At 44.1% G+C, this 144,179-nt stretch overlaps 1 protein-coding gene across 6 annotated transcripts; it reads right to left on the bottom strand.

Annotated features, from left to right (window-relative positions):
* Positions 1-68,530: 68,530 nt before the first annotated feature.
* Positions 68,531-143,598, bottom strand: DICER1 (dicer 1, ribonuclease III). 6 transcript variants are annotated; one of them, XM_088829873.1, is made up of 30 exons: positions 143,462-143,598; positions 121,147-121,210; positions 120,003-120,102; positions 119,428-119,455; positions 116,036-116,224; positions 115,075-115,237; positions 113,962-114,092; positions 110,666-110,800; positions 110,056-110,216; positions 107,941-108,109; positions 105,934-106,406; positions 98,748-98,880; positions 97,241-97,483; positions 96,560-96,711; positions 95,424-95,556; positions 94,680-94,755; positions 93,863-94,002; positions 91,734-91,913; positions 91,289-91,502; positions 90,931-91,084; positions 89,014-89,196; positions 88,640-88,745; positions 87,982-88,157; positions 86,219-87,002; positions 83,621-83,776; positions 79,724-80,612; positions 77,754-78,022; positions 73,624-73,786; positions 73,445-73,520; positions 68,531-73,102 (listed from the first exon to the last, which is right to left on the bottom strand). In XM_088829873.1, the coding sequence occupies exons 5-30, from the start codon at positions 116,177-116,179 to the stop codon at positions 72,937-72,939; spliced, it is 5,769 nt and encodes a 1,922-aa protein (XP_088685999.1). In that variant the 5' UTR covers positions 116,180-116,224; positions 119,428-119,455; positions 120,003-120,102; positions 121,147-121,210; positions 143,462-143,598; the 3' UTR covers positions 68,531-72,936. The 6 variants fall into 6 exon arrangements, with proteins under 6 accessions (XP_088685999.1, XP_088686001.1, XP_088686000.1 ...); XM_088829875.1 differs by having other exon boundaries at positions 120,003-120,097; XM_088829874.1 differs by lacking the exon at positions 119,428-119,455.
* Positions 143,599-144,179: the final 581 nt, after the last annotated feature.

Raw genomic sequence — 144,179 nt, 5'->3', positions numbered from 1 at the left:
CTGGCATCAACAAATTCGCAGGGCGCCTCTGCGTTTTCTCAGGCCCGGGCTGCATTTAACCGCGAAGTGTGAATGGCTCACATTCCTCTGAAGGCCGCATTCTGCTTCTTTTTAAGATTATTGCTTTAATTGTTTTTACAACTTGTAAGATTTTAAAGCTATTAAGCTTCAAAGTTGCGGGGGTGGGACAACTTGAAATGGGGACCCTTGTACCCTGATCAGCTTGTAGGGTGCGGGGGGACAAGTCACCCCTCCTAGCTCCCAGACGATTAAAATGGGACAATTAAAATGCAAGGGACAAGAGAGGATGGACAATTTTTGCATAAGCCCTTGAGGGATAGAAAATAAACATCACATTTCAAGGCTTTTAGACAGAAGAGAGAGCAGCATGGTTCGGTGGAAAGAGCAGAAAACTTAGAGCCAGACAACTGGATGTGAACTTAGCCACTGGCTTTTCTGAGCTCATGCTCCTTAAGTACAAAATGAAAACAAGCTTGATGGGGATCTCCTTACTGGTGGTAGTGATGTAGTGATATTCTATAAACGTCACCACAAATACTGAGTTAGCCATTATTGAACCATTGCTCTTGGCAGAAACATAGGGTCAGGTTCCCAAGAGCCTCTGATCACAATATTCTCATCAACTGATTACAAGCAACCTTGTTTTATGTGTTTCTGTTCAGAGACATCCTATTGAATATATACTGCTGACTCATTACCACTGAACTCACAGCCAACCTAACTCACATCTGAACCAACGCACACGTTTTCTCAGTAAGACACCTTACAGCCTACTTGATCTTGACAGCATGACCCATGGGGACCACCATAACAGGGAAATCATCAATAAAAGACACAAATGTGCAAAAAATGTGGCGCTAGATAGACTGCAGCCAGGACCCTTCTTTCCAGCCCAAGAGCAAAAACTGGAAGGTAGGGCACTGCCATGTCCAACCTCTGGTGTGAACATCCACATATCAAATGACCCAAGTGTTTCACTGCTCTACCCATGCCCTTGGAAGTGTTCCCTGCCCCGGGTTTGTCTTGGAGGTTACAGATAAATTTTAGCACAGTAGCAAATTCACAAATAGGGAATCAATGAATACTGAAGGTTGGCGGTGCTGGATAAGCATGAGTTCTTATGGGGGTGTTCTTAAAAAAGAGAGAGAGAAGGTAGATACTTTGCCTTCCCAGGAAGGGCTTCAGGGAATGGAGTGAAGATGACAGTGTCCCTTGTATCAGGAAGAATAAATCTCAGTACAGAGACCAGAAGAACAGAAGTCGTGACGAAGAGTTTGCTCACGTCACAGAAAAGACAGATTTTAAGATGCAGGATCCCTAGCAGCTTGTTTTAAAAATATGTTGATGGGCCACAGGCTTTATCCAGAGCATAGGGGGAGAGGTTCCAGAAAGAGGACAAAAGTGAAGCAGAGGGGACTGCCCTGGGAGTCCTGTGGCTGAGAATCCATCACGCAGTGCAGGGGATGTGGGTTCGATCCTTGCAGGGGTAAAGAAGAGCCCACAAGCCAGGGAGCAATGAAGCCCGTGAGCGGCGCTACTGAGTCGGGGCACCTCATCTAGAGAAGCCGTGCACCGCAACTGAGATCCGGGGCAGCTAGATAAATAAACGGAGCAGAGGTTTGAGGTTTCTGGGGTATTCGGAGATCATTGTAAGGAGGTGGGAGGAGAGCTTCAGAGAGGCACAGCCCTGGCGAGTTCTCCTAAAGAAGATGCATTTCCTCCCCGAACTCCCTGACTCCCATTCCCCCCCAACCCTCATCCCATATTCCATTTTAAGCTGTGTGCGTTACTATGCCGCCAGGTCTGCAGGCTCTGGGTGCTCAAGTTACAGGACCTGCCTTTCTGGGAAGATGTAGGGGAATTTCAGGTTGCAGGAGGAACCATGGAGAATGGACCAGAACACAGGAGGTGGGATGGAGGTAACATGGAGGGGTGGCCGGAAGCACAGTTGGTGAAGATGAGGAGAAACACTCCCAAGAGCTTCCAGAGAAATCAGATAGAGGGGCTGATGGAGGTCCCCTCATTCGTGTGGGGAGACTTGAAGCCATTCCCCCTTAGCTGTTCTAAGGAAAGGAAACACCCAGGAAGCTAATACTTGGGTGGCTATGAAGATTTAAAATAATTTCTCCAAAGTGCTCAGAACATAATGGAGCTCGAAAATAGCAGTGTTGTATGCGTGTTGTCCTTAGTCGCACAGTCGTGTCCAACTCTTTGCAACCCCGTGGACTGTGGCTCGCCAGGCTCCTCTGTCCATGGGGATTCTCCAGGCAAGGATACTGGACAGGGTTGCCATGCCCACCTTCAGGGGATCTTCCCAACCCAGGGATCAAACCCAGGTCTCCCACATTGCAGGCAGATTCTTTACCACTTGAGACACCAGGGTTGTAGGTGTAATAAAATGCATTGTCTTCTACCTCTGCTTCTGTCCACTACCTCTCGTGGTATGATAACTTCGCAGAACAGAGCCTGAGTCTCAGTGCCTTCTGGATACCTCCATGTTTAGAAGGCGATCCAGTACACAGCAGGGACTCAGGGAACATTCCAAAAGCAGAAAAGGATGGTGGCTTTCGTGAAGGCCATCACCTGCCTTCTGAAAGGAGGCCTTGCTTTGATAGAAAGAAATCCACAGGGCCCACAGACTGGAATAGATGCCCAGTGTTTCCAAGGCTGGTACCAGAAAATAGCCTGAATTCCTAGAGGGTCCCAGACTTTCCAACCAGGGTCATGAGGAACCCACTCGGGTGTCAGGTGAGCTCTGGGAACCAAGAGGGACAGGTGAGACAGAGGGAAGATCAAGGAGACCTGGTTCAGGAAGCTCCATTCAATGTCTTCCACCAGCCACAGCAAAGCTCTAAGTGTCAGATTATTCAAGGCAGTATTCAACAAAACAGAGATCTCTGCTTTACAAATAAAATAACAAAACAGCACTGTCACACTGCTGATGACAAGTCACTTAATAATGGGGAGAAGAAAATTAAGAGAATGAAAGGGACTTGGTCAAGCTCACAAAGAAAGAAAGGGGACAGATGTCAGCCCCAAAGCCAGGCTCCGCTGCAGCACAAGACGGGCCTCCTGGAGTAGATCCATTTAAGTCGGCATCCCCTATGTTAGTCAGGATGGGCTAGACCAGGCTGCAGTGACAAACAAGCCCCCAACTCTCGGGATCTTGAACCAAAACTTGGCTGTTCACTGACACAAGCTCCAATGCAGCTGTGGGTGATTCTCCAGCACAGCCATTCTCCATGGTGATTCAGGAGTCAGGATGCATCTGTCATGTGTCACCACCTCACTGGATAGGGCGTTGGAAGTGTTGAGCACAAAATGAGATGGACATGTGTGTACTTGCTGGTCTGGATGTGGATCAGAGCAATTTGGTTGAATAGCATAATATCAATATTGCATGTGTGATCAGTTGTTCAGTTGTATCTGACTCTTTGTGACCCCACAGACTGTAACTGCCAGGCCCCTCTGTCCATGGAATTTTCCAAGTAAGAATACTGGAATGGGCTGCCATTTCCTTCTCCAGGGGATCTTCCCAATTCAGGGATCGAACCTGTGTCTACTGAATCTCACCTGTGTCTCCTGCATCTCCTGCATTGGCAGGTAGATTCTTTACCACTGAGCCACCTGGGAAACAATATCAATATGAATGCTTCAGAAACTCTGACCCAAGAATTCCACATTAAGGAATCTATTTAAAATACACACAAAAAGTTGTGCACACAGGTATTAAACATAACATTTTATATAATAGTGAAAAATTTTAAACTCTGTTCAACAATAGGGAGCCAGTATGATTTTTCCAGTGGTCATGTATGGATGTGGGAGTTGGACTGTGAAGAAAGCTGAACGCCAAAGAATTGATGCTTTTGAACTGTGGTGTTGGAGAAGACTCTTGAGAGTCCCTTGGACTGCAAGGAGATCCAACCAGTCCATTCTAAAGGAGATCAGTCCTGGTTGTTCATTGGAAGGACTGATGCTAAAGCTGAAACTCCAATTCTTTGGCCACCTCATGCGAAGAGTTGACTCACTGGAAAAGACTCTGATGCTGGGAGTGGTTAGGGGCAGGCAGAGAAAGGGACGACAGAGAATGAGATGGCTGGAGATGGCTGGATGGCATCACTGATTCGATGGACATGAGTTTGAGTGAACTCCAGGAATTGGTGATAGACAGGGAGGCCTGGCATGCTATGATTCATGGGGTCGCAAAGAGTCAGACACGACTGAGCGACTGAACTGAACTGAACTGAGAGTTGAAGTGGTTGAATATTATGCTGCCATTAAAAGTGATAGCAATAAAGAGTTTGTCATGAAATGAGAACATGTTTTTGATAAAAGTATTATAGAAAAATAACATTTAATTACTTTCTTCAATTTCAATGCGTGTGTGCTAAGTCACTTCAGTCATGATAGACTCTGTGTCACCCTGTGGACTGCAGCCCACCAGGCTCCTCTGTCCATGGGATTCTCCAGGCAAGAACACTGGAGTGGGTTGCCATGCCCTCCACCAGCGTATCTTCCCAACCCAGGAATCAAACTCGTCTCTCTTACATCTACCTGCACTGGGAGGTGGATTCTTTCTACTAGGACCACTTGGGAAGCCCCTTTATCCTTATGCATTCATTCAAAAAGTATCTACTGATGGCATGGTATGTGCTGGGCACTCTGCTGAGATCTGGATGCAGTGTCGTCCATTTACTTATCCATTCATTGAAAATAGGTTTTTTGAAAGTCTCCTGTCAGGTAGTCTGGTAGGAGCTAGGAAGCAAAATTGCCTGTAAGTGTGTAAGTAATACCAATGTGGAAAAAAAGGCTGGAAGGAAAATACACGAAGATGTTTATAGTGATTAACCCTTGGAGTGGGATTCCAAGTAATCCTTATTTTATTGTTTCCATTGTCCCAGTTTTCTGCAATGGACATTTGTTGCTCTTGAAATTTAAAAAAAAAAAAAAAAGTGATGAATAGATGAAAGTTTAAAATCAGAAGCCAGGCATAGTTGTGAACATGAGTTTGCAGGGAACCTAGCATAGGAAAAATTGAGTTCAGAGGCCAACATTGACCTCTGGCTCCAAAACAAGTCCCTGCCCATCTCAGCTTCCTTCTGATGTCAACGGTGTTTGCTTTTTCAGTGAAAGGGGTTTACCTGTCTTTCTGTGCCATAACCAGTTTTCTCTTTGAAACAGAAAGATCATGTAACTTTTAAACAGATCTGAATTAGGGCCCTAGCTCTGTCACCTAATAGTCAGGGGACCTGGAAAAAAATTGTTTAAACTCTCCAGGCCCCTACTTCTTGATCTATAAAACGGGATGATAATAGTTCTTCCTTAGCGGCCCCTGCTGGGGGGCTGGGTAAGTATGTAAGGCTCCTGGTTCATAACTAAAAGAGATGTGTAGCATGTGTTATTTACCTCCCTTAAGTATCCCCCATCCTCCATCCACTCTGGGAAACGCTAGGAATTCTGACAAGGTATTCTAAAATGTCTTCAAGAATGATCGACGTGAAAAATATCACAGGAGTTCAGAGACAGGGCCCAGAGAGGATACACCACATTCTCTTCAGAGCCAGTGTCCTCCCTGCCTGCCCAGCCAGCTTACTGGTGGCTTCCATCCTCCTGGTCTCAAAATCAATCCTTTTAAAACCAGAAAGCAATAGTTTTCCCAGTAATCTGAAGTTATAAGCTGCTGTTTTCTCCTCATTGAATCAAAGGGCAATGCCAGCAACAAGGGAGTCTGGGAAAGTCATTTTAAACTGAAAACATTGTTACCCTGAACAGAAACCCAGGTTCTGTTTACAAGGAAGAAGCGAAGAGGGTTTTGAGTTGGCAACTGTGTCTGCTGTGATTTAATATCCTTTAGCAGGAAAATGGCTGCAGGACTCTGTTCTCAAGAAATAATCCAGAAAGACTTGATGTATAAAAATGTTTATCACTGAATTATTTTTAATAGTAAAAAGTTAAAAACCAACTTAGTATCCGAACAGAAGAGATTGGTTAATCAAGTTGTAAGGTACATTCATTCAATAAAATATTATGCAGCCACTAAAATTATTCTTAAGAAGACTAGGAGGCAACATGGAAAAATGCTTATGCTCCATGTTAAGTGAAAAAGCAGAATATCAAGTCACCAAGTACTTGTGGCTAAAACTATGTAAAATATGTACACACAAGGGAAAACACTGAAGGGAACTACAAAAAAACGTTAGCCGCCCGAACCAGGTGATGGTGTTGTGTATGGACAATTATTTTCCCTTATTTCAAAATTTTCTGCAATGTTACTCAATTATTTTTTCCAATAAAAAAACTATCCATCAAAAATCAAATTATCCAAAAAGCCTAGCAGAAAATAGAATGAAATATTTGTCAGACTCTTGGAAGTGTGGTTATTGTCTAAGCTTTGAAACCAAAGAGAAAATTTGCAAAGGAAAAGACACACAAGTCTGATGAAACAAAAAACATAAACATTTAGCCAAATGCAAGCTTTAACCAATATACTTTATTTAGCAAAAGAAAGCATTTTAACAGGACACACACTATTGGCAATGTTTAGTTGTAACCCAGTGCTAGCTGGCAGGGGAAATTGGCATGACCTTTTGGGAAAACAACTTGGTAACATATCTCAAGAGCTGTAAATACAAATCACAGATTTTGGCCTGGCATGACTACCCTGGAGACAGCACGCTGAAGACACAGTTCTGGAGAAGATAAAGCTACATGCAGCTAGATGTTCCTTGCAGCGTTGTTTATAAATGCAACTGTTTATAAATGCAGCTCCTTGTGATGTGTCAGTGGCTTAGAAGAACATGAGTGATACTTCCATGAATGTTCTTTGGCCTTGTGATATGAAGACAATACTGTAAACTGGAAATTTGTTTTGCCGTAATGATAGACGTTAAGAAGAAGAGTAGACAGGGCCGTGTGTGTGCGCATCCTCAGTCACGCAGTCGTGTCCGACTCTTTTGTGACTGCATGGACTATGGTCCGCCAGGCTCCCCTGTCCATGGAATTTCCCAGGCAAGAATACTGGAGTGGGTTGCCATTTCCTCCTCCAGGGGATCTTCTCAACCCAGGGATTGAACTTGAGTCTCCAGTGTCTCCTGCATTGGCAGAGAGATTCTTAACCACGGGAAAGACAGGGCTGCAGAGGCCATTTATTCAAGAAGCATTTATTGAGCACCTACTGTGCACTAGATGCTGGGGCTGAGTGCCTGGCTTTGGGAGGGTGAGTGGAGGGGAACGTGCAGGACGTGAGCTAGGCTGGTGTCCAGTCATGGGACTGCGTGCAGGTGTGCACACACACGTGTATGAGGTGTGAGGCCCTGGGATGTGGCGGGTGTGCACAGGGCTGCCTGAGAATGGGAAAGGAAGGATTACGAACGACTTGTTCTCTCTGGTCAGGTCTTTCTTAAAGTTGTTACACTGATTTTGAAATAGACATTTTAACTTCCAAAATAAAATAATATTGCTCTTGTGCTCCAAGCCCAGAAGACTGAGAAAGGAAGTGTGTCAGAGTCATTCAAAAATGTAATTTTTGTCCCCAAAGTTGGACATCTAGACAACTAACAGCAAATGTTCCGCCACTAACATGTAATCGACCAAAAAAAGACCTGTTATATGGCATAGGGAACTATACTCAATATTTTGTAATAACTTTTAAGGGAAATATGTGAAATATATACGTATAACTGAAGCACTTTGCTGTATAGCTACAATTAACAAAAGCTTGTAAATATACTTCTATTTTAAAAAATTTTTACAAAAGAAATGTAATTAGTGCTGGTTAGGACCTAGACTTCAAATTTTATTTATTTAATTAAATTTAAAACTTGAAACAATATAAAATATTTCTGGTAAAAGCTTTGCTATAGTCACTACATATCATTAACATTAATTAAAACTAATTTTACCTGTTTCCCTTTCCTTTTTTATTATGGCTTCCAAAAATTATAAAACTCATACATACTTTTCACTATCTTTCTACTGGGCTGGGCTGTTCTAGATGTTAATCTTTTGCTAATTGTGTTTTATTGGAGAAGGAAATGGCAACCCACTCCAGTATTCTTGCTTTGAGAATCCCATGGACGGAGGAGCCTAAGGGCTACAGTTATGGGGTCACAAAGAGTCGGACACAACTGAGCGACTTCAACAACAATTATGTTTTGTGAGAATCAGTTCTAGCTTGAAGCTTGTCTTTTCTTGTTTCATGATATCTTTGGATAATCAGAACTCGTCTCTCTATGGTTTTTAGGTAGGGAGAGATTTCTTTAAAATGATCCCCAGAATCATAGCCTTAAAAGAAAAGATTGATAACTGATTTTATCAAAATTTTACCTGAAATTTTACTCCAAAACTTCAGTATATTTGCCTGTCACGTTGAAGTTCTTAATCTATCTGGGATCCCTTTTATCATGATGTGAGGTAGGCATCCATTTCTTTATTCCAATATAAATTACCATTTGTTTTCGTCCCATCGATTGACCAGTCCAACTTTTCTTTCACTCAACCTGTCAACCTATTCAATACCAGGTCTGCACAATGTGCTCATCTGTTTTTGGTTATCTCTTCTGTTCCTTTGTTCTATTTGTCTATTCTTATTCATTCACGCCATTGTTTCATTACAATCATTTAATACTTCTAACATCTCCCAAGGTAAGTTACCCTAACTTCTAATTCTTCTCCAGGAGGGTTTTGCTATTCTTGGCCTTTATAGCTTTTGTATAAATTTTGAAAATCAACTGTCAAATTTGTTTTTACATAAATAGCAGGTAAAATCTCTGGGATTTTGATAGAAATGACACTAGATCAATCAGTTTGGAAAGAACTGATGTCTATCAAATACTGTCTTCAATGGACATTAATTTGAGCAAACTCCAAGAGATAGTGAAGGACAGGGAAGGCCTGACCTGCTGCAGTCCATGGGGTCGCAAAGCATTGGACACGACTGAACAACTGAACAATAACTGTCTCTAAACATACTGTTATGATTTCTGACTCTGTCTTGATCTATTTGGCTTGCCCTGATAGCTAAATTTTTATTGCTGCTGCAAATGATAACCTTTTACTACATTTTCTGTTGGCTCATTGTTAATATGTAAGTAGAAATGCAATCAAAATATGCATATATTGCTCTTAGATCTAGTTTATTATTCTGCTCAGGTACACAGAATGTCACAGACTATGTAGCTTAAACAAGAGAAATGTATTTTTTCATAGTTCTGGAATCTGAAATCAAAGCTCAAAGTACTGCCAGAGATAGTTTCTGGTGAAGCCTCTCTCCTTGGATTGTAGACAACTGCCTTCTCACCATGTCCTCAAATTGCCTTTCTCCTGAGCACACATGGAGAAAAATCTCTGGTGCTTTTTCTCTTCTTAGAAAGACACCAGATTAGTTCTCCACCCTCACGACTTCATTTAACCGGGGAGTTGGTGATGGACAGGGAGGCCTGGCATGCTGTGGTTCATGGGGTCGCAAAGAGTCGGATACGACTGAGCGACTGAACTGAACTGACCTCCTTAAATGATCTATTCCCAAACACTGGGGGGTTAGGGCTTCAACTTACAAATGTGGAAGGTGCGATTCAGACTATAACATCTAGAAAACTTGTTAAATCCCCTTATTTGGCCAGATAAATTTGTCCATAGTTTCTTCTAGATTTAGGACAAGAATGTCATCTCTGAATAAGGATACTTCTGCTTCTTCCTTTCCACTGTTTACATCCTTTATTTCTTTTCTTTCTGTTTTGACCAGACCTCCAGCAAAGTGTTAAACAGAAACAATGATGGGAAATTTTGTCTTTCTATTGATTTTAAAGGGAATGATTTTTACATTTTACTACTGAGTTTGGTATAGGTTTTGGTAGATACTTTTTTCCAACTTAAGGACATTCCTTTCATAACTGCTAAGAGTTTCTACCATAAATTGAATTCAGTCAAGTGCTTTTTCTGGAAATATTGCGGTTTGTCTCCTTCAAGATGTTAACATAGTGAATTTTCCTAAGATACTTTCTAATGTTGATTCAGCTTTGCCTATCTGGAAGACATCTGATTTCATCAGGATTTGTTTTCTTTCCTTCAACATTTCTGGATCCAATTCATTAATATTTTGTTTAGGATATTTGCATTTCTGTTCATGGATGATATTGACCTGTCCCTTTCCAAAACTTAGCAGCTTAAAACAATAGACATTCATTATCTCACAACTTTTGGAGGTCAGGAACCTGAGCATGGCCATGGCTTCAGTCTTATCTGAAGGCTCAAGTGAGGAAAATATGCTTCCAAAGAGATCCTAGTGAATTGGATCCGGAAATGAAACTGACCACAAGGAGTAAAAGACCAGGATCAATGGCCCCTCCCTTCCACAGAGTGAGTTCACCACCAGCAGGGTTCCTCATTCCTTTCCCTCCTCTGCTGTCAGCCACGAAGAAGGGAACCTGGGTTTTAGTGTCCCAGCAGCAACCACTAACTGTGTGATTTGGGGGAAATCATTCAAGTCCCCTCTCTTTTCTGGGTAGGAAGTACCTTTGCCTTTTGAAGAAGCACTTGCACATGACAGATCAGCCTCAGATCAGGGCTGAAAAGACAAGGCAGAAGAAAAGGATGACAAAATGACTCTGTCCAAAGAAACGGGCTGGGGGTTTTGTCCCTGAGAAGCAGAGGCGAGAAAGAAGAGGGCTCTTATAAACAAGAATAATGGTATTCAAGAGACTTCCCTGGTGGTCCAGGGAAGACTTTGCACTCCCAGTGCAGGAGCCTAGGTTTGATCCCAGGGAACTAGATTGTACATACTGCAACCAAGAGGTTACATGCTGCAGCTAAAGATCCTACATGCCACAACTAAGGCCTAATGCAGCCAAATAAATAAATAGCTTTTAAAGAATAATAGGATTTAATTTTAAGCTCCTTAGTATATAAGCAAATCTGACAATAAAATCTGGCACATACTCGAAAGACCTAGGACTTTGGGTGCATGTGTCTGTGTGTCTGTCTGTGTGTCTGTCTGTCTGTCTGTGTTTGTGTGAGTATAAACCAAGGAAAGGCACAGAGGCTCACAGGGAACCAGGCACACATACAGAAGAGGAGCAATCTCCAAACTGGGTCAAATCAGTCAAGGTAGCAGCTCTGGGCTTGAAGGCAACATGTGAGCATAACCCCCTGAGACCCCCAGAAACCTTGACTCCACACAGAACATGGAAGGAAGCCTCGAGCCCATCCTTGTGGTTCTTCAGAGGCACAGAGCTGGTGTAGCCATCTGGGGGACCTGGCAAGGCTTCCCAGAAGAAGGTGGCTTCCTGATAGCGCCTGAAGCTGGTTCCCTGTTCAGCAGCCTTTCTGCAGTGAAAAGGGAAAGATGCTTGTCTCTCCACATGTGTGAAGAAGTCCTCTTCTCCCCAGGAAGCAGGACTCAGGACTATAAACATCCTTGGGAAGAAAACACAGAGTCTAGAGGGTGAAAGAGCCCTCTAGAAAGTGAAAGTCACCAGGGAGGAACCAGGTTCCCAACAGCTTTGCACAGACTTCTCCTGGAGTCTTCTCTCTTGTGGCTTTGGCAGTCAAGCCATTCTGGAGCCCGATCTCTCCCATGCTCTGGACAGAGGGGGCCTGGACTGGCAGCCATTGAGTGGGACCAGGATCTCAACTTAAGGCCCATAAGAGCCCTGGAAATCCTAGGCTGCTGTCTACAGCAAGGGCAGCCGCTCCATGGTCAAAAGTCTGGGTCTGGCCTCTCCAAGAAGGGCTGATGCAATTGTGGTGGCTGTGAACATTCTTGGAACATTCTCTGTCAGAGTCCTCAATTATGGCTGCTGGGGCTTCGTGTGAAGCCGTTCCAGGAGATGGCCTGCCTCAGTAATTGTCCCCGTTTTATCTCAAGATGCAGATCTGGAGGCTGAGCTCCCAAACTTATGAAGTTACAACCAACTCAATGCTTTTTCCATTTTCATAAAGCGAATCTGAAACATATACGTACATACATTTTGTCTTGAACCTGTGAACGTGTACAGATCCCAGCAGCTCCAGGAGGACTAAACTCCTGACCATTTTATTAATCCAGTTTGTGCATCCCAGATCATCTGGGGTGGAGGCAGACCTGTTTCAGTGCTCTGGCAATTTCATGGGAATGTCTTCCACGGATCGTGGTGTGTTTCCCCTGCTCCAGCTTCACACGTTGGTGGATGGTGGCCATCATGGGGGAACTGCCAAACTGTGCCCAAATTGTGCCATTACTGTGCCTCAGAGTCCTGTGAGCTGGCTTGTCGTGTTCACAGCGCTCCCACCCCTGAGGCCTCAGTACTTCATCTTCCTGCTGCACAAACTTGAAAGAGTCACAAACATGAACACATGGTGCCTGGAAGCAGTGTCATGTAGCCCAGCACTTCCCAATCCTATGCCAAAACTGTGGTTCAGGGGAGGCTGATTAGTGGGCTTCCAAGCAAAATAAAAGGAAAGTATTTATTAAATACTGGGTTAAAATTTTTTAAGTGTTTGAATCCTTGTTCTGCAAGACTTCTCAGAGCCTTTACCATGTCAAGATGCCTTGTGCATTTCTAAGATGGAGATGCAGAGCACAGCATTTGTCAAACTAAGGACCACAAAGCCCTTTTGTTTCAGGTGTGATGGGCATCAGTTGTTTTTGCTTGCCCAGCATACTTTCCCTCTTTCAACAACTGACTTTTTTTTCCATAGTGGTTTGAAGGGGCTGAATCTGAACCTCTGCCATTTCCCTCATCAAAAAAGCAAACCAATCATTCAGGGCTGGCCCAAAAGAGTCCTTCTTGGAAAGTCTTGCTGGCCCTACTTGTGAAGAAGTCCTCTCCTGTCAGGGTTACAGACTTGATAGAATCAGCTAACAATGGGCCTTAAAGCCGAGAGGTACAACATGGTCACGGTCTTTGGATGAAGCCATGCCTGAAGCCACATCTTCCGCAGACTCAGGATTGGGCTTTGCCCCAAGGAGCAGGAAAAGCCCTGGCTGGTACAGAGAATAACTTAAGGGACAGTAGTGATACACACTTCACTTCAGAGAACGTTTATGATGCTTCCTGCTACAAGGAACGTTGGCCCCCCACTCAAAATGGTTTCACCAATAAAAAACATAGATTTTCTTATCCAAACAGAAGCCCCTGTGGGTGGCTCCTGGGTTGGTGAATTCAGATGCTTAATGTCATCAGGGAATTGATTCATTTGGTTTCCACCCAAGATGGGAGTCCTTTTAGAAGTACCCCTTACGCTGGTGTCTAATCTTCCCAAGCCTCAGTTTCCTTGTTTTTTCAGTCCCAAACCTCGAAGTTACCCTTGATTTCCACCCCCTTTCCTTTCCCATCTGCATCCAACCCATCGTTAAACCATTGGAAGTATCTGTCTAAACTGTCTACTCACAACTGTTGTCCAGACCACCCTCATCTCTGCCCTGGAATTTTTTTTCAACAGTTTAACTGAGATGTAATTTACATGTGGGCTTCCCTGGCGGCTCTGACAGTAAAGAATATGCTTACAATGCTGGAGATCCAGGCTCAATCCCTGGGTCAGGAAGATCCCCTGGGGAAGGGAAGGGCTACTCACTCCAATATTCTTGCCTGGAGAATTCCATGGACAGGATTTCTTCCCTTTAAAGTGTATCTTTCAGCAACTTTTAGTGCACAGGCATCACCACAATCTAATTTTAGAGCATTTTTATCAAAAAAGAAACAGCCACTCCCCATTCTCCACCACCAGCTTCATGCAACCATTCATTGTTTTCTGTCCCTATAAAGTCACCTATTCAGGACATTTCACATAAATGGAATCACACAATACAAGGTCTTTTGTGACTGGCTTCTTTCATGGGTTTATCTGTGTTGTAGCACCTGTCAGCACTTCATTTCTTTTTATTGCCAAATAGTATTCCACTACATGGATAGGCCACCATTAGTTTATTTATTCATCAGTTGATGGACATTTGGGTTGCTTCTGCTTTTTGACTTATGGAATAAAGCTGCTATGAACATTCATGTACAGGTCTTTGTTTGGATTTATGTTTTTGTTCTCTTGAGTGTATACCTAGGAGTGGAACTGCTGGGTTTCGTAGTAACTCTTGTTTCACCACTAGAGGAATACCAGATTGTTTTTCAAGGCAGCTGCCCCATTACACAACCTTCTTAGCAATGCGTGAGTGTTTCATTCTAGTGGACGTGAAGAAGTATCTCTGTGATGGTTTTGATTCGTATTTCCCAGAGGACTAATGATGTTGAGCATGTTCTCATGTGCTTACTGGCTATTTGCATATCTTCTTTGGAGACATGTCTATGTAAATTCTTGGCCCACTTTTTAATTGAGCTCTTTTTTTATTATTGAGTTATGGGAATTCATTATATATTCTTATATAATAATATATATTATATATAATTCTTATATATTAAGATACAAGACTTTTGCCAAATCTGATTTTCAAATATTGTCTCCCATTCTGTGGGTTTCCTTTTTATTTTCTTATCCTTTGAAGCACAAGTTACTTTAATTTTGATGTGGTTCAATTTATCTGCTTTTTTCCTTAGGTTGCTTCGACTTTGCTATCATATCCAAAAAACCTTTGCCTAATCCTAGGTCACAAAGATTTATTCTTGTATTTTCTTCTCAAGTTTTATAGTTTTAGCTCTTGCATTTAAGTCTTTGACCTAGTTTCAGTAACTTTTGTGTATGGTGTGAGGTGGGGGGGCTGACTTTCTGCTTTTGCACGTGGATTTCATGTTGTCCCAGTACTGTTCATTGAAGACACTGTTCTTTCCCTCATTGAATTGTTTTGACAACTTTGTGGACAATCAATTGACTATATATTTGAGAGTTCATTTCTGGACTCTCAATTCTATTCCATTGTTCAATATACCTGCTCTCATGTCAATGCCATACTATCTTAACTACTGTAGCTTTGTAATAAGTTTTGAAATTGGGAGGTGTGAGTTTCCCAACTTTGTACTTCTTTTTCAAGATTGTTTTGACTATTCTGGGTCCTTTAAATTTCAATATGGATTTTAGGATCAACTTGCCAATTTGTGAAAAAACATTGGCTGGAATTTTGATAGGATTTGTCTGGAAGAGATCAATTTATATAGTGTTGTTATCTTAAGTCTTCTGATCCATGAGCACAGGATGTTTCCCCATTTGTTTGAGTCTTCTTTAATTTTTAAACAATGTTTTGTGACTTTCAATATGTATATTTTACACTTTATATTTGCTTCTCCTTAAGTATTTTCTTCTTTTTGATGCTATTATAAATGGAATAGTTTTATTAATTTCATTTTTCATGTTATTCACTGCTACCTTGTAGAATTACAGTTGAATTTGTTTATTGATCTTTTATCCTGAAATGTGATTAAATTTGTCAAAGGGTCTTAATGAATTTTCAGAGATCTTCATATACAAGATCATGTCATTTGCAAATACAGATGATTTAATTCTTTCTTTCTAATCTGGGTTACTTTTATTTAACTTTCTTGCTTAAATGCCCTGGCTGAATGGTTGATAGGCTTCCCAAGTGGCTCAGTGATAAAGAACCCACCTGCCAATGCAGGAGACATGTGTTCATTCCCTGGTCTGGGAAGATCCCCTGGCGAAGGAAATGGCAACCCACTCCAGTAATCTTATCTGGGAAATCCCACAGACAGAGAAACCTGGCAGACTACAGTCCATAGGGTCTCAAAAGAGTTGGACACAACTTAGCGACAGAACAACAACAAAAATGGCAAACAGAATTGGCAAGAGCAGATATTCTTGTCATATTCCTGATCTTAGGGATGAAATATTTAGTCTTTCACTTATTAAGTATGATATTAGTGATGGGATTTTCATAGATGTTCTTTGTCAGGTTAAGGAAGTCCCTTGCTACTCCTAGTTTGTCGAGAGTTTTTATCATGAGAGAGTATTGGGTTTTGTCCATGTTTTCTCTGTACTTATTGAGATATTCATGTAGATTTTGTCCTTCATTCTATTGATAAGACAGATTTTGAATGTTGAACCAACCTTGCATTCCTAGGATAAATCCCACAAGGTCATAGTATATAAAACTTTGTATATATTGCTAGATTTGGTTAGCTACTATTTTGTCGAGCATTTTGCATCCATATTTATAAGGGATATTGATCGATTGTTTTCTTGTAATACCTGTGTTTAGTTTTGTATTAAGCTAATATTGCCCTCCTAGTATTACTTGGGAAGTGTTCACTCCTTTTTTAGAAGACTTTGTGAAGAATTGATATCAATTCTTCTTCAAGTGTTTGGTAGAATTCACCAGGTAAACTGAAGCTTTTGTTTGTGAGAAGTTTTAAAATTACTAATTCAATCTCATTACCTATTCTAGGTCTATTCAGATTTTCTATTTCTTCTTGTCTCAGTTTTGAGAGAGTATTTCTTGCAACCTGTCCATTTCACCGAAGCTCTCTAGCTTGTTGGGATGGTTATTTATAGAATTCTTTTGTAATTCTTTTTAGTTCTGTAAGGTGGCTGCTGTGTCACTCTTACATTCCTGATTTTAGTAACTAGAGTCTTTTTTCTTTTTTCTTGATCAGTCTAGCTAAACATTTGCCAGTTTTGTTGATCATTTCAAAGACCTAAGTTTTGACTGCATTGATGTTTTTCTATTATTGCTCTGTTCTCTATTTCATTTATTTCCTTTCTACTATTTATTACTTCCTTCCATCTTCCTGTTTTAGGTTTAGTTTGCTTTTTTCCAAGTATCTTAAGATAGAAGTTTAATTTATTGATTTTAGATCTTTTTTAATATACACACTTACACCTATACATCTCCATCTGAGCACTCTTTTAGTTGCATTCCTATGTTTTAGTATTTTGTATCATTTTCATTAGTCTCAAGGTATTTTTTAATTTTCCTTGTTATATAGTCTTTGACCCACTGGTTATTTAGGAATATGTTGTTTATTTTCCACATATTTATTAATTCCCCTAATTTCCTTCTGTTATTGATTCTAATGTCATTCCACTGTGGTTGGAGAAGATACTTTGTATTATCCTAACCATTTAAAAAGTTATTGAAGCATGTTTTATGACCTAGCATATGGTCTAGTATAGAGAATATCCCCTGTGCACTGAAAAGAATATATATTCTTCTGTTGTTGGGCTTTATGGAAATTTGTTAGATCCAGTTGGTTTATTTTGCATTGATCGCTGAGGAAGGCTTTCTTATCTCTCCTTGCTATTCTTTGGAACTCTGCATTCAGATGCTTATATCTTTCCTTTTCTCCTTTGCTTTTTGCTTCTCTTCTTTTCACAGCTATTTGTAAGCCCTCCTCAGACAGCCATTTTGCTTTTTTGCATTTCTTTTCCATGGGTTGGTCTTGGTCCCTGTCTCCTGTACAATGTCATGAACCTCCATCCATAGTTCATCAGGCACTCTATCAGATCTAGTCCCTTAAATCTATTTCTCACTTCCACTGTATAATCATAAGGGATTTGATTTAGGTCATATCTGAACAGTCTAGTGGTTTTCCCTACTTTCTTCAATTTAAGTCTGAATTTCGCAATAAGGAGTTCATGATCTGAGCCACAGTCAGCTCCTGGTCTTGTTTTTGCTAACTGTATAGAGCTTCTCCATCTTTGGCTGCAAAGAATATAATCAATCTGATTTCGGTGTTGACCATCTGGTGATGTCCATGTAGAGTCTTCTCTTGTGTTGTTGGAAGAGGGTGTTTGCTATGACCAGTGTGTCCTCTTGACAAAACTCTATTAGCCTTTGCCCTGCTTCATTCCGTGCTCCAAGGCCAACTTTGCCTGTTACTCCAGGTGTTTCTTGACTTCCTACTTTTGCATTCCAGTCCCCGATAATGAAAAGGACATCTTTTTTGGGTGTTAGTTCTAAAAGGTCTTGTAGGTCTTCATTGAACCGTTCAACTTTGGCTTCTTCAGCATTACTGGTTGGGGCATAGGCTTGGATTACTGTCATACTGAATGGTTTGCCTTGGAAATGAACAGAGATCATTCTGTCGTTTTTGAGATTGCATCCAAGTACTGCATTTCTGACTCTTTTGTTGACCATGATGGCTACTCCATTTCTTCTAAGGGATTCCTGCCCACAGTAGTAGATATAATGGTCATCTGAGTTAAATTCACTCATTCCAGTCCATTTTAGTTCATTGATTCCTAGAATGTCTACATTCACTCTTGCCATGTCCTGTTTGACCACTTCCAATTTGCCCTGATTCATGGACCTAACATTCCAGGTTCCTATGCAATATTGCTCTTTACAGCATCAGACCTTGCTTCTATCACCAGTCCCATTCACAACTGGATGTTGTTTTTGCTTTGGCTCCATCCCTTCATTCTTTCTGGAGTTATTTCTCCACTGATCTCCAGTAGCATACTGGGCACCTAACGACCTGGGGAATTCCTCATTCAGTATCATATCATTTTGTCTTAGCAAGGAGAGATAAAAAAGACTTCCTCAGCGATCAATGCAAAGAAATAGAGGAAAACAGCAGAATAGGAAAAACAAGAGAGCTATTAAAGAAAATTAGAGATACCAAGGGAACATTTCATGCAAAGATGGGCTCGATAAAGGACAGAAAAGATATGGACCTAACAGAAGCAGAAGATATTAAGAAGAGGTGGCAAGAATACACAGAAGAACTGTACAAAAAACATCTTCACGACCAAGATAATCACAATGGCATGATCACTCACCTAGAACCAGACATCTTGGAATGTGAAGTCAAGTGGGCCTTAGAGAGCATCACTACGAACAAAGCTAGTGGAGGTGATGGAATTCCAGTGGAGCTATTTCAAATCCTGAAAGATGATGCTGTGAAACTGCTGCACTCAATATGCCAGCAAATTTGGAAAACTCAACAGTGGCCACAGGACTGGAAAAGGTCAGTCTTCATTCCAATCCCAAAGAAAGGCAATGCCAAAGAATGTTCAAACTACCGCACAATTGCACTCACCTCACCCACTAGTAAAGTCATGCTCAAAATTCTCCAAGCCAGGCTTCAGCAATATGTGAACCATGAACTTTCAGATGTTCAACCAGGTTTTAGAAAAGGCAGAGGCACCAGAGATCAAATTGCCAACATCTGCTGGATCATGGAGAAAGCAAGAGAGTTCCAGAAAAACATCTATTTCTGTTTCATTGACTATGCCAAAGCCTTTGACTATGTGGATCACAATAAATTATGGAACATTCTGAAAGAGATGGGAATACCAGACCACCTGACCTGCCTCTTGAGAAACCTGTATGCAGGTCAGGAAGCAACAGTTAGAACTGGACATGGAACAACAGACTGGTTCCAAATAGGAAAAGGAGTACATCAAGGTTGTATATTGTCACCCTGCTTATTTAACTTATATGCAGAGTACATCATGAGGAACGCTGGGCTGAAAGAAGCACAAGCTGGAATCAAGATTGCCTGGAGAAATATCAATAACCTCAGATATGCAGATTACACCACCCTTATGGCAGAAAATGAAGAGGAACTCAAAAGCCTCTTGATGAAAGTGAAAGAGGAGAGTGAAAAGGTTGGCTTGAAGCTCAACATTCAGAAAACTAAGATCATGGCATCTGGTCCCATCATTTCATGGGAAATAGATGGGGAAACAGTGGAAATAGTCTCAGACTTTATTTTTTTGGGCTCCAAATTCACTGTGGTGCTGATTGCAGCCATGAAATGAAAAGATGCTTACTCCTTGGAAGAAAAGTTATGACCAACCTTGATAGTATATTAAAAAGCAGAGACATTACTTTGCCAACCAAGGTCCGTCTAGTCAAGGCTATGGTTTTTCCAGTGGTAATGTATGGATGTGAGAGTTGGACTGTGAAGAAAGCTGATCGCTGAAGAATTGATGCTTTTGAACTGTGGTGCTGGAGAAGACTCTTGAGAGTCCCTTTGACTGCAAGGAGATCCAACCAGTCCATTCTGAAGGAGATCAATTCTGGGTGTTCACTGGAAGGACTGATGCTAAAGCTGAAACTCCAGTACTTTACTACCTCGTGCGATGAGTTGACTCACTGGAAAAGACTCTGATGCTGGGAGGGATTGGGGGCAGGAGGAGAAGGGGATGACAGACAATGATATGGCTGGATGGCATCACTGACTCGATGGACATAAGTTTGAGTGAACTCTGGGAGTTGGTGATGGACAGGGAGGCCTGGCGTGCTGTGATTCATGGGATCGCAAAGAGTCGGACACAACTGAGCGACTGAACTGAACTGAGTTGGTTTATAATGTTGTTCAAGCCTTTTAATTTCTTGTTGGTCTTCTGCTAATATAACTTCCACCTTATGAGCAAACTAGTGACTGGGGCCCCAGTAATTTTGTCTTACCTCACCTGGGATAGAGCTTCTATCCTACAAATGCAGCTAAGTAGAGGAAGAAACCCCCAGAACTCTTAGCCACTCCTGCCTGGACTAGAACCTTTGCAGCACAGAGCTGGGGAGATGAGAAATGCTAGTGGTCTGTCCCTCCTAAGGATATACTGTAGACTCAGCTGAGAGCTAGGGAAAGAAGGATTGATCCGGTGTTCTTGGCTGCACTCACCCAGTTCTGTCATTCTAAGCTGGGAGTAGGGAACTTAGAAATTAATTATTAATTAGTTGATTAAACTGAGTCAAGAAAAATTAAATGTGCATTTTTTTAAACACCATCCTTGTAAGAGAAGAGGGACAAAAAGAAGCAAATGTAGAAAAATATGGAAAGCCTATTGAAAATGTGTTCATTTCCCCAGTACCCCTAGGGAGGAGAGAGTGGATTGTACATCCTTTGTGGCAATCTAATAGATTTTCTGAAATAAATGTTTATTTATTTTTTGTATGCCTTAGAACAATTTGCAGAGATTTTCATGGTTGTGTTTTGTTTTTAATTTTCAGCAGTTACTGTTATTGCACTAGGGAGAGGATTTGCAGAGCTCTTCACACTACCATTCAAGAAACCATGATCTCTCCCTTGAATTTTCGCAACCGTCTCAAAACTGAGTTCCCTATTTGCACCCCTATTCCCCTACATTTATTTCTACCAACAGCCAGAGAGACTCTCAGAAAGGATAAATTCCTTGCTTATCACTTTCCAAAGCCTTCCCATCAATTTTAAAACATCAATGACTTCCCAGTTCCAGAATGTTTCAACTACTGTCCATCCTTCCAACCTCACAACACATCATTTCTCTCCTCATTCTTGCCATATGAGCTTTCTTTCAGATCTCAGACTATGAAAGACTGTTTCCCACCTTGGGGCTTTGCACTTGCTATTGCTTCTGCCAGGAACACTCTTCCTTCCAATTGTCATAACCTTGGCTGCTTCTTGGTATTCAGTCTCAGCTGAGATGTCATCTCCCCAAAGAAGTGACCACCCATTCTATCAAAATTGCTCTCCATCCCCCCAAAGCTGCATGTCACTTCTCTCCATCATGTTGCCTTGGTCCATCTTCTCCATGGCTCCTCCCACTCCCCAAACTTGTCTCATTCACACATCTGTTCGCTTTCTCATCCCCAGGTCTCCACAAATAGAGAATCTGATGCCCTGTCAGCCTGTTTCCCACATTTTCTTCAGTTCTTGGAACAATGCTGGGTACATTGGAGGGGTCTGGCAACCTGGAAAACTTAACACTGGATTTTATACTCATTTTAGGTCATTTGACAAATGTGATAGTTGATAATATGCATCAACTTGACCAAGATATGGTGCCCAATTGCTTAGTCAAACATCAGTTTTGATGTTGCTGTGAAGGTATTTTTAAGATGTGGTTAATCCTTAAATAAGAAGATTTTGAGTAAAGGTTAACTTCTAAATCAGCAGACCTTGAGTATAGCCGATTACCTTCCATAATGTGTGTGGGCTGCATCCAATCAGTTGAAGACATTAATTACAAAGACAGGTTTCCTGAGGAGGAAGAATTCTGCTTCTAGACTGCCTTTGGACTTAAGAATGGCAATATTAACACATGCTGGAATTTCCAGCTTGCTGGCCTGACTTGCAAATTTTGGACTATCAATCACAAGACAATTTCTTAAAATAAATCTCTCAAAAGATATATATATATATATATATATAAAATACACACACATATAATATATACATACGATCACATATATTCTATTTCTCTGGAGAATTTGGACTAATATGATAAGAGTCAGTTCTACTTTAGGAGAGGAACTAAAATTCCTTGAAGGAAGGAACCATGACATACCACGTTCTCCATTTCTGTGTGTCTCCCCAGCACCCAGCATGACACCAAGTGTACAAGTGCTCTTCCATGGCCTTGATGACTTGACTAATAAATCAACAAATATCTCTGGGTCTCCTTACATTGTAGACCTTTCACAGCTGCACAAGAAAGGGAAAAAGAAAATCTATCTGTGCCCCAGGTTTCCAATCTGTTTCCTTTAAAACCAATGAAGTTTATATTATACGGGAGCCCCTTAAAAAGAGCAGGCTTTATCCCATTGAAATTGAGTCTGTAAATGCAAAACATTAAAAAAAATAATGAATTGGTATTTGATATTCCTATATTTCAATATTCCTTTGATATTCCAATATGAAATTTAAACTGTTGGGGTTTTATGCATTCTTTGTCTTTCCTTTGATTTGGCGCAACTTGTTGCTTTGAATATGTTTGCTTTAATCACTGGACCATGGAGCAGGAGGGATGTGTGTCTTGTTTGGGGAGGGGCTGGAGTGGGGGTTGGTGCAGCCATCTGGGCGCAGAAAATGACTGCCTTCTGCAAATCACTGCATCTCCCTGCTGGAACGCGGCTGGTGGGGACTGCCAGGCCCACAGGGAGGGGTGGACTTCCCTGGCCTTGATCCAAGGGGGACACTTGAACCTCTACCCTACAGTTCAAAGGCAGAAAAGCAGAAAGAGCAGCTGCGGCAGGGTCCCTGGCAGGTGTCAGGACCGGGGACAAGATCCCGGGATGTCTGATTGACGGTTGATCTAGAACACGAGTGTGTCAACCTGCCCACTGTCAGGTTATCTGCGGGGGAGTGGGGGATGGGGTGGGAAGATGGGGGAATTAATCAGACAGGCTTCGACTGAAGAGAAGATATGGTTTTGATGATTGCAGGATGGTGATGGTGACAGTGTTGATGATGTAATGGATAATGATGTAGCTACAATGGCCCACAGTTATGAAGCCTTAACTACATGCCAGAGATGGTGCTAAGCTCTTGAGAAGGACTGTTTTGTTTTACCTTCAAAATGACTGTCTCTCTTTGCATTCCCCAAAGCAGACCCTGAGACCAGGACTTGGGTGCAGTTGTTTCATTTGCAGGTTGTCCCAGGAAGAGTAACAAGGAGACAGAAGAGCCGAGCAGGGCAGGAAGAGCATGCTAAGGCATTAGTCACCTTACAAGAACTGGGGCTCCACCTGCATGGGTACGCACCTCTGGGAAATTATGGGACCACCTCAGAATTGTCCCATTGGAGGAGGTGGAGACTGGAACATTCATCCTCGGATTCCCACCCCCATTGGCAAAGGGTTTCTCCCAGGGTAAGGACTCCCCTGCAATTCTGAGTTGCAGGGGCCAGTTGGGGACAACCCTCAAGGTGATATGGAGCCAGAGGAGGCCCTCAAGCAGAGCAGCAGAGTGACTCCAACTCTTGAGAAGGAGAACCAACCTCCAGCCGGACGCAGGCCACCAGCGCAGGTGAATTTGGAGATGGGCTGAGAAAATTCAGGATTCAGCCTCAAAGGATCTGTCACAGCACTTCTTGGAGAAGTATTTTATTAACCCCATTTGCCACAGATAAAACTGAGCTTTAAAAAGCGACCAGCTCAGGTCCAAGTTTGTCTGGCTAGAAAAAGTACAGAAAGTGAAAGTGCGTTAGTCACTCAGTCATGTCCAACTCGTTGTAACCCCATGGGCTGTAGCCCTCCAGGCTCCTCTGTCCTTGCGATTCTCCAGGCAAGAATACTGGAGTGGGTTGCCATTCCCTTCTCCAGGGGTTCTTCCCCACCCAGGGATCAAACGTTTATTCACCACCTACTGTGTGTCCGATGTGGTCTGAAGCTGGCAAACAGATAGAATGAAGACAGTCCATATCCCCAAGGGCCTCATGCTGGATAGAGGCAAGCCACCCCCAGTCCTGAGTGACATGGGTCACCTGAAGGTAAGTACAGAAGGAGCATGGGGAGTCCTAACTTGGCAGGTGGGAGCAGGAAGTCCCTGGAAGAGGTGACATAAGTGTTAGGAGTGGATTTTGCTGTAATATAGTCTATTTATATGTCAAGCAGTCTTGTTTATTAAAGAACAATTGAACAAATTTAGAAAATATGGAGCTACCCTTCCCACCCTCAGCAACCCTACCCCCATCTTAGAAGGGGTGAAGATGGCTGGGGGCCCGCCACCCTGACAGCCTGGCTGCCCCTTTTCTAAGCACCGGTTACTCTCAGAGGGACCCCAAGCAGCTTGACAGACTGGCATGAGGGTAGCTGGCCTAGAGTTGCCCCGAAGAGGGACAAAGAAAGAGTAAGGATTCAGAGCTGGAAGTCCTGATCTCCAAGCCTGGCTCCATCGTGTAACCAACCACGTGACCTACCTTTCTTCCCATCAAACCTGACTGCCCAGCAGATCCAGGGCTTTGCAGAAAAGAGCCCTGTGGCCAGGCACCATTCCGAGTCCCCACTGTCCCACTCAGGATGCTTCTGGGTGCAGAGGACAGACCTCAACCCAGACTCATCTGGGCAAAAGGAGAGTTGATGGGTGCCTCTAAGGGAGTTCAAGGATGGTTCCAGTTCTGGGCATAGGCTGCCTGGGAGCCTCATGGTGTCAGAGGAACACAGTCCTCAGTCTAGACTCTGCCCCCCTCCCCATGTGGGTTCACTCCACACAGCTCTGGATCCTCAGTCCACCAGTGCAGCCAAGAGACGGCCACCTTCTGGAAGGTTCCAGTCCAGAGTTCCCACTGGCCAAGCTGGGTCCTGTGCCAGAGGGAGGCTGGCCTCTGCTCCGCCTGGCCTGCTCACTGGTGGGCTCAGCCTCAGCTGAACCCTGTACACTGAGAGCAGAGAGAGGCAGGTCCCCAGAGAACTTGGGCAGCTGATGCAAACAGGACAGACGTGTACAGGGCCGAGAGGGGAAGTGGACTCACAGGCAAAACACCAGGTGCTGCCCCCCTCACCCCTCCTTGGAGAGGAAAAGAGGAAGGGGTGTCCTCATGGTGCGTGTGTGTGTGTCTGTGTGTTTGAAAGGACATGTGTGGGCTTAGTGTGGGCTGGGAGTGAGCACCTAGGTAGGGGGCTGCAGACCAGTGATGACGGGTGTTTCAGGGCACGGGGGTGGGGGATAAGAGGGGGGAACAGATCTGAGTGTGGCTGCAAGTGCCCATGGTGGGAGGGCTCTGGCCAGCCAGGAAGACACAGGCAGGGAGTCCTGTCACTCCGCCGCCTTTCCCTGAGGCTTCCAGACGGCCCCAGGAATGTGGAGCAGCAAGTGGACACCCCGGGCCACCCACATGCCACCCCCATTAGACAATCGAGATGGGCCATGCCACCCAAGGCTGCATCTGGGAAAGACCTGCACCATGGCCGGCCAAGGGGCTCAGGGACCCCGTGCCACCCTGGGTCCTGTGTCCTTGTCTGCAGGACAGCGCAGCAGGGAGGGGGCTAAGCCATCACACATCCCATCCCAGAAGGGGGGCCCTGAGAGCAGGTGGCACAGAGCGGGATCTCAGCGTCGCCCACCCAAGACCCCTGGTCTGTCAGTACCGCCACTTTCCTAAGACCAGACCCCTCGCTTTTTCCACTGAGGGTTTCAGCCTCTGCGGGAAAGATCAGCACTAGTCTAAATCCACCCCTAGACTGGAGACTCATCCTTTGCTTTTCTTTAAAGAGAACCTACCATGCCCTCAAAGTGAAAGTCGCTCAGTCATGTCTGACTCGTTGAGATCCCGTGGACCCTCTGTCCATGAACTCTCCAGGCAAGAATACTGGAGTGAATCACCCTCCCTTTCTCCTGGGGATCTTCCTGACCCAGGGAGCAAACCCGGGTCTCCTGCACTGCAGGCAGATTCTTAACCACTGAGCCAGCAGGGAAGCCATGTGTGTGTGCGTGTGGTCAGTCATGTCCAACTCTTTGTGACCCCATGGACACAAAGAGTCATGTCCAACTCTTTGTGACCCACAAGGCTCCTCTGTCCATGGGATTTTCCTGGCAACAATACTGGAGTGGGTTGCATTTCCTTTTCCATGTTGGCTCAGCAGTAAAGAATCTACCTGCAATGCAGGGGACACAGGTTCAATCCCTGGGTCAGGAAGATCCCCTGGAGGAGGAAATGGCTATCCACTCCAGTAGTCTTGCCAGGAAAATTCCACGGACAGAGGACCCTGGTAGACTACATTCCATGGGATCACAAAGAGTTGGACATGACTGAGCATGCCCCCACACACACCATGCCCTCAGGATCCCCAAGTGTTTACAGGGCAGAGGAAAAGTCAAACAAACATTCTATAAAAGGAATGTGGCCTGGGCTGGGGCAGGGGTCCCCAAGATGGCTTGGGAAGTAGTGGGCACTGGTGGGGGGAACATTATGCTCCCATGAAGGGAGGTGTCTTCATGTGTGTGTGTGTCAGGACGTGCAACAGCAGACGGGGAGTAGGGGATGCCGGGGCTACAGTCTTAGGATCATTCCACACCCTGCCCCCCTGACCAAGCCTTGGCTTTGACCTTGGCCTTGATCACAGCCTCGGCCTTGATCCTAAAGACGAGAGGAACACAGAGGGCAGAGGGGCAAACCTTGAGAGTCAGTCAATTTGTCCTGCCTGGCTCGGCACCAAGTAGGATCTAGAGCACATGAAAAGATGCATAAAATGTAATAGACATGTAATAGAAAGATGACGTGAAGATTTATCAGCCAAAGGGAAACAGAGCAGGAGGAAGAAGATGAAGCCCAGAGTCAGATCAGAAAAGAATGACGAGGCTGAGGTCCCTGAGCGCTTGGGCCGTGGTGGCTGGCAAGTTGGACCGGCATCTTCCAAAGAGTCAAGCTCTGTCAGAAGTCCTGTCACCAGGAACCGCAATATTCAAAACAGATGGAAAGGGGGCTGCTCCGGGTGGGGGAGGGGAGCATTCCGGGGCCGGAGCTCCACCGTCTCCATTCCCACCATCCTCACAGCTGCCCTGAGCCACTTCCTCAGGCCCTCAGGTTCCGGGTCCTACCATCTAGAAACCTCTACACTGATTGGTTCTGTCTCCTTCGCACTCACAGCAAACCCCCAGGTCTGGAGAAACCCAAGGTCTGCCTGAGTCTGAAGGAAGAGAGAAATGTCTACGGTGGGTGCTCACAGGACATGCTGCCGCACGCTGATCACAGCGTCCTGACAACACAGAACTGGCTTCTAGGGCTACGTCCCTGTCCTGCGAGGTCTCTGCAGAGCCAGGCACCTCCCCATCCTGTGAGAGGGACCTTGTCCTCCACCCATCAAACAGGAACACATAGAGAGGGACAGCCTGGGACCCAGACCCACGCCTGGCACCGCCACCTCTCTGAGGGCTGTCCTTTGGAAAAGACAGAACTGAGAGTGGGACGGCCAGCCCACAGCAGCCACATTCACAATCAGGACCGCTCATACCAGGGTGTCCAACACCGCTGACCAAGAGTAGCCCTGGGGTCCAGAGGCCGCCAGGTCAGGGGCTTCCACCCACCCTAGAACCCAGTGCACGTGGACTAAGAGGGCTTCTCCCTCCAGCATCGCTCGGCCTCCCCCTCTACTCTTCACGCGCCGTCACCCACGCAAGAGCTCGTGCGCTTGCTGACCTGGGTACTGACCTCTCTCTGAGGTCATCTGGACCCCCCACCCTGTTCACTGAAGCTCAGACATGACTGTCCACTCCCAGGGGCAGGGTGCAAGGGAGTTGGTTCCCTCGGACGGCTCGCCCAACACCGGGCATCTCACTGTTAACGCCCTCCCTGCGGTGTGCACACACCGTTGATGGGAATTCCTCTCCTTGAATGGTTTGTGTTGTCAGAGGGTAAAATCTGATGCGTAGCAAATGACTCTGAGTTCACCAGTAATAACCCCCAGGAGACCACGCTGAGGAAGTTATCTGCTACCAAATAATAAAATATCTCCATCTACTCTCAGAAGCTTTGGACGGCAAAGAGAGACCGCCACCGCCGGGGGACTCTGAAAACCTTCAGACAGGATCTGTCTGGCTCGCCCGCCTAATTCACAGTGACTTAATACATCACGGGGAAGGGGGATGGGGCGGGGCCAGGAAGCCAAGCACAGCCAGATTTCCTCCATATAAAATACCATCAACTGAAAGATTTAACAACAGTTCAGCTGGGGGGGTGGCAGGGCGGGAGGGAGGGTGTGAGCATGCACACAGATGCAGGATGTACCTTGACTTCAAAAACTGCTGGAAAGTACGAGGGAGGAGAAAGATCACCCACTTCAAATGAAGGAAATATGGTAGATTGCTGCCCCTTAGGTCTGCAAAGTCTTTATTTCCAACCCCTTTCCCTGGGGCATGCTTTTTAGAGCCCTGAAGGCCAGTGTGCAGTGTGAATCACACACTCTAAAAGGGAAAGAGAGAATGTTCCAGTATCAGGGCATCCGAGTGTCCCAGGGAGTCCAGTCTGTCCCCCGAGTCCTCTGCACTGCCACTTCAACGCCTCACAACCACCTAGCGCTGACCACGTGTCCCCAGACAGGAGGACACTCAAGGAAATTCAAGGAAAGGGAAGAAATTAACAAGACTTGATGGAGCATCTGCTTCACATCAGGCCCTTGCTGGATGCTGGCGAGACCAGGCCAAACAAGATCCAACCTGTGTCCTCAATGAGGGGAGATGATTGTCACTCACTGAGAGGCTTCTGCATTAGCCACTGGGCTGGGCAACATGCACAGAGCATCCCACTTGGTCGAAACCACTTGGTCGAAACCACTTGGTCCTACAGATAATGATTATACCCATTTTACTGCTGAGAAAATAAAGGCTGGGTGAAGCTATGTCACTTCAAGCCCAGGAAGCCAAGAGAAGATGGAGACAGATGCTGAACTGAGCCACTCTCCCCAGAGCTTGTATGTGCTTTCTACCACCTCAAGCAACCCTTTCCCATAATCCCAAACCCAGAGCTACGTTGCTGAGCCCCAGATCATGTCAGGCCCCAAGGTACCACCACACGTGAATCACATCTCTTTCACTTCCTGACTATCACCCTTTCCAATCTGTCCACTCTTATTTTCCACTGCCAAAGGCAATGACCAGACCCCCATGGTCATGGTCACAGAAGGCCACCATAACCTCCCAATGAGTCTCTTGGCTTCTGTTCTCACTGGTCTGGTATCCATACCCCAGCCTCTGGGATCTCTGTGAAACAGCCCATACAAAGTGTGTCTTCTGTTTAAATGCTCTGCAGGCTTCCCATTGCCCTGGAGATAGAATGTCCCACCTTCAAGGACCCACATGATCCAGCCCAACCTGACCTCCACCTCCTGAATCATGCTTCAGCACTTTTGCCTTCCATCCATTCTTCCAAAATGTGCACTTCCTTCCAGCCTCTGAGTCCCAGCACATGCTGTTCCTGGGCCTGGAATGCCATTCCCCTCCATGAACCAACACTTCTTCATCTTGCTGGGAAAGGACTGAAGCATCCACACTGAAGTTCTCTGCTCTCCTAGAACCTGGCTCTTTTCCTTAAAGCCTTCATCAGAAGATGTAAGTGTCTATTTTCCTGTTTATGTATTAAATATGGTCCCCTCCACTGAGCCTCTGAATCGGTTCCCTCTTTCACCATGGAGTTCTTCACATTGCACAGAGTCCGCGCCAAATAAGTGTGCTGAGTAAATGTGCAAATTAGTCAAAAGAAATAATAATGCCCATCTCCAAGGCATGTCCTCCATGGACTGCGGCAAAGGAGTAGTGTCATTCCTTGTCACTGTGTCTGAAGCAGCCACCACCCACTGGGCAGACTCGACAATCCTGATGGGATTCTGATGAAACAAACCAAGCTACATCCACCCCATGGACTACTTCTCCACCATAAAAAAGAACCAGCGCTGTGCTGAGTGAAAAAAAGCCCATCTCAAAAGGTTGCATACCACATGGCTCCTCAAGCTGACCAAATAATAGAGATGCAGAAATGATAAGGGCATGTGTGGGGGGAGCATCAGGCATGAGGAAGGTGGGTGTCATTCTCGCAGAGAAGCAGGAGAGAGTTCCTTGAGGTGCATCATCTCGATCCTGACCATGGTGGTGGTTACACGAATCTCCACAAGGGATAAAATGTCATGGAAGATACATAAAGATACATGAAAATAAAGCCACATGAACATGGGAAATTTAAAAAAAAAAAAAAAGGGAAATCCAAGCAAAGCCTGGAGTCCACCTCCCTGCATTGCACCAAATCATGTGCTGACTTTGATAACACATGTGAGTTGCCACCGTTGACAGAAGTTGGGGGCCTATTTTTGAAACTTCTTGTGAGTCTATAATTATTTCAAAATAAAGAGTGAGAAAATTTTAAATTAAAATGGCAGAATTTATGGGCCACCCAAGGCTCAGACACTCCATACCCACCTTTTCCCCTCCTTCCTTGGGACACTGGGTGACATCTGCCTTGGGCGCTACCTCCCAGCCAGGAACATGCAGACAGCCCGGAGCCATGGACCAGGCTCCCACAGGAGGAAAGGACTGGAAGCCTGAAGCCCAGCCCTCGTATAACACACACGTAAGTCGGGCACCCCAGCCGGTGTCGCAGTTTAGAATCATATTCTGAGGGAAGATCTCAAACTTTTCCAATGATCTGAGGTCCAGAAAGAGAAAATGCTTCTCTGAGTTTTTTAGGAGATGGCCACATGCAAACCTCACAGTGGAAACCTCCCTCGTAGACCCATCCTGACAATCGAGGAATGAGAAATCTAACTGAACCGTATTGTCCCAAAGCGTCTATCTATCAACTGTGTCATAGACGACAGGCAGAAAAGCTGCTGGGTTTTGCTCAGGGTGAACCTTTGCCCACACTGGCTGCGTTAGACCGTAAGATAGATGCATGTGGAGGCCTACTTGGGTTTGTGACTCAGGGATGAGATGGCGAGTCTGGTTTGAGTTTGGTCCAGATTCTGGTGGGCGAAAAGTGAAAACGTACGTTCCCGGCTTGTGGCCACACAGTAAGCAGAGGCTGTGTCTACACTAACACAGGGCCACGGGCACGGTGTTGCCTTAACCCTTAGCTAGACTGAGCACTGATGTCTCTGTGTCAAATGCTGGCAAAGACCAGGGTCTCCGGGATGCACCGGCTGCTGAGCTGGCTTGGAACAGAGTGGGCGCTGAATGAGGTCTCAGTCGTGTCCTAGGCTCCGCTCTGCCCCTAATTTACCCCTTTCCCTCCCTGGGCCTCAGTTTCCCCATCTTCCAAGTGCCCCGACTTTTCTGAGGTCCTCCTTAGAGCTAAACATTTATCTGCCCCGAGGTTTTTCAATCTCAGCCCTATGGACACTTTGAGCCAGAACATTCTTTGTTGGGGGAGAAGGGGTTATGGTGAGCATAGGAAGACATTTAGCAGCATCTTTGGCTAGTACCTACTAGATCCCAGGAACACTGCCTCACCCCCCAGCCCCCGCCATGGTGGGATGATCCAAAATGTCCCCAGACATTGTCAAAAGTCCCCTGGGGGTAAAATCGCCATGGGTGGAGAACCACTGCCCCGGACTCACAGACACTCAAATCAAGAAGGAGCAGGGTGTCCAGACCCTCACCTGATGGCAGAGGCCATGCAACTCCTCCATCAGACCGTCTTCCTTCCATCTCAGTTCCAACATCCTCTGCACTGGGAGCTCTGAAGCAAGGTGCTTCCCCTCCAGGACAACACTCTCCATTCAAAAGGGCTCTTTGAATTGAACTGCAGCATTCATCGCTATTTAGAACCACCAGAATCAGTCTGCACCCTCTCTCTCTGCCACTGTCTATTTGAAGAAAAGCATAATTTCCCTTCTCGTTTCCAATGCCACACTTTGGGGGAGGGCAGGCACATGCAGTGGGAAGACTGAAGTGGAGGGGAATAAGAGGTGAAGCACGTCTGGCTCTAGGAAGAAGAACCCCTCCTACCCCTGACTCTAGAGCCTGACAACAAACAACAGCAGCCAACAAAGGTCCATCTAGTCAAGGCTATGGTTTTTCCAGGGGTCATGTATGGATGTGAGAGTTGGATTGTAAGGAAAGCTGAGCACCGAAGAATTGATGCTTTTGAACTGTGGTGTTGGAAAAGACTCTTGAGAGTCCCTTGGTCTGCCAGGAGATCCAACCAGTCCATTCTAAAGGAGATCAGTCCTGGGTGTTCACTAGAAGGACTGATATTGAAGCTGAAACTCCAATACTTTGGCCACCTGATGCGAAGAGCTGACTCATTTGAAAAGACCCTGATGCTGGGAAAGATTGAGAGCAGGAGGAGAAGGGGACAACAGAGGATGAGATGGTTGGATGGCATCACCGACTCGATAGACATGAGTTTGAGTAAACTCCAGGAGTTGGTGATGGATGGGGAGGCCTGGCATGCTACAGTCCATGGGGTTTCAAAGAGTTGGACACAACTGAGCGACTGAACTGAACTGAATGTGATGGATTTGCTAGATCAACACCTGACCCCAGAAGGCCACTAACAGCCTCCCTGGGTACAGTGTCCATCACTTGCCCTGCCCTCCACATGGGTCCACGTGAAGCCCTAGAAATGAGAATAAACCAAAATCAGTGTATAAATAGGTAGTGTTATTTCGGGGCTCTCCACTCTCCCCACAGACTTTTTACTGCATCTAAAATGCCCTGATTTGGGAGAGATAGTCACAAGCGATCTAGTATGGGTGGCTCGGAAAGTCGTCCAAGTCAGCAGGAACAAAGCCTTCTTAGCGGGGTTCTCCTTGAGCACTCCCAGGCTGAGCTCCATCTCCTCGCCCTGCTCCAGCTTCCCCCTTGGCACACACTGTTCCCCCGCAGGAAGAGCAGGTCACATTTCTGTATCTCATCCCCCTTCAATGCCAGCTCCATGAGGTGGAGTCTCTGCCTTGTTCACAGCCATCTCCCCCAGGAACACGAGTGGACGTGTTGTACACTCTGGCTGCATCAATGCAGAGACGCTGAGCACGGCCAAGTGAAGATGAAGGATGTAACCTGACGCTTAAGGAGCCCAGTGACTGGCATAGTGTGGGCTGGGGTGAATAGGGTGACATTTAGAACATCAGTGCTTGGGACTTGAGACACACAGGTGGAAGGAGAAGTCACAGAATGCCAGGGTTGGCAGCAAACTTAGAGGCTCCTTAGGCAGAGGGGATAATATGTTTGTCAACTACTATGGCAACACAAATCAGGACATGAATTGATGTAAAATTACCACTTTGAAAAGCATTTAATGTATTTTAATAAATGTATGTGTATAAAAAAAACAGATGATATTAATTATAGTAAGAATGGCTCAAAAAATCATTCTAACAATTATTCAATTGATGGTTGATTCTTTTAATTCTTTTATTGAAATATAGTTGATTTACAATGTTGTATTAATTTCTGCTGTACAGAAAAGTGATTCATATATATATATATATTCAGTTGGCCATAAAGTTCATTTGGGTTTTTCTATAACATCTTATTGAACTTTTTGGCCAACCCAATAGATTCCTTTTTAATATTATTTTCCGTTATGATTTATCATAAAAATGGACAGTTGATTTTAACAATTGTTGGGCAATCCCTTGACCTGGCTGTTATGAACTAAATTGTCAACAGCCCCATCCAAGCCATGATTGGACACAGGCAATGCTCGCCTCTTAGTGAGCCCTGGCTGCTCTCATGAAATACCCTGGACTGGGTGGTATAAACAACAGACATTTATTTCACACAGCTCTGGAGGCTGGAAATCCAAGATGCTGGCAGATTTCATTCCTGGTGAGTCCTCTCTTCCTGGCTTGGATGCTCATTACATTGTGTGTAGACAGGACCTCTTGGTGTGTGAGCAGAGAGTAAGCTCAGGTAACTCTTCTTAAAAGGGCACTAATCCGGCCATGGGGGCTCCAACCTCACAAGTACATCTAAACCTGATCACCCATGAAAGGCCCCACCTCTTAACACCATCACATTGGAGGTCAGGGCGTCAATATACCAAACTGGGGGGACACATTCAGTTTATAACAGCCCCAAACTCTCCCAGTGGCCTGCCACACTGAGAGACGCTGGGGCCCTGGTGACCAGCAGGTGGACGCCCATTTGTGTGACAAAATCTGGACATCTGGCCCCATGTGACCCCACCGTATCCCTGACCTCATCCCCCTCCTGTCCCTCACCGCACTTCTGTCTGCATCTGCTGCTCCCCCTGCCTGGGGTCCGCTTCTCCCGCGTGTATCCACGCATCTTTGCATGGGAAACTCACTGAGTTTTCCTCTCAAGGCTAACTTCCCAGTTAAACTTTCTTTTCCAGTGAGTCAGCTCTTCGCATCAGGTGGACACAAGTTTGAGCAAACTCCAGGAGATAGCGAAGGACAGGAAAGCCTGGTGAGCTGCAGTCCTTAGGGTTGCAAGGAGTCAGACGTGACTGAACAGCAACAACAAACTTTCTTCGGCCACACGCCCTGACACTTTAACATCTTCTGCATCGGTTTCTCCCTGCACGTGTCCCCAGCTGACCTTCCACACATGATGAGTCAAGAAGGAATGAACAGAGGGTGAGGTCATTCTTTGGGGAGCCAAGTGAGTGCCAGAAAGTGGCCCAGGGCCACCACGAGAAAACCACTCACCGAGGACTACTGGGTCCTCTCTCACAAACATAGGATTTTAAAAGGAAAGAGGAGGGCCAAGGAAAGGAACTTTCCTGAAGGCCCAGCCTTCCATTATGTCCTTTTCACTCCTTGTGGAATATTACACAGCTATTAAAAAAGAATGAAATAATGCTATTTTCAGCTACACGGACAGATCTAGATATTGAATGAAGTAAGCCAGACAGAGAAGAAGAAATATCCTATGATGTCCCTTACAGGCAGAATCTAAAAAGAAGTGATACAAATGAACTTATTTACAAAGCAGAAACAGACTCACAGACTTAGAGAGCAAAGTTTGGGGTGGACATGTACATAATGCTATATTTAAAATGTATAACCAGCAGAGTCCTATTACATAACACAGGGAACTCTGCACAATGCTATGTGGTGGCCTGGATGGGAGGGCAGTTTGGGGGAGAATGGATACATGTGTGTGTATGGCTGTCCACCTAAAACTGTCACAACATTGTTAATGGTCTAGACTCCAATATAAAATTAAAAAAAATTTTTAATTACCTTGACACAGGTGCTTTCACTCCCGCAGTTCTCAGGTGAAATCCAAGACTCAGAGAGCTAAAGCTCAAGTCACAGACTCATTACACACAGAGTCTGGACCAACCCCAGGTCAGCCCGGCTCTGAAGCCCAGGTCCTGCCTCTGCACAGTCTCTGCATCTGGGAAGCAATGAACATGCAAAACAGAAACCAAATCTTCTCGACCGCTAAGCCTTCTTCCATCCCTGTCCAACCCGGGGATCCAAATGGTCCGGATCTCAGAGCCTTCAGAGAGAAGTCTGCGGCAAAGCCCTGACAGTCTGGAGCCACGAGCTTGCATCCTCCCGTGGAAAGGAGCCCAGGGCCGGTGCCCTGCTCTGTGTTCCTGCCCGTCAAAGCTGTCGACTCCCATCAGGACCGGGCCCCTGACAAACAAAACCCAGGCCCTGCCTCGGGCTGGTTTCAGGTTTCTACAACACAGTAAATCGGCATGTTTTTATTTCTCCATCTGTAAACATCTCTCCATCTAATACGGTAACTGCTGTTTATACAGAGCTATAAAAACAGAGGTCAGAGCACAATAAGATTATAGTCTTACTTCAATACATCCAATCCATAATAAAATAAAATCTTACAAACGATCCAGAGGACCCATCGAGGAGTCCTTGAAGAATTAACGTCTGTTGTATGGAAGGGTTCGACTTGGGCATGATATTTTCCACAGCTGTCAGGACCTATTTAAAAGGCAATATCCTTTCGCTGGCATTTGATTTAGACTCTGTTTATACCATGTGGAGGATTGTTAATTCCGCAACATCTGACTCAGGGCTGTTTGATTACCCTGCATCCACAGCCAAGGGGACGATGCCTGATGCAGTGTGAGGTCGTGTGGCAAGACCAGGGCCCCACTCTCGCCAGGCCCCCGATGCTGATGAGGTGTGCCTGGTGGGGGGGAGCGGGTGGGACCCTGCAGTGCAGAAAATGAGACAGTCTGCTTTCCAGGCCAAGTAACTGGCAGCGAGGGAAGCTTTGGCCTGAGATGGACAGAACGCGGCCCCGCCATGTGCCGGCCACAAGCTGGGGCCAGGTCATTTGTCACTTGCAGAGTCAGTTTCCCAGGTAGTAAGCGGGGAAACCAGCCTGTACCTTACAAGGTGTGTGCTCAGTCACTAGACGTGTCCGACTCTTTGGGACCACACGGACTGCAGCCTGCCAGCTTCCTCTGTCCATGGCATTTTCCAGGCAAGAATACTGGAGTGGGTTGCCATTTCCTTCTCCAGCATGGTGTGATCAACTGAATTATGTCCCCCAAATTCATATGCTGAAGCCCTAACCGCCAGCCCCTCCAAAGGTGACTGTGTTTGAAGACAGGGCCTTGAAGAGGTGGTTAAGTTAAAATGAGGTCATCCTGGTGGGGCTTCATCCAGTCTGACCGGTGTCTCAAAAGTAGAGGACACAGGGAATTCCCTGCTGGTCCAGTGGTTGAGACTCCACGCTTCCATGGCAGGGGCCATGTGTTCGATCCCTGGTCAGGGAACTGAGCTCTCACTTGCCTCATGGCATGGCCAAAAGAAAAAAGAGGGCACAGACACGCACAGGGGGAAGAGCAGGTGAAGACACAGGAAGTCAGGCATCCACAAGCCAAGGAGAGGCCTCGGAGGAGACCAATCAGCTGCTCTCACAGGTTAGGACTTTAAACAGCACACATTTATCCTCTTACAATCCTGGAGGTCAGAAGTCCAAGATGGGTCTTACAGGGCTCGGACCCGGGAATAAGCAGGGCTGGCTTGTGCTGGAGGTCGGGGGTCGAGGGGAATCCACTGTCTGCCTTTTCCAGCTTCCAGGGACCTCCGCCTGATTTCCTTGGCTTGCAGCCCCATCCTCCACCGACAAGACCTGGAAAGGGAAGGTTCTAGTCTCTCTCTCTCTCTCCCTGACTCTACCTCCTTAGGCTGGCATGTGGCTTTCCACAGACTCTGCTCCCATTTTTGCTCCCTTCGAAGTATCTCTCTCCCACTGAGCAGCCTGCACATCACACTTGTGACGTGTAAATTGGATCCTAACAATCGGTACCTGGGGGTCGGGGGTCAGCCCCCAGACACTGAGATGGCCTCAGGGTGGACAGACAGCCCCTCAGGCTCCAGCTCCTCCGGTCTCCTCTCCTGCCAGTCACCCCTGCTGCCTGTTCCCCTCACACTGGCCTGCTCTGTTCCTACCCCCACCCCCCGGAACCGTCTCACCACTCACAGCTCCCTGGCTGGATCTCTTTCCCGGGCCACGCTGGGTCTCAGGAAGCCTCCATGAGAGTCAGTTTCAGGTGGCCCAGTTCTAGGCTCTTACTCCTGCTGTGACTTCCACTCTCGGGAAGGCGTCTTAGGATTTTTTAGACAAAAAGAACCAGAAATATACACACACGTGCTATGTGTATGTACAGGTATGTGCTCAATTGTTTAGTCGTGTCCAGCTCTTTTGTGACCTTATGGACTGTAGCCCGCCAGGTTCCTCTGTCCATGAGATTTTTCAGGCAAGAATACTGGAGTGGGTTGCCATTTCTTTCTCTGGGGTATTTTCCCCGTCCAGGGATCGAACCCACGTCTTTTGCATCTCCTGCAACGGTGGGTGAATTCTTTACCTCTATGGGCTTTTCTGCTGGCATCCTGGTCAAGAACCAACCTACCAAGTTCAGGAGATGAGAGCTCAATTCCTCGGTTGAGAAGATCCCCTGGAAGAGGAAATGGCAACCCACTCTAGTATTCTTGCCTGAAAAATCTCATGGACAGAGGAGCCTGGCAGGCCACAGTCCATGGCGTCACAAAAGAGTCAGACTCGACTTAGTAACTAACAACAAAATACACACATAATTGCAGCTTGCATGATTACGGAGACTAGCAAATCAAGCATATGGAGGGTGGGCTGGCAAATTGGAGAATCCAGGAGGATGACAATGCTGTGACTCAACTCCAGTGGCAGTCTTGTACAGAGTTCCCTCTTCCCGGGGTAAGTAAGTCAGCATTCAATTCTAAGCAGGACTTCAACTGATCGGATGAGTCCCACCCACATTAGGAAGGACAACCTATTTTACTCAAAGTTCGGCAATTTAAATGTTAATCTCATCCCCGAACACCCTCACAGAAGCATCTAGAATAACATTTAGCCACATATCTAGACATATACAGCGAAGTTGACATGTGGAGTAACCATCACAGCAGTTAAAAACATCCCTGCAACAAGCAGCTGATCCTCACACAACACAGCAGCTTGAGCTCAGGGCCTGCCCCCATCACCACTCACCAGCTGTGGGACCTTGGACAAGTCAGCTTGTGTGTCTGGGTCATGCCCTGCACTGATGACGGATGCAAGGGTCCTGCACATTTAATGATGGGTGCAAGAGTCCTGCACCTTGAGGCTGGGACATGGATTGCAGGGGAAGGTGTTGGTAAGGGCTTGTCAGGGTGGCCAGCAGACGGGGTGCCCGGGAAACACCAACGCTCAGCAGAAGCAGCACAACCTTATTGGCTGCTGAGCCAAGGGCCTGCCCTCCACCCTCCACTCCCCTGTTCCTCATCTACTGGTCTTCTCTGCATCTGTCTCACTCCTGAGCTTTGCTGAGTCATTAGCTCAAACCCCAGCCCTCCTCCCTGGGGGCAGATCCATCACTGCCGATGACCTGGTCCATTTGCTTCATCAATCACTAGCTTCTGCTTCAGCCAGCCCTTTGGACCCCTCCCTGATATCTGACCACGTGGCCCCAGCACCACCCACCTTGGAGCTGACCCCATTTCCCCACCACACACATGAGCCCAACACGTATACACATATGATGCAGACACAGAGGCATGCCAACGCACGCATATAACCCAACACACACTCACATATAAGTGGATACCCCAGCACAATCACACATGCACACACACACTCCAGGACTGGACAGCTCTCCTGATTTTTGAAAGAAAGCGCTTGGTGTATAAAATCCCCTTTTATCTCCAGGCTGTCATGTGAGCCAGTCACATCCAGCCCTCTTAAGAGGGCTGTCATTCTGGACTAAGGAGTTTTAAATATTGTACAGTTTTTTTCAAAAATGTTTACAGAGGCCTCCTCTGTGTCCGGGCCAGCGCGACGTTCTGGGTATACAGACTCAACAGTGAGAGCATGTGACGTAATCTTCTTGGCATCATGATGTTACTTTCAGGGACAACGTGGCCCAGGGGCAGACGGACGCTTGGCACAGAAAAGGGACTGACGGCCAAGGTGCTTTCCTCCACCACAGTGACTGAGCATAACACATCTCTCGGGGGCTTGACTGACTCCTCTGAAAGCTTCCACCAAAGGATGTCGTGGTCCCAGCCGTGAGCTACCCCTTGGACAGGCCCCAAGGGCTGTGTCGCCCTCACTGTTGCCGGAGCATCGGCTCCACAGCTGGTCTTTGATTGCCCCCACCCCTGGGGGTGCTTCTCAGCAGAGCCAGAGGTGGGAGTCATCACTCAGAGGCAGCAGGACGCTAACTCCGCATCACCTATGACCAAGCATCCCTGAGCAGTGACTCTGCACCAGGCTCAGGGACACTGGGATGGGTCACGGTGGCCCTGTCCTCAGGGAGGAGTTTAGTCAACAAACTCCCTCGGGTTATAGGATGTGAGCTGCAAAGCCTCTGTGGCTCTAATAGTCCTGAACACAGGCAATGTTCTGAGCTCTCTCTATGCTGGCAGCAAGTTGTCATTTATGAAGCTTTTACAGATAACTTCCCTGGTGGATCAGACGGTAAAGCGTCTGCCTACAATCCAAGAGACCCAGGTTCAATCCCTGGGTCGGGAAGATCCGCTGAAGAAGGAAATGACAACCCACTCCAGTATTCTTGCCTGGAAAATCCCATGGATGGAGGAGCCTGGCAGGCTATAGTCCATGGGGCCCCAAAAAGTCGGACACAACTAACTTCACTTTCACTTTCATCCTCGAAAACTCCTGGAAACACTAGTGACACAAAATATATTGATGGAAGAATCCAGGGTTTGTCCCAGGCATGAATTAGGGCCTCAGAAGTGCACCATGGTGAATAAGAACCCAGCCTCTGAGGTCAGACAGACCTGGCGTCTAATCCTGGCTCTGCTCCTTGCAGGCTGTGTGACCTTACAGAAGTCACTCAGCCTCGCTGGGCCTCATGTCCTTCGACCTGTGACATGAAACTGATGACAATCACACTGACCACAGAAAGGGAGGTGAAAGCATCGCACACGCACTTACTGGCAAACTAACAGACAAATGGTAAGCGCTTCCTCCATGTTTGTTGTTATTATTGAAATGTGGTCCCAGACACATTTCACACACGAAGCCCAATCCACTGCAGCCAGTCAGGCAGAGGGCCGAGCAGCACACGGCAGCGTTTTGCCTGTAAAAACATTTTGGTGCAATTTTCTGACCCGCAAAAATATTTTTACAGTGAAAACGCACGTCTGGCGTGGACTGCTTAGTCTCACTGGCTTGTGTAGCTTCTCGGGAAAATAAACAAAAGTGAATTCGCCGACACCAGGGGATGGACTCAAGTCAAACAAACGTGGCCCTCGCTGCCCCGGCATGGCCCCCGCCTGGCCCAGTGGAGCAGTGGAGTCTCAGACCAAATCACCTGACCCAAGAGGGCCCAGACACAGAGCCTCACAGAATGAGGGCGGCTGGGACCCTGGGGCAGAGCCCACCTCCGGCTTCTCAGAGGAGGTGACCAGAGAGGCCAGAGAAGGAAGGGGACCGCCCAAGATCACACAGCAAGACGGTGTATTTGTTCACTCATTTGGAGATTTGATGTTACTGAAGACACACTGGTTCTCTCCTGTTAATGAATTTATTTTGATTGAAGTACAGTTGATTCATAATGTTTTAAGTGTATAGCAAAGTGATTCGGATATATATATATATACATTTTCAGATTCTTTTCCATTACAGTTTATAGCAGGATATTGAATACAGTTTCCTGTGCTATATAGTAGGACCTTGTTATTTATCTATTTTATATATAAAGTAGTGAGTATCTGCTAATCCTGGCTTCCCAGGTGGCACAATGGTAAAGAATCGGCCAGCCAAAGCAGGAGATACAAGAGATGCAGGTTTGATCCCTGCGTAGGGAAGATCACCTGGAGGAGGAAATGGCAACCCAGTCTAGGATCCTTGCCTGGAAAATTCTATGGACAGAGGAGCCTGGCGGGGCCATGAGGTCACAAAGAGTCAGACATGACTGAACACACACACACACACACACAAACACACCTGCTAATCTCCTACTCCCAATTTATCCCTCCCCATCCATTTCCCCTTTGGTTAACCATAAGTTCGTTTTCTCTATCACTGAGTTTACTTCTGTTTTGCAAATAAGTTCATTTGTACTATTTTTCAGATTCCACATATAAGTGACATCATATGGCATCTGTCTCTGTCTTACTTTGTACGATCATCTCTAGGTCCATCCATGTTTCTACAAATGGCGTGACTTCGTTTTTTTATGGCTAAGTAATATTCCACTGTGTATATATACCACATCTTTATCCATTCATCTGTTGACGGGCATTTAGGTCACTTCAAATGTCCTGACTATTGAGAATAGTGTTGCTGTGAACATAGAAGGCTTCCCTGGTAGCTCAGCTGGTAAAGAATCTGCCTGCAATGTGGGAGATATGGGTTCAATCCCTGGGTTGGGAAGATCCCCTGGAGGAGGGCATGGCAACCCACTCCAGTATTCTTACTGGAGAATCCCTGTGGACAGAAGAGCCTGGTGGGCTACAGTCCATGGGATTGCAAAGAGTTGGACATGACTGAGCGACTAAGCAACAGCACAGCACATTAACATAAAGGAGCATGTATCTTTTTGAATTAGTTTTGCACACACCGATTTTTTTAAGGAGGCCATTTCCATCAGTATATGGAGGGGGATGAGGTTTGGGGAGATAATTTGATGTGGCCAAGGTCATCATGTCCAGGGCTCATGTTTCCTTCCTTCTCTCTGCTCCTGGGAAGCCTCTGCCCTGCCCTGGATAATTGCTTCCCAATCAACCTACTTTGTCCAGAAAGATGCTGGGAAGGTCAAGAATAAGCACAAGTCTTGACAGAAAGCAGAATTTACTAAATGTGTGACCACAGACATGCTAGCAAATGCCCCATATGCTCTACTTTTGTCCCTTGTAAGGTGCCAGGCAAAGACAACAAGTAGTGACAGATCTGTGTTGTGGAAAACTACACAGCAAGGAAAAAGAATGAAACACACACACACACTCAACTTGCTGAATCTCACAGAAGTCATTGGACTAAAAAAGGCTGGGCAGAAAAGATTGCTCCATTGATGTCAAGTTCAAGAACAGACAAAACTCCTGAGGTGATAGGGGCCAAAACAGTGATTGCCTCTGGGGTGGGGCAGGTGCTGGGAGGGGACCCTCAGGGGGCCGGAAACATCGTGCATCTGAGTTTGAGTGCTGTTTACCTGGTGGCTACAGGTGTAACATGCATCCAATTCAGCCCTGATGGTTCCTACACTTTAACATGAGTAAATCAGGCCTCAACACAAACAGCTAGAATAAAATGATGGTGACAGAAGCACCTCTTGCACGGAGGTCAGTGGCACGGCTGATGTGCTGAGGGGGAGAAGGCAAACACTACTCCCCTTTTATCTGCTGCCCTGATCACTACTTGGAAATGGCGCACTTTTCTCCCATGTAGATTCCTTCATGATTCAGTCCTTCCTTCATCCACTCACTGACCCTTGGGCTCTGCCAGGGAATTTGGTGCCAGCACGATACAATAGGGCTGGCGCTTCTTCCAAATCACTCCAGTGCCAGTGGAGAGGGGTCGCCAGAGGGGAGCCTGCAGTGCTGATGGTGCCAGGCAGGGGATGCGGGAGGAAGGCACTCCTGGCACTCACACAGCACAACCCCAGAATCAGCACCATGACAAGTGCCCAGGAGTGAAGCATGGGGTGCAGGATGCAAAAGTCAGGAAGTCCTGGTATTATCTGGGGCGCAGGAAGGCCTCCCAGAGGGAATGGCATCTCAAGGATGAGACAGTAATTGACCAGAGGAAAAGGGGGGAGGGGAAGGTGCACCAGGCCAAGACCCAAGTGGACAAAGGCCACATGTAGCGAAGGGGTGAGCTTGGAGCATCGGCAGGTGCGAGGAGACTGATGCCTGCCAAGCAAGAAATGGGAGGAGAGCAGCACAATGTGAGGCAGGGCCAACTCGGGCCAGGAGCCCAGGCCCTGTCAAGAATTTTGGTCTTTCTGTGAAGATGGGCCAATAGGCTGGGGTTCTGAGGTTTAAGCAGGAGCCTGACGTGGTAAGAGTTGGAGTTTTTCTGTCATTGTGCATGCTAGGTGGAAAGTGGCTCAGAGGCAGGTCTGCAGGAGACTCAAGAACTTTAGGGCCTATAAGAGTCATCCAGGCAAGAAGGAGAGACTGACCATGAGTATGGACAGAGGACAGACCTCCTCCTTTCCTAGGAGGTAAAGCCTGGGGTTCAGTGACCAGACAGGGTGGAAGCTCAAGAGAAGGAAGGTTTCTGGGTGATGGACAGGTTTCTACCTGAAGCAACTGGGTGGAAACAGTGAAGGTTGGGGTCCCCAAAGTCCAAAATGTTCTCATCTCTTCTCGACATCAGCCCTTGCGCATCCCAGTTTGGACCAGTCACCCCAGTTGCTATGGAAAAACGCAGCTGAGCCAAAGGTGGTGGAGAAGCAAGTCCAGCCACCCTAGTACCCTCCCAGCCCCAGACCTGGAGCTTCTGCAACATCATGTGCCTGCGAGTCACCAGGCATCTTGGTCAAATGCAGATTCTCATTAGGTAGATCTGGGCTGAGCCCAAGAATCTGCGGTCCAACAGGCCACTGCTGTTGGCTGGTGACCATGCCGAGTGGCAAGGGGTTTGCAGGCCCTGCCCGGCTGAGTGTCAGGCTTGCCGATCCTGCCTGGGAGGACCATAGCACAGGAACCACCACCAAACAGTTTTCCTCTCACCTGTCCCCATCCCCACCGAGACAGGCCTTCCCCCTTCTCTCCCCCCAACCCCATCCTCAGTCATCCCCAGGAGTCCCAGAGGGTTGGCACTAACGGGCTCGGGACTGCATCCTCTTGGCCCTGGGGTGGTATCTGCTGAGTTCCTGCTCAGCTGCTCCAGGAGCCCGTGGCCACCACAGGAGCAGAGCAGGCCCTGCAGCGGGAAGCTGTGGGCCCCAAGGAGCATCCAGGTAGCCCCCGCTGAGTGGTACTAAGGTAGGAGGGGAGTGAGCCATGAAGGGACTCGAGCATCAGTTTCCTAGGGCTGCCATGACAACGAACCACACGCTAGGAGACTTCACACCGCTGAAATGTCTTCTCTCTCAGTTCTGGAGGCTAGAAGCTTGACACTGAGGTGCGGACCCTGCCATGCTTTCTCTGAGGGCTCTACGGAGGAGTTTTTCCTCGCTGCCCCCCATCTCCTGGTGGCTCCTGGAAGCCCATAGACATCCTCGGCTTGTGGGAGCTCAGCTCTGACATCGGCCGCCACCTCCACACGGCTCTGTGTCTGTGCGTCTCGGCCCAGCTGTCTCATCAGGACGTCAGTCACTGGACTTAAGGCAGTGTGACCTTGTTCTAACTCAGCTACATCTGCACAGACCCCATCTCCAGTGCAGATGTAAAGAATGGGCCTGCGGACACAGCGGGGGAAAGGAGAGGATGAGATGAACCGAGAAAGCAGCACTGACTTTCATACACTACCGCGTGCAAAATCGAAGCTGGTGAGAAGCTGCTAGATAACACAGGGAGCCCAGCCTGTGGCTCTGTGATGATCTAGAGGGGTGGAATGGGGAGGGGGAAGGGAGGGGATACACACACACACACACATACACATATACACAAACACACATATATATACACACACACAAACACACACATATACATATACACACACATATACATACATACATACACACATGTCCATATACACATACACACATATACACACATACATATACACACACATATACATATACACACACATAAATACATACACACATACACACACGTCCATATACACATACACACACATATACACACATATACACAAACACACATATATACACACACACACATATACACAAACACACATATATATACACACACACAAACACACACATATACATATACATACACACGCATACACACACATACACACACATACATATACACATACACACACATACATATACACACATACACACATACACACACATACACACATATACATATACACGCACATGCATATACACACACATACACACATATACACACACATACATACATACACACACGTCCATATACACATACACACACATATACACACGCGCATATACACAAACACACATACACACACATATACATATATACACATATACACACATATACACACACATACACACACATATATACACACACGTCCATATACACATACACACACATATACACACATACACACACACATACATATACACACATACACAAACACACATATATATACACACATATACATATACACACATACACACATACGCACACACATACACACACATACATATACACATATACACACATATACACACACATACATATATACACACATATACACATACACACATACACACACACGTATACACACACATATACACATACACACATGTATATACACACACATACACACATATACATATACACACGTACATATACACATACACACACATATATACACAACATACACACACTTATATACACAAACACACATGTATATATACACATATACACATATACACACATGTATACACACACGTATACACAAATACACATATACATATACACACATACACACACATACATATACACACATACACAGATATACACACATACATATACACACATATACACACATACAAACGTATACACACATACATATACACACACATAGACACCTACACACATATACACACATACACACACATATACATACACACACACACACATATATATATATACACACACACATATATATACACACACATATATAACTATGACTGATCTATGCTGTTGTACGCCAGAAACCAACACAACATTGTAAAGCAGTTACCTTCCAATTTAAAGAACTAAAATATGCTTGGAAAGGAAAAAAAAAAATCCTATCCCCAAATAATGTCACACTGAGGTCACAGTATCAATACCTGATAGAAAGACTTGCATGCATTTCTGAAGGCTCACCTTTCAGCCCACCTCAGGGAGGGGGGACCCAGAGAGTGTGTGAGGCCAGGCAGGGGCCAGGGCCCTCCCGGTGCCGCCCAGCCCGGCGGCCCTACCAGCAAGCACATCCCCAACGTGTGAACACCAGCCTGATGTCTGCCTTGTCCGCAGCCCCTCAGGGCAGGCCACGCAGGGAAGTCTTGGCCCGTAAACTCTGCCCCACTGGCTATAAACTGTCTGCAAGGCTTCAAATAAACAGCCACAGTCCCCAAAGTCTGGTGGCTCGCCGTTCATCGGGGCTTTGGTAGTTGTCAGCAAACTCTACCGCCCCAGACCCTGAAAACAAACCAACAGGCAGAGCCGCCCACAGAGGCCAGCGAGGGGGTGCCCACAGAGGCCGCCCAAACCCAAGCACCTCCCACGGAGGAGCCAAATCAGCCATGGGGACGCCCCAAGGACAGCAGGGGCAGCGGGTTCTCCTCTGACTCGGCTGACAGTGGCAGGATGGGACCTCTGCACCTCCTTGCCCTGCCAGCTCAGCTTCCCGGGCAACTTGGGTAGGTCTGGTTCCGCCCACATGGGGTACCAGCAATAGTCTCCATCTGTCGGGTGGCTGGTGCAGGAATGGGTCCCTCCCTTCTCTGTGACAGAAGAGAGGGACCTCGGTTTGCCACGGATGACACAGACTCCCATTACCCTTGTATGCTCAGGCTGGTGGCAGGTCTCAGCCAGGGTCACTCACTGGTGGGCCCTGGGCAAAATTCAGCCCCTTACGTGGGATTAATTGGGCCACTGAAGGATGGTTTTTAAGTGTCTTTAGATAGTGGCCAATATTTTAATGGGGAAAAATTTCATATGGAAATCTGGATTTTTGAGTTTTCCGTAAAAGATCCCACCTGGCCAAGTGGAGCCAACATCACCTCCCGGAAGGTCGCTAGCATCCAGGTTTCTGCTGGGGTTTCCTTCCAGCAAGCTGAGAAGACAGTGGGGTGCATCTTGTGCCTCTAACAAGTGGGAAAGGGAGAGATCAGTTAGAAAGGCAATGTCTCTGCCTGGGCATGCAATCCAGAAGAGAGGAAAGCTCTAATTAGAAAATATACGTGGCCCGTCTGTGTTTATAGAAATACCAGTTCAAACAGCCAAGACATGGAAGCAACCTAAATGTCCATCAACAGGTGAACGGATAAAGAAAAATGGTATATACTACAATGGACTGCCTCTCAGCCATGAAAAGCAATGAAATAATACCATTTGCAGTGATGTGGATGAACCTAGAGATTGTCATCCTAAGTGAAGCAAGTCAGGCAGAGAAAGATAAAGACCATGTGATAGCACTCATCTGTGGAATCTAAAATATGATACAAATGAACTTATTTACAAAAGAGAAACAGACTCGCAGACACAGCAAACGAACTTGTTGTTACTAAAGGGGAAAGTGGGAGAGGGCTGAATTGGGGGAAGGGATTAGCAGCGACAGACTGCCACACATAAAACAGAGAAACTGCAAGGACGTAATGGATGGGGAATTACGTTTAATATTCTGTGATAACCTGTAATGGCAAGGACTCCAGAAAAGAATACAGAGACACACAAATATGGATACCTGAATCCCTTTGCTGTACCCCTAAAACTAACACAATATTGTAAATCAACCGCACTTCAATAAGAAAAAAAAAAAAGCAGTGTTTCCGAGACTGGTGGGCTGGGAGGATGGGCCGAGCGGCTTCCTGGACTCGCAGGACCCCTTCTCAGCAGCTGCGGCCACACTCTGCATCCACGTAGAGACCTCCTGGATTACAGCTCACCAGCGCTCTCCCTGACAACAAACTTCCAGATGATTCCGCCAAGGGCTCCGGTCAAAGTGGCTGCAGAACCTGGGCTCCTGACTCTGTGAACACCAGAATCCCAGCTCTGCTGTCAGGGACTGTGAGGCCTCTGGCAAGCGTGCACACCACGTCCACGCACCATCATCTGTAAATAGTACCTACTGAAGGGAAACGGGAGATCGCAAGTGTTTGTCGCTCAGTCGTGTCCAACTCTTTGCAACACCCGGGACTATAGCCTGCCAGGCTCCTCTGTCCATGGGATTCTCCAGGCAGAATACTGGAGTGGGTTGCCATGCCCTCCTCCAGGGGATCTTTCCGACCCAGGGATAGAACCCAGGTCTCCTGCATGACAGACAGATTCTTTACCATCTGAGCCACCAAGGAAGCCTTTAAATGGGAGATTAAGTGAAGACAATGCATGGAAAACCGACAGCACACTAATGGGCAGCTACTTTTGTCGTCACGGTGCTTTTCTCAGTGTTGCTGTTGGTAGGAATAGCTTTGGGAGCCATCCAAGGAGGGAGTCCAGGAGGTGGGCAGACAGATGGGTCTGGAAGTGGGATGGCTGCTGGGACTGGGGATGCAGACCTGGAGGAGCCCCTGCACTGAGAGTAACTATCCCCATGAGAGCAGAGACCGGAGAGGGGGAGAGCAGAGCCCGGAGCAGAGGAGCCCCCACATCCAAGGTCAAGCACGGGATGAGCCAGAGTAGATGACTAAGTGTGGTCACAGTGGCCGAGGGAGAACCTTGATCAAAAAGGACAAGGTGCTAGTTTCTGCTATACCACAACACGAATCAGCTATATGTACACACATATCCCCTCCCTCTTGAGCCTCTCACTCAATATCCAATTAAAATATAAATTTTTAAAAAAGATAGGATGAAGTAGCTGAGGGCAGAATGTTAGGGTCCCCGGAGCATCCCTGGGGCTGGTATGCATTCTTGCTCTAAGATGACTTTTTATTTATTTTTAATGAAAAATTGTTTAAATTCTGTAGTGCTTTACAGTTTTCAAGAGCTTCACACACATGGTTTCATATATTCCATGTGCTGTGCTGTACTCATTCACTCGTCATGTCCAACTCTTTGCAACCTCGTGGCCTGCTAGCCTGCCAGGCTCCTCCGTCCATGGGATTCTCCAGGCAAGAACACTGGAGTGGGTCGCCACGGCCTCCTCCAGGGGATCTTCCCAGCCCAGGGATCGAACCCATGTCTCCTGCATCGCAGGTGGATTCTTAACAACCCTTTTACCCCCTTACCGCTATTGTGCCCTTCCCCCTTCCCTCTCCACTGGCAGCCACCAGTTTGCTCTGTGTATCTGCTTTTTTGTTTTATTCGCTAGTTTGTTACATTTTTTGGATTCCACATGCAAGTGATCTCATACAGGATTTGTCTTTGTAAGATGACTTTTTTGATTGAAAAGGCGCGTGAACGAATTGCATTTCCTTAGTGCTTTGTGGCTCGCCCAGTCCCGCCGTAGCCCTGGGCCCATGTGACCCTTGGAGGAGGGAGCAGGCAAGACTGACCCCGAGGCTTCAAAAACTTCCGCAGTTGGTGGAGAAGTGAACTTGGAGGCGCTTCACAGCTTAATTTCTCCTGCCTTCATCCTGCCGGACACTTGGGCCCTTCCCTGGCTCCCTGTGGCTCTGTCTGGCCCTGAGGGCAGCTAATTGGTGCCCTGGGGTTAAGCGCTTTCCCAGAGCCTCTGTCTGCCCCGCCTCCCACCACCTCTCACACCGCTAAACACCAAGCAGGTTGCTTGCACCAAGTGGGGATATTTGGTGCGTGAGAGCTGATTGGTTTTTGACAAATCCAGCTTGGCCTCTTTTTAGCACCTACTCATCCCCCAGGGGCGGGAAACCTGATATTTTAATGATTTGCTCCAGACCCTTTGGGGGGGGTGGGGCGGTGATGGTGGAGGCAGGCCTGGTAGATGTAATTAGCAGGTGAGGACTCACTGGGCTGGGAAATCGGGTTCTGTCGGCACACGGTGGGCTGTGCCGCTAACTCAGGTCCCTTCCAGCCGGAGCAAGTCTCCATCTCCCAGAAGGGCGGTTCCCCCTTCCCCATCCAGGGACGGGAGAGACGTTCAGGAGAGGGGACTGCACAAATGCTTCCCCTCTGTATCTGTTAGTTTGGCCCCCACTTGCCTGCTTTCCCTCAACCCTTTACTTTCTTTCCTAAATGACTGTCCTACATTTGCTGATCCTCTCTTTGGATCACGGAACCCCAGAGGAAGAAAGAGGTAGACGTTCAACCCCTCTGTTTTATAAATGGAGAAACCGAGTCCCAGTGAGGATAAAGGGCTTACCCAAGGTCATACAGAGACTTCATACGATCATTATCGTCACCACTACCATCATCCCCACCGTCACCATCATCACCCTCACCCTTGTCATCAACATCACCACCATCTTCATCCTCACCTCCACCCCCCCCCACCACCACCATCACCTTATCACAGTTTCACCACCTTCATCACCATCACTGTCCTTTGTTTATATCCAACATTATTTCAAAAACAGTCTAGGGCACCTCAGCTACCACAATCTCGGGTTTACAAACTCCTTCCTCGGGGGTCCTCCTTTCCCCATCTTATTGCCCCCTCTTTCTGCAGGTCTCACACCACCCCTTCTCTCCCCCCAGCCTCCCTTGCCCACGCCAGGAGACAGCTTCTGTCATCCAGGGGCTTCTCTCCTGTTCTCCCACCCCTTTTCCCTATGTTCCTCATGCAGGCACTTCTTTTCAAAGCCTGTCTCTACTTTTGTTTCAGAGATGCTAAAACAGAAGGGTCCTGGGAAAGAAACATATAAAACATGCAGGATGGGGGCAGGGAGTAGAAATGAAGAAAGTGGCATATGATGTAAAGTGAAAGGGGCCTGGGCAAGCTGCTGCTTCAGCTCTACAGCCAGGTAGGTGGGGATGCAGGACGAAATACTTCCCTTCTCTGCACCTTGGGCTCCTCGTTTAGAGAACGGTCCAAGGGGAGAGAAGGAAGGATTATGCTGGAAGATCTGAAAGCCCCATACAGTTCTCACATTGCACTATTCCAAAAGCCTGAGAAAGAGGGAGGTGGGAGGGGGGCCCCTAGTCCGGGTGTTCCTTGAAGAGGGCAGAGGAAACGGTCACACAGCCCCCCAGCCTCTAAAATCTGGGCTGCATCTCCACACCCCACTGGGAGATAGGGTTTCAGCTCCCAGTTCTCCTGACAGGTCATTTTCCTTTTTCTGGATGCCTCTCACAGGAGCCTCCTTACATGGGCCCCGGGGGGCTCATGCACAGAGCCATCAGTGCCCTGGTCTCTGCAGGGACGGGACACCGGCAGGGCCACCCTCCACGTTGTACCCTCCTGGGCAATCTCCTGAGTGCAGACATCTCCTGCTTGCCCTCTTCCTGCCCCCGTTCCTGCCACGTCTTCTTCTCCACCCTTCACCTTCCCTGCCTTGCTCTTTGCAGCCTGACACTTCAAAATGCAAGGTCCAACTTCAGCTGGATTTGGCCAGAAAATACGCATCCATCACAGCCGCGACTTTGGAAAGAGAATGAAACTCACAAACCCTCCTCCAGGAGCCTCCCAGTTGGGAGGAGGGTGGCTCCACTCCCCTCCCCAGAGTGATGAGCGAAGGGACAGATGACTTCAAGCTGCCCAGGGGCCCCCTTGAGCCCAGGGCAAGGGGCCCAGCCAAGGCCTGAGTTATGCTGGGCAGATCAAGTATGACAGGCCGGCGCAGCCGCCTTCCCCGAAGCTGCCTAATGAGGCGCTTCCAGTGAACGGATGCAAGGAGAGAAGGCCAAGGCCACGAGGACATCAGCGGACCAGCTCAGTCCTGGAGCAGCTGACCTCGCCATGCCTTAGTCCAGCAATCCATTGCAGCTCAGCCTGGCAGCTCTGAACTGCTCCAGTGTTCATGGCTCCCAAGAGAAGAGCTGTGCCCTTTTAGAAAAAGGAATGTCAGGTGGCCCCTAAATGAAAGGGCGTGCAGTTAAGAGCACCTTGGGGGTGACAGAAAGGGAGGTACAGTCATCTTGCAGATACAGATGGGATTTCAATAAATTTCATTTATCGCACACACGCTGTTTCAGGCTCTGTCCTGGGCCCTAGCGGTTCTGTTACGGTACAATCACGGTCACTTTCGTGTGGGGAGGTCAGACAGCTGCTAAGTAGCACAATCTGGGTTCGTACCCAGCCCTGCCTGAGTCCATATGCTTCTCCCTGTAATGTCACATCACCCCATCTCCGACCACCTGCTCCAACCAACCCACGCATCCCAGCAACATGAGGACCAAGGTCGGGTGGGTGAAATGCCTTCCCAGGATCACTCAGCAAATGGATGGAGCCGAGTCCCCGCGTGGCCCACATGAAGTGGGAGAAGGAAGAGGAGCGGAAGGAGGAAGGCTGGATCCAGACGACAGCGGCAATGACCCTGCTGAGGGTGGGAGACGGAGTGGGTGGTGTGGGCAGGGATGGAGCAGGAAGAAGGGAAATGAGGGGGGAGCTATTTGAGGAGACTTGGACATGATCTGAGCTGTTTTTGTGCAATAATTCTGCCAGCTGCAAAGGACAGGGCTGGCAGGAGAGGAAGGCTGAGGATAGGGCTGAGGCTTGGGAATGGTGAGGAAGGTCCAGGTGGGCTCTGGAGGAGGGCTGAGCCTGGAATGGTGGACGGGAGGCATTTCTCAGGGAGAAGTGAGGACAGAAGCAGGGGAAGGTGGCCTGGTGTTTCTGGAGGTGGGGAAAAGCAGGCCCATCAACCCAGCAAAGAAAAGCAGGGAATAAAAGGGTCATCCGGGCAAGGACTGGGTTCAAAGGAAACTGGGCAGACATCGGGCAAACCAACTTGGGGCTAAACGTTAGAGCTGGAAGATGGACTCAGGATCCACTCTGCATATCCAACATTCATTCCTCCAGTCAGGAAATATGTACTGAAAGCCTCCTGTTTCAGGCTCTGGACTAGATGCAGATGGAGACAAAGATGACTCTTGCTCATTGCACTGATGAGCTCAGACTTCCCATCACCAGGGATTATGGCTCAGAGTCCTCACTCCCTCCCTCCTCCGAGACAAGCCCCAGGATGCCCTCATCTCAACCCCTGGCCTCAGTCCAGCTCCAGCACCCCATCCATGCCCCTCATAGCCATTACCGCATCTCCATCCTCCCCCATCTCCACCCACCCCATCTCTATTCACACTCCATCACCCCCACCTTCATCTACATTCCCCCCTCCAGCACCCCCTTCTCCAGCCATCCCCGTCTCCCACACCCCACTCCTCACCACCCCCATCTCCATCTCCCGTCTCGAGACACCCTGGTCTCCATCTACCTCCATCTCCTTCATCCTCAACTCCATCCACCCCCCATCCCTACCCACTCCCATCTCCAGCCACCTCCATCTGCCCCATCACCCTCCACCCCATCTCCACCACCCTGTCCCCAGCCATCCCCCATCTCCACCCATCCCCCATTTCCATCCCCCTGTCCCCAGCCATCCCCCATCTCCAGCCATCCCCCATCTCCATCCCCCATCCCCATCACCCCCATCTCTGTTCCAACTCCATCTCCACCCACCTCCATCTCCACACACTTCCTCAGGTCTGGGTGTGGATTTCTCTTCACTGGATCTCTATCTGGTTGCCTCTGTGCATCACCTCCCCACCTGGACTGGTGTGACAGAAGCCACCCCCACCACACACACACACACACACACACACACACAGGGCCCATTATGCAATAGATGCTCATCAACCAAATGAAATAATCTTGATGACTACGCTTCTTTGTTAGCTAATAAAGGTCCCCACTGACAGATAACCATTTAACTGTTTCAAGTTGGGGTTTTTTTCAAGCAACCTAACTTTCCAAATTTGTGGCTGAAGGTAACTCTTTGGGATCAGCTCCTCCATTTTGTTTTCACATTCATTCAACGACAGCGGCCCCTCTGGGTACAGATACACAGATGAATCTGCCCCCAAGGGGCTCACAGGGGGATCCAGGAATGCAAAGAGGAAGACTGATAACATGTGATAGATGTGTGTGGCAGGCGTACCTAAGGAATGGTTCTACCAAGAGGAGGAATCCAGGAAACCTTCCTGGTGGTGGGCCAGGAAGGGGCTTCCTTGAGAGCTGGGTGGGGCCAGCCAAGTGGAGAGAGGTTAGTTCTGCAGAGCAGAAGCTGGGAGATTGAGGCCATAACCCGGGGTATGTATGGGGAGGCTGAAGTATACGGACTTGCTTGTTTGGGAGGTTTGGGGTATCTGCCAACCTGTTCCTAATGTAAGGACCAAGCTACACAATCAGTCTTATTGGATTCCAGAGCTTTCTAATCACATCATCATTCCAAATCAGTTCTTCTGGGCAACATTCCCAGCCCTTAAACTGTCTGTCACTGGTGCCCAATTGACTTCTGGAGTCTGAGCTCTGCCTGGAAAACCTGCTCCCTATCACCACCCCAGAGTCCTGCCAGCGTCCATCCCTCTTCCCAGGAACCACCCCCTGCACTGATTCCACCTCCATCCACCTTCCCCAAAGTCCACCATGCCCTTCTAACTTTGGGACTCCTTTGGTACCTTGGGGTGTGAATTGTGTTCTGGATGGTCAGTCAGATATTCAAATATTTCTGCACACTTCTGTAGGAGGGAGCATGGCATAGTGGATGAGAGGGCAGGCTCTGGAGTCAGAGTACTCCAGCAGGAGGGCAACAAAGGAGCTGGAAAGCTTCCTGGAGGAGGTGACCAAACTATGTCTGGAAGGGGGAATAGGAGTTTGCAAGATGAAGACAGAGGGAGGAGGAAAGGAAATTCAGTCAGAGAAAGTAGCACAAGCAAACGGTGGAGGCTGGAGAATTCTAGGTGTATTCGGATACTGGTAAGAGGCTGGATCCGATGAACTGCCCACATAGTGTCCAAGAAGGCAGCTGCATCAGAGGCCCCCCCCAGCAGATGCTGGCCCTGTGATCACCCCAATGACCCAATATCTTTAGCTGTCTCAACCCTCCAAAACACCAAGGCATCTCTTAAGGCATTTTCTAACTGACCTTACCAGGGAGGAGAGTTCTGGCTGGACCCTCCTTAGCCTCCTCCTCCCCTTCTTACCCGGGGCTCCAAGTCTGGGATTCTATCAGCCGTCTTTTTTTTTTTGTTTTTTTTCATTCATTCACTGATCATTATCCTCCACCCTTCCGACGCTTCAGACAGGCCGTCCATTTAATTTTGTAAAACTAAACAGCATGCTGAGTTCTTTCAGGACGCAATCGGAGTGTGATAGGTTCTGGGGAATGTTTTTCCTGAGCGGTGAAAAATTTAATTTTTTCCCCCAGCATCGAGATGTGTCAAACATAATTTATGCCTGGACATAATTCATCCCTAAAGATAAATATTGAAACCCAAGAGAGGAGAGACGGCTGCAGAATTTCCAGGGGCTGGGGGTAGGCGAGGGGGTCTCGCTTCCTGATCCCACCAGTGGAGGGTGAAAAAAGTGTAAACCAAACGCAAGCAAGTAGCTAACTCCAGGTCTGGTCCCGGCCTCCTTGCACAACTGCTGCAGCTTTTTTTTTTTTTTTTTACGGGCCTCTTTTGTGTCTGTTGAACTGTTGCTCTGTCTTGCATAAAATCTCTGGCCATAGAAGTCTTCAATTAAAGTCACCTGCTGGTCTTTGTCAGCTGAGCTTGACGCTGTCAAATCAGGCAGAGCTCCTTAAGCCAATACAAGTCATTAAGGAGGAGGTGAATTAGAGATCCGACATGGCGGACAGGAGCCATCCATAATCAATTGATATCTTCCTCCGCTGGAGGCGGGGTCTCAAGGAGCCCCCCTCCCCGCTGGCCTCATCCGCCGGGGCCTCTACCCCTGGATCTAATTAGGCTGAGGTTCAGCAGGTCCGAGGCTGTGCTGAAAGGCCGTCAGTAGGCGAGCCCATTAATAACTCGCCGGTGCCCTGCCTATTGTAATTGTCAGGCTGCAATTTACAGTAATCCTCCGATGCAAAAGCCTACATTGCCGCAGCTGATTGGAAATTCATACAGCCATTTGAAAGAGAAAAACACAAGATGCATGGGTTAAAAGGCCAAAGCACGCAAGTGTGTGTGCTGAGTGACAGACATTTTAGTACTAGCCTGGGACCATATTTTAAAAGGTCACTGAAAACTCTTGGCTTGGGCCCTCTGACAAACAATGTACGTTCCATATATTTATTTGCCATCTCTTTGTTTTTACAGCAAGCAGAATAAATGAGTTAAATGACGTTGTGCGGGCCTGCATATTGTCAGCACAGGTTATAAGTCATTATTAAACTCCATCAAATCAAACCAAACCCGGTCAAGGCAATGAGACTAAAAGTTATTTGCATTCCTTCTGTCATAAAAAATCATATCCCCTTACTCAAGACTTTCGTTTCTTTATTAAATGCAGCCACAAGAGTATTTCAGGTCTGGCAATATAAGCTCAGGGAAGCCTTCTCCGTATAACTCAGTGTAACTGCCTAGACCCGATTCCACTAAAAAGTCCCAGTTGAGCGTATCTGGGCACTCAATCAAGACATACATATTACTTTTAAATAAGATTAGCCTTTATATTTTGCTGCTTAAGTTAAAACTTTTCATGTCATTCTCTACTTTTATGTAAACTCCAACATAATTCTGTTTTAGCAAAATACTTCAAACAAATTAAAAACCTCAAGTCGAGCGTGTCCTTAACAAAAACTTTCTTAATGGCGTCGCAGTGTGTTTGCTGACACTAAAACACTTTTAAATAAGATGGATTTTCCCTCCATTTCCCTGCGTTTGTAATTACGGCCGCGCAGAGCTAGGCTGCGATGGCAAAAGCAGCTATCTGGACGCCAAATACGATTTGACCAATAACTTAACCAGTGACCCGCAGCAATTGTGTAAAAACTCGTTTGTCCTTCTCCGTCTCCAATTGGGTTCTGCATTAGTTGTGAAATGGAAAGGGATGGACTGGGACTACTGGCGGGAGGAGTATCGGGAAGCCAGAGGGTAGGTGGGGGGAAGAGGGGGGCAAACGTGTCCCATTGAATGCCCCTCATTTGGCAGATCACAAAGGCTGTTGATCATGGTATCTTTCCAAGCTTGATGAATGGCTGCGAGGAGATTAGGCAGTCAAAGTAAAGAACTGGACACGGCAACCATTTCTAACCCAGAAAAGAGGTCATGGTCATTATTACGGGAGTGTGAGGATTTGGAAAAGCAACTATGTTGAAAAGTGAACTACAAGCCTTGCAGTGCTCAGTCCAGGTCTCCGACCCAATGAAAGGGAACTGAAGATGTGTCCATGCTATCTTCATTTGCACATCCATTCAATGTATTTGGTGGCACCTGCAGCCCAAAGCAGGTAATACTCCTTACATCTTACTCTTCCACCAGGCACTCCCTCTTACCCAAGGCATGTGGCAAACTGCCCGGGCACTGCCCACCTTACCACCAGATTTCCTACCCATTATCTCATTGAGGCCACCAACGATCCTCCAAGACAAGTAGAATTACCATTCCCCTGTGACAGTGATCTAAAGGAAAGCTGTGGGGTCACACCTATAGGGTGGCAGTCAGAATTCTAAGATGCCGCCAGGATTCCCAACCCTTGGTAGGAATACCTTGTGTATTTCTCATCTTGAGTGTGGACAAGACCAGGGAACACGATGGGATGTTGCTGTTGTGGTCAGGTTATGTTATGTGGCAAACGTGCAAGATTTTGCAGATGTAATTAAGGTCCCTAATCAGTTGACTCTGAGTCAGGTGTATTATCCTAGGTGGGTCACAGCTTTCCCTGAAAAGAAGGATCTAAGTGGGAGAGTTCTGCTGGCCTTGAAGATGCAAGCTGCCAGTAGCTTGGCATCAGCAAAACAAATGAATGTTGCCAACAACCATGTGAGCCTGGGAGCATCCTGAGTCCAGATAACACCTCGATTGCAGCCTCATGAGACCTGAGCAGAGGACTCACCTAAGCTGGTGCCCAGACGTCTGATCCATTGAAACTGATAACGAATTCATGTTGTCTTGACCCCTCAAAGTCATGGTTATTTGCAGCAGTAGAAACCAATATGCCTGGCTAGTAATGAACTCGGGTTCCCCTGTCCACCAGCCTGGTAAACTTGCCCCAAGATTCACACTGTGGTCATATTTAAACCCCTTCCTCATATTCACAGTCTACACATCAAATATAAGCTTATTTTTAAGTTGCTCTTATTCAATCATTTTCTCACCCTAAAATATACTCTGAAATATACTAAAATCCACTTCTTGATTTGGCTACTGCTGTGAATATTATCAGGGCTTCCCCAGTGGTTCAGTTCAGTTGCTCAGTCGTGTCCGACTCTCCGCGACCCCATGAACTGCAGCACGCCAGGCCTCCCTGTCCATCACCAACTCCCAGAGTTCACCCAAACCCATGTCCATTGAGTCAGAGATGCCATCCAGCCACCTCATCCTCTGTCATCCCCATCTCCTCTGTGGCTCAGGTGGTAAAGAAACTGCCTGCGAGGCAGGAGACCTAGGTTTGATCCCTGGGTTGGGAAGATCCCCTAAAGAAGGAAATGACAACCCACTCCAGTATTCTTGCCTGGGAAGTCCGTGAACAGAGAAGACTGGAGGGCTTGGGGTTGCAACTGGGGTTGCAAAGAGAATATTATCTATGAGTTTTCTCATAATACAAAAAAAAAAAAAAAAGACTACAATACCTTCTCTTTTTTTCATTTCACAGGCCTGTGAACAGCAGCATATTTGACACCAATATGAAATTTGCTTGTTAAGCCCATAAAAATTAGTACCTTATGAGAAAAATCATACCTTTAAAAACACCTGACTAAATATTTCATAAATGCAATGCACACCAAATTCCTACCATAGATTCACTGGATTTACAACCATCAAACTATATTAAACTTACAATATCAAGATTTATCACCTATTAAATGGAGTCTCGTTTTAGTAATATCTCGCATTTGATCCCAAAGGATCTCAAAATACCTTCGACCCTTCACCAGGGCACTGCGCCGTAATTCATAACGAGGTAATCAAAACCCTCATTGTAAGGCTGCCGCCGTCACATTCGGGGATTAGCTCACCTATCAAGGAAAAGTAGCCAGGGCTGGGAGAGAAGGCAGCTGCTTTACAGAGCGCAGAAGTGGTACCAAGACGCAGGCCTCAGGGAAAAACCCTGCAGAGAACCGCAGATGTAGAGTCAGAGGGTCCAAGCCAGCTTCTGGCTCATTGGTTTTCAAACATTAGTTTTGGCAGTAGGGCCCTTTCTTCCCACGCCCTGTTGTAAGAAAGCTCAGTAAACAGAACAGATACTACTGGAATGGCTCCACCTTCTGCGGGGCACAGGGGAGACCCTGTTTCTCCTCCCGTGGCCCCTCACCTTGGCTACACATCGCAATCATCTGGGCAACATGTTTTTTAAAATGCAGATGCCTGGGCTTCACCCCAGACATTCAGATTTCAGTGATGCTAACTCAGATTCACTGGTGTGGCTGAACCCCCACAGTGTGTGAGGAACCCGAGGAACCCAAGACTTTGTGAGATCTGCTTAAGGAAACACAGGTTTAAAGCCACAAGGCAGAAAAATATAGTCTGCCCTCAGAATGTTTGCAAGGATGTCATTATTTACACTGACATTGTAAATCTGGGTTAAAATGTGTGAGTTAATTTTGAAGGTTTATAGTGATCTCTTCCCTGAAATGGCCATATAACACGACCCACGTCTTAGAGGAGGCTCCCTGGATCAATCATGCAGAAGAATTACGTGGTCTGTTAAGGAGCCTACGAATGTCAGTGAAACCATGGACCTATAGACAGTGAGACATTCTGTGAGAAAACTTCTACTCATCCCTCAAAACCCACCTCAAGTGTCACCTCCTTCCATAAATGTCCCATTAATTCTTCAGTTTTCTTCCTTGGTGCCCTGGCCAGCCCTTTATCGGAGTCATCACTGGATTGAAACTATTTGGTTATACACAATTTTCCCATAATTTGAGGCCTGAATGTAGGGTGTTTTATTTTCAAGGATGGCAGCAGCATTTCTGCATATCTTTGTGCTATACGTGTTAGTCATTCAGTCATGTCCAGCCCTTTGCAACCCCAGGGACTGTATGGAGCCTGCCAGGCTCCCCTGTCCATCGGATTCTCCAGGCAAGAATCCTGGAGTGGGTAGCCATTCCCTTCTCCAGGGGACCTTCCCAATCCAGGGATTGAACCTGCGTCTCTTGTGCTGCAGGCATATTCTCTACCATCTGAGTCACCAGGGAAGCCCCTCTGTGTATCTTTACCCCTCTGTAAATCTTTACCTATCCTTGTTTGAAACACAGGGACAGTGCTTAGAACAGTAGGCACTCACTAAACGTTATCGATCATTGTAATCTGTGGCCACACCACTCCACCTGCCACTCGATTACATAAACTTGTTTAACTGTCTTCCAGGCAATTAGTCTCCAAATCTATCAGGTTGCTTTAAGATCTGTCTCCCCTCCCACTCCCATTCCATTCCACCAGAATGTAAGCGTCTGTGAATGTGAGATCTAAATGACTCCCAATCCCACTGACTCTAGGAGCCCAGACAGGGTTGACCATAGTGGATGATGAAGCGACATTTGTGGATGAATCCACAGCTGATGAGAGGGGTGAAAGAACAAGGTCATGACCCTGGCTTCTAGGAATTCATGGTCTCGACCAGCCTTGACTCAGACCTCTATTACTTCCGCATTCACAAGTTCAAGTTCTGTGGCTTTGAGTATTATCAGCCGTTAGACCCTCGGCCAACTCCTCTGCGTACAGAGAGGAGGGAGAGGCTGAGAGGTTAATGACTTGGCCGAGGTGCAGGCTCCGGGCATAGGCTGATTGGCTTCTTGCAGCATCCTTGGTATAGGAGGGTTAAAGCTACATTGCCCTGGGGGCACGTCTGGGACTCAGGAATTCCAGATGCCTCGAAACACTCAGACCACTAGCTTACAGGACCTCCTCTTTGTCAACAAACTTGGTTTTAGTGAGCTTTAGTTCTGGAAAGCCTCGATTTTCTATTTATAAACATAACCTCAAGTTGGAATTCTAGCTTGTTAAGAGAACTGATTCAGCCCTTTATTCCAGAATAGGTAAACACAAGTAAAAATAACTAACCACTAAACAAAAGCCAAAGTGGCCTCACGGCTCTTAAAAGAACGTAAAGCTCAAACACACTTTCCCATAAAAGCAACCTGTGTCCCACTGTGTCTGCCCACGTTCGAGCCTGGGCTCGGGATGGGGGGCCCCAGAGAGCATGATGCCTGTTTTGGGGAGAGCACGGCTGGCTGTTGCCTTGCTTGTCTTCATGGAACAGCGTGTGGATTGTGGCAGGACCCATTTAACAGGCCGGCCCACTGGGACCTTGCAGCCAAACCAGCACAAGGTTCAAAGCTGCGGGTCAGTGGTGCTACCTATCTTCTCAAGAACCTCCTTCCTCACCGAGGTCAGCTTCACATGGAATATTTAGTAGCTGCTTTAAGACGTATATTCTGGACCGAGGAGTATGGATATGCTTGTCACAGCCCATCCTATTCCCAAGAGCCACGGCAACGACTGTAGAGATGTCTCAACAGGACAGGATGGAGCGTGAGGGGAACCAGGGCAGAGGGAAGTGAGAAACTGCTAATAAAACACAGGGTTTTAGTCCCAGAAAGTTAACTACCTGTTGGTTTGGCCGTAGCCTGACTTTCCCACTGGCATAAGACTGCCTATGAGAAGGCCTTCGCACCCCCGCTGCTCTGCCCCCAGCGCCTAGAAAGTGCCATAAACAGATGGTGCCCCACAAATATTTCAGTAAACAGGAGACCCTCACGCCTGCTGCAAATCTGGCTCTGAGCTGCCAAACGGTCAACTCAATGGACATGATGAGTTTGAACAAACTCTGGGAGTTGGTGATGGACAGGGAGGCCAGGCGTGCTGCAGTCCACAGGAGAGGCAGATGTGACTGAGCGTCTGAACAACGAAGCAGAAAGGGAAAGAAAAGCAGTTGCAAACCTGATCTTCAGGAAGCAGCACATGCTCTCCGGCCCTTCTCGACAGGGTTTTCAGGTCTGCGTGAGCCAGCTGTGTCCGGCTGGCCAGGGGACACTCTCTACCCAACGCGACGACGCAATGTTCAGGAGGACCAGGTCCTGTTCCCCTCGGCCAAGACGCTGGACAAGGCAGGGAGTCTCCCCACTCTCCACTCTGCTGCCTCTCACCCCCAGCCCCTCCCGACCCTGCCCGTCATGTCTCCTGGAGAATCAGCAGCCGCAAACAGAGAGCACAGAGCACAGAGCTGAGATCAGCACTGAGGTTCTCCAGTGGCCTGGTGTATCTAGGACGCAGAGCACGAGGTGGTGCTCAGGATGCAGTCCTTTCATTCCAGAGGCTCATAGATGGTGAGAGGTCCGGGGCAACAGGGTGAGCTGTGTTGTGAGAAGGGTAGGGGTCTGTGGTGGACACCCAGGCGGGAGGTGGGGCTGGAGATGGGAAGTTATGTCCCAGGGGGCTGGGGGCTAGCTCTGTCTGCAAGGAAGGGCAGCAGTGGATGAGGAAACAGATGGAGGAGGGCCAGGATTGGTTTTAGGCAGAGTCAGCGGCACACCAAGGTCCGTCTAGTCAAAGCTATGGTTTTTCCAGTAGTCAGGGATGGATGTGAGGGTTGGACCATAGTAAGACTGAGCACCAAAGAACTGATGATTATGAACTGTGGTGTTGCAGAAGACTCTTGAGAGTCCCTTGGACAGCAAGATCAAGTCAGTCCATTCTAAAGGAAATCAGACCTGAACATTCCTTGGAAGGACTGATACTGAAGCTGAAGCTCCAATAATTGGCCACCTGATATGAAGAACTGACTCATTAGAAAAGACCCTGATGCTGGGAAAGATTGAAGGCAGAGGAAGGGGATGACAGAGGATGAGATGGTTAGATGGCATCACCGACTCGATGGACATGAATTTGAGAAAGCTCCGGGAGAGGGTGAAGGACAGGAAAGCCTAGCGTGCTGCAGTCCATGGGGCCGCAAAGAGTCACACATGACTCAGCAACCGGACAACAGCAGCAGCCACAGAAAGGCCTCCTTGAGGAGGGGATTATTAGGGAAGTCAAGGTCCATTGTGCTGAGATGGCCAAGGCACAGATCTCAGGAGGAGGAGAACGTCCTGGAGTGTGTTCTGCTCTGGAACTGTCAGTAAACAAGCTCTGGACCAGAAAACACATCCAATGGGACTCGACTTTGTGACACCAATGGCAAGTCACGTGTACCCAGGACCACAGGACTCACCTACGACTGGGAGCCAGAGCGACCCCGTGATCGGAACTCTTACAGAGTCCCTTCCAGTGCAGCAACCACAGGGGCTGCTGGTCACCTTCATGTGTGACGGACCACAGGTGGGACACCACCAGAGTGCCCTGGCACTGTGGGCACTATCAGACACGTGGTTCACCCAAGTTGGTGGGCCCTTGGCAGGGCAAGTCTTCATGTGTATTGCTCAGGATGCTGGCATTGAAGAATTACTGTGAAGGTTATTTGTGGTCTGATAAGTTTGGGAAACACAGCCCTCTCTAGGAGAGGCCCAAGGCACTTCAGCTTAATAAAGGACCTGAGAAATCCTGCAAAGAACACTGTTTAACTGTGTTTAACCCATACATCCCTAAACTTAATTATGGAACCTTTTCTTTTTCTGCCGTATCATCCCTGGAATCTACCTTAAGTCTTGAACTCAAGAGCAGGGCACTGAGTGGAAAGCGGGGATAGTTGAAAGGCAAGCTCAGACTAGCAACAGAAAAACCAGGAACACCCAGCTTTAGTAAGCAACCCACCAAAAACTATTCTCCAAAGTTGTTAGAAAAAAATTTCAATTCCCTGGTGGTTCAGTCAGTCAAGAATCCGCCTTCAGTGAGGGAGACCTGGGTTTGATCCCTGGGTTGGGAAGATCCCCTGGAGGCGGGCATGGCAACCCACTCTAGTATGCTTGCCTGGAGAATCCCCATGGACAGAGGAGCCTGGCGGGCTCCAGTCCATGCAGTTGCAGAGTTGGACACGACAGTGACTAAGCACACACCGGCGCTCAAGTACTGCTTCATCTTCTGAAAGCTTCCTAGTAAGATCTGAGGTTATGCATACACCACTCACCACACCCAGTTCCCCAAACACAGAAAACTGGGAGGAGGTCACCAAGCTCAGCAAAGATCCTGCTCACTCTGCAGGGCACAAATCCCATCATGGGCCACGCTTCTGTTGCGATGCTGTGTGTGTGTGTGTGTGTGTGTGTGTATGTATGCACACACAGAGAACACACACTTTGGACTGAAGTCCAGCTTCGCTCACATTTTGGTTCTGTTACAAGGACACCTTACAGCATAACAGGAGAGGCTCTACTGAGGGAAAAGCTCTTTCTTTTCAAAATACAGCGAATGCAAAAGCAGGGGGGAAAATAAGCAAGACACTGAAATAAACGCCTGCTACTTGCTGGACCAGGAAGAGTGTTACTTAAAACTAAGAGCCAACGGCTTCTCCTACCAAGACTACTGACCTTGTGCACAGACCCAAAATGGCCACTGGGCATGTCCCTAGTTTTTCAGACTAAAGTGAGTTGGGTAACAGGGTAATGGTAGGTTTTAACCCTGGCTCTCTTTAACAAAGACCATGAATCTTCTTCTCAGGAGCTACTAGGGTTACATACAAAACGAAGAAACAAATCCTGCAATTGGCGCCCGTGTTGGTTATGAGTCACCAACCATGGTTATGGTTTTCTCCTCAAATGTGAAAACTCTGTGACATATACATACATTCATGTATTTCCATCTTTATATTAAAGGAGCCACATAAATTAGAGAATTACTGAATGATGGCTAAACACCCTTTTTTAAGTGACCAGGTGTTCAAGGCCCAAGCCTCTTACTGTGACCTCAGGCAAGTTATTTCCCTTCTCTGAGCCTCGTCCCATCTGTAAAATGAGGGCTACAGCGACAGTGAGCATCCTCTGTGGGCTTCAGGATGTGTGGGGCACTGTGCCCAGCATTTTACATGAACTCTCGCTGAATCCCAATGTCACTTCCTCATGGAAAAGGCTAGGACGTGAGGCTCAGAGTGGTTTAGTAACTTGCCCGAAGTCACACAGTGCTGGAAACCAGACATTCTGACTCGCGCCCTCCATGTGAATGTCTCTGCCCTACTTCCCTCCAAAAGCGGCCGTTTCTGTAATCGTGGTGAGGAGTAAACGGCATAAAATGTGTGCAACGTTTAGTACAGATCAGGCACCTAGTACACGTTCAATAAATCTTAGCTAGTATAGGTCCGAGAGCCCTAATCTGAAATCTTGGAGGCCAATGTGCCTTGCAATTCAGAATTTTTCAGGAGAATTTTCAAGGGAGTAAAAAGGCAATGCACAGAATGTAAAGATGTATTTGTAAATTATAAACTTGAAAGAGGTTTAGTATCTAAAATACATAAAGAACTCCTTAAAACCCAACAACAAAAACAACGCAATTCAAAAATGGGCAAAGGGCTTGAAGAGGCAGTTCTCCAAAGAAACGCACATGACCAAAACGCACAGAGCCTCACGGTCACCGGGGTAACCAAGATCAAAGATAGAAGCAAAAGCCAGAGCTGGTGAGGATGTGAAGAAACTGGAATCCCTGTGTGCTGGTGGTGAGCATGCAAAATGGTGCAGTGCTGTGGAAAACAGGATAGCAGCTTCTCAGAAAATCACACAGAACGATCGTGTGAGCTAGCAACTCCACTCCTGGATACACACGCTAAAGCACTGAGAGCAGGTGTTCAAAAAGGTACGTGGACACCAGTGTTCACGGCAGCAATAATCGCAAGAACAAAAGAGCGGAAGCAGCCCAAACGCCGGCGGCAGACAAACGGGCAAACAGAATCGGCCCTACACTGTTGCTCAGTCGTGAAGCTGTGTCCAGCGCTTTGCGACCTGATGAGCTGCAGGCCACCAGGCGTCTCTGTCCATGGGATTTCCCAGGCAAGAATACGGGGGTAGGTCGCCCTTTGCTTCTCCAAGGGATCCTTCTGGGCCAGGGATCGAACCCACATCTCCTGCACTGGCGGGCGGATTCTTTACCCCTGAGCCACCTTGGAAGCCGTGTTCTATAAACAAAGAAATGGAACTCAGGCCTAAAACCAAGGAAATGCTGACGCAAGTTCCAACAGAGCTGACCCTTAATAAACAAGCCAGATGCTGAAGGACAAATATTGCCTGGTTCCACTTATAGGGAAGTACCTAGAACAGTCAGACTCAGAGGCAGAAAGTACTGGTGTCACAGAACAGGTGGATACCAAGACAGGTGAGGAAGGGATGGGCGTTAGTGTTCACTAGGAACAGGGTTCAGGTTTGGGATGAAGGAAAGTTCTGGAACCAGGTGGTGGTGATGGCTGCAGAACAATGCGAATGTGAACGTACTCAGTGTCAATATATTCTAAACTTATGGCTCTATGGTGAGTTTTATGTGTAATTTGCCACAGAAAGTAAAAAAGAAAACCAACAAGATCTACAAGTTGTTCCCACATGGCCTGATGCACAGGTCAGGAGCACTCCTGGCTGCCTGGCTGCCGTGAAGACACCCCTTACCCCTGGTGTCTCTGCAGGGGTCACAACTCGGTCCCCACCCCAGGGGGCTATGACCAGCATCTGTCATTCCACCCAACACCTATATTATACACTCATGGATCCACAAAAAGGAAAAGTTCACTTCTATCTGGATCCTTTCCATGCACACCACGACCTGTACGCTGACCTGCCTGGCCTGCCCCTGTCCCCTCTTCCAGCCACAGGAGGGGCCAGCCAAGGGGAGGGAGAGGGCTGTGGTCTCAGGCGTGGCCTGCACCACGCAGTGGATTCCAGGCAGTAACACCGACTTGGACAGCGCTGAGCGAAAAGTCCTCAGGAGGGAAACGCACATATTGGAAGACAGCACGGAGAATCCTTAAAATACTAGGAATAAAACTACCATATGACCCAGCAAGCCCACTACTAGGCAAATACCCTGAGAAAACCAAAATTGAAAAAGACACATGTACCCCAATGTCACTGCAGCGCTATTTACAACTGCTAAGACATGGAAGCAACCTAGATGTCTATCCGACAGATGAATGGATAAAGAAGCTGTGGTACATATATAGCAAGGAATATTACTCAGCCATAAAAAGCAACACATTTGAGTCAGTTCTAATAAGGTGGATGAACCTAGAGCCTATTACACAGAAAAACAAACATCCCATAGTAATGTATGTTATTTGGAATCTAGGAAGACAGTACTGATGAACCTATCTGCAGGGCAGCAGTGGAGATGCAGACACAGAGAACAGACTTACGGACACAAGGGCGGGGGGAGGAAGGAGAGGGTGGGACGGATGGAGAGTGACATGGAACCATATACACTACCATCTGTAAAATACAGTCAGTCAATGGGAATTTGCTGTTTGACTTGGGGAACTCAAACGGGGGCTCTGTGACAACCTAAAGGGGGTGGAATGGGGTGGGAGGCAGGATCAAGAGAGAGGGGACATATATATATACCTATGGCTGACTCATGTTGATGTATGGCAGAAGCCAACACAGTATTATAAAGCCAGTATCCTTCAATTAAAAATAAATAAATTTTTCAAAAAACACATACTTTTTCTCCTTCAGTTTAGAGAAGTCAGAGGGAGAGAAAAGGAAGAGATTAATTTAGATCCTTATAAAAGAAAATGGAATTTTTTTTTCTTTCTCATTTTAAGAAACTTCTAAAAAAAAAAAAAAAGAAACTTCTACTTGTCATCTTGTTCCTCCAGCCAAGTCATTCCTTTTAGTGCTTGGTTTACTGAGTTATGAAAAGGTTAGGTCAAAGCCTGAAATAACAGAATTCTTTCTTAACCAATAATATACTGAAAGTGTCTCCTAAAACTCTAGAAGCTTGAACATTCTGTCCACTTGACTTCAAAATAACTAAATTTACTTAAGGAATGTGTCAAACGTGTCATAAATAATCCAGGACCTGGAACCCATCAGTCAATGTGGCAGAATTTCAGAAAATCACACTGGCATTCTTTAAGTCTGAAAAGAACAAGTCAAGTGTTAGTTGATAACTCTACCAGCAGATGAAGTAGAACTTGGTAAACATTTTATCCTTTTAAAGGACACATTTTCAGGTGACCATGGAATCAAAACATTTTAAAGATAATTTCTGCTACAACTATCTAAGTGCTATCATCCACTCTAAATGAACCAAAACAAGAAAATAAAAAGTCAAAAGGACACAAAGTGAACAGACCATAACTTTATTGGAGATTTACTTGGCTACAATTATTACAAAAAAACAAAAACAAAAAACGACTAAAGGTAATCGTGACCCTTAAGGTGCAGACTGCGAATTTCTGCAGCATGATTCCTGTATGTATGAAAGAATCACATCATGTTCCTTAAAAACAGCTGCAGCATGTGATGGTAAGTATTTTATTGTCAATCAAATTATATATGTTAGTCTTACTTGATTTTAGTCATTTTTCTTTCGTTCTATTTACAGCAGAAAAGCCAGAAATTTCATTCTGGTCACCTCTGCATTTTTGCTACAGATTCTGAGTGCATCTAGAAAATTTCAATGGTGGGTGATGTCCAAATAAAAATGGACTAGAGGGGAAAAAAAAACAAAAACACAATGATTAAAATATATTTACAAGTTAGTTTCAAAACATCATTTTCACCTCTAGTGGAAAATACAATAGTCTCAATGCAAATTCCCTATGTATTGCTACTGGCAAATTCCAACAACTTTTAAAATCATTTCAATATTCTTGGTCTTAAACATATCTTAAAAACTTCTCATGTACAATATAAAATAAAGAAATTTATTTGGAAATAATTAAGTTCCTGAAAAGCAATCAGTGGTTGAAAAAATATACCTATTTAAATGTAATTAAAATAACCATATAGGTAATAAACAAGACATGAGTTTCAGTTCTGCAGCGAACACAAACTGGTTCAGGGTGCTAACAGAACTTCAGATGCTGTTTGAAATGAAGATATCAAGGTCTCAGTTTGGTGGCTTAAACATTGTGTAAAAGGATTAGATACCCTAACAGAGCAAGATAGAAAGTTTTAAATCAACGGGGCCTGAAGACCGAACTGTGGTGGGTCTGCATCTCGATTAGTCTCTGCACTCTGCAGTCACCGGCCAATGTCAGGTGATGACTTAAAGAGCCGACTGCTGTGTGAATAATTGTACTTATGAACTGAACCAACAGAACCAGAGTAGCCTCCAGTCTCTTGCTATGTAGGCAGGGTAATTTGAATCTTTCTGAGGGCAAGCTATTATTAAGAGAGGAAAAATTAGCATTTTAAAAGATAATTACAGGAGTGTTAGAGGTCATTCTAAATTTAATCATTTCACATAACGTAAAAGAGAAAAGAAAAAGTTAACAAACATCTTTAAAACATAATTAAGAGTTCAGTTAACAAATCTTTGTCATACTTTCACAAACAGTAAAAATGCCACAGACAAAAATGACCTATTTAAGTTGTGCAAGTATATGACACATTGCAGGCATTATAATTATCTTTTTTCAAATTCGATATATCAAAACAGCAGCGAGGCCAAACCACATTTTTTCCTCTCGGTTAAGCATATTTTCCTTGAAATGAGGTAAAGCATGGTACCAAGTGCAATGCTTATCTGTGCTACATGAACAGAACAGAGGGGGAAAAAGCTATTACAAAACGCAGCATAGTCAGGACTGCTGAAAGTATTATTTAAAATTTAAAAAAAATCAAAAAACATTTACAATGAAGGTTCATGCCAACTAACCTCCACACAATCATCGCAAGGAATTTCTGCAGCTGCTTTTCAAAACGTGCCCGCCCAGTCCTTACCGCGTGTGCTGGCCTTACAACCACACCACCCACCAGCGGGGCTTCCAGATCACACCCGGTCTCACATGGCGATCACAGGAACAAAAGGATGACAGACAAGGTGGTAGAGTGGGCGGCAGACAGCAATTTTTTTTTTTGTCCCTTAATTAAATGGATGCAAAACATTTCAGTAAAGCTAAACTGGGGGGAAGTTTACAGCATTAAAAAATCAGCAGCACAAAAGCACTCGTGACCATTTCGTATATCTACATCAGAGTTCTGATTTTTCAACTTAGGAACCAGGGGATCAGAGATTGCTTCAAAGTGTGAGTCACAAACTAAAATCAGCTACTGTCCTCCAACCAAAAGGAGAAAAAGAAAAAAAATAAGCAATAGCTAAAGTCTGCTGTTGATAAAACATTTTGAATGGTAGCAGGAAATTTGAACCCCTGAGACTGTGTGACCTAATCTTATCCAAGTCTGAACTTTTTAGTATTAACAAAAAATACTCTTCTTAAGGTTACAAAATATATTGAGGCATTTTTCTCCCAACGGGGATTGTAACTGTGAAACAATCTGATTTTGGTGCCAGGAGGCCAGAGGATGCCTCAACACTGGGATTAGTGCATTAGACACAATGCAAGGCCCTAAGCTCCTGGCAGCAGGTAGTTTATAATTATCAAGAGATTTGTGATACAGCTTTATCACGAATCACCCTCACAAGGAAAATTCATATCCAGCCTTACTTGTTAAGTGTACACATTTACAGTTATTAATTCAAGAAGCGCTTGGTTTTACATTGTCAGATCTTACATGGAGGTGTCTTTAAAAAAAATCAAATAGAAATCGAAAGTTCCAAATCAGAATTAAATTTTTAAAAAACATGTCCACCCAAATAAATTTGCTCTAAAGCTTGTTTAGTAACTGAGATCTCACTGGAAGTTTAAGGTTGGAGACAATAAATCACGTGGGAGAAGCTGAATTCTCCCTTCACTCAGGTCTCCTTAGAAAGCGGAGCGAACAGGTTTCTGGGTGCACGCGTGCAGAGGTGTTTCTCTGGGGTGGGTGGTGCAGATAAAGCAAGAAGTACAGTATTTGACTGCAATTCAAAATATCAATGCAGCATTATATGAGGCGTCACGTTCAGAATGATGTGCTGGAAATTACGAGACACCTCTGTTCAGCTTTCTTGAATTTCAAGCATAATTAAGGGGCAATTGCAGCAAATCTCTACTGGTACGTTGGTGGGAGTGCAAGACTGACCCACAGCTTTTAAAAAGGTAAATTAAGAGGTATTATAGTTACAGTGCAAAAAAAAAAAAATTAAAATTTCAAGCATAATACATAAACATAGCACCAAATGGGGAGGGGAAAAAATGCATGCAAAAGAAAAGAACTGAGGTATTTAAGTGAAGAGTGCCTACAAGTCTAATTAAAGAAACTTAGGCAAATGCCTAAAAGTGTCTTTTTTCTTCCTTTTCCAAAGATGGAAACAATGAGCTAGTTTACCTAAATTAATGGCCTAAATCACAGACATATCAAAATTACGGCAGTTTGTCGCAAACGTTAAACTTTCATGGCATTAACAGCACAGCTTTGGTAGGTGACGTATGCATGCAACACTGTGAAAAGTACAGTGAGAAATGTGTGTGAGAAGACTAAGGGGTAAGGTGCTCTGTTCTGCTTCTTTAAGTGAGTAACCAGTCCATTATAAGACCTGCAGCATATTTTAGGTGTGATATGTATAAAGTCTATTTTGTTAGAGCAATAGCCTACAGGGCAAGGTTTATTTGCCACAAACAATTTCCATCCGTGGAACTACCTAGCCGGAAGTTACTAGTAAAAGAGGGGTATTTAGCCAAAGATGATTCTTCTGATGTATCTCTTTAAAAAATCCATAGGTTACCTATTCTGGTTTTGAAAATGTCTTCAGTACACCTGACAGAAATTCTCATATAATCCTGTCATTAGTTAGGTTACAGCTATACTAGTGAGTCATTAAGTATCACGCTGTCTCGAGGTCTAATGCATAATAAACAGAATGACGGGAATGTGAAACGGTTTGTTCCAGAAAGATCAGAAGTGAAAGGATATCCACCAGGATTTTACTTTTAAGGCAAGAACCTCTTTTATGCAAGACAACATGGCATGAGAAAACTAGAACGTGATCTGCCAACACGCTGGCCAGTGCGCATCAACAATCTGTCCCTTACTAGTGAGTGCAACAGCGACCGGGAGGCATCATCTTTCGCAATACAACGTGGAAAGGAGAGACGGCACAGGCGCACTCCTCTCTCAAACCGCATCCCTCTACTCCGTTTATCGACGCCGCAGGGCAGGCTCTGCCACGCACACTGATGGGTGCCCAGAGCTCTCAACAGAACCCGTTGTGGTTGGGGGTGGGGGGGGGCGCGGTGGTTGCTGTTCCAGGTTTAAGCTCCTTGGCCTCCTAACTCTAAGCGAAAACGACAGAAATTAAACTAAAATGAAACAAGACAAAAACTGTCAAGAATCACTTGGAACACTTGCGAAAATGTCATCAGTAAAGCACTCTCATGATTTAAACAAAGCAGAAGTGAGGAAAGAAGACAAGAAAGATTGTGTTTGCGCAAAAAACTAAAACTACGGTTAGTTTCCAACGTTTTTATACATAGGCTAAATGTGTTATTCTGTATTCTATCGGGTTATCAAACACACTTTACGTTCTGCCTTCAACTCGTTCCACTCAACGATCAGTTTTAAATCATCCTTTTCAACTTAAATATTTTCCACCTTAATTCTGCTTTCCTTTTTTTTTTTTTCCTAAATTTTAAAAAGGGGTTTTCAGCTGTTGGGAACCTGAGGTTGATTAGCTTTGAGGCTTCGCAGGGCTCTTCTTGCTGCTGCAGACTTGGCAATCCTGTAACTCCGGCCAACGCCTTTGAACTTCCCCTTTCCGACCACTTCCACGGTGACTCTGACCTTGCCGTCATAGGTTCGCTCAGCCGGGCTGCAAAAGAGCCAAGCAGCTCGAATGAGAAGTCGGAAGTGTTTATTGTTATTGTCAGTCAGCACTGAGTACAGACTCTCAGGCTGCAAGTCCCCTGTACAAGCTGACACCGCACGGAAGAGATGTGTGTTCTGACAGCCGCCCACTGCCGACAAGATGGTGCTGCCACTTCCTTCTCACCTCCCAGGAGCAAAAAGAGCCGGTCAACCAGGCCGCAAATGGCAACTGCAGGACAGCATGTCCCAGGGTATTTCTTCAAAACCGTGAGTTTACGGCATCTCTGAGGACTCTCCCCCCTGATTTTCAGCAAGTTAACTCTCTTCCATGCACACTTTTGCTTACCTGAATTTGGCAGTTTCTGGTTCCATTTCAAGCAGTTCTCGCACAGGCGAACGGGGCACATTTGCAGAAAATTTTTCTGTAATCAAAATGAAAGAGTAATGTGCTTAACACACTTGTTTTTTTTTTTTAAGTTGCTTTTAATTGTGATTCTGCTTCTTTCGAAGGGGAGTCAACCGTACCGATCAGTGGCCGCATCATGGGATAGTACACCTGCCAGACCATCTCCAGCGACATCCCGCTGTCCATGTAAATGGCGCCAGCAAGTGACTCGAAAATATCCCCCATGGCCTTTGGAACTTCAATATCCTCTTCTTTCTCTTCATCCTCCTCGGATCTCCTAAGCTATTACAGTGAGAAAATAAACTCGTAAGCAGAAAGGCCTCTTTGAAAGGCAGTCCAGAGATGTTTTTCTTTTCTTGGATGTGACTCCTGCTATCTCTTTAACAAGGGTAACAACATCAAATATTTATGACAGGCCAACTACACCGTAATAGGTTCTTCACAAAAGCTGTTGTTGTGTCCGAGTCTGAGACCCCAGGGCCTGCAGCACGCCAGGCTCCTCTGTCCCCAACTAGCTCCCAGGGTTTCCTCAAATTCTCATCCACTGTGTCCGCGACGCTATCTAACCACCTCATCCTCTGCCGCTCCATCTCCTTTTGCCTTCAGTTCTTCCCAGTGTCAGGGTCTTTCCCAATGAGTCCAAACATTACCTTATCTTAAAAAAAAAGTTTTTCACTTAAGGAAAAAAAAAAGCCCTTCTCTATTTAGTACTCTGTATTCAACAAGGGAAAAAAGATTACTCTCAAATAAAACCAAAGACAACCCTAACACAAACTGTAATAGTCAATAAATTTATGGAAAAAAATTTCAAATTCACGCACAATCACAGAACTGCATGCTGAAACAGCTTCCCGTCCGCAGCGCAGCTAGGAGCTGGCAGAATCCTCATCCATGCGGTGCGAGAAAGGGTGCACGCCGCTGCAGGGAGGGTAGACCGCCACTTTCTGGCAGGGAAATGCTATTCGGAAGAGATTTTCCTCCCAGCTCCCCTCTTATTAAACCACTTAATAAATGCTCACTATGACAGAGAACCTGACACATAGTAGATATTCAAATTAATAGCATAAAAATTTACATATGTAGCCAATGCCTTTTAAAAGTTCCTAATTCTTACCAGACCACCTGACCTGCCTCTTGAGAAACCTGTATGCAGGTCAGGAAGCAAAAGTTAGAACTGGACATGGAACAACAGACTGGTTCCAAATAGGAAAAGGAGTACGTCAAGGCTGTATATTGTCACCCTGCTTATTTAACTTATATGCAGAGTACATCATGAGGAACGCTGGGCTGGAAGAAGCACAAGCTGGAATCAAGATTGCCGGCAGAAATATCAATAACCTCAGATATGCAGATGACACCACCCTTATGGCAGAAAGTGAAGAGGAACTCAAAGGCCTCTTGATGAAAGTGAAAGAGGAGAGTGAAAAGGTTGGCTTGAAGCTCAACATTCAGAAAACAAAGATCATGGCATCTGGTCCCATCACTTCATGGGAAATAGATGGGGAAACAGTGGAAACAGTGTCAGACTTTATTTTTTTGGGCTCCAAAATCACTGCGGATGCTGATTGCAGCCAGGAAATTAAAAGACGCTTACTCCTTGGACGGAAAGTTATGACCAACCTAGATAGCATATTAAAAAGCAGAGACATTACTTTGCCAACCAGGGTCCGTCTAGTCAGGCTATGGTTTTTCCCGTGGTCATGTATGGATGTGAGAGTTGGACTGTGAAGAAAGCTGATCGCCGAAGAGTTGATGCTTTTGAACTGTGGTGCTGGAGAAGACTCTTGAGAGTCCCTTGGACTGCAAGGAGATCCAACCAGTCCATTCTAAAGGAGATCAATCCTGGGTGTTCATTGGAAGGACTGATGCTGAAGCTGAAACTCCAATACTCTGGCCACCTCATGCGACGAGTTGACTCACTGGAAAAAGAGTCTGATGCTAGGAGGGATTGGGGGTGGGATGAGACGGGGACGACAGAGAATGAAATGGCTGGATGGCATCACTGACTCAATGAACATGAGTTTGAGTGAACTCCGGGAGTTGGTGATGGACAGGGAGGCCTGGCGTGCTGTGATTCATGGGGTCGCGGAGAGTCGGACACGACTGAGCGACTGAACTGAACTGAATTCTTTGATGTGGCAATTCCATCTCCAGGAATTCATCTTAAGAGGGTAGCTGGATATTTAAGTAAATTTATCACAAACATGTTTATTAAAACCCTAACTAAAAATGCATTAACCATCCAGTCATGAAGGAGCTGTTTGAACACATTACACTTCAGCCATATTTTCACTAGCATGTAGCCTACTGAAAGTCATAATCCCAATTAACAATGATTGGGGAAAGTCACCCACAGTATATTCAGTAAAAAGAACAGGGTATGCATGATAGAATTTCATTTCATATGTTATATAAGTTTATGTTTATATACATTAGCAACAAAAAATCACAAAGTGATAATTTTGGTTATTTTATTTTATAAAATACAAATTACTTGTTAAAGAGAAATAAAAAGAAGCGGTGAGAGCCATTTCTAAATGGATTGCTTAGCCACACAAAATTCTATACAGTGGATTTATAATGCCGACTACTGGAAAAACAAGATAACTTATTGTTGTGGATGAGAATTTTAAAATTTACCAAGTTTACAAGCATCTACTTGTGGCTCAGATGGTAAAGCGTCTGCCTGCAATGTGGGAGACCCAGGTTCAATACCTGGGTTTGGAAGATCCCCTGGAGAAGGAAATGGCAACCCACTCCAGTACTCTTGCCTGGAAAATCCCATGGACGAAGGAGCCTGGTGGGCTACAGTCCACGGGGTCGCAAAGAGTCGAACACGACTGAGCAACCTCACTTTCTTTTTTTCACGAAGTTTAATTCTCTTCTTTGGTGAAGAGACTTTCTTAAGATCAAACAGTAAGTTAGAGAAGCCAGACCAAGGCATTCCCCATCACTTTTTCGTAACTTCCACACATACATTTATATAAACAAAGGGCAGGAAAAGAATGAACAAAAACTAGCAAAGCCAGTATGTCCAACTGTTATCAGAAGGTAACTATTTTTTTTTTGACCAAGGATCTTAGTTCTCCAAGCAGGGATCGAACCTGTGCCCCCTTCATCGGAAGCTCAGAGTCTTAACCACTGAATCACCAGGGAAGTCCAAAAGATAACTTTCATTTTAGCTAATTCCTCAACTTCTAAGCTTATGTATTTCTATAGAAGGAGACTAGAAGCATATTGAATGTATCTGAGATAGCTGTACTCCACCTCAGGCCACTGATCTCAAAAGAGTGTGCCAGAAGGAAGAGGGAGCAAGGGTACCAGCTGTGACCCTACTTCAGCACACCCGCCACCTGATTCAGTGTGCCTGACCCTCGGCCCCGCGGCTCCACCTCCAAACCCAGGCTCCCCACTTCCCTCACAGGACGCCAAGCAAGTGCACTCCTCCTTAACAAAGTCTGTGTAACTAACAGCACGGAGGTGCACAGTCAAGAAAGGATAATTACAGTGGCCACCAGAGTTATGAATGGATTCCGAGTTCTCGTAAGAAATCTACAGAAAGAACAAAGGAGTCAGAATCAGAAGAAGAAATGAGAGCGCTCTCCTGGGTACCCAGGTATGTGGATGGACGTCAGTGAGGAATCAGAGGCCAGCAGGATCTCAGCAAAATCTTTTCTTACAAAACTTCACAACAGCTTACATACACACAAGAATTAGCTCCATCACCAAAAGGACCTTTGGCTGAACCTACAGGAGACATCTCTCAAATTCCAGTCCTTAAAATTTTAGAAGTTTGCTTTTTAAATGAGATTTCCCCATTTCAAGTGAAGCAGGATGTACATTCATGATGCTTACCTGAGATACAGCAAATATTTCTGATCTCTTTTAAACAGAGAGAAAGGACAGAATCCACCATGCCGAGCTCTCACTAAGGTTAAAGCTTTTTAGGGGACCGGGGTGGGGGGGGCTGCACCTCTCTGGCGTGCCTGAATACCAGAAGCCCACATCAAGGACTGGGGATGAAGCTGCTGGAAGCCCCTGGCTCCTTCTCCTCACCAGAATGACCACAGTACCTGCAGCCAAGTTTAAAAGGGCTGCCTGAAGACTATGACCCACGTAGGTTTCCTGGAGAACGCAGAGCACGCTGAGGACCACAGCCCTGGCCTTCAGCCGGCTCTTTGGACTGTGTTGAGAAGCCTAGTTGGAAGGCTTAAACACTGAACTCGACGTATCTTAAAACGGCACTAACCTCAGAATCCATTCCTTGCATCTCGTTCTTCTCGAGCTGAAACTGCACGAAATCGTCAATGACATGGAAGAGCTCGGGGGAAACGGCCTTAAAGTACTTGTGGTAGTCATACTTCACAGCCAGCGACGCGAAGATGGTGTTGTTGACCAGAGCAGAGCGCAGGTCGGTCAGAACCCCTGGGGAGTGCTGCCGTGGGTCTTCATAAAGGTGCTTGGTTATGAGGTAGTCTAAAATTGCATCTCCCAGGAATTCTAAGCGCTGGTAACAATCTGAAGGAAGATTCAAAGGGAAGCCATGAGCACCAGCAAAACCACCAACACGATTTCCCAATAATAACTCAGTTAAAGGATGGATTCCCCCAAGACCCACTGAAAAGACCTTTATTGAGGAGGGGATTCCATTTATACATATATTCTTCAATGACAGAATTACTGAATGACATCCTACTGAAGCTTCTGAAAATTAAATTCTAGTGGCAAATTAAGCACATTTCTGATATATAAATTGGGGTCATAAAATCCTTAAGTTGCCAGAAGACTATCGCTTGTTAAGAAAAAGGCATTTCCCAAGTGACATCATTTCACTGAGCCCTTTTCCTTTGGCTCTCTGCTGGCCAGGTAGGTGCTGGGGCACCATTCCAAAGCCTCCATCACGATCGGCAGCTAGCAAAGTCAGGCCCTGCTCACGTCCCCTCCCCACGCTCCGCTACCACCACTTGGCACTGTCCACTGACACTCGGGAAAGTGTGGGAGTGACACACACCTCATCACTCCTGGGTTACATTTGTTACAAAAGATGACACGTAGAACAAGAAGACCTTCTTCTCAAATTGAATGAAAAATGGTGAATTTTACACAAATCAAGAAGGAGAATAGTGGGGGCAAGCAGAGACCTTAAGCAAAAATGATCAATGTCAAAATGTGAGACCTTATCGACACTAACCAACACTTCTATTTTCTCACACTGATTTAAAAAGAGCCGTTCAACTGTAGAAACCGAGGTGGGAATAGAATAAGTGAGCAGCCCCCTCACGCCCAACGAGCTCAGAAGCAAGGGCTGAGACAGAATAGAACCCAGGGCTCCTTCCAGTAGAGTGCGGTAGAAAACCAGGCCTCGTTTCTTCTCCACAAAGAAAAACAGGTTTTAGTTTCACCAGTGTTTCTAGTGCAGAGCCAGATAATTTTTCACTTTTGGTTTTACATTCTTCTGATCATCTTAAACTACATTGTTTTTCTTATACAAACGTTATTCTCAGCTTTGGTTTTCTGAATTCAAGTGCTTATGACTCTGACATAGAGAAAAAACAAAACACAACTGCAGACTCTCGCTCTTTCACAACCTGAAGCTGGTTTTGGTTTTAGGCGCCTGTCCTCCCTTCTAATCGGATGGACTGGGAATCGATTAAACAAAAGAGAAAAAGGAACATGGGGCTTACTGCAAAGCAGAAGGTGACGGGAACAGAGCGAGGGCGATGGAATCTTCCTCTGATAAGGGTTTCTTTTAATCTATTCCTCTTTAGACTTTAAAAGACTTTAAGAGAGGGGCCTTTGTGTTCAGGAAGAACAATAAAAAGACGTGGAGACACATGCAGGACCTAGGAATAAATTATTTAAGAACCTGAAGCAGCAGTGACCGGACACCATAAAGGCAGTGGGATAGGAGAAAATGGCAAAAAACATCACAACACTAAGGCTCAAATCGAATTATGCTGCACAGAAAATGACACGCACACGAGTTGCTGAGACAGCTCTGCTCCCAACTATCAAAGTTTAGGAACAGTGTTTGCGCCCAGAAAGATGAGGGGAAAAAAGGACTGCTTTCATTTTCCTGTGCTTCCTCCCCCCACTGTGCATATTAAGCTCTAAATCTGTACATACACAGATTATTCCCTTTACATTATTTTACAGGTCGATCCAATTAACACCAGGTCTCATTTTCAGAGCAGCAAGCTGTGGTCTGGGGCTCCTTACCCGTGATCGTATTGTAGTGGTAGGAGGCGTGTGTAAAAGCCTGTAGAAGGTAAGCCTTATTCTTGAATCTGTAGTTGATTTTCTTTTCGAAATTTTCAAAACCCGAGATCAGGTGACGCAGTGTCCTGTCTGCATCGGGGTGATCAAACATACACCTCGGGGGGATCTTCAAACACCCATACTCCAAGTCTTTCAACACAGAGGCTCGGGAGCTGGCTCCAGAGGCGGCCGCACGGCTCCCTGAAAGGCTCTTTTGTTGGCTGGTGAAATTCTCCCTGGTCGGGCACATGGCCTTTTCCCGATCAGTCCTTTTAATTACCGGGAGCACCTTCAGCCCCAGTGAACAGAGGAAAAGCTGAGCAGCCCTCTCGCCACAGCTGGTTAAATAGCAGCCCAGCAGGGCTTCCACGCAGTCGGCTATGCTTTTGTCGGCAATGCACTGCTCGGTGTGCAGGTCGTAGGAGATGGACTGCTTCCCTGTGTCGACACCACAGTTTTCTTCTGATGGATTCCAGAACCCCACCACAAAGTCATCCTCTTCAACAGCTTTGCTCGGATCCAGATAGCACATCGCATCCCACGAGCTGTAGTCGAAATCCTCAAAATCGGATGAGAATGGCAGACTACCTAGGGAGGACTTTTTGGGCATTTTCCACTCGTATGCAGAATCGGTGGCTGAAAAAGGAGAAAGCGAGATTTTCTTGACGAAAGCCCCTGACCCCATCAGCATGTTATCTATGAACTTGATGTGTTCCTGATCGTACTCCAGGAAGTCGTCCTCGTCGTCGGCATCCTCCTTGGGAGCCCTCCACATCAGATCCTCCTCCTCCTCGTCCTCCTCCTCAAAGTCATCGTCCAGTTTGCCATTAGCCAACATGCAGTCTTTTGTCTGGAAGAGGGGGAATGGGAAAGGAGGGGAGACATAGCTGCTGTTTTTAAAAGGGTTTGAGACTCAATAAAAGCAAGGGTTATGGATAATTTCAAATGACAACCACAAATACTAAAAGGCAACTTTCAAATCATGCCCATTTGTTTTCAATTAACATAAAATAAGTTATTTAATCATATAAACAAAGTAAAACATGTTCTTTGAATGTTCATTTTCTAAGTTATAAAATGACCTTTATCTAGTATGAAGCTTTAAGTTAAGGATTTTATACATGGATATAAAGTTTAAAATTAAGGCTCACAAGGCAAAACTTCAGCTAAGAATTATAACTCTGGCAAGATACACAATGAAAGCTCTCATATGCCGATCACAGAGCTCTTCAATTTTGCTGACAAAGTTTAAAAAAAATTTTTTTTAAGATTTTCAAATTAACAAAATTAAATTTCAGGTGTAGAAAAAACACAACTTCTGCGACTAAGAGTATAAAATACAAACAGATAAAATTATTTTCTTTATAACATTAAAAATGTACAGTGGGGCTTCATGATGAAGTTTTTGTCCCTACTGCCACTTCAAATCCAAGCACATTCACTACAATGTAAAACTCAACTGCCTGGCTTGGAAACTAAAAGTGATCATGAACTAAGCTATGAATTTGAGAAATTATGCTTTTCCCTTCAGGGTAACAGATTATAGCATAACTGACAAAAATAGAAGACAATTTAAACTAACATGAAACACAACAATCCAATTTCTGTCAGAAGGTCTTTGCTAATTCCAGTTTCTCTGGCAAAAGCTTATTTGTGAGTGACAATCTTAATAATGGGCCAGGATTCAGTAACCATGGAACTTTTCTGCAATGCTAGAAAGACAGCAAATTTCTGTTGTGCAGTGAAAAAAAAAAGAAAATAAACAAGGCTTTACTTGGTGAGAAAGGCAGGAGGGTGTGCTTCAATTTTGATAGTGTCAGCTTTGCAGAGTATTATGACAGAAAGGTTTTCAAGCTTTCTGTGGAGCATTTTTTTCAAAAGAAATACAAACAGTGCATTTGTCTGAAAAGAAATAAGTGCAATGAACCAAGCCATGTATCTACAACTTTCTTTCTATTTTTTTGATTAAAAAGTTTATGATTTCTTTTCAAGAATAAGGAAGAACACCAAAAAAAAAAAAAAAAAAAGCTATAATGATGGACACCTCTAGGGACTATTACCTAATAAAAACCTTATACCTTCCCAGAGTAACTTGAGATGTTTTTGACTATCTGGTCCGTAAAGTGGGGTGGAAAAAAAGGCCAAATTTTGATTTTAAAAAAGACAATAATATTTTCATTTTAAAACATCCTTATATATCTTTAGTAAGATGCTACCATAACCAAAAATTGGCAAAGTGCAAAAAAGGCTGGGGTTTTATCAACAAATAAGCTGTGTGATCTTATGCAAAGTTCTTTAATGCCTCTGGGTTTTGGTTTTTCTATCTGCAAAATAGTGGGATTCCACCTCATCAATAGTTTCCAGGAGCACTTCCAGCTCTTTAAGAATAAACAAAAACAAAAAAACACTAGCAAGAAACTCTTTGCTCTCACAGTTCAAGTTCATTTTCCACCTAAGCTCTTCCCACCTTTGGCATCTGTACGCAAAGCTTTCATGTAAACCTACTTGCTGAGCAGCAAAGTAGGCAGAATAGGAGTAGATTAAGCATAAGCGTACCAATATCATATAACAGCCTATTTCAAGAAGCAGAAATTATTAAATAAAAACATAAACAGTATTTTAATGCAATCTAAAAACCAAAGTACCAGGCCATTTGAAATGCTAAGGAAAATTAATAACTTTATTTTGCATCTTAAAAAAAATTTGTTTTAATTAAAAAGGACATGCTAATATCACCTTTATGCTAAAAATAAAAAAGTTTTTAAAGCACCAATGATACTATGAAACTATTTATAAGGCAGGATAAGTGTTTCTGGAATTTTTGTCATAGACATGCAAGATTTTCTCTGAAGTTCTCAAAATCATACCCACTTTCCTCTAAGCTTCTATTTCTAAATTAATAACATATATAATTTTTCTAACCCAAGTTGCATTAAAATACTCAATGCTCTGCCAGGTAAGTCCAATTTCTGTAATAAGTCAAATACTGCACAAGTATAAAAATATACTCAGTGAATAGGTAAAAAATCAAAACAGGATCACCAAGCATGCTACCTGGAAATACTTAAAAACAGATTATCTAGGGAAAACATGTCAGAAAGAAGATGAGAGAAAAAAAAATACAGATAGAAAACATAACTTGTGAAAGAAACGGTATTCTCATCGCTGATCTGAAGTAGAGATGAAGTAACAATTAACCAGTTCATCATTAATGCAAAATAAATGTCTGAAAAATGACACTGCTGGCAAGATGGCCTCCCAGCCAACCGCACTGGACGGCCAGCTTCCACAGCTCCGGGCTCCCAGGCCCTGCGAGCTGCCCTCTGGTGGCCTTCCAGACGAGACGAAGCAGCAGCAGCAGCTAACGCTCACAGGCTTCTTTTAAGTTGTTGGCGAGATTTAAACTATTTCCAGGAAACTACAACCTTTACGTTTTTTTTTTTTTTAAGGTCACAAGAGGAGACATAGTCCTGAGGAAGCCCTGAGCTGCAAAAGCAAGATTTTACTGAAATCATTTCACAGACAAACTGGAGATTACAGGCTACTGATTTCATTGAACAGAGCTAAGGAGCTACAATAAAACATAAGATGTAATATTCAAGTGAAATGTCACAGTTAAGCCCTTTCTTTTTTGAATCACAACACCAGACACTCTTTTGCCTTTGGCAAGGGGAGATAACAGAAACTGTTCTCTATCACAGTTACAGCACTGTTCTAATTCAATGAAAAGACATTAATTTACTATATTGCATTTCTACTCTCATTAAAAACACACTGGGGAAAAGAAACAAAAAATTAATAGAACAAGATTCTGCCCCGTCACCAGAAAACAAATCCACCCAGTTACCAGAAACTTACCATTTCCTCTTTTTCCCATTTGTCTGTGTTACTTTTGTCTTGATTTACTACATAACCAGGAGGGAGCCAATTCACAGGGGGGTCAAATATGGACACCACCATGCGGCTGGGCAGCCCCTTCTTTTTTCCAAGCCGATACAGATTACAGTTGCTGACCTGCAGCAGAAAAAAATTTATGCGACACTTATCCATAAACGGTCACTGTGGAAACTCATGTAAGACATTAACGTAAGTTTCAGCTAAAGATTCTTCATCTTCCGTAACTAGTCATCAGTTACACAGACTGAATGCTTTTTCTATCTATTCCTGATAGGAAATATTAATCTGTAACCTGAAGATGTAAAATTCAAATTGCTGATTGGAGCTGTCAAAATAGAAAATAATCGAAATCCACCAAGTCCAAAATGTCCCAACATTCTCAATGAAATAAAAGGCGGAAATACCATAAACTCTAGCTATAAAATAAAAACCAGCATTGAACTGAATTAAAATAATTTTTTAAGTTCCTTGAACCTAAACTATAAATAGGATTTCAACTACAATGCTTTCCCAAATATCATTCTTTTGTTTTGGATGGCATTTCAAGATATTTCAACTATTTTAAAACAAAGCAAAGGTAATAAAGAGAAATTCCATGTTTACCAATGTCAATAAACCAACTTTACTGTTTTCCCTCTGGTCTGTTTTTTCTAAAGCCTTCATCTCCTCCATAATCCACTCAAATCGCTGTGTCTCTACCTAGTTTTCACTTGAACACCAAGGTCTAGAACTGTCAATCTTATTTTCCAAAAACTGGGCTCCTTTTTATTGAAGTACTTCATGAGTCCCTTTCCCCCACGTAACTCAATAGCCCTGAACAAGCACCCATGCTGGAGAGGCAATGTTGGGATGTGAGACAGAGAAGTGGTCCCTGAAGCCTGTGGGATGGAGGCGGAAGCCCCCCAACAAGGCTCACTCTGGGCCGAAGGGCTTTCCCACGCCGCCCGCATGGCATAAGCAGACTCTGGTTTCCCTCTGCACACCGTGGGACCACGGCATCGCAGATGCCAATGGGAGGATAAAGTGCGACAGGCACTTGGACGGAAATTACAAAGTCAGCGGAAATGGTCCGCAGGGTGGAGAGGAAGAAAGAGCTCAGAGAAGGCCAGGGGAGGCACAAGGTGGGGCGCGCCGCGTTCACACGGAGACCTGAGGCGAGCAGAGTCGCAGCAGCAGGTGTGTGCAGGCCCGGGAAAGACAGCCGGGGAGGCAGGCTGGGGCGGCATGCCAAAAGGGCCTTCAGCTCCCCGCTACGCGAGTGACGATCATCTCCTCAGCAAGAAAGGAGCCAGAGCTTTCTGAGCAGCAGGACGGAAGAACTTTCAGAACAGAAAATAGTTTCTTTCCTGCCTAAGAGGATACCGTTACTTCCCACTCACTCTCAGCCTCTGCACCCACGCTGGGGAATCTCGTCTGACCTCAATGAGCACTCCTTCAAAGATGATTCCCCCAGACCGCATCTAAGTCCTACATTCTTAATTACTTGAACGTTCACCAGCAAGCCCGTGAAGTCCGAAAGCCCTAAACTTCACTTTGACTCCGACACTCATGCCCCCCCAGCACTGGCCCCTCAGAGCCTGGCTGCTCTGGGGGTTACTCCTGCAGCAAGCACCCTCTTTACTTAAGGAGGCTGCAGGGAAGGCTGTGGGCTCCAGCCACAGCCACGCTCCTGACCATCCCAGACCAGCCAGGTGAACCGCCCGAGCCGACAAAACTCCTAGGCAAGAGTTTTCTCATCTGCAAGATGGGGCTGTGTCATCATCTGCCTCTCAGGGGTTCGCCGAGAAGACTGGATGGAGGACGCCTGTGGGCCGCTCAGTGCAGCGCCAAGTGTCACGGACAACAGCAGGGGGAGGTCGGCGTAATGGTCAAGAGCAAGGTCCCTAAAGCCAGACTGTCTAGGCCATGTATTTCCACACTTTTGACGGCTGCCACAGTTTACTCACCGAGTGCTGACACGCTCTGCCGTCTGTTCTCTGTTTACACGCTATAAACGCACGTCCTTCCATTAACTTAGCCCTCCCCTCATCACAAGTGACAGTTCTTCCTTCCAAGTGCTCAGCAGCTTTGCGTGTTATGTGCCAAGCAGGTACCTGGCGCCTTGTGATCCCGCTCTCATCATTATTTAAATATTTATCCTCATTACTTTTCTTTTCTGAATCTTAATTCCACACTACATTTAGTGTCACTCCTGTGTGGGGCTTCCCTGGTAGCTCAGATGGTAAAGAATCTGCCTACAATGCAGGAGATCCAGGTTTGATCCCTGGGTCAGGAAGATCCCCTGGAGAAGGCAATGGCAACCCGCTTCAGTACTCTTGCCTGGAGAATCCCATGGACAGAGGAGCCTGGCGGGCTGCAGTCCACGGGGTCGCACAGAGTCGGACACGACTGAGAACAAGCACTGTCCTTTTCCCACGCGCAGGCACCAGAAGCCCCCGCTGCCCTGTCGGGTGTGGCGGCCCCTGCAGCAGGACTCTGCTCGTCCTCTGGACCACGGACGCTGGAAGCCACTCTGAGTAATTCCTCTAACTGCGCGAAGGTTAAAGGACGGCTCCTTACCTTTTTGCTTCTCATGTAGGAAAGGCGGCCCTCGTGCGCATCGGGGTAAGTGCAGAAGAGATACGTGGTGATGGCGTGCTTCAGGAAGGAGTCGCCAAGCATCTCGAGCCGCTCCAGGTTAAATCCATCGCTAGCGTTCGAAAGGGTCAAAGCCTGAAGAATGAGCCCAGGGTTGGGGCCAAGCGTCCTCGAGGAGTACCCAGGAGAAGGGCTCTGCTCAGAAGCCGTCCTGTCCGGGGGCGCCTCCCCAGTCTCTGTAGTACCAGGCACGGCAGCCGTCACGGGACTTCCATCTGAGGTAGACGTGTTAGCATTTCCATCAAGGTATTTATTACTCAGTAGAGTACATTCATCGCTGGGCTTGGGCTGGTTCTCGTAATTGTATAAATTCTGAATGGGATATGAGGTAGTTGGTTGTACAGGTATTTCCTGCTTGTAGTAATTCAGATGGTTTCCTTGGCAAAAGTCTCTGTTAGCTAAATCGTAACTGCCATTGGCAAGACTTTTATTGTAAGAAAGACCATTAATTGCTGTCAGATCTGTTGAAACTTCAATTTGGAGCTTACCAGGTGACTCGCTGAACGACGTTCTGCAGTTCACAGGCATTTGGTCATGATTTTCTAGAGAGGGGGTTCTATTAGCACCTTGATGTGCAGCATGTTCAGGGACGACAATTGTGCTGTGCTTACAGTAATTCTCATTTTCAGCCGAAGAGGAGTTAGCAACTGAGATGAAAGATTTGCTGTCGATAGATTTTTTCCACCCGAAGTCTAAGTTAGGGTATCTGCAAAGACATTTTTCACAACTTTTCATCAGACCCTTCAAAGAGGCTGGCTTAAAGTGTGATCTGAGTAAAAGTTAAATAAAGGTCAGTATAAATATATTTCTACCTTAGAAGAGAAATAAGGTTCCAAGGCAGACATCAGCACTACTGGGAATTCTTCACAACATAAACCACGCAGTGGGACGTGGCTCTCTGCACTGGTTTATTCCCAACCCCGCAGCACTGTGTGGGGCTGAGTTCATGAAGCCTGGGGTCAGCCTAGCAGACCTGGAGCCACAGACTGCACGCACTGGGACTCCAGGCCAGCGTGGTGACTAGCTGGGAAATTTCGAGTACTTTACTCAATGTCTCTGTACGTTAGCTACCATCCTTGGAACCAATAATTCCTACCTCGTAGGACTGTCCTAAAGATGAAATCATCTAACATAAGCTATAGCGCTTAAACCAGCATTTGACACTGTAATAAGTGATTGGTGCTATTACCTAGTTCCTCAGTTCCTGAACCAACTTGCTCTTGCCAACTGGATAAGCAAAATAAGTTTGAGTCATTAAACCAGTAATCTCCTTAGAATGCAGAGACTTGACTGGTGAGAAGAGAACAACTGAAGACAACACACTGAGGCAACTGCTCTTCAACATATATTTGATTTATCAAAGAGGAAGAGCCTTAAAATGTCAGCCCTAGACAAACAGCTCTTTTTATTTTTACTTGAACTGCCACCACTGAAAAGGGAACGATTGGTTTTGACCTTAGGCTCTCCTCTCCCTCTGAGCATCAGCAAACGATGACCTAATATACAGATGCTCACTTAGGAGTCAAATGATGCATCTAGTTCAGGTATTAAATAGATATCCACATTTTCTTTCCAACCTTTTAAAAAAATATTCTACATAAAATTAAAACGTGACCTGAAGTCAGTGCTTTTTGCAAACGGAATTTCATGAGCTGTGTTCTTTCTGACCCGCGGCACAGGCATACCTAAAATCCACAGGAAGTGATCTGACTCCCACACCAGCATCGCTGGCTGTCTGGGCTCTGAGCTCCTCTGCAGTCAGAAGGCAGTGAAGGCGGTAAAGTATGCTGGGGAGACAAACGGCTTTTCTCCACAGTGATGCTGGAATTGGATGTATAGCACAGAGTTCCGGAACCAGTATCTGTGAGTGAGCAAAACATGTGGATAAATGTAAATTGTGGAGAGGGAAATATAAAGCAAGCACACAAGAGAATAAAAATAAAACTTAAAAATCAATTTCACTGAAGAATAAAGACGAAAACCAGGAACACTAGCAAAATCTTATTTTTAGAAATATTTAAAAAAATAACCCTTTAAGGAAAACGGGATTTATCCTAGGATTTCATGATATAATTGCTACCAGTGGACCAAGCGTAAAAGCCAAACCTCTCAAGCTTACCAAAAAGACATTCATCTTGTTGAGGTTTGACAGAAACAACAAAATTCTGTAAAGCAACTATCGTTCAATAAAAAATTAATTAACTAAAAAAAAAGACATTCAAATGAAGTCAATATGCCACATTAATTAAAGCAAAACGAAACCCTAGGGTTGGGCAACTTCCAAAAAACTCACAACTCACTCAATTCACTTGGTAACATAAAATTCAAGCATCAACTCGCTACCTGTTTATTCTGCAGGCTTTCCCACTTGGCCTTCCTCTTCTCAGCACTGCTTAGAGGAAGCGCTTTCCCCTTCTGATTCAAATGGCGAGGTGTCAAAAGATTAAGTCTAGAAAGATTTCAAAATAATCTTATCAAACAGACAAAAACCAGTTCACTCTGACAGCGGCTCTACGACTTCAGGGCAGCTCACTGGAAGAGCTCATTCACACTGCAGACCCCTGAGCCAGACTCTGGGCAACTGTGTGTGCCAAGGACCTCCTGAGTTCAGGGTCTACATACCAGTGGGCCGCAGGACCACAAACCTCCACATCTGCCTACTGACCTTGGGAAACTGGCACAGGTACAATCCAAGTGCTCTCTCTGGAGTGCCTTACCGTGAAGACGTGTGGTCCACGTCCAGCAGCGGCTGGTTGAGATTGGTCAGGTCAAGGTTATACTTTGTTTTATAATACTCCGCAAATGTTTCATACTCAGGGGAAGGAAATTTACTCAGGGGGGTAAGATCAGTGTACACATCAGCAACATAAAATCGATGAGGCTGATCAAAATTGCGGTATCTAAAAAAGAAAAACAGTTTCAGTGACTTTCCGGTTTAAATCAACTATTCTCAAAACACAAATTGTTTTTAATATGGAAATGCAAATTATGATTTTAAAGTAAGAGTTCAAAAGGTTAAAAATATATAATAGCAACGACACTTCAATTCTAACTAAAACATTTCAAGTGAATTTAAGTCAAGAGGAACTATATTTATTATCAAGTGAAAACCTGACTCTCCATTCTCTCCTATTCTAAATATCTCATCCTTATTCTAAATATCTATACTTTGATAACACATGAAAGCCAAATGGCTCCTTTTGTTGTTGTTCAGTCGCTAAGTCGTGTCTGATTCTTTGCGACCCCATGAGTTGCAGCACGTTAGGCTCCCCTGTTCATCACTACCTCCCCGAATTTGCTCAGAATCATGTCTGTTGAGTGGGTGATGCTATCTAACCATCTCATCCTCTGCCATGCCCTTCTCCTGTTGCCTTCAGTCTTTCCCAGCATCAGGCACTTTTCCAAAGAGTGTGCTCTTCACATCAAGTGGCCAAAATATTGAAGCTTAAATGGCTCCTTTAAATATATCTAATTTTATCAATATAAACAGTATAGAAAACTTTCAATATCCAAGCAACCAAGTAAATAGTTTACATATTACTAACACTAAAAGAATGAAGGGATTGAAACTCTAATACTTTGGCCACCTCATGCGACAAGTTGACTCACTGGAAAAGACTCTGATGCTAGGAAAGGTTGGGGGTGGGAGGAGATGGGGACGACAGAGAATGAGATGGCTGGATGGCCTCACCGACTCGATGGACATGAGTTTGAGTGAACTCCAGGAGTTGGTGATGGACAGGGAGGCCTGGCGTGCTGTGATTCATGGGGTCGCAAAGAGTCGGACATGACTGAGTGACTGAATTGAACTGAACTGAAACATGAAAGATTCTTGCCCCACAAAACGTATGCTACTGCACCATTTCTGATATTGATAGGCTGGTGTTAACCAACATTTAAAACATGGCATTGAGGTACAAAGTGAAAAAAGAAAAAAGCAAAACAAAATCCAAAGACAACTGCAGCCAGTATTTTAATTCTTTAAAAAGTATGATATTTAATCTTAATGCTCAAAAACTTTATCCCCTAAATTTTTACCAAAAAGGCGGCGCTAGTGGTAAAGAACCTGCCTGCAAATGCAGGAGACATAAGAGACTCAGGTTCGATCCCTGGGTCTGGAAGAGTCCCTGGAGAAGGGCATGGCAACCCACTCCAGTGTTCTTGCCTAGAGAATCTCACTGACAGAGGAGGCTGGCGGGCTGGGGTCCACAGCATCACAGAGCGTCGGACACAACTGAAGTGACTCAGCACACACACAGCAAAGCACTGTAATTAACTGTTTTCACTGCACTTAATAACACAATGCCTTTCAACGAATTTTAATAAACTGTTATTTATAATCAAATTCTTTAAGACTTTTGGGATTAAAAGGATGGAGGTTTTACAAAGAAAGCCTATCAAGATCATTTAGATGAGCTGACCTTCACAAAGTAAAATCCCTTCACCAACAGCCATTTCAGGTTTTGTTTTTATGTAAGTAAACTGGGGAACACAGGCCTGCCACTAAGAGATACCTAAATTTTCTACTGGCCACATCAATGCCAGCGTCACAGCCCACCACATGCCCCATGTGCCCAGGGGGAATCTTGAAAAGCAAGTGTTACCTCCACTTTGCTTTCCACTTAACACCTTACCTTGGAATGATAACTGCATCTTGGTAATCTTCTAATTTGAAAACAAAGGGAGTTTCTTTTGAATACTTTGTGCTGGGAATGCCTATGCGAGCTTCAGATTTCTCGATATCTTCCATGAATTTAAAGTCAATGTCCAAAGTGCTGGAGTCATTAACTTAGGGAAGAAAAAGATCTTTTAGCTTGTTAAAATATACTAATACGCGTAAGACCCTCCCTCAAGCTCTACCTTCATTCCATGTGCCTAGTTCAGAGTCATCAAAGAGATTTCTGTACTATATTTAGTAAGCTCACTGTTAAGCAACACTTTCATTTTTTAGCTACTATACAAACAACGCTTTAGAGCCTGGGTCCTTCTTACCAACATTAAGAGGTAGAACACAGTAGGCTGAGTCCGCGTCTGTGGGTTTAAATTCTAGTGCAGGTTTTTCAAGCCGAAGAATATGTGAGAATATATACTGGTGAAGTCTTGTGATCAACTCAAGCATTTGCAGAGATAACGTGAAGCCTGACTTCTTCAACTCAATAGATATGGTCACCTCTCCAGAGCGCGTGTACACAGGAAAGTGTGGGATCTTCGGAGAAAGAAAAATAAAGCCCAAGGTTAGCCAAGATTTCAGTCCATAATAAACAGTTAACTTCAGAAGAGGAATGATGCTTTCAATCAGGGGAACAGAAGAGACACTTCCAATTGTAAAATAGTGACCATTTTGAGGTAACAAAAGACAGTTACTTTTACAGTCACTTTTCCTTTTTTTTTTTTAAAAAAGACACTCCAACACAAAAGGCCACTATGAAACGTCCACCTGAGGTATGGGCTTGGCTGTCAGTATTCCAAAGCATCTCGTGGTGTCCTCGGGGGGGTAGAGCTTCCGCCTTCTGAAGTTGAGCTCATCAGGTAACGGTGTCGTCAGGACCATTCCGATCACGTACAGGTAACAGGGCTGACCGGGCCTGGGGTAGCTCTCCCGCAAACATTCTGGAATCTGGGAGTGGAAAGAAAAATGTAAGCAACGAGTGCAAGCATATTCACCTCTTTTCCAGATGTTGGCAAGAAAACAAGTTTTTTCCTGGCTTTACTAAAAGCTGATGAGAGGAAACAAGACCCAAGGCAGGAGACCTCCTCATTTACTTAACCTCACTGGAGAGGTGGCACTGCTGGGAGTGCAAGAGCATACGAAACCATCAAACACCGCAGGGTCTTTCAACACAACACTCCGCATTTGATGGGCTTCCCTGGTGGCTCAACAGTAAAGAATCCACCTGCCAATGCAGGAGACATAAGTTCAATCTCTGAGTCAGAAAGATCCCCTGAAGAAGGAAATGGTTACCCACTCAAGTATTCTCGCCTGGGAAATCCCACGGACAGAGGAGCCTCGTGGGTTAAGTCCATGGGTTGCAAAATAGTTGGAACACAACTTAGCAACTAAACAGCAACATTTCATTTGATCTATTTCTTTTGACTAGAGAACAAACTCTTTTCTCCCCTGGGTTTCTTAGTCTTTCAGTTCAGTCGCTCAGTCGTGTCCGACTCTCCGCGACCCCATGAATCACAGCACGCCAGGCCTCCTTCTCACTGCTGAATATCAGAAAATAAAAGTAGCCAAGTTTTTAAAAATCCTACATAATCCTGAAACTCATAGGTAACTTCTAGTAACACTGTCACATACCATATCATCTTCCAGACTTTTCTGGAATAAATGTATACATTCCAGAATAAATGCACATAAATATATACATATATATATTTTTCATTACAAACGGAACCACAAAACAAAGACTATATCACCGATTTTTACCTCCGGTTACTACAATGAGAATATCTTTCAGGGTCAATACAAGTCAGTACTATTTTTAATGGCTGTCTGATTAAACTATGACTTAAACTAAACTAAGTTTCTAAACTTCTAACATTCACACCACCCCACCCAATATTCTACAGTTTCCAAGGCTCAATAATATAAATAATTACATCTGTAGTTTAAAGGTGCAGAAATGCTAAGAGATATAGTTACTAGAGTGTCAGACAGTAGAGAATGCACCTATTAATTACATAGGATGCAAAGCAGCACTATGCTTCTCAAAACACTTATCAGTGGTAACATTTGTCACATGAAACTAGCCCAGGAATCTCTAGGGTAATGTTAGAATAGGAAAACTGGATATGAGAATAAGCAGTTCAGAAAATCGGATAACGTAATTCCTGATTTTTGAAAAAGTGACACGATTTTGAATCTTGAAAATGCTTAGCTGGGTGTAAACTTTTTAAAAGTAAAAACTCAATAAAACTGCAAAAAAAATGAATCGTATTTAAGCTAAGATCAAAATACATAGCAAATTTCTGCTTTTGTTTGGGGGTTTAATAAGGTAAAAAGATTGACTAATATTTTTAAAATAAGTACTGCAGCCCCGCATGGTTACAGCTAGAAAGCCACAGATCGAGCTAGACACGACATGTTGGAAAAGCTGACTGTGACTCGTCAGGCCCCGCCCTGACCCCTGACAGGTCGCCGGGCTCACACCTGCCGTGCGCCCCTCATGCTTGTGGGCACGCGCCTGCTTTAGCACAAACACCCTTGAGGTCTCAGTCCCCAGTGAGAGGCGGAGCGAGGGCCTGGCCACTAAAGTGAACGAAACGAAGCATGTCTCTTTAAATGACATTAATTCATTCTGGACAGAATGTGATAAACACAAGAATCCTTTGAGAAGAAAAACAAAAAGCGATGTCTGAAGTGAGAAAGACCGCACACTGCACATGTGACAGCGAAGGGGCTGCTGTGAGGGGGGCTGTGGACGAGGCAGGGAGACGAGCTGAGCCCACGGGGTGGGCTGAAGTACACGGGGTTGGGAAGCCGAGCGAAGGAATCAGCCTGGTACAGCAAGCAACAGAAAGTCAGAAAGGCGAGATCTGTATTTGGTTCTAACCAATACTAACTGCTTTTGGGTAGCACTGTCTCCGCTTCGTGGAACCTGGTCTTCCTGGAACACTGGTCTCTTCCTCATCGTGTAAATCCAGCTCTTCCTCGTATTTAACAGTCTCCTTCCCAACTGGCATCAAATGGTCATCCAGTTCGCCTAAGAAAGGTGAAGAGATGGAATGTGATTTTGTAATAAAATGCTCAATCCTGATTTTGCCTAATTAATCAGTGGATCATCCAGAGCAGCTCTGCATTGGGAAACAACTGGACAAATCACAAAAACTAAAGCATCTGTGCTTTTAACAACAGAAAAGTAATCAGATGTGAAAACTGAAGGCAAAGTCTACTGTGACATTCATATATTCAGTATGATGAGGATTATAAATTCTAAGACTCAAAAATAAAAACATGTAAACTGGAAAACAGTATCAGATCATCCTTTTACAAATGCCACTGGAAAACAAGTCCACCCATTTTTATAAAAGCTTTCATCGGTACACAAATAGACTAATTTGAGAAACCGATATATTAAAACACAAAACATAAATGTTCACGATTCAACAGTCAGAAGACCTTATTACCTTTATCTATTTAAAAGAAGTTAGAAATGAGAGCAAATAAATCACAGCTGCTCAGCTGTGAAAATCAGAGCTCCTCCTTCTTACAGGGTCTTCAAGTTACATCACACTCACATCGATCCTCCCCGAAGCATACCCAGGGCAAGGCGTTCACAGCCCGCAAAACCCTAGAGACCCATAAAGCCCTTGAGGTGCTTCTGTTTTACAATCTTTTTCACTTTATTTTTATTTACATGTGCTTTTCACACACTCTTACCAATTTTGTGCAGTTTTTCACAGCAAATGAGAGCCACGACTCTTTCAGCCAATCGAATGCAGCTCATTGGGGGACCCTGGAAGTAACAAAAAAAACATGTCCACAGTATATGCATGGAGCTGGAGTATCATTGGCGCATAAAACACAGATGAAACCTCAGCCATGGTATCTTTAAAGCTGAAATTTACCAAAGTTCTTCATTGTGAAAAACATCAGCCAGTTTTAAAAATCCTACTGTCTGTATTTGAAAAGCCATCTTTAAAAATCCTGCCCAGGAAAACTACACCACTTATCATAAAGAGTTTACAACCTTGATGAATTTAAATTTCAGTAAGAATTTAATATATCAGCATTGAGACCAAGGACAGTAATTGTATAAAGGTATATTTTCCAATCAACAACAGAATAACTAGAACAGCCCAACTATATTCAATGATTTCTATATCACTGTAAGGATCTAAAGCCACAAGTGAATGATGCTGCCAGAAGTGTTCAGAGCAGTTAAGATTTTAGAGGAATCTTCAGAGGTCATCTAGCCTAATTCGGAGAGTCTACAAGTTACATGTATATAGTCTATTGAAGACTCGACCATGTATTTGACTACAAAAGAGATTTCTAAATGTACTTTTTAAAGTAGATTTAAAGCCAAATTTACCTATAACTTGCACAGCCTTAGAGAAGCTGAAAACAAATCCGTTAACGACATTAACTTTAAAGCACAATCATTTCTTTTTCTAAACTTACAACAATGGAGGCTCGAAGAGGTGAGTTAATTGGCAGATAAAGAGTTGAATAAAATGTACCATCAGGCAACTCTCGGGTTCTACATTTAGGAGCCAGATGAGTAAACGGATCACTTGGTAATCTAGCACAGTATCTGTGGGGAAAAAAAAAAAAAAGAAATGGTGATGCTGAGTCTACAACTGAGAAAGAGAAAGAAAAAATCTGATATTCACATTCTACAGTTTGATTTTTTATGTTCCTCTTCCCCTCTACTGGATAAGTATTTACATGCATGGTTTCAGCATCACTGCTTCAAACTTTTTTTTTGCTTCAAACTTTCAATAAGATGGACTAGTATGTTTATATATATATAAAACTCTGAGATGACGTTCTGTATCTATGCTGTTCAACAGGGAAGCCACTGAGCTCAATGCAATTAAAATATGTATGCATTCATGGGGTCAGCCTTGCCAATTAGAAGGGAAACATTTATTTCTGCACAATACTAGTTTTGCCTTCTGACAGAAAAAGCAATGAACAGAAAAAAGCAACTTCTTTTTCTTTCTGTCACTGCGGCACCGCAGGCCATAAATGGAGAGATTGGTTATTGCTTGCAGATGGTGAACAACACAGTACTTACACAGCTAGGCTGAAATCTCACGATTCTCACAGGTTTGCTACCATGTGGCCTGCGGCCGTACCTGTTGACGTGCCCAATGGCCGTGTTGCAGATGGTGAACAACACAGTACTTGCACAGCTAGGCTGAAATCTCACGATTCTCACAGGTTTGCTACCATGTGGCCTGCGGCCGTACCTGTTGACGTGCCCAATGGCCGTGTTGCAGATGGTGAACAACACAGTACTTGCACAGCTAGGCTGAAATCTCACGATTCTCACAGGTTTGCTACCATGTGGCCTGCGGCCGTACCTGTTGACGTGCCCAATGGCCGTGTTGCAGATGGTGAACAACACAGTACTTGCACAGCTAGGCTGAAATCTCACGATTCTCACAGGTTTGCTACCATGTGGCCTGCGGCCGTACCTGTTGACGTGCCCAATGGCCGTGTTGCAGATGGTGAACAACACAGTACTTGCACAGCTAGGCTGAAATCTCACGATTCTCACAGGTTTGCTACCATGTGGCCTGAGGCCGTACCTGTTGACGTGCCCAATGGCCGTGTTGATCGTGACGCGGGGACCGTCCTCAGGCCTCAGCACATACGGTGGGAAAACATCGTCGTCATCCACCACGGGCTCCGTGTCGGCCTCCCCGGTATCAACCGACTTGGAACATTTGTTTCGCAAGATCTGAACAGTTTCAGAACAGAATTCATGAGAACAAATGCCTTTCCTGCCACTAGCTGTCTGCCTCTGAACCTACGGAAGAGCTCTCTTGACATGAAACGTCTCTCTCCTAAACACATACCTCAATACTCCACAGTCACCTGTTGCAGACAGTCTTCCCAGCTCCAGTCATATGGAGATGTTCCCATACAGGGAACAAGACACTGAACTACACCGACCTACCAGCACACACGTGACCGCCGTCTTACACGAGTATCCAGGCTAAGTCATCCCTCTCAAACCACTCCACAACTCAGTCACTAGGACGACACCATCCACGTGAACAGTACACCTCCTAATCTTCCCCAATAACCTATGTGACCATTTTCACCGCCATTTTATTGTAAAATACTGCTGGCTCTGTGCAATTACTCTCAACTGTCTAATAATGTACCCACTGCACACCTCTGTTGAGACTATCCTCTGAAGATACAACTGTTTTTATTATTTCTGTACGCACAGGAATAACTTACAGATAACATGTGAATCTTACCTTTTCAATAGCTTTGTATGTTTTAAGGTCTTCTTCAAAACTCTTCATTTTATCTGTATCTGCTAACATTACATAATTAGAGATGGGTGCCCTCGCTCTTCCCTTAGACTGAACATAGGATCGATACTCTGTGGGCAGATCAAAACGAACCACCAAGTTGCATTTCGGTATGTCAACACCCTCTTCCACAATACTTGTTGCAATGAGCAGGTTGGTTTCATGTGCTCGAAATTTCCTAAGTACCTGAAAAAAATCCACCAAGAAAAGGAATTCTAAGAAACTTTCCAAAGAAAAGAGCACAGTCAAATTAAGGAACAGCTATCATTGGGGACAATACTCTGAGCACTCAATCCCGGCCAGGCTAAAAGCAGTGACAGCATCACACAAAATGTGAGATGCCGTGAATACATGGGGAAAGAAGCTCTGATTTAAAGACATTTCCAGCTGAACATGACTTGACAAAACCAAAGTGCCTTTCTACTTTAGAGAAGCACCCATGGACAAATCACAGTCTTCTGGCTAAAGACACTGGCTTCTGTAATAACCACCAGAGTGACCAAACGAACTCACTTCTGAAATCCTGTTGCTATTCTGAGCCTCCCTATTGGACCTATGTCTGTTAGCCTATGCCAACATCCCTCCAAAGATGTCAAAGCTCCATCACTAAAATCCCTAAATCACTTGGAATTAAAAACTACAAGCAAAGCAGCACTTATTTTCTGACATCTTGGGACATATTTAATTTAAGGGATCAGAAATGACTTTTTTTTAAGTGAAAAAATTTTTTCATACTAGATCTAAGGTAACATCATTTCCCAATTCAGCGTAAGTTAAATAAGAAATTAATGTGGGTTTTAGACTGATCTGTCAAGACTCTGGCTACTGAACTCCCCAAACTTGGAGTATTATCAAAGAAAAATGACTTTGACATGAATTATTCTGCTACTTTTAACTTAAACAACAAATTTTACATAAAAAGTTTTTATTTGCAAGCCAGGAACAGTGTTAGGTTTTATCATCTTTACAGTGCTATTTCCTATATCAAATCTTGAATAAAAAGCATGAAAAAAAGTTAAGCCAAAAATCTTTAAAATATATTGTTATTCTTAAAATAGTCAACCAAGGTAGGACTTTCAATAGCAAACAAAACACGTTCTAGGAAAAAAATTTCCATTTGTTGTTTCAGAATCCTAACAAGTCAGCAAGAGTTGTATTTACACGAGCTGTCTTCTTCCATGAAACGTAGCTGTGTGTCCTCAGCCCCATAAAGGAAAATAAAATGGTTGATGGCAATTAAGACACAAAATTGATTTACCAGACAGGTATTCTAATTCTACACATGAGAATCATCGTTCGGCTACCTTAAGGGAAACAGTGAATCTCTGTTTATGAGTACTCTACATCACCAAAAAATATGCAGAGGAACCATAAAGAGAGGGGTTCCAACGGGCAGAGTTTATATATGTTCTGAAAACTGTTACTGTAAAATTATATTCACTTAGCTTACCTCTTCCTGTTTTCTGAATTCCGCTTCCATCTGTTTGTTCCGAGGCTGATTCTTTCCGATGCCATGTCCAGTTATAAAATTGCTGCTGATGTAAGCCAGCTCTGGATCTTGTTTGCCAGCTTCCTTTATCAATCTAAGAAAATTATACACATTTGGAAGTTAAGCACTGCTGAGGGAAAAAAATTTAAACTTTTGTTTGTAAGGTCTCTCTTAAAATGGAAATACAGGTATTTTTTTTTGCCAACATACCTAACAAAATAGACTTGGCTTTTTTTTCCCCCAACTACCTTAAAAAGAAATCACCGTCGCTCTTCTCTGTGTCAATCTGTGCACCAAATACTCAGAACACCAAAGACGGGGTTGATTTACACGACACGGGTGAACGAAATGGTCACAGTCCCGCAACTTTCTAATTTGGCAGTAATGACCTTCACGGAAATGTGGCCTGGGAAGCGACAGTGCTAGGCAGAGAGAAACACGAACTCTTCACGGGTTCTGGCTTTAGGCCAAGACTTACAATGAAAAAGCCACACACACTCTCTCTAAAACACGCTTCCCTAAGCGCACGCACAACTTGCCGCAGTGGCCATGCCCCTGTCTCTATGACCAAGCTTACGGAGAGTTAAGTACCAAACACCCCAAGGGAAATTTCATTCTCCTCTCTCTCCGTGTGGTAAGAGTCCTAGCTGCACGTGCAAAGAAAGAAGCACGTTATTTCTGTTCGGTTTACCCCAGTGCCCTGTCCCGCTGGAAGGAGGGCTCCAGGGCAAGGAAAGCCTCCATCCACTGATAAACATCTCCATTCCCAACACTTCATGGCCTTGCGGATGGCCACTGGCCACAGTTCTGCAAGAAAGGCCACGGAGCCTCAGCCCTGCAAGGCTGACAGAGCTTGCCTCCCTGCAAGGCTGAAAAAACTCCCCTACCATCCGGGCAGGAAAGAGGATAGGCTCTTGAGCCCGTTCCCCTTCCTGCCTGCTCCTCTCTATCAACCCAGAAAGCTTGTCCCCGAAAGCGGGCCCTCGGCTACAAAATGAAAAAGAGCCACAGGACAGGTTCACATTACATGGGTGCAGAAGGTTAACAGTTAGTGTTGCCATTACAGCTATTTTGGAAATATCCACATTGGAAAACTCAGCACACAGAATAAATGGTTCCACACCTGACCTAAGTGATCCCATATGGTTCCTCTGAAGTCATACAACATAGCACAAATTCCTAATAGAAAATTGTATTTTTAAGTCAAACCATTCTTTTTTTTTTTAATAAACACATGAAACAGACTAATATCAAAGCCCAGGGAGAAACCTTGAGTGGCCATCTAGAATATCTTCCTGCCTCCAAATCAGTAAAACACTGGCATGCCTAGGTTAGTTTGAGAGTCTGCTCTATAGTTCAAGTACTTAAAATGTTTAAAATCAGAAAGTTCTTTAATATCTTTGAAGATTTGTTATTATGAACTTATGATGTCAGTAACAGAAAACAGTGTTACACGCAAACTGCATGCCCCAACATCTAAAATATGAAATCAATTATTGTAGAAATAATATGTACTTCCAAACTTTAGTTTATGTAAACAAGCATCAACTTGAACAAAACAGAGGTTTAAAAATGCATTTCCAGTTACTCCTAATTAGGCAGAGAATGCATTTTAATTTGCCTAAAATAATAAATCTGGTAGACTTCAACTAGCTGAGAATTGGAAGCACTGCTGCTGCTGCTAAGTGACTTCAGTCGTGTCCGACTCTTTGTGACCCCATAGACAGCAGCCCACCAGGCTCTCCCGTCCCTGGGATTCTCCAGGCAAGAACACTGGAGCGGGTTGCCATTGCCTTCTCCAATGTGTGAAAGTGAAAAGTGAAAGTGAAGTCGCTCAGTCATGTCTGACTTGTAGCCACCCCATGGACTGCAGCCTACCAGGCTCCTCCGTCCTTGGGATTTTCTAGGCAAGAGTACTGGAGTGGCTTGCCATTGCCTTCTCCGTTGGAAGCACTGAGTACTTTTATTTCTCCTCAATGAGACTCCCATCAGCACTGCAGGGAACAGAAGAAACAATGAGCACGTTCAAAACCAAAGTCCCTTTAAGCAGTAATTAAATGCTATCTACCTATGCTCACAATGTTTAACACGCAAACATTTCTCTATCAGATACATTTAAGGAATCCCTACAGACAAAGCTATGGGCTTCCAGAAGAACAAAACGAGGTCTACTGCTGTCAGGGCACTTGTATGAATAAGGACTACACTATCTGCCCAGAGAGTTCACGGCACCACAGAACTGCTGGGCTGCAATCTCGTTCCTCTTAATTTTACACTGAGTTTATGTGAGTTGTTCCACAAACAAGCTGTCCGATAAAGAACGCTGTTCTCTAGTGCAGCAAACACTAGAGCTCCTCAGCCTCTAGCAAGGAAGTGATTATTTTTTTTCCTGTTTTCAAATTCACCTGAAACCAGTACTTGCGTAAAATTCCATGAAAATTAACTGCTAAGAAAACATAACTTAAAAAGTATTAAAATTCAATGGCCAATTGTATAATATTCAGCAGACATAAAAATGTAAGAGTTTATAAATACCATCATATTCAGCAGACATCATCTGCTCTAAACACTACACGAGCTGGCACTTGCCCTCCCTCTGTGCCTCCCTCACCGTGGCTGGCTCAGGCCCACCCTGTGCGTGCTCGCAGCCTCCCCAAGCGCAACATCAGGCGGTAAGACTGCGGTTTCTGTACACAGTGTCTCTCACTAATGACTCCGTAAGAAAGGCAGGTATTATTACTATTTTACAGATGAAGATGTTGAGGCTCTAAAAAATAAAATAACTTGCACAGAATATACACCTAAAAAGTGAGTGAAGATAAAAAGAACCAGGGCCCCTCAGAGAAATGGCTGATTCCATAGCTGAAGCAAGAAAAACACAGGATGAGCCTGGAACACCTTGGCATACCAGAAAGTCAGGCAGGGTTCAAAAATCAGAAGGATCGGGGCATGTCAAAAGGACACAGGCACTAACCTCCAAGAGCCCCCAATGGCCCAGGGTGGAATAACTTACACAAGAAACTAACCCAGCATCAGATCATAACCAAGGTATAAAATAAACAAACTCGAGTTCACAGTGATAAAAGAACATGAGTCAACAAATACAAACAGATAAATAGGATAAAAGGGACATATTCTCCTTACAGAAGAATTCCAGTCACACACACAGAGAAGCCCCTCTCCAGGCATGACGCCAAATTCCTCTTTCCCCAGGATAAACTAGCTTCGGTGACTTGCTTCCAAAGAATAAAGTAAGAAATAAGAAAAATAATAACTTCACAGTGGAGGAAACAGGCAAGTGCAATCATAATTACGTGATGAAGTTTAACACCCACGATGTTCTGTGTCGAGACCACGAGTCCCCCTAAGATAAAGCAGTAAAACCCAGTCTAATCCTGAGAAAAACATCAAACAAATTCAAACCTAGGGGCAGTCTACAAAATATCTGACCTGTCCTCACGTCAAGGTCGTCAAAAATAAGGAAAGAACAAGAAGCCGAAAGAGACCAAAGGAGATTAGGTGTGAAATAAAACAACTAAATGAACTCTGGTACACCTTGGATTAAAAAGAAGACACTAATGGGAAAACTGGGGAAATCCAAGAGAGTCTAGAAGTTAGTCAATAGTAATATGCCAATGCTAATTTCTTGGTTGCAACAAATGTATCCTGATAGGGTAAGATATTACTGATATAAGACATGGGGAAACCCAGATGGGTATGGGAAACTCAGTACATCCCTGTACCTTTTCTTTAAAGACAAAGCTACTGGGAAAAGAAAGGGGTGGAGGGATGGGAGATAGAGAGAAGACATCAACCCAGGTTTGTTCAATGCCAAAGTCACACAATACTAATAAATCACACAGTGAAAAGAATTCTAGACTTGGAGTGGAAGTCACTTTCTGCCACTTGATCCTTGAGTTAGTTCAGGAGGTCACAAACTGTTATCTTCCTCATCTATGATAGAGTTAAAACACCTATCTTCTTCCCTCATGGAGTGTTCTGAAATTTTAAAACTATATAAAGGTACCAGACATGAACAATGGACTGGTTCCAAATTGGGAAAGGAGTACATCAAGGCTGTATACTGTCACCCTGTTTATTTAACTGACATGCAGAGTACATCACGCAAAATGCCAGGCTGGATGAAGCACAAGCTGGAATCAAGATTGCTGGGAGAAATAACCTCGGATATGCAAATGACACCACCCTTACGGCAGAAAGCAAAGAGGAACTAAAGAGCCTCTTGATGAAAGTGAAAGAGGAGAGTGAAAAAGCTGGCTTAAAATTCAACATTCAAAAACTAAGAGCATGGTATCCGGTCCCATCTTCATGGCAAGTAGATGGGGAAAAAAAGGAGACAGTGAGAGACTTTATTTTCTTGGGCTCCAGAATCACTGCAAATGGTGCCTGCAGCCATGAAATTAAAAAGATGCTTGTTCCTTGGAAGAAAAGCTATGACCAACCTAGACAGCGTATTAAAAAGCAGAGATATCACTTTGCCGACAAGGTCTGTATAGTCAAAGATGTGGTTTTTCTAGGAGTCATGTATATGGATGTGAGAGTTGGACCATAAAGAAAGCTGAGTGCCAAAGAATTGATGCTTTTGAACTGTGGTGGAGAAGACTCTTGAGAGTCCCCTGGACTGCAAGGATATCAAACCTGTCAGGACTAAAGGAAATCGGTCCTGAATGTTCATTGGAAGGACTGATGCTGAAGCTGAAACTCCAATACTGTGGCCACCTGATGCAAAGAACGGATTCCCTGGAAAAGACCCTGATGCTGGGAAAGATTGAAGGCAGGAAGAGAAGTGGACAACAGAGGATGAGACAGATGGATGGCATCACCGAAATCGATGGATATGAGTTTGAGTAAGCTCCGGGATTTGGCGATGGACAGGGAAGCCTGGTGTGCTGCAGTCCATGGGATCGCAATGAGTCAGATATGACTGAGCAACTGAACTGACTGATACAAAAGGTAAATTATAGACAATAAAGCCTTAAGTATAAAAGGCAAAAGAAAAACTGTAAACCCAAGACTGTACACATACAACAGAAGTAGCTATTTTTTATTTTTTTGATTAGGAGAGTAGAAAACTGCCCATGTATTACAATAGCTTTTACTCCCATGAAACTGTTTGCTGAAGAATGGTTTTTCCTCCCATTAAATTGATGGAAGGAAAGAATCTGGATCTCAAGAAGTTTTCCTAAGCTTATTAAAAAGCCTATTGGAACAAGACCTCTATTGTACATTTAATTAGCTGCCCATAAAGTAAACCCTCAAACCACTCCTGATTCATCATCCAACACTAAATTCCAGGCACATTTTATGAAAGTTGATCGCAATTAATCTGATCCTCAAAGTCAACAGGAAGTAACACTGACTTCTGATAAACCTTTTCAGGCTAATATCCCTTCAGTGGAAACTGGCACATCTCCATATTTTACAAACACATGTAGAAAAGAGGGAAAAAGGAAGAAAATGAACCCCCACTTCTCTCCAAGCCCCAGAAAATGTACTTAATTCTTAACCCATCCTGTGTGGGGCAGGGAGTCTGTCTAGAACTCAGCTTAGAACTGTGCCAACATTAAACTTTTCCAACCCCAAAAACGCCTCTCCCCCATTCTAAAAAATGAGCCGAGTAGAGGTGCACTCCCTGGACAGTCTCCTGGCAGTCTTCCCACTGTAAAGCACTGGTTTTTAGTGTTCTGTGATACCCAAGGGCATGATGATTATACACAGCAGTGGAAACGAGGAGACAGAGTATCAGGATTCTTGAATCGTCCCTGCCACTGGCTGGCGATTTAACTCAGAGCAAATCTCTTATCCTCCAGACACTTTCCTCTTTTTTTTTTTTTTGCTTACAAGAGTAAGTGGGTTGGATTAGTCAGTAAAGTTCCTTTCCAGTCTTAAACTTCTGATTTCAATGTAATTCACTACCTAAAATTATTTTACTTCGTATCCATCATCAGGATCAGGCCCAATGACTATGAAAACTTCCAGACTGAAAATCGCCAGATGACGACCCCAGAGTCCAATTTCTCGTTACTCAAGTACATTCTCAAATCAGAAGCAGTTTTTGGTTTTTTTTAAGCCCCAAATTACCTCAGGAAACAAAGTTTAATTTCTCCTCAGAGATCAATACTTGCAGAAAAGGTTCTTAGGGATCAACTTTGGCCAATTAATAGATCTTGTAGAAACAAGCAGTTTGAAGTACAAAATAAGGACTCTTTTCGGTCCTTACAAATAACAGAGCATCCATCCAAAAATCAAAAGAAATATACATTAAGTGACTACGTGACGTAAATTTAAAGTGTAGCTCCTTGGTTGGGTCTATATTCAGGAAAAATACACTTTTACTGAAGAAGGAGGTAAGGTGGAAATTTACAACCTAATTGGCATTCACTGTCACCTTTGCCAGTATTCTCTGAATTCCTCCCTAACATTTTTATTATCTTCTTATTCAGAAAATTTTAATATGTAGTCTATGAACCAATTCAAATTTCAAAGCCAGTTGTTATACACTTTTTACTGCAAACGTGCAAACCTGAATAGGCATTTGTTAAGAAAAAAAGCTAACACAGAAAAATTAGCCGCAGCAATATCCTGATACAATTTATCCTAAGATCACCTGAAGGAGAAAGCATGTTGTGAAATGCTCAAAACCACACCTAACACATAATGTGTGTGTATGCTCAGTCGCGTCTGACTCTTTGTGACCCTGTGGACTGCAGCCCGCCAGGCTCCTCTGTCCATGGGATTTCCCAGGCAAGAATCCTGGACTCGGTTGCCATTTCCTTCTCCACTAACATATCAGAGTCACAGGTTAATAAATATCTGAACTAAATCTAACAACTGAATACCGAACAAGTTTACTTTAATGTCAACTTAATTTTTCTGTACTTGCACTCGATTTCAGATGGATTAGAAAAGATTAGCATCCTTTAGGAAGCTCAGTCAAGGATTGTATGTATAAACATCCTGCCGATCCCAGGATAGCGTTACACATGAGTTCTGACGATGCTGCCAAGTGAAGGACTATTTCCTAAGCCTTCTGCCCAGCTCTTAAAGCTATTACAATGTATCACTTCATAGAACAAAAAGCTGCCTGTTCTACCAGGGGGAGAAAATGTTAATCTCAGAGAGTTACCTGTTTAAGACCACAGCTGTGTATCTTCTCTCCACAAAAATAATTCCACACAAAATATTGGTAAACGGAGAAGGAAAATTTGTCTCTGGCTTTTCTTTCTCTTCAATCTCTTCGTCTTCCTCGTCGTCCTCAGAATCACTCCAGGACACGTAATTGTCCTGGTTCCTATTATTATACCACTCCACGCTTTCAAACTGCTGCCGTTCGTATGGTTTGTACTTGCGCAGGATCTCGAGCAGCTTTATCACTTTAGGAGTGACAAACTTCAGGTCAAGGGAGGCAGGTGAGAAGTGCTCTTCACACAGGGCGTGGATTTTCCGTAGGAAAGTGTCCGCAAACAACAGGAACTTCCGGGGCAGCTCCTCTTGCTCATGTTTGATGTATTTCTGTAGCTCTCTGACCATCATTCCAGCTACTTTATCAGCACACCAGGGTCCCAGGACGACCAAAACCGCACGGCAGTCTGAGAGTATCTACAAAAAAAGGTACAGACTCCAATGCAAAACAATACTCTTGCAGTACCTTCATGTGGAGACCAACTGGGATTTAAGTTGTCTTCAATCTGCCCCTTCAAAATAAATTTACCCCACTAATATCAATCCCGGGTGTTCATTGGAAGGACTGATGCTAAAGCTGAAACTCCAATACTTTGGCCACCTCATGCGACGAGTTGACTCACTGGAAAAGACTCTGATGCTGGGAAGGATTGGGGGTGGAGGAGAAGGGGACGACAGAGAATGAGATGGCTGGATGGCATCACCGACTCAATGGACATGAGTTTGAGCAAGCTCCGGGAGTTGGTGATGGACAGGGAGGCCTGGCGTGCTGTGATTCATGGGGTCGCAGAGAGTCGGACATGACTGAGCGACTGAACTGAACTGAACATCAACACTGGGGTTCATTCCTTAAAAGGTAGGACCGAGGGGTCAGTAGTCTTTCCAAGCTCTACTTTTTCATACAGATGCCCAGAACCACCCTTCTGTTCTCCCCAGTGAAAATAATCAAATGACAGAAATTAAAAGATGCAACTGTACACGATTAATAAAGCAACCTCAGAGCTGTGGTCAGAAGTACAACTAAGTCATTTACTTCCAGGTAACTATGCAAGGAACTACATAGCAGAATATGTAAGTGTGTGTGCATATGCAGCAGAATATATCATTTTATTTTAGGTATCAAAGAAAAGCAAGACGATTTTCCTTGGACTGTATCTGTGCCCCAGAGTGCCACAACTTACAACCCTACCTCAGCCTGGAATGTAAATCCATAGTTAGGCTGTAATTGCCAGTTCTGTAGACAAATAAAAGACCCACGGGGTTGAACATGGACTTAATGAGAAGACAGGTGCTGAACTTAGTCTGGGCATTGCTGCTCAGAGAAATTAGCAAGAGAGAATTAAGAATTCGATTCAACAAGGTAGTAACACTCATAGCTGGCTGGGACAACTGAAAAATTGTCCTGGGACAATGGTTCTCAAGTTTTAACAGCAACAGGATTCACTGAAGGGCTTCAAATCTCAGACAGCTTGCTCCCACCCCAGAGCTTCAGATTCAGCAGGTCAAGGGTGGGGCCTCTCATGCGCATGTCAAGAAAGTTCCAGAGGGAAGCTAATGCTGCTCGTCCAGGGTCCACACTTTGAGGACCACTGTCCTAAGGAATCGCTTCTCAAAGCTGTCCTACTCGGAGATGATGGGCTCATGTCCAGTTACATACAAAGAAATCTAACTAAGAAAAAAAAACTGGGACTCACTTCTTATATTCAAACAATCATGACACCTTAAACCAGGGAGGTCTATACTTAACAACAGAAATGTCTGTCAGGTAACAGTAACAACAGTGTATCAACCCAATATGATACACTCAATGAAAAATGTCCAAAGATACAAGAAGGTAAGGCCTTAAACTAAACTGTATATAAAACAGCCTCATTAAAACAGAATTCATTTCAAGATTAAAAATGTATCGAAGCCTTTTAATATACTCTGTACTTACTTTGTATACGCTTACCTGTTTAGAAATTAAAGTAGAATCTCTTTCTTTTGAATGTACAGATATGTTACAGTCGTTGATAAAATTAAGTGCTTCTTCTAACTCCATCAGCAGTCTTTCATAAAGCCCACTTCTGTCAGTAAACGGTCCACAGTCTACCACAATCTCACATGGCTGAGAAGTGTATCTTTAACATCAGAAACAGAAGTTGTCAACACCATGATAAATTCACTACAGCATTACCATCCATTACATATCCAAACCAAAAAAGAAACTCCCTCTTTTCAGCTGTGTAACTACTGGAAGAACACACAGGCTCACAACAAGCCTTCCTCAAGTTGTACCCACTTCTATCTGTACTGTGTCATTAAATGTATCTATTTCCAAACTACTTGAAACATTTAGCATTTGCAAATGTCAACTTTCTCCATTTTACTTTGGTTTTAAAATAAATCTTTCTTTTAATTTAACTGGAGGATAACTGTTTTACAATACTGTGCTGACCTCCGCCACACAACAACACGCATCAGCCACAAGCACACACACGGCCCCTCCCTCCTGAACCTCCCCCACCCCCAGCCCCAGGGTGTCAGAGCAGTGGGGAGAGCTCCAGTGTTACAGGGCAGCTGCCACCACCTCCTTTACGTATGGTAATGTGTACGCTTCGGTGCTGCTCTCTCAGTTCCTCCCACCCTCTCCTTCCCACGCTGAGTCCACAAGTCTTCTCTATGTGTTCCCCATCTGAGTCTCTCTTCTTGCCCTGCAGAAAGGTTCATCAGGAATCCTTTTTCTAGATTCCGTATATATGCGTTAATATATGGTATCTGCTTTTCTCTTTCTGACTTACTTCACTCTGTATTATCAGGCTCTAGGTTCATACACCTCACTAGACCTGATTCAAATGTGTTCCTTTTTACGGCTGAGTCATAATTTAACGTGTCCTCTTAAGAAAAGCTCCCCAACATTTCAATCAATCACAACAGTATCATTCCTTGGATCTTTCCTGCCTTTCATATGACAACAGCACATACAATCCTAAAAGCACATGTAGTAATTAAGGAAAAGAAATACATTAAAGATGTATTTAATAATGACAGTGTTCATAACTCCCAACTAGAATTTATAAGAGTTAGATTTTGAAAGCTAAGTAATGCCAAACGCAGTAGAATATCTATCAGTTTTTTACCTAAACACCTTAAATGACATCAGATTTGTATTTCATATCACATCTGGATCCTAACTTCCATGAATCTAAATGTTACCTTTTCTTCTCATTTCAAAGAGAGAACTCTTTCCAAATTCCTACCAAGTGACAGATACACTGCAAGGTGTTTTCATGTCAATGTAACTGATCACCCTAGAGTCCCCTGACACCACTGGTAATGCCATTTCACAGGCTCAGGGACAATAGGTGACTCACTTGAAGTCACACAGTAGTGGGGCCAGTCCTCAAAACCCAAGTGTGACTTAACTTCACAATCTGAGAAATAAGTCTTCTCTAGCGTAACTGTTTCAAGACCACCACTTGGTAATCCTTAACCTTGTTAAAGGCTGTACCTAACAAAGATATAAGGATAATTTAATATGAACTGAATTAGTCATTGTAATTTAAAAACCTAATTTATAAAGGCTCCCTTCTACCAACTTAGATTACAAAGGCTGTGTTATATGTTTCAATGAAACTCAAAAGAGCAACCTCCTCAAAGAGAGACAAACCTAGAAACAGGTCACAAACCCACACCCATTTTCAAAATCAGAGGGTGTTTCCCATTATTTTCAATCAGACTGTAAAATACTGAATTCTGTGAATAAATTAACATTCTTTCAAACCATCATGTGGGATGTCTGGGTCAGAACAGAAAAACACACACACTGACGAAAAGGACACAGATCTCCTGAGTTCCCGCCCTCATCAACATAAGCAGAGAGGCTGGGCCCACGTGTATGCAACATTCCCTCCTAAGGGTAAACCACCGCCATCTGTTTCGCTTTCTGGAAACAAGGTTCAATTACTGCACCTGAAGATGACTGTCCTGATAAGGAATTCTGAGGTCTTCCAAGGGAGTATGGAACCAAAGGCCTAAAACCATCCCAGCAGGTTTCACTGAAGCCTAGTTGATCCTAAGTGCTTACCTGTCTAAGACCACCAAGTCGGTTGCAGTTTCAGCATTACTCTTAAGAATTTTCTCCAGTTTCTGAATCTTTTCTTCCAATTCCTCTGGATCACATTTCCCATTTAAGATGGAAGCAGTTAGTCCCAAAATACGAGGACACGATGGACAATTTTCACAAAGCTAATGTAACAAAAGAGACTGACAGTAAGGACTTCATTTTGCAAAGCCCCAACCAAAGAGACAGCATCCTGATTAAACATGTCAAAAAGACCTAACAAATACCAAAATGATCGCTTACGGAATTTACTGTAGCTTACTTAAAAGATCAATTTATCAAAAAGGAACATTTAAATATGCTATGATAGATTATGCAATTCACTTGTGATAAATCATATAATTTATTGATTTTTATTGTTTAAACTTTTATTATAGATTTAGAAGTTATAAATGTATTAATATTATAAATTACAGATTTAAATGAACATCAGTTTAATATTCAGTCATTCATTTCTACACTGAAACCAAGTTCCCAAAAGTGGTAACGAATATTGCTTTTGGTATATAAAAACACTGCTTTTACTCAGTAATCTGACCTGCATTATTAACACTGATAAAATCTAAAAACTTACCTTCATAATTTCTCGGTAGGGGTGGTCTAGGATTGCAAGATGACACTCATCAAACACCAAAAGGTTAATGTCTGACAGTGATAAGTAACCATTTTTCAAAACATTCAAGGCGACATAGCAAGTCATAACGAGAACCTAAAATAAAACTGCTATCAGTATACAAACATGCCATTCACCTGCCTGGATATACTTCTATGAAGTCAGATTAGGGAACCACTGTATTTCAGGTGAGGTTTAAGAAACTCATCATTAAAAATTACAACAACAGCAACAAAATTACAACAAAAATTCTCAATATATGAAAGCTCATACTCTTGAGAATCAAGATGTAAAACAAGGAAAACATGGAAAGAGACAAGAAAAAAAATACTGACAATGGAGACCACGTTTTTATGATAAATCTACTCAATCTACTTCAGGTTTTCAGGTTCCTCATAATTTGACTGATGAGACCTGTCAGTTTTATCAGATCACAAAACAATTCACACAAATTTTTCCTGTCAAGTTGACAAGGTTTTCTGGAAGAAGACACGGACTCCTTAGTTTTTTTAATGGCTTATCATTCTGTGGATTTTAAATGCGTTATTCAGTTCAGTTCAGTCGCTCAATCGTGTCCGACTCTGCAACTCCATGAATCACAGCACGCCAGGCCTCCCTGTCCATCACCAACTCCGGGAGTTCACTCAAACTCACCTCCATCGAGTCGGTGATGCCATCCAGCCATCTCATTCTCTGTTGTCCCCTTCTCCTCCTGCCCCCAGTCCCTCCCAGCATCAGAGTCTTTTCTAGTGAGTCAACTATTCGCATGAGGTGGTCAAAGTATTGGAGTTTCAGCTTTAGCATCAGTCCTTCCAATGAACACCCAGGATTGATCTCCTTTAGAATGGACTGGTTGGATCTCCTTGCAGTCCAAGGGACTCTCAAGAGTCTTCTCCAGCACCACAGTTCAAAAGCATCAATTCTTCGGCGATCAGCTTTCTTCACAGTCCAACTCTCACATCCATACATGACCACGGGAAAAACCATAGCCTTGACTAGATGGACCTTGGTTGGCAAAGTAATGTCTCTGCTTTTTAATATGCTGTCTAGGTTGGTCATAACTTTCCTTCCAAGGAGTAAGCGTCTTTTAATTTCATGGCTGCAATCACCATCTGCAGTGATTTTGGAGCCCAAAAAAATAAAGTCTGACACTGTTTCCACTGTTTCCCCATCTATTTCCCATGAAGGGATGGGACTGGATGCCATGATCTTAGTTTTCTGAATGTTGAGCTTTAAGCCAACTTTTTCACTCTCCTCTTTCACTTTCATCAAGAGGCTTCTGAGTTCCTCTTCACTTTCTGCCATAAGGGTGGTGTCATCTGCATATCTGAGGTTATTGATATTTCTGCCGGCAATCTTGATTCCAGCTTGTGCTTCTTCCAGCCCAGCGTTCCTCATGATGTACTCTGCATACAAGTTAAATAAGCAGGGTGACAATATACAGCCTTGATGTACTCCTTTTCCTATTTGGAACCAGTCTGTTGTTCCATGTCCAGTTCTAACTGTTGCTTCCTGACCTGCATATAGGTTTCTCAAGAGGCAGGTCAGGTGGTCTGGATTCCCATCTCTTTCAGAATGTTCTAAAGTTTATTGTGATCCACACAGTCAAAGGCTTTGGCATAGTCAATGAAGCAGAAATAGATGTTTTTCTGGAACTCTCTTGCTTTCTCCATGATCCAGCAGATGTTGGCATTTTGATCTCTGGTGCCTCTGCCTTTTCTAAAACCAGCTTGAACATCTGGGAGTTCACGGTTCACGTACTTTCTGAAGCCTGGCTCGGAGAATTTTGAGCATGACTTTACTAGCGTGTGCTGCTGCTACTGCTGCTGCTAAGTCACTTCAGTCGTGTCCGACTCTGTGTGACCCCGTAGACAGTAGTTTGAGCATTCTTTGGCATTGCCCTTCCTTGGGATTGGAATGAAAACTGACCTTTTCCAGTCCTGTGGCCACTGCTGAGTTTTCCAAATTTGCTGGCATATTGAGTGCAGCACTTTCACAGCATCATCTTTCAAGATTTGAAATAGCTCAACTGGAATTCCATCACCTCCACTAGCTTTGTTCGTAGTGATGCTTTCTAAGGCCCACTTGACTTCACATTCCAAGATGTATGGCTTTAGTTCAGTGATCACACCATCGTAATTATCTGGGTCGTGAAGATCTTTTTTGTACAGATCTTCTGTGTATTCGTGCCACCTCTTCTTAATATCTTCTGCTTCTGTTAGGTCCATACCATTTCTGTCCTTTATCGAGCCCATCTTTGCATGAAATGTTTCCTTGGTATCTCTAATTTTCTTGAAGAGATCTCTAGTCTTTCCTATTCTGTTGTTTTCCTCTATTTCTTTGCACTGATCGCTGAGGAAGGCTTTCTTATCTCTCCTTGCTATTCTTTGGAACTCTGCATTCAGATGCTTATATCTCTCCTTTTCTCCTTTGCTTTTCACTTCTCTTCTTTTCACAGCTATTTGTAAGGCCTCCCCAGACAGCCATTTTGCTTTTTTGCATTTCTTTTCCATGGGGATGGTCTTGATCCCTGTTTATTAAGAGAGCTTAACCCAATACGTAAGACATACTACCAGGCCAGGGACTGCTTGAGGTCAATTAGGAAACATCTCTTAACCATTTCATATTCATCAACACGTCAAAGGCCCTCAGCACAAGCTGGTAACATGAAAACGTCTAGTTTACAAGAAGTGAAAGTTACTCAGTCGTGTCTGACTCTTTGCAACCCCATGGACTATACACAGTCTATGGCATTCTCCAGGCCAGATTACTGGAGTGGGTAAACTTTTCCTTCTCCAGGGGGATCTTCCCAACAAAGGGATCAAACCCAGGTCTCCCTCATTTCAAGCAGGTTCATTACCAGCTGAGCCACAAGGGAAGCCAAGCTACAGGGAGTCCCCATCAAAGATACTAAGATCTCAACCAAGAAATGTCAAGGCATTTAACTCAAGAGTGAACTTTCTGAAAGCAAGTTATCTGCAAGATGGAACTAGATCATAGGAATTTGCATTTTTTAAACAAAAAATCATACTGTAAAGCTGTTTCTTTTCTATTCAGTAACAGCAACACAAAGGAGTAGCTTATTTGGATTTAGGATAAGATTATAATAAGGAAATGCATGAGGGGTAGTTTCTAGGCTGACAAAGTACAGGAAAGTAGAGTCTTCAAACCTAATTCACATAACGAAGGCTTCAGGTCATCTTATAAACCAGGGACTTGAACAGATTCATTAAGTGAAATTTCTTTATGAGTCTTACCTGGTGTTTAGTAAACTCTTGGTTCCATTTCTCTTTTGTCCAAGACGCACTTACTTCTAGGTTTGAGTATTCCCCGACCTTGAGATCTGAGTGAGTTCTGACAGCTGACACTTGTTGAGCAACCTGGTTTGCTGATTACAAGTAAAATATTCCATGTAAATACAAGAACTCTTCCCTAAATGGCTCTCTGGACGACTACTGATTAAACAGCTAAGGGAAATCCTTATCATTATATATCTAACCACCAATTTTTTACATAGCCAACTTAAAATCATACTTTCACAGTTATCTCCAAAATATGCTTCTTATACTCACCACCCTGCCTCTCTGTCACTCACTTTACAAAGTCTTAGATCACCTTCCTTCTTTAAGGTGACTTTCCCCAATCTAAGAACATAATTTCTAGGCTAGAAAGGGAACTATTCCAGATCCACCCCTCCTGCTTTCTTCGATAAAATCAGATTGTATCACCAAGAAATGACACAGACTGATATATATTTAAAGCACATGAGAACATCACATGCTGAAACAATCTAAAAAGAAAAGAAAAAAAGGAGAGGAGTGACATGGTTATATTAGTACTTGAGCTGTTTATATTCACATTTTGTACTTTTTATCTTAATACATAACCTCAAATACATAAAAACCTATACTTTAAACTCTTACTGAATATCTAACTTTCAAAAAGTCTCTGACTTTCTTTCCACAACTGGTATAGCAAAATCATAAATCAAAAAGTTACCTATAATCAAGCTCCTTATGGTACATTTTGTGAAACTAAAACATTAAAAACAAAATAACTAACTACTGAGATCAGATTATATTCCAAAAGGAATCCTTCAAAAGAAATGCAGAGCCAGAATTAAATGCGGTTCCATTTAAGAAGAAAGCTAACGTTTAACATCTATGAAATAAGATGACTATCATTTAAGAGAAATACTACTTCAAGTTAAGAAATAAGACAGAATGATATTTCTGCTTCAACAAGCACATTATTCATCAACCTCTCTCTACTTTCAAGACTTTCACTTTATACCCCAAGAGCAAATCTGCTTAACCATAAGATCTCATCCAATTTCCTCCACACAATTTGATAAAATAGTGCTTTATTACCAGAGTTGACCAAGAACACCGTCCTTTTGCCATTTCTGTTGAAGTCTCCCCTGATCTGATAAGACAGCTCTTTAGTGAGTAGTACTGCAATAAACGTCTTCCCTGAGCCAGTGTTTAAACAGACTATGGTATTATGATCCAGAGCTGCTTCAAGCAGTTCAACCTAGAAATACAGTGGGGAAAAAAGATTACACACTTCTTATCCAAGTACAGAATTTTAAAAACTGAATTTTGCTTCAATTCAGAAAATTCTACCGTTTCTAAAATCTTCCTCCAATAAATTTGCCCTTTCAAAAAGCTTACCTTCTACATGTTTATATAATAATAATAATCAAAGGCATTAAAATGCCGGTTACACACAGCTATGCTGTATAAATGTGCTGACATGGCATTTACAATTTCTTTAAAACTCATTTTCACAGGGACAGAAACTTTTCTAGAATGATATGAACAACTGAAACACTATAGCTTAATGGAAAATAAGTGGTTATTTAAAATTCATTAGCAAAGTCAAAGTAAAGAAGAAAATTAATGATTTTACTACTGCTTATTATACTAATCTACTCTTATTTACCACTTTAGACCAACTGTAACAAAATATAGTTTCTTTAAAAAAAAATAAAAAAGGACTATAACCATAGTTCTGATGGGTTTGTTCAAACCCATCTCGATTCCTACCCATATCATGAGGACAGACACACCCAAATAGAGACTCAGGAACAGTGAGGTTTTCACAGGGCAAAAAAGGTAAGAAATTTCATCAATAAAACTATCAAATCAATTACCCAGCAGATGTTAGAAAAGAAAATGACTATTAAGAACAAAAGTATTTGGAATGAGAAAATTAATCAGAAGAGGAAAGCTTAGAAAGGTAAAGGAGCTTTACAGAAGTTGTGTCGACTATACGCTCATTTATTCCATTTTAGTGAAAATGCTCCAGTATTAGTCTTCTCATTAGTACCTGATATTTTCTTGGCGTATAAATGTTATCATGAATTGCTTCTTGTTGCCATGGCAGTCCAAAGAAAGGACCCATTGGTGAGGAAGCAGGGGTCATGAGCTGCAGGCCTGCCATGCTGAGGGGTTGCAAAGCAGGGCTTTTCATTCATCCAGTGTTTCTTTCATTGCATTTTTGTTCTAGCACAGCTTACTACAAAAGGGAAAAAGAATACCATTACACAACCATGCAGGGTTAAAAACAAAAGAGAGCACAGAAACAAGAGAAACATCAGAATATCATTCCTATGGGCTTTTTCAAATTCCTCCTATAACTGTTTTAGCTTTTTCTTGATCTAAGAGGATCTGTTTTAAAAGTCAAGCATTCTACACTCGCCAACCCAGCAATTCTATACCCAGAAACCTGCCTGAAAGGATTAGGCAGATGCATAAAGATGTAAACACATGAATATTTATTGTCACATTATTACTTAAGAGCAAGAAATAACCTTAAAATGAATTAATCGAAATTTATCTAAGTAAATTATGGCCTAGTCTTAAAGTGGAAAACTTAAAATCCATTAAGATAATACAGACCTACATTTACTGACACAGAACCATGTCCATAAAATACCTTTAAAAGAAAATTTGTATACTATGATGCTCTTTAAAATAAATGTGTTTATATACAAAACATGTAAATATATTTCAAACATTTGTAAATTCTACGATGCTATTATTCATAAAATAATGAGAAAGCTGTATGAAAGGAAGGCACTCCACACCGCGTACACACAGGAAGGAGTCAAATGCCGCCAACATTTGGTCATTTTATCAAAGGACCATAAACATAGAAGAAGGTCATTTTTCTTAACTGACACCCTATCACAACTGCACGGCTGATCGACTATTTACATAAGTATCTTTAAAACTTTTGCATATCCTAGATAAATTAAAACAAGGCAAAACCATTTTGTGAAATGAGAGCTACTTCACGGTGTCGAAGCACTCTGCTGTATTTCACATACTCTTCCCCAAAGATAAATTTGATTATGTAAAAGGATAAAACACAAATTCCGGCTTTTTAAACTTCCTAACCTGCAGATAAAGTGTTACGGTTTCAAATCTCTATGAGAAAGTCCATCGGCACAGAACTGACTTGCCCTGTAGAAGGGAATTTCCCCTCGTACTGTTTTGCAGTGTTCACTGTTATTACTCTATGAAACTGGAAAGAAAGAATCCCCACTCTTTGTTCCCTGACAACAAAAACTTTGAATCTCCTGACCTGTTAAATTTATAACCATGGTACAACACAGTGACTTAAACTGTTGTGTCTAATCCACCAAGAAGCCTTGAGAGTAGTCTCATATGCATAGGCTTAACACCAAAATTTTGATTTCAGAGCTTAATTCAGCTGACAAGAATCCAACATCCAGTGAATAAAAGCAGAACCTCCAGTAAATGGCCACAGGGCCTCAGGTCTCAGCAAGGCGGTGTGTCCGTGGACCAGAGAGCACGGCCATTCTCAGTGGCCCTCTCAGAGGAAGAAGGCAAGCAGAGTGTTCCAGAGTACACTAAGAAAAACTATCAAGTCCTTCTTTTGCCAGGGTCAAACAGAACTACATTTTCCACGAAAAATAATAGCTCGCTCTCTACTGAACCAAAGTCCCAACAGCCATTCCTTCTACCTCTCTTACAGTAACTCAGCATTCACTTCTCTCAGTTCTGCAGGCCCACAGGATGAACAGTCTCGGGATGATCATTCAAGCTTCTTGCTCAGCCCAGCTGCAAAGAACCTGAAGTGGAAGGCTATTTTACCTAACAGCCTGAGACCCAGCAGGCCATGCTGAAGGCCCAAGGCTGAGACCTGCAGGCACTTCCCACACGGCAACCCATTCTTGGGGTATCTCCATACAGTGCTCCTTATCCGCAGGTTCCACTTCCACAGGTCAATCTATCCTTGGCCGGATGAATCCATGGATGCAGATGGTCAACTGTACTATGCAAGGGACATGAGCATCCAGGAATTTGGGCATCAGAGGATCCTGGAACCATTCACCGCGGGCACCGAGGGACAACTGTAGTTCTCCTTCACTACCCGAGGCCACTCACTGGCAGGATTATTTAAGCCTGATACTTCACTTTCCACCCAAGCCAAATGTTAATCCAAGAGCAAACAAATAAATGGTGGAGGGATCAGGAAAAAAGCCCAAATCCTGCTGGTGGCTGGAAATTTTCAAAGGAGAAAAGAGGGTAAATCCTCAAACACACTTCCTCCACCTCCAGGAACCCCCATTCTTACCACTGTCAGTGGTATATACAGTTAATGACAGAGCCAGAAAATAGTCTAACACATAAATGAATGTTCTATTTTTAGAAAAGTGTTAAAAAACCTATTTATAAATACTTAAAAGTTTATTATAGACTATATAAAAGTAGTCTAAAAAATAAAATCTATGTTTAGAATAGGCTTAGAATAGTCTAAAAAATACAGTGATGCTCTATTGTTTTAAGGGCACATGATAGTCTTCAAAATTATCAGTATCATAAAATACAAAGAGAAACTAAAAATGTTCTAAATTAAAGACGACTGTAGAAATGACAACTAAACGCAGTAACTGATCTCAGACTAGACCCCTTCCTGTTACAGAACAAAGGCTGTAAGGGCCGTTACAGAGTCCAGCAATAAGGCTGTCAACAATGCACTGTTACACTCACTGAGGCAATGGCTGCACCATGATTACGTAGGGGAGCATCCTTATTCTTGGCAAACGCACAGACGTATTTAGGAAGAAAAGGGCCAGAATGCATGCAACTTACTCTCAAACGGTTCAGAACCAGAAACCACACAGAAATAGAGAGAATGGGTGTGACTGATAAAGCAGACGGAGCAGTAGGCAAAGCACACAGTCTTTGTCCTAGTCTTATTTTTCTCTGTAAGTCTGAGATCACTTCCAAATAGAGAGTTTTTAAAAGTAAATAGTTAAATATGACCCATGAGACCAGGATCTCCCACACATGTATCTCACACATACTCCTGTTGCCTACCAAACCAGATCACACCCCAGACATAACAAACAGACCACACGGGTTTGCAGAGTGAAGACACTGCCTGTGTGCGTGACAAATGCCCTCACACAGCGTGTCTTTCCCCTTTATTAGCTATGTCACACGGCACATGTTCTAAGAGACACACACGGACACGGCTCATTCACTGACTGGCACACTCGTTCTCTGCAGCTCTTAAATTTCCATACGTGTGTCATATATATATACACCTAAATAAAAATGTGATGAACTCAATCAGAGACTCATGAATGTTTACACAATAACATACAGAACAGAAGCACAGACAGCTTAAAAGATATTTCTACAGTACTTGGTTTGGAAATGCACACCCACCCCACTCCTACTCACCCTGAAGGGCGGATACAGGAGAGAAAATCTGCAAGGAAATGGAGAACAGGAATTGAACCCTCCCATTACATTCCCGTTAGGTCACAATATTTAAACTAATTTTCATTCACTTAGCACAGTGACTGGCCCCAGTAATATACTATCTATTTGGGGAAAGCAAACCCAACATTGAAAACTCAACAAGTAATCCAATAATGTGAAAACTAAAAAAGCCTATAATTTTGCCCATTTTTACTTTCTTTGTCATGTTTAAATAGATTTTTTTTTTCTCTCTCTCTTCAGTTCATTTCAGTTCAGTCGCTCTCTCTCTTAACTTGGCCTTAATGAAAAGCTCTGAATCCCTACTGGTAAGTAAAAGTTCTAGAGTTTCATAGATTAACTGACTATAGTTAATCGCCTCAGCAGAGCCAACAGGATAATCCACGTGACTATTTTCCGATCACAGATTTTAACAATTAACACTCATGAAAGCGGTGAGACTTTCATAGCTTTGGATGATTCGTTTAGAAATAACTTAGTAAGACACGTGAATAAACTCTCTTCCTTTTCCCACATCGGATAAAGCCCAGATTTACCGTCTTAATGTTTGAGATCTCGGTGTTGCTGCTGTCTGAACTGCATTTTGACATTGTGATAGCAGTTTATTGGAAATCACAGCATACCCAAGCTTCTGCTCTAAAAATAAAGGCAAAGATAGCCAAGTTTAAGATTCTTGTACTTAAACTGAATATAAACACATCTACAAGAAAGTCCCATTGATATGAAAAGTTGAATAAAAGGCCATTATTTTGTATTAAACTTTAAACAAAAGACATCTGGGTTATTTTAGGATACTAAGTCTTATTCTAAAACAAAGAACAAGAGAATGAGCTGTAACAACAGCATGCCTAATTTCCAGAGAACAGGGGCAGGCAGGAGGTGGGGTTATAGAAAAGTTCGAGGAAAGATCTTAAAACGAATACAACAAAATCAAAGTACATCAAATTCTAAAGAGAGTGACTAGGGAAATGGAAAAATAAATAAATAAATGTCTGTGTGTGTGCGCGCGTGTGCACACAGCTTTTCAGTCATGTCTGACTCTCTGCGACCCCGTGGACTGCAGCCCAGATGTGTTATTTCCTAAATTCATATATACAAGAGAAGTACAGAAGGTCACCAGAAGAGGTACTTGTCTGAGTAATCCAAATCAGCTGGTGGTAAGTCTTCACCACATGTATGAAGTCTTATCAGCAATTTAAATTTCTCAAAGAAAATTTAAAACATGATCTTAAAGAACAATTAATCTAACTATAAACTTTCATTAAGTTCATTTATGAATAAAAGAATTCAGGAAGACAGTTCAAGAATGTTAATACTGTGGAGAAATTTAAAGTTAAGGGTGGTCCCAAATAATCCTTAAAGAGACTAGATATCAAAAAGGAAGCATAAAGCATTGACGTGAAAAGCTTAATTCAATTAACAAACGTTGATTTTCTTAGATCTGGTACCAGATTTAATTTATGCTCCTTAACTTCAACGCCTCTATTACCACAGGCTCAGGAAAAAATGAATTGGCAGTGGTCTCTTCTCACTTATTTGCATCTGGTCTAGTCTATAGCAGTTTAAAGGACATTCATGTAGAGGTTAAACTTTCTCATTTCATACACAAATTGGTTTTGTAATAAGTTAACAAAGCAGAATGGGGGAACCTTAACACTACTTTAGTATTTACATATTTACCTCAAAATGCTGATTCTAAGTTCTTTCAGTTTCCAAGTCTGTATTAATTCATACCCTAGGTAACCTAAAAGCAATCAGAGAGAATATTTTAGAACATACAACTCATTTTTAAAAAACAACTTTAAGAAATTTCCTACTTGACAAGATTTTCATAATTTACTTATTTGAATAAGATCTCTGATAAAAACAATTCTTGTATTTATTTATTGGGAGTCAAGAAAACAGTATATGTATGAAAGAGTTGCCTTTTAAAATTAGTATTTATTATGTTCTATTACAATTGAAAAATTGTAAAAGCTGTTAGCACAATCCAATCAGATATATAAGGGAGAATTCCTGGAAGTAAATTACCTTTTCCCCCAGTAAAATCTTGATTTTAAAAATACTTAAAAGACTACACTAAGTCAATATGATGCTTTCATGAACTTATAACCCCTCTTCTAAGGAGTCAGTTTATGTTTTCTAAAACTACCTCATGCTTTGACTTTTAATTCCATTCTACACTGCCACCTAATATGATGCAAATTCAATAACACCAACTTGGCCTGATATGTCACATTAGATATCTTTTCAATTAATATTCACCTCTATTCTAGAAACACCAAAATAATAAGCTGATAACCCTTGAAAATTCAATGCAACTCCACTATTACAAAATTACTGTTGAGTTATCCAAACTACTTCCCTCAACAATTCTGTATAAAGATACATTAGAAAGTTAACATGCTAAGCACAGTGATAATTTATGTTAATACTACACAGCTAATAGGTCAAGTTTTCTAATTTTAATTGATGATCATGATTTAAATTATCCACAAAAAAAAATGTTTGATAGGGATCTTTAAGATAACTCTGCAAATGACCTGCCACAGACCACAGGCTCAGTCAAGTTCTTGTATAAACCAACAAACTTAATCTAATTAGCATCTAAATCCCGTATATAGCTGTACTCTTTCAGACAAAGGCTGTAACAATGGCTAAACCCTCCTAGTCTTAAAGGCATCTAGAGCTTCCTGCTGCGTATTTTCAAAACTGGTAACAGAAAACTTCCAACTCATTCATTATGTAGCAGAGTCTGATACTATTAACTTTACGAATATCACTGTCCAGATTTCATCTCTACACTCATGAAGCCCCAAATGCGCAACTATCATGAAGTCCCAGAGTGAACAAAAGAAAATACACAAGGTATCAATACTGTGACATTAAGACACAAAAGTACTTCTGGAAGCTAACAGATAAAACTAAAAAAGTCTTGACGAGCTTTCAGTCCCTAGTGACAACTATGCTATGGAGATCCAAGACATTAATTTTAAATCCAACCAAGCCTAAATGCTAAAAGCATCCCTGGCTGTGGATATAAAATAACCGTTTAGAATACACGTTGCTGACATAAGCACAAATTAAAAATAAGTGGCTTAATTCTCCCATTTGAAAACAAAGGGGAAGGCATCCCTTCCGCCTCCCTCTTTTTCAGAACTCTTTTTCAGTCCTCCTCTGCTGTACCTGAATCTTCCTGAAAGCTCAGTAAGCCTCTAGCCAGTCTTGCCTCTCAGGAATGTTTCCTTAAGCTACGTAACCACCAGGAAAGATATCCCCAAAATCTCCCAGTTTTCCAGGATGGCCTAATTTGTCAACTGACTCCAAATTGCAAAACCTACCTCCAGTTGTAAAGATACGAGAGAACTAGAAATTTTATCTTGAAAACACGGATGTAAAATGTTGTAACCACTTAGCTATACAAAAGAATAAGACTTCTATGTTTGCAATCTCTTTAGTTGATAGCCTAGATACACATCACCTTCTGGTTTAATGCTTACTCAGTAAAATTGTTTCCTCCCCTCCTACGTTTTTGGAAAAGATTTTCTGGTTGGGAGGAGGTCGTTTTTAATTATATTTCCCCAGCATCAGCTTAAAAAAAAAAAAAAGTTCAACTCGCAAGCGGTATACATGATAAATAACAAAACCCCTGTCTTAAAATTTAAAACAGTAAAGAAATCCTAAACTATGCTGCCTGATGGCATTGGAGAGAACGGTTTTCAAAATGAAGAAAGATCTGGAAGAAGTTGGCAAACACCTCCTCTTATCCCTAAAAAAGGGAATCTGCACACAGGGAGGATCCAAAGTGTTTACAAACAACTCCTACCAACCTCCCTTTTTGAAATTAAAGTTAGAGGAGAAAGAGTGTCAGCTGTTTTAAGCTAACTCATAAGTAAAGGCAATGAGCTCCCTTCTTAATACTTTGGGGCATACGGTCACTCCCTCCTCACGGAGGCCCTCTGATAAGGCGGGGACACTGGGTGAGGCGTCTGGGGATGTAGAAAGCAGTGTTTTCTAAGAATATTTTATTAAAATCATCTGAATGCTAGCAGATGACCATCTGTGTCAGGAAGATCATCCAACCCCACCACTCTCTCTAAGTTTGTTTCCCTCCTATAAAATAGAACACTGGACTAATATGAGGGTTAAGTAATTAAATGTATATTAACCTTGGTAGAGAAAAACTGCTTACCCGTAAATGCAGATGACACCACCCTTATGGCAGAAAGCAAAGAGGAACTAAAGGGCCTCTTGATCAAAGTGAAAGAGGAGAGGGAAGAACTGACTTAAAACTCAACATTCGAAAAATGAAGATCCTGGCATCCGGTCCCATCACTTCACGGCAAATAGACGGGGAAACAATGGAAACAGGTGACAAACTTTATTTTCTTGGGCTCCAAAATCACTGCAGATGGTGACTGCAGTCACAAAATTAAAAGACGCGTGCTCCATGGAAGAAAAGCTATGACCAACCTAGACAGCATGTTAAAAAGCAGAGTCATCAACATTACTTTGCCAACAAAGGTCAGTTTAGTCAAGGCTATGGTTTTTCCAGTGGTCATGTATGGATATGCCAGTTGGACTATAAAGAAAGCTGAGCGCCAAAGAATTGATGCTTTTGAACTGTGGTGTTGGAGAAGACTCTTGAGAGTCCCTTGGACTGCAAGGAGATCCAACCAGTCAATCCTAAAGGAAATCAGTCCTGAATATTCATTGGAAGGACTGACGCTGAAATTGAAGCTCCAATACTTTGGCCACCTGATGCAAAGAACTGACTCACTGGAAAAGACCCTGATGCTGGGAAAGATTGAAGGCAGGAGGAAAAGGGGACAACAGGATGCTATGGTTGGATGGCATCACCGACTCAAAGGACATGAGTTTGAGCAAGCTCCAGGAGTTGGTGATGGACAGGGAGGCCTGGCGTGCTGCAGTCCGTGGGGTCGCAAAGAGTCGGACACGACTGAGTGACTGCACTGAAAGAAGCCACACTCCCATCTCTATCTATAACCACTGTTTTCATAGAACTCTTAAAACTTTAAGGAACTACTTCAAAGAACCCAAAGTGTTTTATTAATCTTAAGATTCAGTATAAAAAAGCATTCTCAAAGTTGAAGAACTATACAAGATTTTATACAGTATTTTTAATCAGATGAACTTGAAAAACCAAACTCCAAACTACTAGTCACTATGAATTTACAAGAAAATGAAAATCAATATAAATCGCAAAGCATGGTATATAATGTAAAATAAAATTAAACAGCTTTCTGCCCACTAGTTCTCTTTAAAAGCAAAAACCAAAAAATACTACGTGGTCCTTCTGTTTGGCTCCCCAAACTTCACTGAAAATATTACTTAACTGTTTTTGAGGCAATGAAATGGTTCACATGCTTGGGCAAGTAATCATCCTCACCATTATCATTCAGTAGACAAGCTTGGAAAATACAAAATGCAAGAAAAGAGAAAACAAAAAGATAGGAAATATCCAAAACAGCCATGGTACATGAAATAAAGATTTCAAGGATTTACCAACCATTATTTGGTGAATACAGATTATGAAAAGACTAAGGTCAAATCAAAGCCTGAGAGAACAAAGAGAAAAAAGGATAATAATTTCAAGAATTTAAACACTGTAATTTTTACTCTTAGGTAAAAAACAACAGGAATATTTCTATTTTCACTTTTGTCATAACTATCATTATTAATTAGAAATCCCTGCATATTTAATCTAGCCTACAACATTAACACAAGCTACATTCAGGTATGCTTCCTCAGCATTATCATTTATAATGGCAAAAAGTGCCCCTCCCACCTTCCCGAAAACCTAAATGTCTGTCACACAGAGTTGGACACGACTGAAGTGACTTAGCAGCAGCAACAAATGAGGGAGTGCTCTGGTAAACCACAGACGGCTCACTTCACATGGTGCAGTTCAACTGAGCTATTAAAAAGATGACAGTGTGTAATAAACAAAAATGTTTATGTTATGGGATTCAATGAAAAAAAAAATTTTTTTATTTACAGGAAGATCTGGTTGTGTCTTCAAGTTAAAAATTAAAGAAAAGAAGAAAGGGAAGAAGGGAGGAACAGAGGAAAAGAAAATTCCCCTCAAAATCGAGAATGGGATTACTACCCTACGTCATTTCTTTTTTCTTAAGGCTTTTCTGTATTTTAAAATTTCCTACAATTTGGACACTTTATTACATTTAGAATTAAACAAAGTCTTAAACTGAGGATGAAGACAATAAACATATATGACTCTGTCTTAAGTACTGGCGGGGAGGACTCCGTTCTTAAGCCATTAAATATGGTTTATGATTTACCCCAGTTTCTATAACTGACACCACAAATTCACCAGCTTTCTTTTCCTGCACTACTCTATGAACCAAACAAGTTTCCGCATTTCTCTAAAACCTGTAACATAAACATATTATGTTTACATTTCAATGTAATTATGCCTAAAATTAAATTTGTCCAAAATTGAAGTTGAATACAGGTCAAATATCATTTTAACAAATTCCATCCACCAAAATCTCCATATAGAAAGTAACTCTAGGCTGCCAGCCAATGGCGCACTTACCTGGAATACTTCTTAAAAAGACAACATCCCAACACATCAAAATGCCACAGATACCCACCACTGCCCTTCAAGTCACCTATAATGACCTTTCTTCTGCAATTTTGTTTTCAGAGAGGTGAACATTTAATACATCACTAACTTTCAAGGTGAGTTTTTAGGTTAATATTTGGTTTGAAGTTTCTGTACTTCACTCAATAAAAAACAAGTGCTAGAATGTCATTCAATTTTTCCTTTTACACCATGTTAGAATGTCCAGGAGGAAAAAAAGGGTCACAGTTCTCTCCAACGGGCTGCTTTAAGACACTACATAAAGCGAAGATCTCACTACTAAAGGGAGGTCAGTTCTGAGACAAAAGGAGCCTAAGAAACTGCTGAGTTTAACAAGTGCTTAGTCAGTGCTGAGTCAGGAAGCAAATGTGCTACAGTTCCAGGCGAGAGGCAAAGCCCACATCACAGCCACGTACAACCACGCATGCGCTCTGCCTTCCCCGTGACTCCACCACGGGTGTACCACAGTCTCCAAGGATGAGTCTCTATTTCTGGAGCTGCAACCCCTCCTCCCCACCCCCAAACTTTCCCTAATAACCCCCATCATTCCCCTCTCCTCTCTTTTAGCACAGTGGGGGCTCCCTACACCACCCAAACCAGGGCTTCATTACATCTGCTCCACAGTAGATGTTGTTGCCATTGCTCCTTCCCCCCAAAATTCTAAGACCTTTGAAAGGAAAGATAATCTCACACACAACTAACATAGAGGAAACCTGGCAATGTCTATAAAAATATTTTCATTCATTAATTCTATGTTGAAAATGAACTTTATTGATCTAAACCTAAATTAACCTGCATTTTTTTGTGGCCAAATAGAAAATTCAGTTTAGACACGTCCTACTTTTAAAAGATTTAAACAACCCAGATGATTCCAACAAGTTTAATATTCCTACCCTTGCCCTCTCCCCCAACAAAGAATAGTTCAGGGCTGACCTGAAACTATCAAAGCAAGAGATGCATCAATTCATACAATGATAATTTTGACATCACCCAACTATATCCATTGTCCCACCCTAGTCCTTTTCATGTAACTCCCAATCTATAAAATTCTCATGAATGTTTCATTTTAGAATTTATTAGGTTCAAAATTCAGACAAAACTATTTAATGTCAACTAATAAATGCAGGGAAAAACGACAGAAAAACAACCACTTTTAACCACCACATTAGTAATTAAGACAAAAATCACTGTTGCTGTGCAGTCACTATGTCATGTCCGACTCTTTGCGACCCCACGGACTGCAGCACACAAGACTCCTCTGTCCTCCACTATCTCCTGGAGTTTGCTCAAATTTACATCCATTGAGTGAGTGATGCTACCTAACCATCTCATCCTCTGCCGCCTCCTTCTCCTTTTGCCTTCAATCTTTCCCAGTATCATGGTCTTTTCCAATGAGTCGGCTCTTCATCTCAGATGGCCAAGGTATTAGAGATTCAGCTTCAACAAGTCCTTCCAATGAATATTCAGGGTTGATTTTCTTTGGGATTGACCAGTTTGATCTCCCTGCAGTCCAAGGAACTCTCAAGAGTCTTCTCCGGCACCATAATTTTAAATCATCAATTCTTTGGCACTCAGCCTTCTTTATGGTCCAACTCTCACATCTGTACAAAACTACTGCAAAAACCACTGCCTTCCACTTTTTCTCCTTCTATTTGTCATGAAGTGATGGGACCAGAGCCTCTTGATGAAAGTGAAAAAGGAGACTGAAAAAGTTGGCTCAAAACTCAACATTTGAAAACGAAGATCATGGCATCTGGGCCCATTACTTCATGGCAAATAGATGGGGAAGGAATGGAAACAGTGACAGACTTTATTTTCTTGGGCTCCAAAATCACTGCAGATGGTGACTGCAGCCACAAAATTAAAAGACGCTTGCTCCTTGGAAGAAAAGTTATGACCAACCTAGACAGCATATTAAAAAGCAGAGATATTACTTTGCCAACAAAGCTCCACTGAGTCAAAGCTATGGTTTTCCAGTAGTCAAGTATGGATGTGAAAGTTGGACCATAAAGAAAGCTGAGTGCTGAAGAATTGATGCTTTTGAACTACGGTGTTGGAGAAGACTTTCGAGAGTCCCATGGACTGCAAGAAGATCCAACCAGTCCATCCTAAAGGAAATCAGTCCTGGGTGTTCATTGGAAGGACTGATGCTGAAGCTGAAACTCCAATACTTCGGCCATCTGATGCAAAGAACTGACTCATCTGAAAAGACCCTGATGTTGGGAAAGATTGAAGGCTGGAGGAGAAGTGGACGTCAGAGGATGAGATGGTTGGATGGCATCACCAACTCAATGGACATACGTTTGAGTAAACTCTGGGAGTCGGTGATGGACAGGGAGGCCTGGTGTGCTGCAGTCCATGGGGTCGCAAAGAGTCGGACTTAGCAACTGAACTGAACTAAATTGATGTGACCAGATGAGCTCATGCAAGTTTTTTTATTGTTGAGTTTCAAGCCTGCTTTTACCCTCTCCTCTTTCACCCTCATCAAGAGGTTCTTTAATTCCTCTTCACTTTCTGCCATTACAGTGGTATCATCTGCATATCTGAGGTTATTTGTATTTTCCCTGGCAATCTTGATTCCAGCTTGTGATTCATCCAGCCTGGCATTTTGCATGATTACTCTGCATATAAGTTAAATAAGCAGGGTGACAACATATAGTCTCTTCATTAAGAATCATTAAAGGCTGACAAATCTATTGGGTGAAAGTTTCAAAGTCTCTCTGTACACATTACCTACTAAGTCAAATGAAAAAGCAAGAGAGTTCCAGAAAAACATCGATTTCTGCTTTACTGACTATGCCAAAGCCTTTGACTGTGTGGATCACAATAAACTGTGAAAAATTCCGAAAGAGATGGGAATACCAGACCACCTGACCTGCCTCTTGAGAAACCTGTATGCAGGTCAGGTAGCAACCGTTAGAACTGGACATGGCACAACAAACAGACTGGTTCCAAATAGGAAAAGGAGTACGTCAAGGCTGTATATTGTCACCCTGCTTATTTAACTTATATGCAGAGTACATCATGAGGAACGCTGGGCTGGAAGAAGCACAAGCTGGAATCAAGATTGCCGGGAGAAATATCAATAACCTCAGATATGCAGATGACACCACCCTTATGGCAGAAAGTGAAGAACTAAAGACCCTCTTGATGAAAGTGAAAGAGGAGAGTGAAAAAGTTGGCTTAAAACTCAACGTTCAGAAAACTAAGATAATGGCATCCGGCCCTATCACTTCATGGCAAATAGATGGGGAAACAGCGGACACAGTGGCTGACTAATTTTCTGGGCTCCAAAATCACTGTGGATGGTGACTGCAGCCATTAAATTAAAAGATGCTTGCTCCTTGGAAGGAAAGTTATGACCAACCTAGACAGCATATTAAAAAGCAGAGACATTACTTTGCCAACAAAAGTCTGTCTAGTCAAGGCTATGGTTTTTCCAGTGGTCATGTATGGATGTGAGAGTTGGACTATAAAGAAGCCTGAGCACCAAAGAATTGATGTTTTTGAACTGTGGTGTTGAAGAAGACTCTTGAGAGTCCCATGGACTGCAAGGAGATCCAACCAGTCCATCCTAAAGGAGATCAGTCCTGGGTGTTCATTGGAGGGACTGATGTTGAAGCTGAAACTCCAATACTTTGGCCACCTCACGCAAAGAGCTGACTCATTTGAAAAGACCCTGATGCTGGGAAAAATGGAGGGCAGGAGGAGAACGGGACAACAGAGGATGAGATGGTTGGATGGCATCACCGACTGGATGGACATGGGTTTGGGTATACTCCAGGAGTTGGTGATGGACAGGGAGGCCTGGCATGCTGTGGTTCATGGGGTCGCAAAGAGTCGGACACGACTGAGCAACTGAACTGAACTCAAACGAAAAACTGTTATTTTTGCGCTGGAAAAGTGAAAGTGTTAGTCACTCAGTCATGTCTGACTCTCTGTGATCCCAGGCACTATAGCCCTCAGGCCCCTCTGTCCATGGAATTCTCTAGCCATTCCCTTCTCCAGGGGATCTTCCTGACACAGGGATCAAATCCGGATCTCTGGCACTGCAGGCAGATTCTTTAGCATCTGAACCACCAGGGAAGGTGGCTAGAAGACACGGTAAAACTGAGGGGTTGTTGTTCACTGCTGCTTGGATGCTTAAACCCAACAAATAATACCTCCTTAACTCGAGTGACAAAGTTAATATCACCAATATTGGGACAAACTGACAATATGTTCCTCCTAATGTGATGAACTGAGAAAAGAAATAGCATTTGTCAGAAGTGCAAAACCTGAACCTAATCCTGAGGAAACATGAAAGCCAAATCTGAGGCTCATTTTACAGAACAGCTGGCTGTGCTCTTCAAAAATATCACCATCACAAAAAAAGCTGAGAAACTATCCCAGATTAAAAGAGACGGGACAACTGAACACAATGTACGTTCCTGTACCAAGTCTTGTATCAGGGAAAGAAAACAGATACAGTGGACGTCTGGGAGATGAAGGAGGATCAGAAGATGCCACCCCTAAATGTGCCGATCTGGCACTTAGGCAGCAGAGAGACAGGGGACACAGGTGGAACTCTGTCCCCTCCACCCGCCTATGATGATAACTACTAGCAAACGTAGGCAACAATAGGGGATTCTGTATACCACTCCTGCAACTCACAAATTTGAAAACTATTTTAAAACATCAAAGTTAAAAACAAAACTCTGCCCAGTACTGACCTGTATGTTTGGCTACTAGCAGAACACAGAAAAGCAGAACACGTCCGATTTTATTTCAGAACAGCATAAAAAGGAGTATTCAGTCTTCCCCACTTAAAAACACAAAACTCTCACTGTATCTCCTGACCCTTAAATTATTTGTTCACTCATTCAACAAATATTTATTAAGCCAGACATCCCTAATGCAGACTCGTCTTCTGTAGGATGTGAGAACCTGAGTTCAGTTTTGAAGCACATGTGGGAAGGGCACGACTCGGGGAGAAGCCCACACAGGACATCGTGGGGACCAGGGGACAGCATGCACAGAAGCATCTGCATGAAAACAGGCAAGCTGATGGGCAGGAACGACAAGCCGCGTGGTACAATGTGCGGCCCGCAGGGGAACGGCAAGACCGTGACATGGGTAAGATGAGCAGGAGCCAACCGTGAAGGGCCTAATACGCAGCTCGACAGGGCCAGAATCTCATCCCGAGAGCCTTTGTACTCTCAGTACACACCAAGGGTTGTCACCGACTTAATCCCGGCCTGAGCCTCTATCAAGGCCCACTGACAATAATGTCTAAACACAAGGCAAGAGACTCCTCAGCTTGCCTCTCTCCTTCAGAGGGGACACTCCTCCTGGCTGCAATCACTGCCTTCACACATACTGGTTTGCCTGGAACCGCCCCTGCTGGAGCACTGCAATTCCTTATCCCAGGAACCACCCACCCACTCACTCTAACCACGGAAGAACCACGGCGTCGGTCACCCCATCTCCTGAGCCAATTCACTATCCCTGCCTGCCTGTAGCACATTTCCACTTGGAGATCTGCACTTGGGTCTCAAGGGAGCCTTTCCAAAAATTCCTTAACTACAATTGATCTAAAAAGAAAGCTGAAGATCTGCTACCGCCAAATACAATTTTTAAAAAAAACGAAAGACCACCACCACACACACATGATTTCCCTTACAGGAATTCCAGAGATGTTTCAAGAAAGAAAAGCAGCATCAGAATAAATGCAGTATCCTAAGGGCCTTCCCTGGTGGCTCAGTGGTAAAGAGTCCGCCTGCCAATGAAGGAGACGCAAGAGATCTGTGTTCAATCCCTAGGCAGGGATGATCCCCTGGAGAAGAGAATGGCAACCCACTCCAGTATTCTTGCCTGGGAAATATTAATACCATGGACAGAGAGGCCTGGCAGGCTACAGTCCATGAGGTCAGAGTCGGACACGACTGAGCGCGCACACACACACAAGGTAATACTTTTATTTCACCCAATTATGTTACAATTAAACCCAATATACATCATATTACAAGAAAAATCCAGATAAGAGAGGAAAAGGAGTAGGCTCCAAAGACAGGATGGTGAATGAACCCATCTGTTAGCTCTAAGACTGCAGGTAAATAACTCCTCTCTCAGTCTCATTTCTATAACAGGACCGACACAGATGGCAACCCCTTGGCTCACTCCTTCTCCCCTGCATAATTCACAACACACACATTTAATTATTAGCTAAGTCAACGATGCCAATTATATTTTTTAAAAAACAGGTAAGATGTTTGGTGTGGAAAAACAAACTGCACGCACTGGGGAGAGGCGGTGAGAGGTTGCAGGGGCCACACTCAGAAGATTCTCCGAGCCCTTGAACCCTCCTTGGAGGTCAATTAAGAGCAAGCTACGGGGTTTACAAATCTTGGGACTACAGAGAATGGGAAGAAGAGCAAGAACCGAAACTACAACTGCTGTCATCTTTCAGAATTTTCGCTCTCCTCTTTAAAAAAAAAAAAGGCAGGTACCCACCCTGAACCAAAGGACAAAACTGGCAGCTGCCGTATCCACAAGCTCCTGTTTATAATCCTATACTGTTTGAACATGAGCAAAGCTGTGAGGACACCCAGTAAGGACCTGCTTACACGTGACTGCAAAGATAAAAGTCGGGCATCTTCAAGGGACCCCCTCAGTAAACTGTCTGAATGGCAAGCAGATGATGTGACTGACACACAGTATCTATCATTAACAGCAGAAGACGGATCTGTCAGGTAGGGGAAATGTGATGAATCAAATCAGGACGGCTAGACAGCTCAACGGAGAAGGCAATGGCAAGCCACTCCAGTACTCTTGCCTGGAAAATCCCATGGATGGAGGAGCCTGGTAGGCTGCAGTCCGTGGGGTCGCTAAGGGTCGGACACGACTGAGCAACTTCACTTTCACTTTTCACTTTCACACATTGGAGAAGGAAATGGCAACCCACTCCAGTGTTCTTGCCTGGAGAATCCCAGGGACGGGGGAGCCTGGTGGGCTTCCGCCTATGGGGTCACAGAGTCGGATACGACTGAAGTGACTTAGCAGCAGCAGCAGACAGCTCAAAACCTTCAGTGGAGCCCCTCTGCACGTAGGATAAGATCTAAAACCCTTACTACGGTGACCTGCCCCTCCCTCTCCCTCACTGGGTCGGGCTAGCTCCCCCAGCTCCCGCTGGTCACAGGACTTCAGACCCTCCATCAAGCTCCTTCACCTTCGCACACACCATCCCCTGCTATCTGCTCCCCAGTCTTCCGTTAGGTGCCACATTTTCACAAAGTCAACAGCTTCAGTTAAAACACAGTTAAAAAACTTTTTCGGCACTCAGTATAGACAATACAGGTATGCATTTTGCTAGAGCATCTGCTGCTAAGGCAAGACAGATCTCACACATGCATGTATGCGTTTAAATGTGTGCATGCTACAGAGGCCTTAGGAAATGTAACACACATAATCCCTATATCCAGAACCAATCCGAGTTCCAGGCACAAGCACGATCTTCTTGAATAAAAGAAGAAAGGCCACCACAATGAGAAGCCCACGCAGCAATGAAGACCCAGCACAGCCATAAATTAATTAAATTTAAAAACAATAGACAAGTAAATACTGATGTATCACATGATTAAATGCTGCAACTTGATGATGCAATAGAGAATGACTCACACATTTAAACTCTTAAGTAAAAAAAAAAAAAACTGAACACAAAACCTTACCATATAATTTCCATGACAGAAAGTTAAAGATAAGGAAAAGTAATTAAGTCGGGATGATGCTTGCTCTTTTGTGGAAGAGGCTGGTGAGGGGAGAGGGAAGTGCCTGAGAGGGGCGTTTAGAAAACCTTTTAAAACACAGGTCACACGTGTGCCTTCATCTGGGCACTGGTTACAGGCAAGTTCACTTTGTGTGTCCTTGTGATTTATGTGCTCTCCTCGTATCAATGGAAAGTGATTTCACTTAAAGTTAATTTTAAAGGAGAAGTAAACAATCCTCAATACAATGTGTAAAAAATTCTTCATTTACCATGGTAAGTATCATATCAAAAGCTCTCAGAGTAAAGAAGGAAAAGGAGGAAATTTTACTTTTATTAAGCATTTACGGTCTATCATTGGTCTAATCCACAAAGCAACACTAAGATAAGAATTAACTTCACTTTATAAGGATTTGAAATAACTTGCCCAAGACTATTTGACTAATAAACAGGAGAGGTGGGATTATACTTAGAATTTGGTCGACTCCAAACTTTTATTTCCACAATATACAAAGGAAGTGTCAGTTTACACTGACTTACCAATCAAAATATCTATGTGGATATGTTTCTTTTGATCTCTCCAGGGGGTTGAAAAAGAATGGACCCAATTTAAGATTAACAGATGCCCAATGAATATTTTAACTGCATCTGCACAAACAGAGATAAGGAAATATTGTTTTAATTGTAAAGCGGTAGCAACTTAAATCAGCCCTGCCCATGGATAAGTTCTCCTGGCCTTTCTAGTCTAGGAACCTAGGTACTCAACAAATACACACTAACAGACTATATCTCACCATTTTTTTTCAGTATCTTTATCACATTTAGCTGAAGACTAAGCGAAATATCAATAACCTCAGATATGCAGATGATACCACCCTTATGGCAGAAAGTGAAGAGGAACTCAAAGGCCTCTTGATGAAAGTGAAAGAGGAGAGTGAAAAGGTTGGCTTGAAGCTCAACATTCAGAAAACAAAGATCATGGCATCTGGTCCCATCACTTCATGGGAAATAGATGGAGAAACAGTGGAAACAGTGTCAGACTTTGTTTTTTTGGGCTCCAAAATCACTGCAGATGCTGATTGCAGCCATGAAATTAAAAGACGCTTGCTCCTTGGAAGGAAAGTTATGACCAACCTTGATAGTATATTAAAAAGCAGAGACATTACTTTGCCGACCAAGGTCCGTCTAGTCAAGGCAATGGTTTTTCCCGTGGTCATGTATGGATGTGAGAGTTGGACTGTGAAGAAAGCTGATCGCCGAAGAATTGATGCTTTTGAACTGTGGTGTTGGAGAAGACTCTTGAGAGTCCCTTATACTGCAAGGAGATCCAACCAAAAGGGCTTGGAAACTCCAATACTTTGGCCACCTCATGCGACGAGCTGACTCACTGGAAAAGACTCTGATGCTGGGAAAGGTTGGGGGCGGGAGGAGAAGGGGACGACAGAGAATGAGATGGCTGGATGGCATCACTGACTCTGTGGACATGAGTTTGAGTGTACTCCGGGAGTTGGTGATGGACAGGGAGGCCTGGCGTGCTGTGATTCATGGGGTCGCGGAGAGTCGGACACGACTGAGCGACTGAACTGAACTGAACTGAAGCGTGGTTTACTCCTTGATACAAATGTTACCTAATGACTTCTTTCTCCAGTGGAATAAATAAGTGCTACTTTAAGAGAAATGATTAACATAAAGGGGGTTCAGACTTAGTGAAAGAATTAGATAAATTAATATTATAGAAACTACAATGTACTATGTAACTTTTTCACCACTCAGTATAGACAACACAAGTAAGCATTTTGCCAGAGCATTTGCTGCTAAAGCAAGACAGATTTCACATATGCATATATGTGTTTAAGTGTGTGAGTGCTAAAGAGGCCTTAGGAAAATTATTTATTTCCCTACTCCTGGCCAAAATATGGACCCAACTCATATGTAAAAAGCTTCCCCGAATTCTCCTAATGTTCAGCAACAAAAAAGCTAGAGATTTATAAAGACTGATTATAAATTATAATAGCATTTGTCATCAGAACTCTGTCATATGTCAATGAAAACTATTTTTTAATAAATTATCCCCAAAAGAAAGTACCCTCTGATAATGCTTCATTTCATATATTTTATTGAAGAAGAGTTGGAAACTGAAGTCCATATATTACATAAGCAATAAAGAGTTACTCTTTTTAAGTACTAAAAGCATTTGGAAATTATAGCTTGCCTTAACTCCAGTAGAATATACACACTGCATTTAAATGTCTAATTTATTGTTCTATTATCTGTTCATATATCAACAAAATTATGCATTTTCCTCCAAACCCCAAAATTATGTTTGGTCTAACATAAATTACCTGAATTTATTATATGTGATAGGTACATATAAAGATTTTTAAATTAGGGGTATTTTTTTTCTTTTTAATGTTCAGCTATACAATATACAAGTCTGTGGACAAAGGCAGGTAATCCCAGTATTGTGTTATATACAAAATTTAATAAGCTTTTAAAAATTTAAAAAGTACAAGAGTGCCTATCAAATACTTTTCCTCATTCATAGTATCAGAGGCCTCTCAGTGGGTTACTTGCTCTTCATCATAATGATCAGATCAAAAGTTAAACAGCTCCTATCAGATTCTCATTCATTAATCATCATTTACTAAGCTGTACCTCTCATACAGTTCATGGCAAGAATGATGGCAGGAGAAGAAGGGGACGCCAGAGGGCGAGATGGTGGGACGGCATCACCAAACGCATGGACATGAGTTTGAGCAAGCTGCGGGAGATGGTGTAGGACAGGGAAGCCTGGCGGGCTACAGTCTATGGGGTCACAAAGAGTCGGGCACGACTGAGCAATTAAACAACAACAAAGCTCGACTAGACGCAGAGATAAAAGATGAAAAGCCTTAATTCTCTCTGAAAGATTCTGCCATCCTAAGGCAGTATCCGACCTGATCTACTTTCCAAGCTTTACTTCCCGAGGTTTTCCCCTTAAGTTTCCCACTCAGAACATCTCATGATTCCACCACTACTTTCTTTGGTCACTACATACAACCTCCATACTTAACAAACGCAGCCTCTCTTTTCCAGGCTTCACATTTAATCCAGGTTCAGCGTGAAAGGGAGAAGTCTCTGAATTACATGAGTGCTTCAAAGATTACCAACTACAAGACTCTGGAGGCTTATAAACGTTCTCAGTTTAAAAGTGAGAAAACCAAAACTAAGTATAGAAAGGCCAGGGTGACCTGCCCTTAAAGACACGTCTAGTCATTTAGAAGTAAAGCCAAACTAGAACACAGGTTTCCTAACCACTCATTATTTGACACTTTCATTCATTGCACTGATCATGTCTGCCTCAGTTTTCTGGAACTTTTGTTGTTGTCCCTTGGTTAACCAATTACTTCTCTTTATTTGTATAGATACACTCTAAATCGGCATCCATGTATGGGGTCCCACAGGGGTCCCTGTATCTCTTATAAATGTATATAAAATTCTGAATATGTACACGTACATTTTTTCTGGGGATAAGATTCTTATCTTTTGTCAAATCAGGAATCTCCAAAGAATAAGACCCATGGGGCTATATCAAGTACATATGACATATATAAAAAATTTATGCTGCTTCAAAATGCAGATTCAAGGAGAATGCACTTACTCATGCGTAACAGAGGAATGAGGGTTACAGAGGAAAGTTAGCAATATCTAAGCCTCTATTATGCTTGGTATCACTACCACAGGGATCCAACTAAGCGGAACCATCTGATCCACAACAAACAAGCCTCACACAGAATGAAGCAAAGTGAAACTTACTCAGTCATATCCGACTCTTTGTGACCCCATGGACTATACAGTCCATGGGATTCTCCAGGCCGGAACACTGGAGTGGGTAGCCTTTCCCTTCTCCAGGGGTTCTTCCCAACCCAAGGATTGAACCCAGGTCTCTCAAGCCCTTTTTCTTTTTCATCTGCCATTATAAAACTAAACATACATCTCAATATTCAAAATTTTGGGGAGAAATCACAACATAATCAAATCACATTAAGAAGAGATTTCTTCTAATGTGCATATTTGAAGCAATATCAGCTAAATTTTAAGAAATTGCTGGTTGTGGGCTAGAACTGGGCTAAAGGTTTAAGAACTCAGTTTTTCCTTACAACCTCAAGAAACAGGTACTACTGTGAAGACCGGATTTCAGATGAGGGAGCTGACTCAGAAAGACCACCAGACACCCTGTGCTCCTCATGGATAAACGGAAGGAAGCAGAATTTGAACCCCTCTGACACCAAAGACTTGCTCTTAAACATTCTTACAATGCTTCGATAAAATACTAATATATTTAATTTTGCAAAAGGAAAATGGCTGAAAATACAACTAATAGGAGCTACTCTTGAGTGATGGCCAAGCAGCGGGACAGGCCATGAGGAGACACCACTTAAAGCTCTGGCTCATCATGTTAAACTTACCCTCTCAAAAAAATCTCTGCTACTGCCTTTCTCTTTCCCTTCAAATAGGATTACTGACCTAACTCCTTAATCAAAGAACCTTTCTACATCATGTCAAAGATCAGCTCTTAAACTGAGATCCTTCTCTCATTATCTGAGCTCTTTAAACACTTTATTTTAAAATTCTGGTTCGCTGACATGGTCTAATCCCCAAGAGAATTTCCAAATGTGTTTTCTAAATTCCTACTTTATTGCACACATTGAGCTGTCACCTAAAAAAGAACCACCACGACAACTATTAGGGTTAGCCAGCTTCAGCAATAAGAAAGCCTACAACACCAGGAAAACTGCCAATTTAACAGCGATTTTCTTCTATGAAGTTCTTAATTCTCTCTGTCCATAATGCTTCTATGCACCTAATTATGTGTCCTCACTTGAAGAACCAGGCAGCATGATTTGTCCAAAATCAGAACAATAATGATATAAGCAATATTACTTTACACAGAACTGTTAGCTTCTAAGTCCTTTAAAAACTAATATAAAATAAAATAATTTATTCACCTTGTTTATGTCAGCACCATTCTGTTCTACCCTTACTCTCCTTACAATTCTATTTGTTTGTAAGGATAGTACATTTAACAGAGCACGACACTTCATGTCACCATGAGCTTAAAGAATCAGAATACTAAGGCCAAAATTCAAGTCTTCCATGTCCTGAATCTAGTAAATCTTACTGACATCCTCAGACAAGTTTTCTTGGGGCATCTTCTTAGTCACCTACTTAAAATGGATAGCAGCCTTGCATATTTAAAAAGAACCACCAATTCAGTGACGATTTTAGGGAAAATAGGAAACCAATTTGTACTCAAAATTTCTTTTAACAAAGACCTTCTTACATGACTGAAAGTGTCAATTTCGTCAACTGGACCTCAAAAAATAAGGCTTTTCTCTCTGTATTCATTCACAGAGTAGATACCTCCATACAAGCAATCCTACTTTTCAGACTGACACACATTCCCGAAGACAGGTAGAGAGAATCCTAAAAATCCTGACTGCCTATACAATCCGGAAAAGAGTACATTTGTGAATGAATTATTATTCAGCATCTGTCAAAAGCCTGAATGACACAACTGACATAGGAGGGATATCGTCTGAAAGAAAAATTAACTAAACTCTAGTCCAGTGTTCTTGCCTGGAGAATCCCGGGACAGCGAAGCCTGGTGGGCTGCCATCTATGGGGTCGCACAGAGTCGGACACAACTGAAGCAACTTAGCAGCAGCAGTGAATCAAATCACCAGAATGTCTATATCCATATTACTAAAGCTTTTCCATTATGCCTGAGGCCTTTATCCAGTTTCTCTAAAATGGCATGTGAGAAATATTTCTCCATCATTTGTAAAATGTAAAACATTTTGTCCACATCTTATTAATGTCATTTTATGTAAGAATTCAAATGTATGTTCATCATACAAGAGAAAAGCCTGCTTTTTCCTGCTTAACTGGTATACTTCCTTTCATTAATCAGTATCAGCTATAACTAGCTCTGCTTCCTCTTTTTCTTTAATATTTTAAAAAAGAAAACCTTTATTGACATGCAGACACTAGTCATCCTTGTCCTAAGCTTCCCTTCTAATTCTCTCCAGCTCCCTCCACACCCTACCCCTCCTTCAACCTTCACTGTTATTTTCACTGTCCTCTCAAACATCTATTATAAGACCACCTCAAATCCTTTCTCAAAGTAGACAAATAATAAAGCATATACACCCACTGGGCTTTGAAAATGAGCTGAACGCTGGAATATCCAAAATGCAGAGCACAAGGACAAGTCACTCAGCTCCAGCTTAATATTTACGCAAGTTAAGCACGGACCTGAGCGGCACCTTCCTTTGCCATCCAACAGAGCATAGCATGGCTCCATGATGGACCAACTGAATGAACGCAGTTACTTGCCAAACGCTGGTAGGAACTGAGATCATAAAAATAAGTAAATCCTGGGTTTCAAGAAAATTAAAGTCTTCCATTAATAAATAGTTCCTATTTGTAACACAGTATAACCATCTGAACAACCCTGAGAAAACTCAGCAGTAAGTTCTGAGTCAAACGTGCTGATGATCAAGAAATAACTGGACTGCTTCTGGGTAGATACTCCAAGTAAGTAGAAGCTGGGGTTCCAACAGGTATTTGTTCACCTTCATACAAATGTGTTTTGTTACTTTCGCTATTTGTTCACAGGCACATCGCTCACAAGGCCAAAAGATACAAACAACCCAAGAGTCCATGGCGGGATTAATGGATAAGCAGACACATACCTACATATCCGTGAGCAGGAGATTCATAGACAGAAAAAAAAAGGTGGTTGTCTGGGCTTGGGAGGAGGGTGGAATGGGGAGTTAGTGTTTAAAGGGGACAGTTTCAGTTGTGGAAGATGAAAAAGTTCTGGAGCTGGACGGTGGCGATGGGAGCAAAACAATGTGAATGCACTGAACACCACAGAACTGTACAATTAAAAATGGTTAAAATGGTATGCTTTGTTGTATTTTACCACAAAAAAAAAAGGAAAGAATCTTACTCAGATAATCAAAGGCCCCCTCAACATTTAAGACAAGAGTTTCATTCTTTTAACAAGTACTAATTAAGGACTTACCTGCAAGTTAAGCAGGTTTGTTCCCCTAAAATTCACTTGGAACAGCAATGCAATGGCAGGGAAAGAGCCCTCATGCAAAGATTTAGAAATCAAGCCATGACTCAGTGCTAGCTCTGTCACTTCTAGATTCACAATTCTCTGAGTCTTAGCTTCCTGGCATGCACACACAGTAAGACAATATTAAATCTGTCTCAGGGTCACAGTGAGGATTAAATAAGAACACAGATAAAAGAACCTTTAATATCTTGGCATATATTACCAGGAACTTATTAATAAATGTTTCCCTTTGCTCTTTAGCCACAAGTAATGACCACAGAATGCTAAGGTCACAAGTGAGAGAATGTCAAAGAAATATCTTCTTTCTCAAATGAAACAAGCATCTCATACATCAGACAGTGGCAGGGTATAAATCTCTCAATGTCAAAAAGTCACCCTTCCTCAAAGATAGCAACTACACTAAAAGTACAACCCACTATATACTGCCACAAAATCACTATCAAATAAGAATCATTTGAGCCACATCAAAATAAAATGTTTTCTAAAACCAAGACAATAAAATTCAGAAATGGCAAAACCACCACACTTTACAATTCATTCCCAGTACCACAGGTATAACGTAGCAGACAGAACTTAACCTTTAATGACGAGATGACAGCATAACCGTTTATTACAATAACTGTAGGAAACGAAGGTCTTTTCTCCCCAAATTAAATGTGTACATCTTTTCTTAAAACAGCATTTTGATGCCCTGAATAAATCCATGAAATGTTCACAGTGATCATATTAAAAGCAATATTTGTAGTCTAATCTATAGTATTACAAAATATGTCCCACAATGAAAATTCGAAAAATTATATGTAAGTATATACAGCATATATTGCATGTAATATGATCTGCCACAGAGAGCTACTAACAAGTTTTGCAAAATAAACTGATTATGCCCACCTAGTTTCCAAAGATATTAATACTAAAATTACTATTCACTAGCACCCTTATTCAGAATCCTGTACCATCATCCTTCCTCTAATAAATTATTAGAACCCTTGGCTAAAATGGGTATATTTATTTAGAAAGTTTAATGTTTATACCAATATAGTTTCAATGTAGTTAACCTTTACTAAGACACATTTTATATATATATATATATTTTTTTCTTTCCCCCAGAGTTAATTTCTAATCTGTGCCCTTTTCCATTCACTGAGTCTGCTGCACTTGAAAACCAAGCAACAGGAAGAGAACTGAACATCAGGATTGTGAAGATCCAGAAAAATCCAAGGGGCTTTCCTGGTGGCTCAAAGATAAAGACTTTGCCTGCAATGCAGGAGACCCGGGTTCGATCCCTGGGTTGGGAAGATATCCTAGAGGAGGGCATGGCAACCCACACCAGTGCTCTTGCCTGGAGAATCCCATGAACAGAGAGAGAAGCCTGACAGGCTACAATCCATAGGGTCACACAGAGCTGGACACGACTGAAGCCACTAAGCAGCAGAAAAATCCAGAGCACCAAAAAAGCAAAGACTTCAAATTAAAACTCTTTCACCAGTTGAATATTTGTAAACCGTGATAGTCACCTCAATACTTAAGACTGATCATCTGGGTAAGTAAGGTGTCCCTGTAAGCATGACTTTCTCCACAAAAGCATGGACTGGACACTCTACAGTAAATACTCCCCCACTCATCTGTCTTTGCAAATCTTCAGGCCATTAAAAAGACACATTAAGTGGTCTGCTAGCTCTACACTGCAGGCAAAGCCCTGGAGGAGCTCAGCTTTTCTGGAAAGTCGACCCCCCCTCCAGAAAAAAATAATCTGCAGTGCTAACTTAAAACATACACTGATTTGCCAAGGATTGAAAAACGCTTTGCGAAAGGCTCGCTTTGCAGGGGTCCAGGGGCGTGCTGGCACAAAAAAAAAAAAAAAAAATCGGAAAGGAAGGGCGAAAAGATGGCCTCGGCCACCCGCCCCCTGGGGACCAAGAGAGCTGGTCACCTGCCAATAAACACGAACAATCCTCGCCCGGGCGCGCCCCCGAAGGCTCGCGCTTTCCTGCCAGCGCAGGAGGGCCCGGCCTGCCTAACCTCCCGGCCCCCTCGAAGGTGCCCACCCAGGAGGCCAGCGCCGGCCACCGCGCAGCCTCCCGGGGATGCTCCCGAGACGCGGCGGCGGCGGCGGACCCCGCGCCCCCCTGGTGCGCGCAGCCGGACCTGTCAAAGCCCCGCTCTCCGCGGGCCGGGGCGGGCGGGCGGGCGAGCGGCGAGCACCCCCAGCGCGCTCCACTCCGGCTGCGGAGGCGCCCGCGTGCCCGCCCGCGTGCCCACCCGGCGCCCCGGCGGCCCCGCGCACAAAGTCCCGGGGAAGCGCCGAGCCAGGACGCGCGCCAGAGAGTCGGGGCTGCGCCGAGCCCGGCGGCGCCGCCCAGGACCGAGCGAGGAGGCCGCGCCATCTGCCCCGCGCCGGTCTCCCCACCGGAGTCCGGAGCCCACGCGGGCCTCGGCGAGACACTCCTCCCCCGCTCCCGGGACACAAAAGCGGCCCCGCGGCGGGGGCAGCCCGCCTCACCTGCAGCACGGGGCGCCGCGGGCCTTCGAGAACCATCGGACCCCCGCTCCGGCGCGCGCGTCACAGCCCAGGCCTCCCGGTGCCGCCCGGCGCCGCCGCCGCCGCCGCCATGTCCTCCCGCTCGCCGTCGCCTCGTCCCCGCTGTCAGGTCACTCCATCCAACCTGGGGCCTGGAGCAGCCCGCGCCGCGCCGCGCCTCCGCCGCGACCCCTCCCGCCGGCGCCTGCGGAGACTGCGCAGCGCCCGGCTCGCTCGCGGCCCGCGCACGGCCCCGCGGCAACGGCGCACGGCGGCTTGGAGAATCTCCCCGGCGCCCGCGCCCCCGCGCTCCCCCGCTCGCCCCGCGCCGGCATGAGAGCGGGCCTCTGATTGGACAGCGCGCGGCGGTGAAAGGTTAATCCCGGCCCCCCAGCCACTCAGGAGCCGGGAGACAGTGGACGCGAGCGGCAGAGGCCCCTGGCGGTGTTTGCGGCCCAGAGGAGCCGGGGCTGGACGCGGACGATCCGCGGGCCCGCGCGGGGCCCAGGCACCTTCGCCCCCTGCCCGGTGCCCGCGCGCCCGGCCTGCGGACGCTCGCTTGGCTCGGCGAGAATTCTGCTGGCGCCCGGAATTCGTCCGCCTTCGTGGTTGCCCCTTCTGGCACCGACCGCCCCCTAAACGTGGCGGTGCACCTTGGCTGTTAATTGTTCTCCCGAGAGCTCGGCGCTCTTTTTCACCG

This window comes from Moschus berezovskii, chromosome 21, assembly GCF_049115385.1.
Source record: "Moschus berezovskii isolate FMDL1 chromosome 21, NW_MosBer_1.0, whole genome shotgun sequence".
NCBI classification, from domain to species: Eukaryota; Metazoa; Chordata; class Mammalia; order Artiodactyla; family Moschidae; genus Moschus; species Moschus berezovskii.
This window is presented reverse-complemented; position numbering and strand designations above follow the sequence as displayed.

Coding starts and splice junctions, on each gene's coding strand:
- DICER1 (XM_088829873.1), bottom strand. CDS start 116,179: ATGAAAAGCCCTGCTTTGCAACCCCTCAGCATGGCAGGCCTGCAGCTC. Junction 83,777..86,218: donor CCTACATGAGAAGCAAAAAG/GTAAGGAGCCGT, acceptor TTTCTGCTGCAG/GTCAGCAACTGTAATCTGTA. Junction 80,613..83,620: donor AATGGGAAAAAGAGGAAATG/GTAAGTTTCTGG, acceptor CCCCTCTTCCAG/ACAAAAGACTGCATGTTGGC.